The following is a 129,298-nucleotide window of genomic DNA, read 5'->3' as shown; positions in this document are numbered from 1 at the left end:
AAGTCCAACAGTTGCCAAACGAGACCTCAGGAAACTAAAAGGCTTCCGTACAGTGGAGGAAATATTAGCTGGGCGAAGAGACGGCGTACAGAATGGGAGAAAAACCTTTACAAACTGTACATCTGACAAAGCATTAGTGTCTAGACTCTACAGAGAACTCAAAAAGTAAACAATAAGAATTAAAAACTGGCCGGGTGGTGGGGTGGCACACGCCTTTAATCCCAGCACTCGAGAGGCAGAGTCAGGCGGATCTCTGTGAGTTCAAGGCCAGCCTGGTCTACAGAGCGAGATCCAGGAAAGGTGTAAAGCTACACAGAGAAACCGTGTCTCAGGGAAAAGAAAAAAAACAAAACAAAACCCAAAACAAACAACAAACAAACAAACAAACAAACAAACAAAACCAGTTACATTATTTGCAGGAAAATGGACAAAAACCTGAGATAATCCTATTAAGCCCAGCGAGCCAATCTCAGAAAGACAAATAAATGCCCTTTGCTGTTATCCTTGCTGCTTCCTAGATGTTGTACGGTCAGTAAACTCACTCCTGTGCCATGAAAGTGGAAGTGAAACTGTCTCGAGACTGGGGCGACAGGGGAGGTGTGTAACACGCTCAGCAGGCAGTGGATACATGTGTAGCATTTTGGACAGGCTCCCTTAGCCTTGTCATTTGAGTACCCAAGGCCAGCCTCTTCCTCCCGCCTTCCGTCTCCCGCCTGTGCCCAAAAGGGAGCAGGAAGTACAGACAAGTACAAGTGGCAGCTCTCGGTGGCCCTCTGCCTGTCCCCGGCCCAGAGAAGGGGCTTGGGAGCCGGGTGCCCTCGCCCGCCGTGGTCCACTCCTCCATGTGAAGACCTTGGGGTCGGTTTCTGATCAGGTCAGCTGGGCTTTTAAGTGTGTGTGTGTGTGTGTGTGTGTGTGTGTGTGTGTGTGTGTGTGGATCTCGATTCTAGAACTTTCTAGGCTTCTGAGTGTGGGATCTGGAGACCACGTGGCTGTAGAGGGATTCAGGGTTTGAATACTGAAAGGGAAGCCCTCTGCGAACCTCTCCAGGCTTAGATGGATGTCTGTTTGAAAAACCCCCACCTCCTGGAACAGAAGCTAAAATTTAAATTTCAACGGACCTGGCTGCTCCATCTCCGGATCTACTTACCCCCACAAACCCCCCCCCCCAACTACACACATCTTCTGATATGCACATGCACACCCCCAAACACAGTTTTATCGATTTGAATATATATAAAATCTGTAGTCCTGGGGATCAAATCCAGGGCCTTACACAGGCTAAGCACGCACTCTACCACCCGGCTACCTCCCCAGCCTATCATTTCTATTAAAAAAAAGAAACAGGACCGTCTAGAGAATGAAGGAATAAGGGAGCACAGATTAAAAACTCAGAAATCTGCCCCGGCGGCGAGGTTAGGCGTCTTTACAAGGGAAGTTACGAGTTCCGTTCAAATAGGAAATGGTGCGTGTGGCCGTACTTTTACGGAGGTTTGAATATTGCCTTTGTTGGGGTGTTTCCTACCACCTGCCTGCCGAGGCTTGTCGATTGTGTGTGTGGGTCGTTAGCATCTGGGGAGTTAGTTAGAGCCTAGTTAGAGCCCGGTTCTGGGAGCAGGCTTGCCCGGAGGCGCAGGCGGCACTAAGTTAGGACTTGGCCTGGGAGAGGCTTTGGATGACGTGTAAACTCTCATCCCTGGAAAGTTCCAGCAAGTTTCATTTTGCGCCCCCGCCTCATCTCATAGGTAGTTCTCTAAATCACGGGAGGAGCGAGATGGGCCTGATGATTATGCAAGGAAGGATTGTGATCAGATGCAGTCAAGTGAGGCTGTGGTGGAGCCGGGGTGAGCTCTCACGGGTGCTTGTTCCTCAATAGTGGGCCGGCCACAGGCTTCCGTTTGATGGGCAGCTTCTTCCTTTTCCTGTCTTTTATATATATATATATATATATATATATATATATATATATATATATATATATATATATATATATATATATATATATATTTAAGCTTTTAATATTTCTGGAAATATCGATTATTTCAAAATATGATGATTTGTCTTTGTTGCATCCAATAGTAATTAGAATAAAATAGTGTATCTTTTATGAGTTATGTGTGCATGTTTGTGGGTATGCGTGTGTGTGTGTGTGTGTGTGTGTGTGTGTGTGTGTGTTTTCTTCATGTGCTGTCTATCATGGGTCTTTGCTGGCCTGAAACTCACCAAGCAGCTCAGATGAGGTTGGCCGGTATTACAAGAATTTCACTTTTTTTTTTTTGTATTTTTTTTTTTTTTTTTTCGAGACAGGGTTTCTCTGTGTAGCCCTGGCTGTCCTGGAACTCACTCTATAGGCTAGGCTGGCCTCGAACTCACAGAGATCCGCCTGCCTCTGCCTCCGGAGTGCTGGGATTAAAGGCATGCGCCACCACCGCCCAGAAAATTCCACATTTTTATGGCGTGTGTCTGTTGAAGTCCTTGAGTGACGTGTGAATCTGAGCCCAGGTCTGACCAAGTGATCTAGGTTGTGACTTAGAGCAGTAGAATGAAGACTGTAGTATCAGTTTCTTCAGAGGCTTCTAGTAAAATGGGTTAAGAGAAATGTCTTATGCTGCTGTGGCTGCTCCTGAACACGTATATGCCATAGCGCAGACGTTGACTTACATTGAAATATTGTAGGTCAGACATATATAAAATATTAAATGTTCGTTTTAAAATTATGTGTGTGTTGTAGGTGTGGGTCTGAGGGTCCGAGGTCTCAGAGGGCACATGTTGAGATGTGCACGTTCTTGTGCTAGAGAACAAAGAATCGGACCATGGATTGTGATTATTTTTTTTATTTTTAAAGTGTATTAAAAAAGAGAAAGGCTCTGCTGTGGGAGGAAGTAGACTTCAGTGTCGGGACAGGTCCGAGGGGCGGGGGCAGCGCTGGCCATCTCTGCTCAGAGAGCGAGGGGCTTTTCTGACGCATGCTCTGTTCTGTAACATGGAATCCTGGTGGGGAACGGTTTCTGATCTTTTTGCCGACTGGCTTCTTCTATATGTTAATCCTGATGCCTCTTTCTCCCCTACTCTCGGGCCATACTTGGATTATTTTTTGCAAAAAATTTTACTTACTAAAGAAAAGATTTTTTTTTTTTGGTTTTAAATGGCCTTTAGGTTTTCTTTTCTATTATTTTTTTATTTTTATCACTGTAAGATCATTTACACATTTTTTAAAAAATTTATTTTATTTTTGTGAGGTGGTGACTTGGCTCAGCTGGTAAGGTTGCTGGGTGAGCAAGCCTGGCGATCTGAGTTCCATCCCCAGAACCATGTAAAAGGTGCAGTGAGAGAACCAATAATACAAAATTGTCTTCTGACCCCGACAAGTGCATGTCAGCCATGCGTGTGCGCACACACGGTGATTTTTAAAAGGTCAATTCTTTGATCCATTTGCAATTTATCCTGATGTAAGGATTTCAGTTAGGACCCATTCCTTCGTCCTTCCCTCCCACCTCCCTCCTTCCTTTCAAGTTTGAGCAACTGTTCTAAGACAGTGTCTTTAGACAACCGAACCCAGCTAGTGGGAACTCAGGAAATTTAGACCAACAGCTGTGGAGCCTCCATGGGACTGGACGAGGCCCTCTGCATACAGGAGACAGTTGTGTAGCTTGATCTGCTTGAGGGCCCCCTGGCAGTAGGATCAGGATCCATCCCTGGTGCATGAGCTGGCTTTTTGGAGCTCATTGCCTATGGGACACCCTGCACAGCCGTGATGTAGGGGTAGAGACTTGGACCTGCCTTTACTGAATGTACCAGGCTTTGCTGACTACGTGTGGGAGGCCTTATCTTTCAGAGGAGGGAATGGGGGGTGGTTTGGAGGGGGAGGCTGGAGGAGGGAAGAGAGGGGGATCTGTGGTTGGTATGTAAAATGAATTAAAAAAATCCCTTAAAAAAAAAAAAGAGAGAAAAAAGAAAAGAAAAAAAGCCCAGTCAAGTTTGCTGCCCTTTGTGTATAGGGTTGGGTCATCCATCTTGTGAGTTGTTTCTGCTTTGGGGGGAGTCTACAGAGATTGGTAGCTTTTGTGACTACTGTGTGTCTGGGAAGAGAAGGGTGTGTGCGGCTAGAATCTACCCCTGTCCTGTCTGTTCACTCACTCTTCAGGTTTCTCTGAGACGTGTGTGAATCGGAGGGAAGGCAAGTTTCCACTTCTCTTAAGAACTTGGCTTCCAATACTTCGTGTTCTTTTAAGAGCATTCAGGTGCTGGTTCCTGGCCTGAGAGGCACTTCCTGCCCTGTCCTGGACTTCCCAGAAGTCTACTTCCTTAACATATAACCATACAGCCTTTAACACATGAACACACCCAGTCCTTACTCATTTTCATTTTCATATTGTCTCTCCTTCTTCTTCTCTTCCCCTCCTCTTTCTTTTTTCTAAGGCAGAGTCTCATGCTATAGAAGTTATAATAGTTAAGGATAGCCTGGAATTTACCAGGCTCCCCACATGGCCTCAAACTGTGGTAATTCTCCTGCCTCAGCCTCTTGTAACTGAACTGTATGGGTAAGCCACCATGCTTGGCTTCCAAGACAGCACTTTCATTTACAAAAATATCTGCGTGTATTACCCTGAACATCTATAGCAAAGAAGGGCAAACTCCTGTTCTCCTTCCTGCACCCCCAAGCCCTGGTCCTTCAGGCCACACAGGGGACAATATTCATCATGAGTCTGGTGTGTCTGCTTGAGAACGTCCCTGATTCTACTTTTCCTTTTTACAGACTATCTCTGAAAAATCTACTGCATTGTTTGAATATCATTAAAAAGCAGGTATATGACTTTTTGTTTTATTGTAATTTTTTTTCACTCTAATCAACACATCTTGGGTATTATTTCAGAAAATGGAATGTAGTTCCAGGCTAGCTACCTTGCCCTTGGAGTGCACGGAGTTGTGTGCTTAGTTGAACACATGCGTTTCTATAGAGAGGGAATTCTTTTCTCTCTGTGTGTATGTATGTGATGTGTGTGTATGTGATGTGTGTGTGTGTGTGTGTGTGTGTGTGTGCACGCATGACTGGAGATGCCTGCAGAAGAAAGTGTGTCAGATCCCTGGAGCTCGAGTTATAGGTGGTCGTGAGCCAACTGATGTGGGTGCTGGGACGTGAACTCACTTTTGTGAGAGCTCCAAGTGCTCTGAACTGCTGAGCCATCTCTCTAGCTCCAGCAGGAAACTCTTATTTAAGGAATGGGATTATTCGATTGTTCCCTCATGTGCCCAGCAGTTCTTGTTGGTTGTACTTTGAACATGTGACTGTTAAGTGCTGGCCAGGTTTAAAATGCTTTTCTTTAAACACACACCACCACCACCAACAACAACAAATGGAGCACGACATAGAACAAAGACTCCCAGTACACTGTGACTCCATGCCACCACCTCCTCCTCCTCCTCCTTTTTTTTAAAATAAAATTTGTATTTTATTTTATGGTATGGGTGGTTTTGTTTGTTTTTGTTTTGTTTTTTTTTTCCTGCATGTATGTCTGTGCACCACATGCCTGCCTGATGCCCACAGAGGCCAGAAGGGGAAGTCAGATCCTCTGAAACTGGAGTTACAGTTGTGAGCAACCATGTAGGGGCTGGGATCCATACTCCAGTCTTCTGAAATAGCAGCCAGTATTCATAACCACTGAGCCATCTCTCCATGCCTTTCTTAGGTAAAAGAATTTTCATGGTACTTGATCGATTTTGCAGTGAAAGAGCCAGGGTCCAAAAACTTTGGGAATTAAATATAAAGTGAATTCTTTTCAAGATGTTGATCGTGTTTTCTAAATCAAGAAAACCTGTTTAAACACGTTTAACTAATCTTGAGCTCAAAAAAGACAAAGGAAGTTTTGCTTCATAATTACAAGTGTAACAGTATATTAAGAAAAGAATGAGAGAGGGTCTGCTAGATGGCTCGGTGGGTTATAAAGCGCTTGCTGTGCGAGGCTGCTAACCGGAGCTCTGTCCCCCTGAACCCATGTAAAGGTGGAAGGAGAGAATATGTCTCACAGCCTTGTTCTCTGACCCTCACACACTGGCTTTGGCACACACATGCCTATACTCACACCACACAAATACACAATAATAATGGACTCAGTTTAACTTTAAAAATAATAATAATAATCAGGGATATGTAGAAGATGAAGGAAGTGTCTGAGTGTGGTGTTATTCTAACAATGGATATGTAGATGTACGGACCATGGCACACATCTTGAATCCCAGCACTTGAAAGGCCAAGGCAGGAAGACTGGCCTAGTGCACAGTGAATTCCAGGCCAAGCTGAAGTACATAATGAGATCTCTCTCCTGCCCTCCATCTGTCTTTCGTTCATTCGTTCATTTTTTTTTTTTTTTTTTGAGGCAGGGTTTCTCTGTGTAGCCCTGGTTGTCCTAGAGCTCACTCTAGGACCAGGCTGGCCTTGAACTCAGTGATCAGCCTGACTCTGCCACTGAGTGCTAGGATTAAAAGCCTGTGCCACCACTGCCTGCTAAGGGACCTGTTTCAAAAAGTGAAAACATCATGGGGATAGGGAGAAACCTGGTGCTAGGGAAGTTCCCAGGAATCCACAAGGATGACCCCAGCTTAGACTACTAGCAATAGTGGAGAGGGTGCCTGATGGCTTACCCCAGTAATCATAGAGCCTTCGTCCAGTAACTGATGGAAGCAGATGCAGAGATCCACAGCCAAGCACCAGGCCGAGAGCTCCAGGAGTCCAGTCAAAGAGAGGGAAGAGGGATTCTATGAGCAAGGGGCATCAAGATCATGATGGGGAAACCTACAGAGACAACAAAACCAAGCTAGTGGGAACTCATGAACTTAAGACCAACAGCTGTGGCGCCTCCATGGGACTGGACTAGGCCCTCTGCATAATTGAGACAGTTGTGTAGCTTGATCTGCTTAAGGGGCCCCTGGAAGTAGGATCAGGATCTATCTCTGGTGCGTGAGCTGATTTTTTGGAGTCCATTACCTATGGGACACCTTGCACAGCCTTGATGCAGGGGGAGAGACTTGGACTTGCCTTTATTGAATGTACCAGGCTCTGTTGACTTCCCATGGGAGGCCATACCTTTTCAGAGGAGGGAATGGGGAGTGGGTTGTGGGGGAAGGCGGGGGGGGGGGCAGGAGGAGGGGAGAGAAGGGGATCTGTGATTGGTATGTAGAATGAATAAAAAATTTCTTAATAAAAAAAGTGAAAACAAAGAAAGGCAATGATAGAGACCGTTGTTTCCAGTAAGTCCCACGGTGTCTACATGAAATGAACCAAGAAACATAAAAATGTGCTGCGTAGAACATTATTGTTCATTATCAATATCAAGGAAATAAAAACCAACAATGGCTCTACCTATTTACATACGAAGTCTGATTTCAGTTTTTTAAACCTGTGTCCTTGTGTGTGAAGGTGTGAGTGGCAAATGATTGCAATAATGTGACCGTATTTTAACTTACTATATTTTGAATTTTTACACACAGATTTTTTTTTATTTTTTTTATTTTTTTTATTATGTATACAGTATTCTGTCTACATGTATACTTACAGGCCAGAAGAGGGTGCCAGATCTCATTACAGATGGTTGTGAGCCACCATGTGGTTTCTGGGATTGAACTCAGGACCTCTGGAAGAACAGTCAGTGCTCTTAACCGCTGAGCCATCTCTCCAGCCCCTACACACAGAATTTAACAGTTTCTAGACCCAAGGAGGGGAAAGACACTTCTGAAAGGAAAACTATAAGTCTTTTGGGCTATTAAAAAAGAAGAAGAAGAAGAAAACTATTCTAATGTGAGAATAAAAAAAACCATACTTATTATTTATCTCTGTGTTTGTTTGTTTTGATGTTTTGAAACAGAGTCTTGCTATATAAACCTAACTGCCCTGGGACTGCTATGTGGACCAAGTAAACTTTGAACTTGTGGCAATTCCCCTGCTTCTGAATCGTCGGTGCTAGCCTTAGAGGGTGAGTGACCATACCCAGCTCAAAATACTCTTACTTTGACGTCAGCTTAGTGATGGAAGGTACTGTCTCCATTTCTTCCCTCTGAAATGTCTGGAACATAGTAGATGCAGTTAGTATTTGACAAGAAACAAGCTGGTAGCTGGCACTTCCCTTCCTCCCTTGATCACGGTATCATGTGTCAACCTAGGGCACCCCTCTCCTACCTCTTCAAAGGAATGGATTTCAGCAGCTGCCTTTTCAAAATTGCTGAACACCTGGACAGTGATGAACTGGCCGCCCTCAAGTTCCTGTGTTTGAACCACATCCCGCAGAGGAAGCAGGAGCCCATCAAGGATGCCCTGATGCTATTTCAGGGACTGCAGGAAAGGGGACTGTTGGAGGAAGGCAATCTGTCCTTCCTGAAGGAGCTGCTTTTCCTCATCAATCGGCTGGACCTGCTGACCAAGTTCCTAAACACCAGCAAGGAGGAGATGGTGAGGGAGCTGCAGGTTCTAGACAGAGCCCAGGTTTCTCCCTACAGGTGGGTAGAAATGCTGTGTGTGGGGGTGGGGGGGGCGGGGAGCTGGGAAGCATGGACTGAAGGGACTGTGGGTGCTGCTGCTGGGGTCCACATTGTGAAGTGACTCGTAAGACTCTGGGCTAAATATATGATTCAGAGAAAAATGCTAAAGCTGTAAAAACAATTTTTTTTTTTATTATGCAGTATGGCACAGAAAAGGGAGTACTGGGGAGGAGAAAGGATTTGGCTTCGGAAGGATGAGGCAGGCAGATGTGTGTGTGTGTGGATATGATCAAAGCCCTATGTGTACGTTTCTTTCCTGTGGCTGTGGTAAAATATCTTGACCAAAATTAGTTTATAGAAGAGTACAGTTGGTCTTTCTCATCAGACCTTTTTTTTGACCACCAGCCCCCAATCATGACATGGAGACTTATTAATTATAAAAGCTTAGCCTTTAGCTTAGGCTTGTTCCCACTAGCTCTTACAACTTAAATTAACCTGTTTCTATTAATCTAGGCTCTGCCATTTTTTTTAAGCTCTCCATTCTGTACATTTGACTTCCTCCAGCTTTTTATTAAACCAATCAGGTGCCTTAGGCAGGGGAGGCAAAACAGAGACACATCTTCAAGTAGTATAAACAAGTATACTGCAACATTTCTCTTTTTTGTCTAAATAAAAAGGAAAGGTTTAAACTCTAACACAGTAAAACTGTATACAGTCAGAACAATTACCAAGTAAGGATTATATTCACAATATCCAGTCCATTGTATTTGGCAAATTTGAAGAAAACCCTCTATTATTTATCCTATCTTGATGAATACAAAGTTTTTACCTAAACCACTTACGATCATAACTTGTATTACTAGCCTAAAAATATCCTTTTAGACCTTAAAACATTTTCTTAAATAAACAACTTAAGCTTTTATGTCTCTCAACCTTTATAAACTTTACATCTTTTTTGTAAGTTTCTCTTTTGAATTTGGTAACAAAGAAAGCCGTAAAATTCTATCTAGTCTTCAACTCCACCAGAGACCTGTGAAGGATAAAATATTACCTGGGTAAACAGGAAGTGTGGAGCAAACAACTTCCAAAACTATAGAAATGACAGAGACATCTGACTGCCTGGACAGTCACCCAAGTTTCCTTTGCAATGTTGGGGTATCCATCTTCAGCCTACAGGCCTAGAATATCTGACAGACTTTTCTGTGAAGCAGGAATTTTTGAAGGACTGTCCTACCTTGTCTTGGCAAAGTTCAGCAGTCACTTTCTTTTGTGTCCCGCTTGTCCAATTTGGACAGCACACTGTTAGCAGTTGAGGCAAGGGCAGTTTCTTGCCCAGTGACTAACTTTACCATAAATGAAAGCAAACTCCACATGGAGGTTCTTTGATGCCCATCATCTTCACTGAAGTAGATTGGTGCTGCCAGGAGCAGATGTGTCTCACTGTCATGAAAAGCCTTATGTTATTAAAACATCTTAAATGCCATATTCTGTAGGTCTCTGAAGTGTTTGAAGACCATCTATCTAAAATATATCTGTTTCACCTTGAAAACAAACCTAACATGACTACAAGTTTGATTTTTATAGATGGCTAATTACTAACCTGTATTTCTTAATTATCCTAAATAATTTATAAATAATAGCTTTCAAACACTAGAACTTTACATTATATTTTAAAATGAACTGCATAGGTACAATATCTTACAGTATGTTGAAACAAAAATAACCTTAAATTTGTATCAATATATAAACACACCTTAAACAAGAGTAGAAATATATGTAAATATGTTATAACAAAATAACCTTAAATTTGTATCAATATACAAAAATCTATATAAATGTAAAATATTTGAGATTAATAGTTTTTTTTAGGTTAAAAGTAGATTCAATAATCTACCCTTTTATTCTACTATTCCTATATCCCCCCTTTTTTTCTTTTCAGAAAGAGATCCCTAAATCTAATCTCCTTTGCTTAGTTTTTTTCCCTGACCATGATCAATAACAACTTGCAACTAACTCCACTAAACAAGGACAGACATCCATAACCCATCAAATGGCCAAAAACCACCCACCCCACCTCTTGGGAATGTGGGCGTTGTGTTCTTAAAGTTACTTCCTGTTGTCAGGGGGTGATGGCATCTTTAGGGTATCCTGAGAAAATTGGGATAATGGTCAAGTCCTGGGAGAACTAGCTGTTGACCAGTCTCTGTGTAATGGGAATGTGCAGGGCTTATCTGAAGTCCTGGCCGGAGTCGTCTGTGAGGTTGGACCATCTCAGCTAGCAGCTTTGAAGTTGTAATGAATGGAGATTGTTGAGGAAACTATAACAGAAGCAATCTGAGAGGCTGGATCACTTGGGCTACTTGTCTTCATTGGTAGCTGGTCATTTTTTATTTTTTTCTGAAAACATACAAACTTGTAAAGGTAATATACATATCTTTATTAACACAAGTATATAATGTGTGGTGTGTACAAACCATCTAAAGATGATTCTCTGTTCTGTGATTGAGCAGATGAAAGACATCTGTCAACTTTGTAAGTCCCTCTGGATTACATAACCAAACTGTAATATAAATCTCCGTCCATGCTATATGAAAGGATGGCATGTAATAATAAGTCATAAGGACTCTGTAGCTAAGATTTATCATGTCTCATCCAGTCTCAGAGCTGTACCCATATAGAGGGACCAGCACATATATCATCTGTCTTGTAGTTTTTCTTGGTTTCTTCTTTTATGTCTATAGTCAAGATTTGCAGGAGGTCTCCCTCGGTCAAATCTGACCTTTATTAATTTTGAAGAAATCCATAGCTTTTCAATTTCTGTGGAAACAAAGGCATAACCTCTCTCTCAACACAACACATTTCCTGACTTCCATTCTGAAGTGAAAACATCTTTAAAATATATAGGCTGGTTCAATTTAGCAGTTTCCATAATTTAATGTCTCTTAGCAGCTGTTGTTTTTTGCTCATTAGTATTTAAAAAATTTAAAGTTAACAAAGCGTTATATGGGGTCCAAATGTCCTGTGTTAGAATATTTCCCATCCTTACATGGCTTATTCTTTTTATATTACTTTATTCTTTCTTTAAAGACTTTATTATTTTTAAACTTTATTTTTTTCTATGACTGTCTGTACCCATTTTCTTTTTTCTTTAGCACCTAAACACATTTTTAAGCATACTGTACCTGTTCAGAGGTTTTCTCAGCCTAGATTTGGCCGTGTGTGTGTGTGTGTGTGTGTGTGTGTGTCTGTCTGTCTGTCTGCAGTTTCTCTGATCAAGTGAGCCAAACCTTAAACCGCTGGGCCACCTGCCACAGGGCTCCACGTAGCACATGGCACTGGCAGCTGGCTCTGCCCATTTTGGGTGGAGGAGAGCCAAGCCTCATGCCTGTGCCCCCCCTTCCCCTGGAACCGCATCTATCAGCCCCAGCTATGGTAAGTTTCTGGGCCTGCACTGTGGTAGTTGTCTCCGTCTAGTTCCCCCTTCTATCTAGTAGAGCACCATTCAAGTGCTCAGCTGCACAGCAGAGCCTCTATATGCGCAAGCACCGGGATTGCACAGGAGACTGCCGTTATTGGCAAACTGTGTCTGGCTCTGTGTTCAGAACCTTTTTCAGCTTTCTCAGGCCCTTTCTCAGTGCCATGCCGTGCGTTGGACACCAAATGTGGTTGGTCTTTGTCGTCAGACCTTTTTTTGGACCCCCAACCCACAAATAATAACACAGAGACTTATTAATTATGAAAGCTTGGCTTTTGGCTTAGGCGTGTTCCCAATAAGCTCTTAAATAACTTGAAATCTGTTTCTATTAATCTACATTCTGTCACTTTGGCTTTTTACCTCTCCTCCATTCTGTATCTCCTATTTCCTCCATGTCTGGCTGGTATCCCCTGCAAGCCTAGATTCATGCAAACCCCCTAGCTATTGGCCATTCAGCTCTTTATTAAACCAATCAGGTGCCTTAGGCAGGTAAGGCAAAACACAGACACATCTTCACACAGTGTAAACAAATCCCACAACAGAAGAGTGTATTTTAAGCCGGCAGTGGTGGTACACGCCTTTAATCCCAGCACTCGGGAGGCGGAGGCAGAGGCAGGCGGATCTTTGTGAGTTCAAGGCCAGCCTGGTCTACAAAGCGAGATCCAGGAAAGGCGCAAAGCTACACAGAGAAACCTTGTCTCGAAAAACCAAAAAAAAAAAAAAAAAAAAAAAAAAAGAAGAGTATATTTTAGATTATAGTTCCAGGAGGCAGATTATAGCATGGCCCCAAGCTGGCACTGGGCAGGACCAGGAAGCTTAGAACTCACATCTCCCCTGCACACAGGAAACAGGAAGTGTGACCAGCAAGTGAGGCAAGGTTATAAACTCCCAAAGCTTGTCCTTACTGATGTACTTCCTCCTGCAGGGCTCTACACTCTAAAAGTTCCGCTGCCTCTCCAGACAAGGGACCAAGTGTACAAAAGTCTGTGAAGGATACATCTCATTCAAACCACCACAAGTCAATACCCACAATTCCGTCTGTTACAATGTGTTACATTAGATGCAAACTCATGTATCAATGTGTGACTACTTACAAAGTTATTAAGTTTACCAGGGAAAAGGACAACAAGGAGGCATTCTAAGAGCGCCTCAGTCTACTCCAAGAAAGGAACCCCCGCCCCAAACTGCCCCTGGGTGGGGCAAGGGGAGCAGAAATGGAGAACTCTGGAGGCGTGCTCACTTTCAGCCATGTTTTCTTACCTGCTGAAATAAGCCGTGAATACTTGATCCCCTTACCTGTGCCTCATGGTAAATTCTTTTCCTCAGGGACATAAGAACCGAGACTACTGCCCTGGTTTAATAAGAAGGCAGAGTCACCCATCCGTGACACTCATCTTGGTGGCTCCTGCTTCCTGACAACCGAGACATGTGTTTACTTGTCTCTGGTTAGGGCCTCACTGCTTCCCACACCGACCACCTCTCCCACCTGCTCATGCATGCATCTAGAACCTCTCCGTGGCTTCACTGCGTGGATGACAGGGTTCTCCCGTGCGGCCTGGCCCTCCAGACTGCTTCGTTCCTGTAAGCCCAGCTGAACTCTAGTCCTGCACTGTCTTTGGAGAACAGGCCATGTGTACTAGTTATGTTTCTTGGTGCTGTGACAAAAGCAATCTAAAGAAAGAAGTGTTTATTTTGGCTTATAATTTAATCAATCATGATGTAGCCATGGCGACAGGAGCCGGGGTAGCAGGCTGCTCGTGTTGTATCTGCAGTCAGGAGGCAGAGAGAGACGAAAAGCTGGTGATCATCTCATTTTCCTCTTCATGCTGTCTGGGACTATGGCCCCCCTAAGGGTGCCAGGCTTGTCCTACTTCAGGGAGTCCAATCTAAAAACCCCCTTACAGACCTGCCCAGAGACCCATCTTCTCAGTCATTCCAGATCCCTTCGGCATTGTGAAACTCAACTTCTCCCCACCCTAGGGAGAGCGGTAACTGTGAGCTCTGGAAACAAGCTCCACGCGGTTACAAGGTCATGGTTCTGTGACAAGGTTTTAAAATAGAACACTTTGTCCCCTTCTCCTTTTCAAGGTGCCTTGTGCTCAGCGGTCCTTGAAGTGAGTTTTAGTTCTTCTCTTACAATATTTCTTTTTTTAAGGTTTATCATGTGTACAGTGTTCTGCCTGCAGGCCAGAAGAGGTTGCTGGGAATTGAACTCGGGACCTCTGGAAGAGCAGCCAGTGCTCTTAACCGCTGAGCCATCTCTCCAGCCCCACATTTCTATTTAAGCCTTGCAATAGCCTTCCTTGTCATCACTCCTGGTTTGTAGTAACGTTGGCATGGGAGAGCCTCATAGGCAGCCTTGGCAGCACGCTTTCCCTGTTATACGGCTTCCTACTTCAGGCTTGCCTGTTCTGATATTGACCCTGGGTGTGCTATTTTCCTAGGGCCGTCGTAATAAAGTATCACAAACTGAGTGTTTAAAACATTAACGTAGCCCCATGTGGTGGCACACACCTTTAATCCCAGCACTTGGGAGGCCGAGGTAGTCAGATGGATCTCTGAATTTGAGGCCAGCCTGGTCTACAGAGCGAGTTCTAGGACAGCCAGGGCTGCACAGAGAAACCCTGCCTTGAAAAAACAAAATCAGAAATCTGGGTGCTAACAGGATTGGCTTGTCTTTGGAGATCTGAGGAACAGTGGGCTTCCGGCCTCCGGTTCCTGTCTTACAGATGTTCTCTCTAAGCTGCTGGTCTCGATGTTTCCTTTTTCTTATTAGGATACCAGACATTGGGTATCCTAATATCCTCACAGTCTAGCTATACAGTGACTTCTGAGGGGACTAATGGGTATCAGTCAGCCAGGGATGCTGTATTGTTCAGGCTTGCTAGAATTGTGAATTTTATAAGAAGTTTGTTTATTAAGGCACCTATTCATCATAAAAAATGATGGCCCCAGAACTAGGAAAGTCAGGGTGTATGTGTGTGTGTCCTCAACTTCTGCCACGTTCTTGGGCTCTTAAAAGTTCCTGCCCTGTGAACTAGGCTGAGGCCACAGTGCCAGACAGTGTTCATCACCCTCCTAGTGCAGTATCTTAAGTCCCCCGTCCAGGACAGGAACTGTCAAAGACCTAACCTCTCTGATCGCACACAGAAGGGTCAGCAAAGGGTCACCACTGAATGCTTGTTCACCATTGTCTAATAGGAGCCAGGAGAATAAAAAATACACATGTGAGGTGACTTACCACCATAAGGAAACTCAAGGTATTTTGTTTTCAGATTAAAACTTCTGCCTCTACAGTGTCTGAGGAACTATTCCAGTTTGTTACTAATAATGTTAATGAAGCCTGTGGGTCTCAATAATGAGGAAGATAAAGGGACTGTTGTGTGATACAACTTTTCCTGGGGAGACACAACACACATGTCTGCTCACCCTAGATAGGGAACAGACCAAAATACAGATACCACCAGAGTCCAACTTGGTGAACCAATAGTTTCATTGGGGTGACTTACAGGAATGTGGGTGGGGGTTTATTTACAGGAATGTGGGTAAGGGGTTAGTCACAGGAACATGGGTGAGGGGTCACTTACAGGAATGTGGGTGAGGGTTTACTTACAGGAGCAGAAATGATTCAAAGACAACTGCATCACCAAAGCTCACTCCAGCACAGTGACAGCTCACAAAGCTGGGAACCTGGAGCTCAGCGCACAGCCTGCAGGCCGCTCAACAGGTTACAGTGTCCTCTCCAGGTGCCTCAGTTGGTCTAAACCTTTCAGGCGGCCCAGCTGGTTTCTGCTTCTTCCAGGCAGCTGGTCTAGTCTAGGAGTCTTTGAAGCTAAGCTTTCTTCAGCTTGAAACGGATGTTCAGCTTTTATTGCTTACCCTGGCATGGAGTGACTAAGTGAACCTGGTCAGTTTCAGGGACTTCCTGAAGCTATTTTGAGTTGCTTACTTTCCTGCTTAAGGAGCTTCCCTGCTGGATAGAATGTTTCGATCTTGAGGAAACTGTTACACAACAGGGACAGGATGTACTAAAGTTAAAAGAGCCACAGTAGCTTTGGGCTGGACCAATCTTGGCCAAACTGAGAATGCTTTAGGGAAGTATTTCTGGAATAGAGATTTCTTGAGATGATGGTAATACGAAGTATCTTCTGTTTCTATACTGTTTCTTTTTCCGGAATTTTATTTTCTAACTCGACTTGGAAACCAGCATATTTGCCTATTAAAGTTATTTTCCTTTACACAATACTGTTGAAAGTTTTGCTGACATTTTTTTTTTTTTTGCAAAAAGTTTAAAGACTTACTTATTTTTATTTTTAATTACTTGTCGGTGTTTGGGTATGTGTATGCGAGGACAGGTGCCCTCAGAGGCCGGAAACCTCACCTCTCCTGCAACTGGAGTTACAGCTGGTTGTGAGCTGCCTGACTTGGATAACCAGAACTGAACTCTGGTCCTCTGCAAGAGTATCATGTGCTCTCAGCAGCTGAGCTATGTCTTCATCCCAAGTTTTACTGACTTCTAAAACATTCTTTTGTTTATTCATTTGGCCAGCATTTTCCAAGGTCTTAAATGTGCCCAGAAATAACAATACTTCTGTGGTGGTTTGAGAGAAAATGGCCCCCAATGGGAGATGTGGCTTTGTTGGAGTAGGTGTGGCTTTGTTGGAGGAAATGTGTCACTATGGGGGTGGGCTTTGAGATTTGCTATGCTTCCGCTACACCCAGTAACACAGTTCACTTCCTGTTACCTGTGGATCAAGATGTAGAACTCTCAGCTCCTTCTCCAGCACCATGTCTGCCTGCATGCTGCCATGTCCCACCATGAGGCTAATGGACTGAATCTCTGAACTGTGAGCCAACCCCAATGAAATGCTTTCTTTATAAGAGTTGCCGTGACCATGGTGTCTCTTCACAGCAATAGAAACCCTAACTAAGACAGCTTCTATCACTTACTGAACTCTTAGTGTGCTTTCATGCGCTGCCTAACCGTTTGGGCAATGATGGATTGTGTATGTGTTGTTGGTCCTGGGAGGTTATGCTACCTCACTAGTGATGTCATAGAACTCTTAGTTTAAGAGTACATTGTGATGTTCACAAAATGAAGAAATCACTTGATGAGGATCTCAGAACGGGCACCCACCTTGAGGTGACATGTGACTGTAGTCCATGGAAACTTACGTAATTCACACCTGTCTGTGATGTAGACATACATTTATCTTCCATCCTACAGATGAGCAAAAAAATGTGTAACATGCCTAAAGTTACAGAATTCAAAGATGGTGGGACCCAGAGATATAACAAGGGTAATCGGGAGGCCTCTGGCCTCAAACACTGCACCTCACAAATCTCATGTTAATAGAAATGAAAAGGGCATGGTCCAGGCTGTCAGAGGACTTGGGTGGTTTCTGAACAGCCTGTTGTAATATGTGAGTTATCTTTCTTGTGGGAAACGAATGAAGGTTCAGTGAGAGAAAAGAGCCCTGAGGATGCTTGGGCAGCATGTGATTGCAGGGGCAGTGGACATGTGGACATGTGCAGCCGGACAAGGGAATCTAGGGTGGAAAGAACACAGGGCAGTTGGTTGTGCTGAGAGCTTCAGAACCTTGGTATTGGCGAGAGTGGAGGTGTGTGTGTGTGCATGTGTATGTGTGCGTGCGTGTGTGTGTGTGTGTGTGTGTGTGTGTGTGTGTGTGTGTGTGTGTGTGTGTTCAGAGTCCCTTGTATTCTAGAACCCATTGTTCAGCCTTTTTCCTGAAGGACATGGCTGGGACACTGATCAGGTCTTAGAAGGGGATCAGCTCTGCTGTGCATTGTGGAGAATATAATTCCCCCAAATCATCATCCCACCTGGATCTTGATTTTTATAACGACATAGGAGCAGTGTGATTCTTTTAGCCGAAGTTATTTGGAATGCAAAGGTGGTAGGACTTGGCTCAGGGTGGGCTGGTTGGCTTGACTCGGTCATCCATCGCTATCCAGCCTTCTGCTGAGGCTCATCAGTCGGGAATAGGTGGCTGTTTTAAGGAGGCCTTGGGAGCAAGGCCTGCTGGAACTCTGTGTAGTGACAGGAGAAATGATCTGGAACGTGTTTCTAAAGTGTCTCCGTTTCCCACCACAGGGTCATGCTCTTAAAGCTCTCGGAAGATGTAGTCACATCAGAGTTGAAAGAGTTTAAGTTTTTTTTGGAAGAAAAGATCCCCAAATATAAGCTGCATGATAACACGGTAAGAAGACCTGGTATGTCCTCGAGATGGGTCATCAGCGGGGGTCCTGAGACCAGAGGGGCCTGTTCTGCCAACAACAAACAGTATTCAAGGTTGTTTTTGTTTGTTGGTTAGAAACATGGTAGCATGGAGCCCAGGGTGAACCCAAACTTGCTATGTAGCCAAGGATGACAAACTTCTGATCTTCCCGCCTTCCCCTCCTGGGTGCTGGGATTACTGGCATGTGCCACCACTCCCCATTTGTGGTTCCAGGATTGAATTCTGCGCTTTTTGTATGATAGGCAAGCGCTCTTCCAACTGAGCTGTACCCCAGCCCCTGTGTTCTCACTTCTTACCCCGGGAAAATAAAGTAGCTAGGCAGGGTAGTGGTTATGGCTTTGATGCCTGTACACTGTAAAGTGCTTAGCCCCGGGGCAGAGCCAGGAACCAGAGAAGGCCAGTTGTACAGTGCCACTACACAGGGGGCCTGGCAGTGTTGCACGAATCCCAATTGGTCTTAATAAAAACCCGGAGCCTGATATCAGGGTGAAAGCTGCAAGATCATGAAAGATCATTTTGCACCCCAATAAGCCTCTCTGACGCAGCAATCCAAATCACACCAAATCAGACCGAATTAGAAAAAGCCCCGGTTTAATACGTAAAGCATTCCCGAGTGATTCTCCGGCCCCTCCCCCAAAGCAGAGACAGGGACAGGGATGAGAGACCGGAAAACCACATGTCTGCTTTCTGGGGTGCAGTTTAAATACCCTGTGGGAGTGGTCTTGAGCATCTCTGGGGGAGGAGCCGTGTTTGGAGGGACTTTCTGAGGGCCAGGGTCTGGGCAGAGAGGTGGGGCTTCCACCAGAACAGATCAGAGAAGCAGAGCAAGCCACAGCCACCCCGTCTTACCTCACCAACTCCTCAGCCTGAAAGAGTCCGAGTTCCTGTCCCTTCCTGCTTTACATTCCTTTCTCTGCCCAGCGATATCACTTTCTGTCTCAACCTTCCTAGTGCTGGGATTAAAGGTGTGTGCCACCACGGCCTGGCCTCTGTGGCTAACTCTGTGGCTTGTTCTGTCCTCTGATCTTCAGGCAAGTTTTATTTGCTAGATTACAAACAATGTATCACCATGTAGCAGGGCCAGAGAGGAAAGGTAGCCTGGGGTCACACCTCCCTCCCTTCTGCTGCCCTTGAAACTTCCCCTTTGTTTATTTATACCCCCCCCCCTCAGTGTGTGGTGTGTGTCTTTATGAGTAGGTTGTGTGATGTATGTGTCTGTGTCTACATGCTGGGTCTATTGTGTACATGTTTCTTATGTATATGTGTGGTATATGTACCTGTGTGTGTGGTGTGTACCTCTGGGTGGTTTCTCTGTTGGTCTGAGTCTATATATGTGTAGTACTGAGGTGTGTGTGTGTGTGTGTGTGTGTGTGTGTGTGTGTGTGTGTGTGTGCTGTGTGGTGTATGGTCTAATTTTGATGTATGCTTTGTCCAAGTGTATCTCTGTGCACTTGTTGTGTGTGTGTGTGATCTCTGTGTTTGGTGCATGTGTCTCTGTATATTGAGGTTAATTGAGGTTTAGAGGTGGATAAGGTACCAGGGGCAATGCCAGATATAATGCAGTCCCCAGGGCTGTCCCTTCCGTACTCCTTGTGTGGGGCCATCGATGAAGGTATCCACATACAGTTTGAGAACAAGGCCTGGGGACTGGCGACCTCTGAGATGGCTTCTCTCTCTTTCCATTTTTTATCCTTTTAGTCTAGACAACACAGAATGGCCTCCCTGCTTACTGTCAACTCGGAGAGATCAGCACGTGCTCAGAGGTTGGGGGGGGGGGTCTACCTGGGAAATAAGGCTGGGCCCTTGCTTTGGAAGGAGTGGAATTGAGGAAACAAAACCCTAACCCTCAGGCCTGTGCACCTGTCTGTCCCCTTGCTTTCTCCTCCCCAGAGCTTGCTTGACATTTTCGTGGAAATGGAGAAGAGGCTCATCCTGTCGGAAGACAACTTGGACGCCCTGAAGTTGATCTGTTTCCGGATCAAAAAGAGCCTGCTGGGGAGGATCAAGGACTATGAACTATCCAGCAGAGGTAGATAGATAGCCAATGGCTGCGAGTTGGCAAAGCCCTCGGAGTCACGGCTGTTTCTGATCAAGTTCTTCTTTTTTAACTCAGGGAGAAGCGTGAGCCTTGAGGGGGCGGCAGATCTGCCAGTTTCCTTTTCGGATGGTAATGCTTACAGATACGTTTCTTAGATGCCAAGCTGCTGGGTTTCCTCATGCCCTCTTTCCCCGCCTTCTGCCACGTCCTAATATCAGGACAACAGTTCAGTCGTCACTTGTCACCTCTGCTGCTCTCTGAAAGACGAGAAGAATTTGCAAAAGCCCCATGGGAGTATTTGAAATGAGCACACAGGCCGGGTAGTGGCGCACGCCTTTAATCCCAGCACTCCAGAGGCAGAGGCAGGCGGATCTCTGTGAGTTCGAGGCCAGCCTGGGCTACAGAGTGAGTTCTAGGAAAGGCACCAAAGCTGCACAGAGAAACCCTGTTTCAAAAAACAAAAAACAAACAAAAAAAGAAATGAGCACACTGTTATTTTATAGGAGGGTCTTAACTCTTTTCTGGCTGTGTCTGCTTTTACTTAGAGATGTGGGTAGCTAGATTCAAAGGATTTCCCAGAACATTCTTTTGTTTTGTTTTGTTTGAGACAGCGTCTTTCTACATAGCCTTGGCTGTCTTGGAACTCTCTGTGTAGACCAGGCTGGCCTTGAAATCACAGAAATCAGTCTGTTTCTGCCTCAAGTGCTGGGATCAAAGGCATGTGCTATACTATGCCTGATTTTTTTTTCCAGAACTTTCTTGATCAAGGTTCTCGGCTATGTGAGAGGCTTCTTGGCCAAGTGTTCATAGTCCTTCTCTATCGCCGGTGAAGTCCAGGCTCCCACTGCACCTGAATTCCTTCACCATGTGCCTGCCTCAGCCTGGGATGCTCCAGCCACGTTCCTTGTCTTACCTGGGAAGGGGGCTCATCCAGAACTCTGTTTTCTTACCTAGGAAAGGTAGATGGGACCAGCAGAAGGTTTCCTTCAGTTTCTTGTTTATTTTAGACAAGGCCTCCCTATGTAGCTCTGGCTAGCCTGGAACTTGCTCTGTAGACCAGGCTGGCCTCCAAATCAGAGACTCACCTGCCTCTGCCTTCCAAGTGCTGGGTTTAAAGCCATGCACCACCATGCCTGGCTCCTTCAAATTTTTTGTTTATTTTGAAATTTCATTTATTTTCAACTATGTGTGTGTATGCATGTAGTTGCCCATGAATGCTAGAAGAGGCATCAGATCCCCTGAAACCAGAGTTACACACGATTGTGAGCACTATGTAGATGCCGGGAACTGAATTTCTGTCCTCTGCAAGAGTAGCAAATACTCTTAACTACTGAGCCGGCTCTCCAGCCCCCTCCAAATTTTTTTATTAATCAAATATTCTCATTATAAAAATTATATGTGCTCCTTTGGGGGCAATTTTTGGTTGTGAGTCCAGCCTTTAATGGCTGGTCTATCCCTCCAGCCCCTGGGGGCGATTTTTAAATTCAGAGAAGCTTAAAACAGTACCACCACCACCACTCTGAAAACATTGACACTGGTAACATCTTTCTTTTTTTAAATATTTTTATTTTATAATTAATTTCACATATCAGCCACTGGTAACATCTTTCTTATGTGATCACTGTTGTTACATTTGCTGTGTAATAATACACTCTGCTTATTCACTTTAAATTTATGTGTAAGAGCGTGTGGCTGAGTGAGCTTATGCACAGCATATTTGTGCAGGAGCCTGAAGATGTCAGAAGAGGGCATCAGATCCCCTGGAACTGGAGTTACAGCACATGTGGGTGCTGGGAACCCGTGGTCCTCTGCAATGAGTGATAAGCTCTCCACAGCTGAGCCATCTCTCCCACCCCGAGGAGCAGCCTCCTTTAGAGAGGAGTCCAAGTCACAAAGCCAGTTCCTCCCGTGTTCACGCCTGCCAGAGCCCAGCTCTTCAGTGCGTTTGAATCAGAGAACTCATCCTGACCTCCTGCTGTGATCAATGACCACAAATGAGGCAGTTTACACTTGGTCTCCAGAGCATGCTAAGTGCCCTTCCTATAAGATCTACATGTCTGAAATTTGCTCAAGGCGGTGTAGCATGAATCTTATTAATAAAATCAAACCTGAGCCAGGTATTGGGGTGAACTCTGGAAGATCAGAGAGACAGAACAAGCCACAGCTAACCTCACCTGGCCAACTTCTCAGCTGATCTTGTTTCTCAGACTGGAAGCGTCTGTGTCCTCATCCCAATGGCTCTCAGCTGAACTGCTGCTCGAAAGCCTGAATGCTTAACCAGCCAAATGCTTAACCAGTCCAAATGCTTCTAGTTTCTGGTCCTCACGCCTTATATACCTTTCTGCTTTCTACCACCACTCCCTGGGATTAAAGGCTGGCTTTCTGGGATTAAAGGCATGATGAGTCACCATGCCTGGCTGTATCCTTGAACACATGGATTTCTGCCTCTGGAATGCTGGGATTAAAGGCATGTGCTACCACTGCCTATCCTTTATGTTTAATATTGTGGCTGCTCTGTCTCTGACCCCAGATAAGTTTATTAGCATGCACAATATTTGGGGGAATACAATACCACAAGGCATTTTCAGTGTTTATTTTTAAAAAGACCGACCTTAGGGGGCCGGTGAAATGCCTTAGTAGGTGAAAGTGTTTTCCATTCAGGCCAGGTTATGTGAGTTGGATCTCTGGAACCCATATAAAGGGAAGAAAGGAACCAACTCCTCAGAGTCCTCTTTGATCTACACACACACACACACACACACACACACACACACACCACACACACACACACACACACACACACACACACACACACACACACGTGCGCTCATGTAAAATGTTTTTAAGGTCCAAGCGGTACATATTTCTTTACCAAACAACCTTTGCCACCAAGCCTCTCATTCTGGGAACTTTTCTTGGGTGCTTGCAGGGGAGAGCTGCTTTAGAATGTCCGCGGAAATGCTCGACTCCCTGGGAGAACAAGACAGCCAGCCGCAGGTACACCTCCCCTCTCCCTCTTGGGTTTGTTGGCTCCTTTAAAGATGCCAGATAAGCCAATAAGGGGTGGAGCCTTCTGGAAATCTCAAGAAATCTGGGGAAGAAAAAATCTATAAAAGAACCAGTTAAAGATGGAACCTGTCCAGTTTTCTTTGTGTTAAATCATTTATCACTGGTATGCTGTTCAGTTTGTTTATTTGTATTCTGAGACAGGGTCTCCTATAGCTCAGATTGACCTTGAACTCCTGACTCCCCTGGCTTTACTTCCCAAGGGCTGGGATTATAGGCATGGGCCGCCGCACCAGGCTCTAATTTTATTATAAGGCCAAAGGTAAAGGTGTACAGGAATTGTTGGAAGGTAGAGGGTATGTGAGACCTCCCTCCTGGTCTGGGAGCTTCAGGGGAAATGGGTGCCCGTGGGGAGGGGGTGGGGCTTCAGGAAGAGCCGCTCTGGCAGGCCTTTCCTTTTAGCCTGCCATTGCAGAGGGGTCCCTCCATTGTGTCGAGCGACAAACAGGATCTGAGCAAGTCTTAGTTTTCGTCTCAGCGAAGCCTGTAGAAAGATTTCCTTCCTAGACAGAGCTTCTATTTACAGCCTTCACTAACTCACCGAATACACTCAGCCCATTAGCCTCCCCGTGGCAGGAAGCACGGGAGACCCCGGACACTCTGAGAAAGAATATGCACTAGGGTGGGCTCCTGAGAAGATTCTCAGATCAGGAAATCAAGGATTAGTCAACATTGTGCTACAGCACGGTCCTCATCAAACAGCTAAAGATATTATGTTAATACCTTAGTAACTGCTTGTATTACAATATCTGAATAAATCTACTTAAGTAGAAATACTTAGGATAATAACAAATACTGAATATACTTTGTGCCTAATACTTTGTCATAGAAAACATTAAAAGGTGAAGGATTTGTACAGTAGGAAGAGGAACTCAAGTGTGTTACAAATGTTAACTACTAGGAGATTAGGTAAGTTGCCCAGAGTCCTAAGGTTTTACGCCATAGATGCTGGCCTTTGTCTCGCTAGCCTAGGGTCCTTTTTTGAACTTTAGGAGACAGTGTGGGCTTCCAACTAAATGCTGAGATCTCAGCCTGAAACAGCCCTAAGAGAATAACAAGAATGCAGGGCCCCTCTGATTTTTCCCTGTCGGGATCCCATAAGCACAACGTGGCCAGCTCCCTGCTCTCCAGCTACTGGGGTTCCTTTGCCCGGCTTAAGGCATCAATCAGCTTTAACCACTGAGAGACTGCACTCTGTCATGTGTGAAGGGCAAGGCCCTCAGCTGTTAGCCAAGAAAGGCAGATGAACTGAGTAGACCACAGAAAGATTCCCAAGGTCATGGAGGGACATCCTAAGAGATCACCCTTGAGTCACAAAAACTCCAGTCCCAGATGGCCCGGATGTTATCCGGCAGAAGCTCTTTTGGATGCTGAGGGAAGCTGACACACGCACTATGGTAATACGCTACGATGGCAGCAGTGATGTATAGGATGTGCAGGGTACTTAGCAGGCCCAGGCCCCCTTACTGGGCAGCTCATGAGAAGCTGTGCAAGTGGAGGGGCAGAAAGTAGCCTTTCCGGGAAACGGCCCCAAATCTGGCTGGAGCAGTGGAAGGAAGCGGCGCTTCCCCGTGAAGTTGGGCGGCGGTCCAGCCTCTTCCTGGGCAGTGTCACCTGCTGGTGTCTGGGCTTTTTGTTGACCGGCTTTTGTTTTCCAGGAATCAGACAGAATTTACCAAATGAAGAGCAAACCTCGGGGCTACTGTCTGATCTTCAACAATAATGATTTCAGCAAGGCGCGGGAGGACGTGCCCAAACTCCACACAATAAAGGACAGGAAAGGAACTAACTATGACAGAGGTACGGTCGGATCCAAAGGAGGGCACAAGTAGTGTTTATTCCCGTGGGGCTTTCTTTAATAAAAAGGAGAGAGAATGGTTATACCTAAAGGGCCCCATGATTTGAGAAAATAGAGTCATAGTTCAAGAAAATGTATCAAGCATTTTAAAATTCCTTTTATTACTATTTCCTTGTGGAGGTAAAGAACGTTCTTACATATCTGTTCTGCTTTTTTTTAATTAGATTTTAAAATCAAAGTAATATATGCATCATGATAAAATGACAGCTCTTACTAAAAGATTTATAATGGAGAGCATCAGTAAACTTAAACATTTTTAAGTTTTATTTCATTCTTTATTTACGTGTGTCTGTCTCTATGTGAGTATGCCCATGTGTGTGTGTGGATGCCCCTGGAGTCCAGGAAAGGACATCAGATCCCCTGGAGCAGGAGCTGGGAACCGAACTCCCGTCCTCTGCTAGAGCAGCAAGCGCTCTTGGCCCTTATGCCTTCTCCCCAGCCCTTAGCTTTGCTTCTAACTCAGCTAAATGAAAAGTGTTTTTGTAGAATGAATGAATCCAAAAAACTTGGCTGCGGTATCAGAATCACTGCGGGGATTTTGCTCATAAAAGCTAGTCTGTTGCAGCAGGAGTTGTGAGTGCCCGACAAAAGGCTGAGCTAGCCAGAAATGCTTTGGAGCAGCCTGTTTATGTTAATATTGAGAACTTCCAAGTTAAATGAAACAATAATTCATAATAGAAGAATTTAAAAAATAAAGGCTGGAGAAATGGTTCAGTGGTTAAGAGCACTGGCTGCTCTTCCAGAGGACTTGGGTTCAATTCCCAGCACCCACATGGCAGCTCATGATTGTAACTACAGCTCCAGGTGATCCAATGCCCTCACAGACATACATGCAGACAAAACACCAATGCATATGAAATTAAAAAATAAAAAGATTTATTTTTTAAAATATTATAAAAATGACCATAACTAAAAATATTAACAGAAGTCATGCAAACCAGCCATTTGAACTTCTGAGCCATGATTTCAGTTAATGACTTATTTCTTAAACTGAATAAAGTTTGGAAAGTTAATGTCGACTGACCATACTCATATGTAATAGTCCCTGTCTCCATGTGATTTGCTTATCTAGGCAAACTTGTTCTAAGATATTTAAAACCTTCTAAATTTAAGGCCAAAGGTCAGCATACACTGGGTATTGAAAGTAAGTTTCAACACCTCCACCTTTATTCATTCACTATTTCTTTTCTATTAAGACCATATTTGAAAGTAAACACGTTAGCACATGCCTATCATCCCAGCGCTGGGAAATTAAAAGCTACAGTGCCTTGGGAACTACTTTGTAGTCTTTTTTTTTTTCTTATCCACCTCCCATATTCTAAAGGAATTCCAAACTTTCCACAGACCCAAAGCTCTCTTCATCTTGTGATGGTTCTTCAGACCTGTAACAATCATTACACTTCAGTTTTACTCTCTCTTCCTGTTGTTAGACCATCTCCTGACAGATGATGCATATTTAGCTTTGATGGAAAGAAACCCAGAAAGGCTCCTCCAGGACTGGGAGGATAGGAATGGTTACAACAGCTGATCAAAGGTTTGAAGGCACTGTTGGACATGAAAGAGAAAGAGAGTGTCTGAAACAGCAGAGGGAGGTATGGCCTAAGTGATTATAGCAGACAGCATGGCAAAAGCAAGCTTGTTCACACCATAGAATCCTGGAAGAATTAAGGACCGGGAAGTGCAAGGTCTGGGAGAAGCAGCAAGCAACAGGTGGAGGATTCATTGAACACTTACAGAGGACCCAGTGCACCCTGCATCCGCCTCCTAGAGACCTTCGACTCCACCCTCACACAGATCAGAGAGGGCACACTCAGAAGACTAGCCAGAGAGGTTCTGGATTGGGGTACCAGGCCCAGCAAAGGGAAAAAAGAGAAAAGAGAAAGTTAGAGAGAGAGAGAGAGAGAGAGAGAGAGAGAGAGAGAGTAAAAAGAAAAAAGAAAAGTTGAAAAGAGAGAGTAAAGAACATTTAGTGTCCCAGATGCAGGAAGTCAGATTTCTAACCCAAGTTGTCCCCAGACACTGTAGATATGGATTGTCATCTACAGATAATGAGATCTGGTGATTGCCCAGTAAAAAGGGCAGCCCCTCCCCCCAACATCTAAGCAGCTGGCTGCAAAGTCTCCATGAACAACCACACTCCTAGATGAAAAGCTTTCTGTCAACGTTTTAGCTGACCAGTTAGTCAATATCACAGAAAGGAAAGGCAAACAAGAAAAAAAGACAAAAAACAAACAAACAAACAAACAAAAAAAACAGCAATGTAAATGAAACTACCACATTGTAGAGAAAAACCTTTAAAAAGCCACATGTAAGCTGGGCGGTGGTGGCACCCGGCTTTCAGTCTCCAGACTGGAAGAGCTCACGGCATCCTAGAACTTGAGAGAGAAGAGGGAGGGTCAGGGGGAAAAGCCAAATACGTGAAGCAGCTGGGCATCACAATGTCACTGAATTTCGTCACAGCGAATCTGGACGCTGAGGTCACAATGCAGGGGAAAGGGGTTTTTGGAAAGAGCGTGCTCTCTCTCTGTAGCCAAACTATCGAAAAGAACGGGGTAGAAATGAATCCTCGTGACTCAAGAACCCAGCAAACCTGCTTCTGTGCCCAGTGCCAGACCCCGACAGGGTCCAGTTAGTGGGACTGAGGGCCTCAGGCGAGGTTCTGACTCCTGCCTGCCAGAGTTTTCTCCGTCTTGGGCTGTGTGCTGGGAACTGCTGTCATACATGGTCTCCCCTTTTCCCTTTCAGATGCTTTGACTGAGACCTTTAAGGAGCTTCATTTTGAGACCGTGTCTTACCAAGACTCCACGGCAAATGAAATCCGTGAGGTTCTAGGATCCTACCAAAGCCTGGACCACAAAGACAGAGACTGCTTCATCTGCTGCATCCTCTCCCACGGAGACAAAGGCATCATCTACGGCACAGACGGGAAGGAAGCATCCATCCATGAACTGACCTCCTATTTCACTGGTTTAAAGTGCCCTTCCCTGGCTGGAAAACCCAAAATCTTTTTTATCCAGGCGTGCCAAGGGGACAGCTACCAGAGAGCTGTGCCTGTCGAGACTGACTCAGAGGAGAAGGACAGTGGTCCAGACATAGACTCCTTGTCTCAAAAGAGCTATATTCCAGATGAGGCCGACTTTCTGCTGGGGATGGCTACTGTGAAAAACTGTGTTTCCTACCGAGAGCCCACGCGTGGAACCTGGTACATCCAGTCTCTTTGCCAAAGCCTGAGGCAAAGATGTCCCCGGTGAGTCTTGCCTACTGGGTCCTTCTCGGTGTCCTGCGACCTTACTCACTGCCATAGTCAGAGCCCATTGGGAGGTGTTTATGGTTGAGATACTATGTACCAAGCAGAGAAGTACCCATGGGGAGTGTTTCGTCTCTGAATGTAACTCACAGAGCTGTGTTTTCCAGGTCGGTTGCAAAGTGGGAAAGACGGCACATATTACTCTCTTTAGTTCATAGAAGGGAAAAACTAATGTAGTTACTGAGGAGTTTCCTTTATTCAGCAACCAGGGCACCACAGAGCTGCAGAGGACGCTAACACCACTCAGTCCAGCTCTCTGTCTTGGGGCAGCAACATGACAACCCAGCTCCTTTGGGGAATCTTCCAAAACGGAAGTAATCCACTTTAACATATTTCAACTTTGTCAAAAGTCCTATGGGTCCTGGGGCTGTGGGTAAAAGATGGCTTAGTGGGTAAAAGCACTTGCTGCCAAGTCTGATGATTTGCGTTTGATCCCCAGGGCCTACATGGTGGATGAACTAACTCCTTCAAGTTGTCCTATAACTGCCACATGTATTCCATCTCTCTCTCTCTCTCTCTCTCTCTCTCTCTCTCTCTCTCTCTCTCTCTCTCTCTCTCTCTCTCTCTCACACACACACACACACACACACACACTAGTAAATACAATTTTTAAAAATTAGGAAAGAAATCCTATAATAGCTATCCAACCTTCACTCTGCTTAGCAAGCTGTGGGAAGTGGTAAAGAGCAGGGGACCCTGTGTTTCCACTAATTTGATCTGCTTTTAAGCCACAAATGTGCGACAATATCGCTAAGTCATCAGTCCATCTTCAGTTAAATTAGGGCTCCATGTTTCAGGTCCCCCACATGCACGCCCAGCTGACAGCTGAACAGTGCGGAACCCTGCTATGGGATTCTTTTAGATATGTGTCTTGTTGTTTCCGGTGTATGAAGAGTGAGAATTTCCCCACGGTATGTGGCGAGCAGACCGTAACGTCAGTGTAGTGGTTTCATTTGTAGCACGGACCATGAGTCCTGCAGGATCTGCTGGCTACACAGAGAAATGAAGAGGTTATCCACAAGTTTGCTCAGATAGTTGGTGACAGAGGGGTGGAGGGGGCGGCAGGGAGCATCTGACTCTCACTTGCCCACATTTTGGTAGAAACCTGTGGACGATTCTGTAGGCGCCGGGCTGACCTAGGCAGAGGTCATTGGGAGACGTTTTGGCATATGTGGGGCCCCGAACGACGGTCCGTGGGACACAGCGGGGAACACACATTCGCAGGGAAGGAGGTCAGTTCTGCTAGGGATGCCCGATTCCTTGTAATCAGCAGAGATCCCAGTAAAAGGCGATTCGATTCGTGTGCTCTGAGGAAACTGAGTGGCCAGGACAGCTGTGGTAGGCCTTGGCTCCGTGAGTTACGTCGGATGCCTGATGCTCTGAGGGGCAGAGGCCACGGGTGCTGTGTTCCCTGATCCCCCGACACCTTGTGTCTTTCAGAGGCGACGATATTCTCAGCATCCTGACTGGGGTGAACTACGATGTGAGCAATAAAGACGACAGGAAGAACATGGGGAAGCAGATGCCTCAGCCCATCTTCACACTACGGAAGAAGCTTTTCTTCCCTCCTAACTGACACTGACACGGTGTTGTCGTCGAAGCACTTTTTGTGTGGCGGGAGGGGGAGGTGGGCGAGTTTTAATTTATTTTTTATGATTTCTTTTATTGAGATTATAATATCGTTTGCCCCTTCCCTTTCCTCCCTTCAAACTTCCCTTCAGACTCTTCCTCGCTCTTTTTCAAATTCCTGGCTTTTTTCATTAATTGTTGTTACATGACTACACACACACACACACACATATATTATATATATATTTCTTTTTCAAAAATATAACCTGCTCAGTCTGTATGCTGTTACTTGTATGTGTGTTTTCAGGGATGACCGTCCAGTGTTGGACAGCAAATGGGTGAGCTCTTCCCTGGGAGAGACCATTTCTCCCACTCAGCATTCCGTAGTTACCTGTGGTTCTTTGTGTATGCTTGTAATTTCTTTTGAATTCCCTTTTAATTCCAAGCAAATCTCTGTTTTTGGATGTGAGTTCTACAAAGACCATGAAGACTGTACAAATCCCTGCGTATCACTGCATCATTGCAAGACTATTTATTAAAAGTTGGAATTTTTTCCCCCTCCCAAGACAGGGTTTCTGTGTAACAGCTCTGGCTGTCCTGGAACTCGCTTTGTAGACCAGGCTGACCTAGAACTCACACAGCTCCGTTTGCATCTGCCTCCAGAGTGCTGGGATTAAAGGCGTGCACCACCAACACCTGGCTCAAAAGCTGAAAAAATTTTTTTGTTTGTTTTGGTTTTTTTTCCGAGACAGGGTTTCTCTGTGTAGTTTTGGTGTCTGTCCTGGATCTCGCACTGTAGACCAGGCTGGCCTCGAACTCACAGAGATCCGCCTGGTTCTGCCTCCGGAGTGCTGGGATTAAAGATGTGTGCGCCACTGCTACCCGGCAAAAGTTGAAAATTTTAAGTCCAAAGCAGAAGCTTGATAAATTGAACATCAGTTCTAAGGAAGGTAGGTCCTCTGGACAGTTGTACCCCAACTGTGCTGGCTTCTACTCACCAACTCCATGTCTTTTTGACAGAACATTTAATTTATGTAAACGTTAGGCTCCACATCTGTAAAGTGGGAGCAATAAAATTCCTTGATCAGCAAAGCCCTTGGCACAGGCATGGTGTGTGTGCTAAATGCTCAGCCAGGATGCCAGCCATTTTACCGTGTCTTCCTAGCTGAATTCAGATACCTTGGCAACAGGGATACTTTTGTGGTTGCTGCTGTTACTGGTGGATATTGAAGCTGGGAGAATGTTGGTTGTGATGTGTAGGTTCGTGTGCCCTGGAACAAATCGTGAACAGAGACAAGGGCAGTTTGCAAGCTAGGATATACTTCCAGGCCAGCTAGCTGGTGGGTCACCTGGGAAGGGGGTTCTCACGTACATGCGCGCAGTGTCAAGAATGACTTAGGGAGAGGGATGACTTTCAGGTTGGATTTTTTCATATTCTAACAAAAGCACAACGAAAAACTTTACAACCCTTTCCTGGACAAAACAGGGCAGTTGCACATACGGACTCACAACTCCTGTGACAGCATACACAAGTGCTTGCACGCTCAAGCCAGACAAAATCCCAGCATGGAGGTGGGGAGGAGGGCGGGCGTGAAGACCTCTTAACATCTGATAGCCGCTGGGAAGGGGAGAGTTGTTTGTGTTTGTTTTTAAATGGTATGACCCCTGTGTGTTTTTAAATCACACCTTCGAGGCAGGTCCCACTCTCAAGAATAGTTGGGCAAAACAAATTGGATTCCGTGGGTTTACAAAAAGAAAACCGGAAGCTGGGTGGGTGAGAAAGTGAGATAGGAGAGAGTGGATCTGGGGCAAGTTGGGGAGGTGGGTGAAGATCAGATGCACTAGGAAATTCCCAATTAATTAAGTAGTTTTTTTTCCCTGTGCAATATGTGATTCCTCCAGGTTAGTCTTCATTTGCGGACACTAGTTCTTTTTTTTTTTTTTTTTTTTTTTTTTTGTTTGTTTTTTTGTTTTTCGAGACAGGGTTTCTCTTTGTAGCTTTGCGCCTTTCCTGGAACTCACTTGGTAGCCCAAGCTGGCCTCGAACTCACAGAGATCCGCCTGGCTCTGCCTCCCGAGTGCTGGGATTAAAGGCGTGCGCCACCACCGCCCGGCGGACACTAGTTCTGAAAGTTTCTTTCCCCAGGTTAATTGCCTGATCCAGTGAAAGCCCTTCAGATAGAGAGCTGTTAGGGAACGTGTGTGGTGATTGAAAAAGCTCTCTCGGTTTTTGGAGGGAGAAACTTTAAAAATACTTACATGGCTAAGTTTACTTGGTGCAGTTAGTAATTAAACTTGACTAGGATGAGGAGGTGGCTCCGTGGTTAAAGTTTTGCCAAACAAGTCTGAGGACCTGAGTTCAGATCCCTAGGGCCCGTGTAAATGTTGACAGGCATGTTGACCCTCCTGTAATTCCAGTGCTTGGAGACGAGATCCCTGGAGCAAGCTGTGTAGCCAGACTAGCAGTCCTCAGTAGGCTCTGGGTTCACCTAAGAGACCCTGCCTCAGTGATGAAGGTGGAGAGTGACTGAGGCAGACCACACGTGTGCATGCAAAAGCATGTGCACCCTCACACATGCTTTATGCACATGAACATGCATGCAAGCACCTCCTATATGCATACACACGAGAAAAAGCTAAACTTACCAATTTTAATATTGCTGTTATATCCTCAATAAATATATGTAATGCTCATGAAAATGTGGAAATGAGGGCTGGTGAGATGGCTCATTGGGTAAAGGGGCTTGCTGCCAAGACTGGTGACATGGTTTGATCTGTGAGACCAACCAGTAGAAGGAGAGAACTGACTCCCCCGAGTTACCTTCTGAGCTCATAGCACGCTCTCTCTCATACACATAACACATGAACGGATGAACAGATGTAAACACATTTTAAGTGAAAATGAGGCCCTTGTGGTGGACCACAACCAAACACTTGAGAGGTAGAGGCAGGAGGATTGGGAATTTAGTATCGTCCTCAGCTACAAAATGAGTTTGAGGCCAGCCTGGTCTACATGAGACCCTGTTTCAAAAATAAAAAAGGAAGAGGAGTATATGATTTTTGTTGGTTTTCTAGGTAACTTACAAGTTTTAATGTTGGTCCATCAGAAAATTCTATTTTTTCTTTCTGGAAGTCTTTTTGGTTTTTTGAGATAGGATTTTACTGTGTAACAGCCCTGGCCATCCTGGAATTCACTCTGTAGACCAGACTGGCCTTGAACTCAAGAGATCCGCCTGCTTCTGCCTCCTGAGTGCTGGGATTAAAGGCGTGCGCCACCACTGCCTGACTTCTGGAAGTCTTTATAAAATAAGATTTTTAAATGCTTTACAGATAATATTAAAAGAAAACTCCAAAAAAGGATGTTGGGCGTCAAAGAAACTCCATATGGGGTTTGCTTTCTTTGTGGCAAAAGCTAGCCATTTGGGCAAGAAAATGCCCTTGCCTTGACTGCTGACAGTAAATACACTGTCCGATCTGGACACGCAGGACACAAAGGGAAGTGACTGCTGAACTTTGCCAAGACAGGGTAGGACAGTCCTTCAAAATTTCTTCCTTCAGAGAAAAGTTTGTCAGATATCCTAGGCCTGTAGGCCGAAGATGGATGCCGCAATGTTGCGGAAGAACTTCGGGTGACTGTCTAGGCAGCCAGCTGTTTCTGTCATTTCTCATAATTTTGGAAGTTGCTTGCTACGCACGTCCTGCTTACTCAGGTAATATTATTTCCTTCTCAGGTCTTTGATGGGGTTGAAGACTAGACAGTTACAGTTACAGTACTCCTGAATCATGGCAAAAGGTATATTGGGTACAAAAGTTTGGACTCTTCAGGAGAGGACAGCTAATGGAGTAGTCTCTCTTAAATTTGCCAATTACCAGCCACTAGATTAGACATAGAGGTCAGGCAGTGGTGGCACATACCTTTAATCTTATCACTCAGGAGGCAGAGATCTGTCTGGATCTCTGTGAGTTTAAGGCCACACTGGAAACAGAGCCAGGTAGTGGTGGCACACGCCTTTAATCCCAGGAAGTGATGTCTGGGCAGAGAAAGGTATATGAGGCGTGAGGAAACAGGAACTCACTCTTGAGACTGAGGATTTTGTAGAGGTAAGAACTAGTGGCTGGCTGTTCTGCTTCTCTGATCTTTCAGCTTCCACTCTGATAACTGGCTCTGTGTTTTTTATTAAAAAACCATCTAAGATTTGAACAACAGACTGGACATTGAGAATGTATTTCTTACTTGATAATTGTTCTTGTTGTATGTAGTTTCATTTTTGTTAAGATATTACCTTTCCTTTGTATCTGGACAATACTTGATAATTCTTATTGTATATAGTTCTACTATATTAGAGTTAGAACGTTTCTTTTTTAATTAGACAAAAAAGGGGGAAATGTTAAGGGAATTCTGTTCATGTCGCTCAGTCCGTTATCCAATTAAAAAGGGCGTTTAGTCTGAGAGGCGGGGCTTATGCTAGGCAGGGCCACAAGGCACAAGGTTTTCAAGCCTGGACGAGAGTGGTAGCAGGTGTTTTCGCGGTTGATTCACCTCAGGTTTTTATCTTTAACATTTGTCCACAAGGTTTGTTTTTTAATAAACGGTAAAAGAAATCTTAACATGAAATTCTCACAAATTTACAAAAAGTAAAGAAAGCAGTAGCAGGGCAAAGCCATGTGTCCCCCCATCCCACTTCAGTAGCTGTCCCATGACCTGTCCTCACCAACTGTATCCCTGCCTGCCTACCTCAGGTGGATTGGCTGGAGTCCCATTAGAGTGGAATATTTTTACATCTGTATATTTTAGAGACCCAAGTGTCTCTAAAGATGAGGCACTTTTTAGATAGCTAGAGCCTTTATAAACATCAAATAACAGTATTCAGAATCTCCCAGTCTTCTTGCACTTTGGTAGTTTGATCTATATCTTGAGTTTCGTTTGTATTTCAAATTCCATATTAATGTATAAATTTTTCTGTATTTTTCACATACCTTTTAAAAAGAAACTGAGTTGTTTGTCCTATGATTTGTTCTTTAGTATATATTTTATTCAATTTGTGTTGATAGAATTATGTATTTTTCTGTTCCCTCTTAAATAAACTGTGAGAAAGAAAAGCTGCTTTTAAACAGTAGGACAAACTGTAAATTGACCTTACTGTTTCTAGAGGATGCTTCTGTTTGCCTGTGCTTTGTTTCTGTCTTTTGTTTGCTTGACAAATGGCACGTTCACATGTGGGAAACATTCGGCCACTAGTATTGGCTTCAACCACTGTTGAACACTCATTGTCGGTACTTAAAAGGAGCACCTCCACATAAAAACCAGGATTTGTGTTTTAGATCATGGTGACCCCGTGCACCCAAACGGCAGGCAATCCAGTAAGTCTAAGAAGTGTCATGGTCAGATACGGATGCTGTGGCTCACCTCGGTTTGCCTCTAGTCTCCACTGAGGCTTCCACATGCTGCCTGTGAGATGGGTTCCCTTGTGTCCACCCCACGTCCATGTACATGTTGCCTGCTCTGCGGATGTTTGGATTCTTGTGATGGTCAGGGATAGGGTAAATCATCACTCACTCTTCTCAAGTCACTGGGCTAAGGAATGTGATATTTCTTCTCAGAGAAGAAATTTTTTTTGGAATGAAAGCAATGAATTGTCTTGCTTGCTATTTGCCCTCGGGGGACAAGAGTCACACCTCAAAAATGCAGCATTTAATAAGAAGTCTCTTCAAACCAGTCTCCAAAATACATAAAAAGCAGAAAAGAAGATAGCGTACGACCCACAGAAGGTCCAAATCCAGGACAGAGGACATCCGTTTTCATAGAAGAGTCACGATATAATTGAGATAAGAATTCAAACATTTCTAATCATTCTGAAGAAAGCAAATTGTAAAAAAAGACAAAAAATAAAGCCATAACACAACCCATCTGCATCTCTCCAGAAAACCTTGCTGGAGTCCACAGCTCCACAGGGCGGCGGCAAGGCGGCTGCTCCAGCCGCGGAGCACAGTTCCTCATCTACCACGCTTACTTCCTGTTGCTGCTGGGTTCAGGAAAGTCAGACTCATACACACTAGGAGTAGCAGAGGCCGACTTCTCAGATCTTTCTTCAGACATGTCCTCGTTCTTGATCTTCTGCCTGTAAAAAGGATGGTGCATCACTGTAGCCTCAAAGGGCAGAGGGGATGTAGGGTATTTGCGGAGAAATGTGGCTTTCTTCCCGCCCGAGGAAGCAGCCTCTCATCACGCTGTTGCTTTAAATTTGGTGAAACGTGGTGTTTGGGTGATCATATTCCCAATGGAAACTGTTGGGTAACTTATCTTCTGTCTTGGTGGTTTAAGAGGGGCTGGAGAGATAGCTCAGTGGTTGCACTGAATGTTCTTCCAGAGGACCTGGGTTCAATTCCCAGCACCCACACAGTAGCTTACAATTGTCTGTAACTCCAGTTCCAGGGGATCTGACACCCTCACATCTATGCATTTAAATATATACCTCCAGAGACACAACACACTCTAGATAAAATATATAATTTTAAAAAAGAAGCCCCTTCAGGGAATAGTGGTTCTGATGGGCAGCTGGTCTCAACAGGAACCAGAAATGCCAAATCTGAGAGTTAAAAACCCACTGAACTCTGCCGGGCGGTGGTGGCGCACGCCTTTAATCCCAGCACTCGGGAGGCAGAGTCAGGCGGATCTCTGTGAGTTCGAGGCCAGCCTGGGCTACAGAGTGAGTTCCAGGAGAGGCGCAAAGCTACACAGAGAAACCCTGTCTCGAAAAACCAAAAAAAAAAAACAACAAAAAAACAAACAAAAAAAAAACCCACTGAACTCTGAAAAATAACCCTTAGTCACAGGACAAAGCAGCTCAAAAATCCATAGGCAAATATCCTGTGTTTTATACAAAAACAGACCCAGGGGAGCGAAGTCTAGATACATAACAGACAAACTGCCCACCTCAGATGAACAAACTACCTCCATGGCATGTGTGCAGGTCCAGCCCCACACCTCCTCCAAAATGATCAGGACTGTGGCATCCTCCAGGAGTCCCTGGTTTGTCTTGACCTAGTCCTCACCTGGACACCCTCCCCCTCTCAGAGGTAACTCAGCCAAGTCCCCCTGAGCAGCAGCACCCGTACCTGAGTAAGGTGTTTTCTTCGGTCAGGAGCTGTATGGTGTACTTATACTTTTCCTCAGCTTCAACCAGCTTCGTCTGCATCAGCTTCTCCAGATTTCCCACTATAGCTTTCTAAAAGATAAATCTGAATGGCTGTCTTCCCCCAGAGCCCGTGGGGCAAGGCTCTTGGGCAGAACAGCACTGTGCTCTGGCTTCCTCTCCGGCCCGGGGCCTCTCTCTAGCCAGGACTCACCTCTCTCTGGAGGTCCAGCTGGCAGTGGTAAAGGTTCGTGTTAAGTGTCTCCAGAACGATAGTTTGTGCCTGCAACTCAGCCTCCAGGATCTGCACAAGAGGAAGCTGCCTCAGGACACCGTGCTGATGCCGTGTCCCCGAGACAGGATGCTCGGGGTAGAAGCAGTGTGCCAACGTCGGCTGCTTTCTCTTGTACCACTTCCAGCCTAGCAGTCACCGTGCGGACAGGTCCACACTTCTCTTTGTCTGCCGCCTGTATCCTGCTCTTGAGTCTCACTGTCACTGCTGCCAAAGCAGCCCTCATCAGAGTCCCAGTGGGTAGTCACGGCCGTCACCAGCCGGTCACTACATAGTTCGTTTATTTTTGTCTGTCTGTTTGTCTATCCTATCTATCTATCTATCTATCTATCTATCTATCTATCTATCTATCTATCATCTACCTATTGTCTGTCTATCTATCTATCTATCTATCTATCTATCTATCTATCTATCTAGGTTTTTCGAGACAAAGTTTCTCTGTGTAGCCCTGGCTGTTATGGAACTGTAGACCAGGCTAGCCTTGAACTCACAGAGATCTGCTGGCCTCTGCCTCCCGAGTGCTGGGATGAAAGGCGTGCACCACTACAACCTGGCTAAAGATTTCTTTTTAAAATATAATAGTTTTATTAATTGTTGAGAATTTCATACATGTATACAATGCATTTGATCATATTAACTTCCCACTTTCCCCCTAACTAGATCCACCTCTTTCCCAACTTTGTGTCTTCTTTTAAAAATTTAATATTTGATTTTTATTGATGTTGTTGCATGTGTGCACACACGCATGCACAGAAGACAATGTTCCTGACGTTGTCCTCAGGGCGCTCTGCCTGTCTTTCTGCTCTCTACACACACCAACTTCTTTCATTATGTCAGGTGGTGGAACTCCATCTGTCCTTGCCCATGTTCTAAGATTCAGAGATACCCGTCTGTATCCAAATACCAAACACCACACCACAACCCTTGCTGGCCTGTCGCTGGAGTGTACCCATCCCCGATGGGGCTAATGAATGGTTCTTTCCTCTGAAGGAAAGATATCATGCTTATATTTTATCATAAGTGTATCTTCTTCCGCCTGGCATGGTGACACACAGCTTTAATCCCAGCACTCAGGAGGCAGACCCAGGCGGATCTCTGTGAGTTCGAGGCCAGCCTGGTGGTCTACAGAGCAAGATTCAGGACAGGCACCAAAACTACACAGAGAAACCTTGTCTCAAAAACAAACAAACAAACAAAACAAAAAACAGCAACAACAAGAATAAAGGGACCAAGAAGCTCTACTACACTGCTTTCTTCCAACCTGCCACCTTCACAGTACCTCACCGTCAGCACGCAGCAATTACAATGTGCATTTCTCCTCAGGCATTGACAAGGCCAAAGATGTGAAGCCGATTGGTCTCTTTCCCCAGGTTTCAGCCCACTGAGTCCCCCTGTGTCCTCAGACCCCTAGAGAAATTCCCGCATAGCATGCATCTTCCCGTGATGTGTGAACTGGACATGTGCCATCACGGACCGCATCTGTGTTGAACACAGCCCTATTCCAGGTCACATTTGTATTCTTTCATTATTTATCCGTTCAAGGTTCAACTGATGTGTATTTAAAGCCTGTAGTGTGCTAGGTACTATTCTAGGAATTACGAATTAATGGTAAAGAAAACATACGGAGCCGGGCTTTAATCCCAGCACTCAGGAGGCAGAGCCAGGAGGATCTCTGTGAGTTCGAGGCCAGCCTGGTCTACAGAGCAAGATCCAGGACAGGCTCCAAAGCTACATATAGAAACTCTGTCTTGAAAAATCAAAACCAAAACCAAAAAAAAAAAAAAGAAAGGAAGGAAGGAAGGAAGGAAGGAAGGAAGGAAGGAAGGAAAACATACCAAAAGGCTTTCTTTCACTGAATTTATCTGCTTAGATGATTATAAATTTATGTAAAAAAGCAAAACAGAGAAAAAGAAGTGTGGGGACAGAGAGCTGAGCCTTTAAATGAAATAGTGACTCCCGAGAGGCTGCCATTGAGTAAAGACCAGAAGAGGGGGGAAAAGCTTGAGATGGAAATCTCTGGGAAAGGGATATTTGGGAAGACACACTATCAAAGGCAAAGACCCCTCAGGGTAGGGGCGTTCTGTCCCTTTAAAGAACCAAGAAGTAGTCCAGGGACTTTGGAGTGGAGTGATGGAAGGCGGAAGTAAAGGAGATGAATTGAGGGGGAGAAGGGAGCGGGTGGAACAACCCTCAGACGACACAGACTAGAGTAATTCACAGTCCCAGCAGCCAGGCTGGAGCACAGCTGAAGCGCAGAGGCCTTTCAGAAGGGGTTGCTCTACACCAAGCTTGAACTCCGACTAGCCAGACTCCAAAGGATCAGACTGTTTCCAAACCGCGTGAGTGCATCCCAGAACACGGTTTGTGAGCACTGAAAGTTTAAATTTTAACAAAACATAAACATATTCAGTGCCCAACAAGGTAAGCTACGCCATGACCAGCACCCACTGAAAGCTCAGCCGGCTGGCAGAGAAATAAATCAGGCTGGAAACGGACTCAGAAATGATACCTAGACGGAACTAGTAGAGAAGCTCACAGTAGCTGCTCGGAGGATGCATTAGGGCTCCCTGGTCTGGGGCCACCCCTTTACTTGTAGGATGCTGTAGTTTGATTGACCCTTACATTGCTGGCCCTGCCTGGGCTTGAAGGTAAGATTTCTTCATGATGCCTGTGCAGTGGCTAATCTTTATCTCAGGCATGTCTATTCTGGATACACAGTAACTTTTCAGGGAAAAGGGAAACACAAATTACTCTTATTTAATAGATTTTTTTTCCATCTGCCTTCACGAATGGCCTTGTGTGTCCCAGCAGAAGGGAGCCCTGTAGAAACCACCATGTGTAAGGTACACCCAGAGGAGGGGCTTAGGGACAAAGTTCTGCAGAAGGCGTTTGGAAGACTCAGGGTTCAGAGGGAAGAACATGGTGTCTGTAATCCAAAGTCCTGTGTTTTAAGCTTTGCTAGACACGGAAGTTTTTCAACATCGATGACCCCGCAGTTGTATTTGTTCACAGCCTGCTCTCAGGGGGGCTGCATTTGTTTTACATACAGTTCAAGATTTCTTTTGACTTACTGGGTCCAACACTTAGATTTAGGTGCTCCATTAATTTTACTGGTTTGGGTAAAATTGCATTTCATTTTCCTGAGAGCGTATCATTTGCAAGACACTAGTTTCGTGGAAATGCTTACCTCCTTGGATTTTCTCAGCTCCTGTATTTGCAAGTTAGCGTCATCAAGTTGTTTCATGAGCTCCTAAAAACAATTTTATTTGGAAAAGTCAGCACGTGGTTCTGGATATTCTTTTAGAGAACTAAGAAGCCACCAGAGGATTCAGGAATATAACACTCCTGAACTTAGGCGTTATCAATGGAGATGTGGCATTTTGAAGTATCTTATTTAACTTTATCATATATATGTATATATATATATGAGATATCTCTCTCTCTCTCTCTCTCTCTCTCTCTCTCTCTCTCTCTCTCTCTCTCTCACACACACACACACACACACACACACACACAAATGTGGTGGTATTGTGTTCCCCGAAATATTGTGCACCCTAATAAACTTATCTGGGGTCAGAGAACAGGACAGCCACTAGATAGAGTGGCTAGAAAATGGTGGCACTCACGCCTTTAATCCTAGCACTCCAGAGGCAGAAATCCCTCTGGATCTCTGTGAGTTCAAGGCCACATTGGAAACAGCCAGGCATGGTGACTCACACCTTTAATTCCAGGGAGTGATGGCAGAAAGCAGAAAGATATATAAGGCGTGAAGACCAGAAACTAGAAGCATTTGGCTGGTTATGCTTTTAGGGTTTGAGCAGCACAGTTCAGCTGAGATTCATTCTGGATGAGGACTCAGAGGCCTCCAGTCTGAGGAAACAAGACCAGCTGAGGAACTGGTGAGGTGAGGCAGCTGTGGCTTGTTCTGATTCTCTGATCTTCCAGTTCACCCCAATACCTGGCCTCAGGTTTGATTTTATTAATAAGAACTTTTAAGATTCATGCTATACACACACACACACACACACACACACACACACACACACACACATAAGCTCTAAAATTTACACAGAAATACAAAATGATAAAGGAAGTAAAAGTCACCTTGGAAAACAATACCAAAGCTAATAAATAAAATAACAGGAGAGAAAAGAAAACAAACAAACAAACAAAAAAGCAATAGCAAAGTCAAACTACCTGTACTAACTGGTTCTAAATGGAACCAAGACAACGATTGTTGGCTTGAGTGTAGATAAATGGTTAAGCAGAATGGGAAACAGAACCTTGTCCTTTACTCCAAGGACATCAAGACAACTCAATGAGGAAAGAAAATTTCTTTTTTCAGAAATGATGCTGGAATAATTGTATATGCGTATAGAAAAATGACCTACGACCTCTGCATCATTCTACACACACACACAAATTATCCAACATGGATCATAGACTCAGAAATGTTAAAATTATAATGCTTCTAAAAAGAGGATATATTCATGGTCTGATGATTGGCAACAGTGTTGCAGGGCATTACAGAAAAGGCTTTTAATTATAGAAAGAAAAGGTTGACAATTTGTCTTTCATCAAAATTAGAAATTTCTGCACATTGAAAGATAACATTTGCAAAATGAAAAAGCAAACCCTTAGGCTGGAAGTTATTATTTGCAACTTATATATACATAATATTTGCATCCATATCTTTTAAATGATGTAGAGTTAAACAGACACATCAAAGAAGGTAGTAATATATCAGTGCTACCCTCCCCCAATCTGAAAAACTGGCCAATGTGTTCAGTCATCTGAGAAACTGAAAAAATAGTGAAATGCACTGCACAGCCACTAGAATGGCCGTAATTAAAGACCGAGTGAACTAATCGTGGAGGATTTGGTGCAGTCAGAATTCACTTATTTAAGATCCAAGAGTAAAACAACACTCTACTGTGGAAACCACAAATTTCCTATATGTTCCCTGGAGCTCTAATAGTACTTCAAGATAAGTAAGAGCGTTTATCTATGAAACACATATCTATGTTCATAGATGCTTTGCTTAAAAGCCAATAAATGGAGATAATCCCAATATTCCAAACCAGGAAAACAATAAACACACTGCATGACATTTCTACAAAGGGACAGCTGCATGTGGTCTCCTGCTTGTAATCCTGTGTAGGAAGGCCAAGGCAGGAAGAGCAGGAACTCAGGGTCATCCTGGGTTACACATCAGCTGGAGTTCGGCTAAGAGAGAGATGTGCCTTAAAACACCTTTACAAACAGAATTTATGAATATGAAAACCAAAAGAGTCAATTTCATTGATGTTATTTTGAGGGAAAAGCTATCCATAAAAGGGCATAGCCATACAGTTTTAATTTTTAAAACCTGAAAATCTAGCAGCACTGTTTCTTGGCTAGTTTGAGCTTGCTGGGCCAGAGGTGCAGAGGGGTGTGTTCACCTTCTCTCCTCCCCTCAACCGTTCCTGTAGCTGGAGTTTTTCTCTCTGGGTCCTGCCAAGCCCCGGCAGTCCCGGAGCCCACTTATAAAATAAACACACAGACACTTATATTATTTAAACTGCTCGGCCATTAGCTCAGGCCTATCATTGTCTAGCTCTTACTCTTATATTCAGCCCATTTCTGTTAATCTAAGTCACCACATGTTCCGTGGCTTTACCTGCTGCCTCTACATGATCCTCCCTGGCCAGCAGGCTGGTGTCTCCTCCTCTCTGCCTTCCTGTTCTCTCAATCCTCCTCTCTGCTAGTCCCACCTATACTTCCTGCCTGGCTACTGGCCAATCAATGTTTTATTTATCAACCAATCATCTACACAGGTTCCTGAGCAGATGTGGGCCCAGCATTGTCCTGGTCTTCCTGGGTCTTTCACTGCTCTCATGATGCCCCCCCTCTGAGGGTGGGCCTGAGGCTGGAGGTGGGGGTGATATCCGAGCACTCACTAGCCCACCTCTCAGGGGCAGCGATCCTTCCATGCTGCTGTGAAGGATAGGAAGGCTGGGGGCAGAGAAGAGGCTGATTCAGTGATGGAGATGGGAGTCTGTAGAGCTGGCGGGCTCCTGGGATTGCACCCAGACAGAGGATGATCAGGACAGAAGCAGGGGCTTTCCACAAAGCACCCTGACCCCACAGGAAGTGAGGTCTGTTGAGAAGAAGGAACAGGGCTGTCCTAAGAGAAAACTTGGGGCAGAATTTCATCAACTATGAAAGGGAAGGAAGGAGAGAGACATGAAAAAAGGTAATTACTAAAGAGAGGCATAGGAATGGGCACAGGAGAAACAATGACCAGAAAGCACAGAAAGAAAACAACTGTTACTAGATGTTAATATACATTTGGTTTCGTTGAGACAAGGTCTCTCTCTATAGTCCTGCCTGTCTTGGAACTCATTATGTAGACTAGACTGGCTTCGAACTCAGAGAGATCCTCCTGCCTCTGCCTCCCGAGTGCTGGGATTAAAAGTGTGCACTATATGCCTGGCTTGATAGTAATAAATATTAAAAATAAATTCCATTAATAGAAAAATCAGTGAAGAAACCAGAGAAAGAATGTCTGCACAGAAAGGCCAAAGGAAAATATTAAGTGTGAGAAAAGCAGCTGAGGGAAGGGAGAAATGGAGGAGAAAAATAAATGATAAACCAAGTTGAGGAGGAGAGGGGAAGTGGAGGAGTTAAGGTAAGGCTGGAAGGTAAGGCTTAAAACTAAATCCAGCTACAGTGCGCCCCAGAAAGCCAACTGAAGGCTCACAGGTCTTCATTGTGGAACCCTGCTCCCGAGCCAGCCGGTTGTTACGGAGTTTGAGACCCCAGTAAAAAAAGACCACAAACTCCATCCGGATTATAACTAGCTAAATTTGTTGATATTGCTAGCAAGACAACAATCTCTGAGCCAAATGAGATTGCCATGCAAAGGGAAGTGAGAGAAGGACTTTTGAAGGTGCAAACCACAAGAAGACCATGAGTGTCTGCACAAGCAAGCCAGGAACTATTCCGCTCTGCCAAGATTAGGTAGCCAAGGCAACCTCCAAACAGTCCTTGATGGGCTGCACAAGCAGGTTACAGAAGCCAGAAAGCAGTTAGTCATATCATAACAAGCAGATGGTCCTGGCTGTCCATTTCTGGGTGGGGGTCACTGAGTCAGGCTTACTGGAAACTCCTCTTTGAGGAACTGGGTCAGAAGACACAAATGGCTAGTGGGTACCAAGATGGCCGCCTAGCATAAAATGGAGTTTCTCTGGCCATCACACTGTGACAGATTCAGCTCCACAGAAGCCCATCCGTATGGCTCCTTCCAAAGAAGCGAAGGGTCTGTCAGAAAGAGGAATGCCCAAGTCACCCTCATCTCTGATGGCTCATAAGGACAAAGCGAGCCTTGCCTTGAAACTGGGCGAAGTTCAGAGACAGTGTGTGGGGAAAATAGTATTGCTATTTAAACTTAAAAATCAGAATGTTAAAAACCTGCTCAGTTGTGTGAGGATTGACAAGCACCAGTTTTTGTCATGGTGTCCTCATTATCCTTAGAGGTTCACTGAGGAGGATATTGTCTACATTTAGTTTTTATAGACTTTTTAAGGTTGATTTTGACACTTTGCAGGATGATTATCAACTGTGTTTGTGTTTATTTTTTAAATAAATTATGCTACCACAACAAAACCAACAGTTGTGTTTTTTTTTTTTTTTAACGACACAAAAACTAATGATAAATCTAGTCCATGGTGGTAGAAACCAAAAGAGCTGTCTTCTGGGGCGGGTGTGATGGAAATGGAAGAGGACTTAGCATGATGGTTAGAAATGTGCACACACACACACACACACACACACACACACACACACACGCACACGCGCACGAATGAAATATTCAAAATATCCCAAATATTGCAAAACTCTTCATTTTGCACCAAAAGGATGGAGGAATGTAAGAAAGCTTACAGCCTGTAGATTTAGGGGTGATGCCTCAGACTTGATCCCAGAATGGTCCTCTGTCCTGCTTGGGAGGCATTCTGGCTGGCTGATGGTGACCACGGTTACAGAGTTCTACCTCGCTAATGTGACGACATCCGCTGCCAGCAATCCTTTAGTGTACCCCAAAGCTTAGGGACCAGGCATGTGAAGTGTTTGGGGCTGACACTAACACATCTCTGCTTAGTCAGTGTCCATCTGTTTGGAAAATCTAGTCGAGAACTTTCTTACTGTCTAGCAGCTGTTTGTATTGTCTCTTACTTTAGATTTTAGGTAGCTACTTTCATTTACTAGGAGTGGTACATGACCAAATTGACTTGCCTAGTTGACACTAATGTCTTTTCCTTCATCTATAGAAAGGGCTGGGGTGGCATTCAGAGATGCAACGTCGGCAAACCATGGAACTTTAAAGGCTTTACGTATTTAGTGTACTGCTATTTCCTACTAATCGTAACTTTCATTCCCCAAATCCTGTGGTAAGAGTGCCTGGCTACAAAGGACCCCAGGGTGATCATTCTCCTACTTGGCTTCAGCTGTCCACTTGACACAGCCCAGAGGGACTTGAGTGGGTTTCAATTTGGGGATTGCCTCCATCAGGTCAGCTGGTGGGCACGCCTAGGGGGCATTTTCTCGACCGCCAATCGATGTAGGATGGTCCAGCCTGTGGTGGGTGGTAACATCTCTAGGCAGGTGGGTCTGGGCTGTGTAAGAAAAGCAGCTGAACATGAAAGTGTTCAGTAAGTAAGAAAGCCAGTAAGCAGTGTTCCTCTGCGGTTTCTCCTAAAGTTCCTGCCTTGATTTCCTGCAAGATGAAATAAATCCCTTTCCTTCAAATGGTGTTCAGTCAGGATTTATCACAGCCACCAAAAGCAAACTATAGCCGCCATTCTTTTTGCATGTATTTCCAGGGAAGTTGGACAAGGAGGCGCATGTCTGTTGGGGACAAGAAGTCACCTAAGGGTGTAGACTCAGCGGGCTCAGCTGCATGCACCACCTGGACCACACCCTCAGCTGTGAGCATCCTGTTACCTCTTTCTCACGAGTGAAGTTCTCAAAGAGGGCGCTGAAGGAGTCATTCATTTTCTTCTTTTCTTCTTCCGACTCTAACTCAAACTTCTTGGTTATCTTATGTTCTGTGGAGGAGAGAACAGAGCAGGTTTGTGTATAAACGTGGGGAAAGCGGGCCAGAGAGAAAGCCAGAACAACTGAAACTCTGTATTTGACTCAAGCTCAGGACCTTTCAGCTCGGGCTGCGAGCTCCGACCCTCAGCTGGGGAGAGGGACCTCCTCCTGTGGGCTGCAACAGTAGCCACACGCATTATCTCAGTTCTTATAGCCACGGCAGTATCTCAGTTCTTCGGTGTGTGGTTCAGTTTCTAGCTGCGGCTTGTTCTGTTTTCTCTGCTGGAGTAATGACTATGCTTTCTCAGGCATCTTCTTCATTAAAGCTCTTGGCTAGCCACATTGTTCATAATCAAAGTTCACGCCTAGCCCCAGGGCAGAGGTAGGTTCATTGTTCCCAGGACTGGAAGACCTGGCGGTAGAGCCTTGGTACCAAACAGAAAGATCAAACACAATTCCTTCAGTGTCCAGCTGCAGGGATGGGTGGGTGGGTGTCTCTGGGCTGACCCAGTAACTCTAGTCTGGGCTACATGATGTAAACCTAACTGGGGTTGCACCCTGACGGAGGCCTTTTTTTTTTTTTTTCCCCTCCATTGTGGTACTCTTCTGGTGCTGCAGTATTCCAGGCAAAGCCCTAAACAGATATAACTCCAGATCTCATTCCCAGGTTCGACTCCACCGTCCTCTTGCTGCTGCGCCTGGGCAGTCCTTACTAGGGGAGCTGACTTTCCCAGAAGCCTTTGCACTTAAGTGACCGATTGGATTTTAACCAATAACTGTACAGTGAATGGAGTTGGCATAGAATGCGGACTGGGTGTGTAGAAGGCTCACACCTGTCCCCATTAGACCTCTAGACCCAGTAACAATGTCTGCATCTTCCTATTTCCTTTCCTAGGAAGCTCAGCGGGTAAGAGCCACAAGTATGGAGTGCTTTGTATGAGCTAAGCTCTAGCCAAGTGTTAGAAATACTGAAAATACTTACCAGTCATGGCTTCTGTTGTAGGAGATGTGGAGGACACAGACTGTCAGGATAAGACTGCTCTTTCCCCATCCTCCCCCCCCCCCCAACACATACACACTGAATAACTTAATTCTAATTCAAGAATTCTTTCTGGAATTTTAGGATTCCATATTTCTTCTTTTTTTCTTTTTCTTTTTTTCTTTCTTTGGTTTTTCGAGACAGGGTTTCTCTGTGTAACAGCCTTGGCTGTCCTAGATCTCGCTCTGCAGACCAGGCTGGCCTCAAACTCACAGAGATCCGCCTGCCTCTGCCTCCCGAGTGCTGGGATTAAAGGTGTGTGCCACTGCCGCCCGATTCTATATTTCTTTAGAGGTTCCAATTCCCATATTTGTTCCAGCCCATGATGGGCGAACACGAAAGTTTTAGATCCCTTGATTCATGTGTCTGGAATTAAAAAAAAAAAAAAAAAAAAAAAAAGCCTTGCCTTCATTGTCCGTCTTTCTTAGTAACTCAAGGCACCCTTCATTCAGAAAGTTCAGCCTCTGGCCTTTCACCCTTGGTAAACCCAGGGCCCCTAGAGTCAAGGTCGAGACTGACAGCGGGCTTCTTTTGTTCGGTGGCCTCTGCGGTACTCACTCTGTTGTAACAGGATCTTTTCCCGCTCCAGCTTCTCATCCTTCTCCCATTCGGCCTTCCGCTTTGACCACTTATCTTCCATTTCATCGTAAATGCTGTCCTGTGGAGGCGCAGGGGCGCTATGAGAAGAGCTACAGCATGGGGACCCCGCCGAGACTGTGACTGCACCCTCCGGTGCTCAGCACAGTGCTGGGGCCTCATTGAGGGCCCCTGTGTGGGTGATACTGAAGGCAAACAATTCCAGCTAAGCTCAGTGGAGAGCGAGGATAAGCCCCGGGGTCAGCGGCCATCTGCGAACAGCATTTGCCAAGCTGGATCTGACTTCCATCCAATTCTGCACCTCCCTGTAAGAGGGCTCCAACTCTGGGACTTCATCAGGTTTGGGGAATTGTCCTATTTCGTGGTCTATTGCTCCGATCAAAAGCAACTCGAGCAGGAAAGGGTCTATTTGGCTTATACTTCCACGTTACATCCCATCACCGAGGGAAGTCAGCGCAGGATCTCAAGGCAGGAACTGGCGAAAAGGCCATGGAGGAGTGTTGCTCACTGGCTTGCTCCTATGACTTGTCTAGCCTGATTTTATATACACCCCAGGCCCACCTGCCCAGAGGTGGACCCACCCACCGTGAGCTGGGCTCTCCCACATGAATTATTAATCTAGAACGGGCTGTCTTCTGAAACGACACCCATGCTGAGCTCATGGGAGGTAGAATGAGACAGCCTTTTGGATGGTAATGTGGCCAAATCTGTGAAAGGCCTTAAATATGTTCAGTCCTTTGACCAGCCCTCCACTGCTAGGATTAAATATGTTCAAAGAGCTATTTTCTGTTTCAGCAAGCGATCGAAATAGCTCATGGCTAACGGGAAGGGGACAGTGAGATCCCAGAGGTGTGTTCATTAGGATCGCAGGAACAGGAAAGGAGGGAAAGGCACTAACATGCCCAGTGAGAAGAAGATACAAAAATGCACATAGATTTGCTTTACCACAGTCTCAGTTAAAGTTAAGACACAGTGCAGGTATTTGTAGGGGTTACCTCTGGGGAGTGACAATTCTTTTTGGTGGTGTTGGTGGTGGTTATTTCCACTAAAAAAAACCCCAGATTTACTTGTTTTATGTGTGTAAGTGTTTTGCCTGCATGTATGTCTGTGCACTGTGCTTGGTGCCTGTGGGAGGTCAGAAGAGGGCATTGGATCCCCTGGAACTGTTAGTTACACATGGTTTTGGACCACCATGTGGGTGCTGGGAACTGAATCTGGGTCCTCTGGATGTGGAGGCCCACAGAGGTTTCCTCGTGAGATCTGAGCTTGCTTTACCCAGCAGGGCTGCATTACAGGGTGGTGTTTGGAAGGGTCTGCACTTGTCTGTGCTGGGGGAGGGGGGTGTCTTTTGCTCCACCCCTTGGCATTCCTATAAATAGCCCTTTAGAAGAGACAGAAGGGGCCAGTGGATATTGATCCAGGCCCTCCTGAGGCTATCCTGTGTTTCTATCTGTCTCTCTCCACTCTATATTTTTATCTAAATCTCTTATCCCTCTCTCCTCAAGAGTACTGGGGGTGGAGTCGGGGAGTAGGAGCTGGTCTCCCACATCTAGAAGAGCAGCAAGTGCTCTTAACTGCTGAGCCATCTCTCCAGCCCTAGCCCTCTTCCTCTTCCGTTCTGAAAAACAGTCAACAGCAGTTACTTTGATGACCACAAACATTTCTTTCAACAGGCTCTGCAGATTTGCATGGCCGGTTTGTCAAGCATGGAAGCTTCCTGCTGGGTACAGTAGTGATAGTGACCGTGTGGTGGAAGAAATGTTAGAATCTCTACAGATCGGGATTCAGCCCCAGGCTGTCAGCCAGGAATGAGCTTTGTCCTCTCAGAACCTCCCACACAGCTCCGAGGCTCTCACCTGATACATGTGAAACATGTTCTTCAGATACTTATATTCTTTGCCCATCTCCTCTGGAAGAAAAGAAAACAACGGCATTACGATTTCTGCCAGGCACACTCCCCAAATCTCATGTGAACTCCTCAGCACCACACCCGAGCTCTTCCTGAGGTGATGAAATCCTTTGTATGACTCCCCAGTCCCTCTGGAAGCGTATTAAAACCCCAGATGTTGATGCTGCCTGACCCGACTGATGGAGGAGGGGCCTGGTACTTTTTGACAAATGTTTCTCAGAGATACTGGAACTCACATCCTCTGTTCAGCCATTTTAGTAAGACCCCCCCCCCCCCGGGAGTAAATCCTTGTCTGTGGGGAAGAGCAACACCTCCCAGCACATGTATGCGTCTGTTTGTCCTTTTAGTAACATTTATCCCTTCACCATGGTTCTGAAAACCACACATTCTCTATAGGAAATTAGAACACAAGCGAAGTATAAACAAGACACTAACTTAAAATAAAGGATTATAGACTCTATAGTGTAGAGTTTCTCCTCTCTGTGGGCATTAGTCTATAATCCCAGAATCTGAAGGATGCACACACTGCTCTTCCCAAGGGCCGTGTAAGAGGTGAGATCCAGTCAGGACAGCCCTACCCACCGCGGAGTCTTGCAAAAACAATATGTCCATTAGGATGTACTAAAATACTGCCATTTTACATGTGAGAAAACCTGAAGAAGTCATAATGATTTTATAATTTTAGAACTTTAAAATGCACTTAAAATAGTTCACATTCTCGCTTCACGGATTAAAGCAGATTTTCAGAGAAAAGCAAGGACATAGCCCCCCCCCCCCCTTCCTGTGTCATTCTCAGTCACCCGCATCCCCCTGAGCTTCAGAAAGGAAATCTTAGACATCGGGCTGTGCCAACCATGGCCATGGGCCGGGACTCGGCACCTTTCCCAGGCTTCCTCCCAGGGCCTGCGGTACCTAGTTTCTCTTGGGCTTGTGCCTTCTCCACCTTCAAGGCTTCTTTGTAGCTGCTCTCTAACTTCTCAAGCTCCACCTTGTGAGCCTTTTTGAGATCGCTGTGGGACAAAGGGTGAAGAGAGATCCGGTGTGGCAAGTCGGCTCAACAGGGAAAGGCGCTTGCCGTGGTACCTAAGAAACTGAGCTTGATCCCCGGAAGCCATGGTGGAAGGAAAGAACGGACTTCCAAAAGTGGTCATCTACGGTGCCTGGCACACTGTGACCAAGTGTGCACACACACAGTTACAAAGAAGTCCAGAGTTGAGCTGTTGCACTGACCACACATACACACACACACACACACACACACACACACACACACACACACACACCCATTCTCATCGAGGTGGGGCTCTCACTTCCTGGAGCATTCTCCTGGCTTCTATCCAGAGTGAGACATTTCCTACAGTCACAGAGCTTGGGCAAGGGCCTCGGCCTCGCCCCAGGATTCCTATGCTGACAGTGTTTGGGCGTCAAAGTGAGAGTCTCCAGGCCGTGAGTCAGATGGAAGAAACAAACACGTATCACTACAGGAAAAAGGCTGATCTGCAAAGACTACACGCTATGTTATTCCAACATCAGGCGAGAAAAAGCAGGAGACAATAAACCAATCAGTGGTTTCTAGGCATTGCCTTGGGAAGGGGCCAGTAAATGGAGTATATATCAAGGTAATAGTGCAACCACTACGTGCAACACTCACGGTGAATACACGTCCACACACACACACAGAACGTTCTGCACCAGGAGTGGCCCCCAAGCGTGTGACAATGATGTATCAATGCAGGTGCATCAGTTGTGACAAATGTCCATCTTTCAGGGACGCTGGAAATGAAGGAGGCTATAGGAAGGAGCAGAAGGGGTGTGTGGGCACGCTGTACCTTTCTAGTAATTTTGCTGTAAACTTTGAACTGCTAAAAAAAATAATGAAACAAATAAACACATCACTGCATATGTAAAATGCTGTGGCTCATATAGGGTGCTGTCTCGGCTAGGATTTCAGTTTTGCTTAAATGATGATTTATATTCCAGATGCTTACAGCGTAAAACATGCTGTTCTAATTTATGAGTACAATGTGTAATAATTGAATCAATCTAGTTGACACATCCATCAACTCAATGGTTAATTTCTTTTCTTTTTTCTTTTTGGTGAAAATATTTGAAATTCACTTCTTTTTAAAAAAGTTTTTGTTTTTGGTTTTTAATTTTGTTTCCGTGTGTGTTTGTATATGAGAGTGTAGTGCCCACAGAGGCCAGAAGGTGTTGGATCCCCTGGAACTGGAGTGACAGTTGTGGGCCACCACACCAATGCTGGGAACCAAACTCAGGCCTTCTGCCAGAGCAGTAGGTACTCCTAACCACTGAACCATCTCGCCAGCCTTAAAATGTACTCATTAAAAATGAAGCGTACAATATCATTACTATTCTAAGGCCTGGAAAGCTCTTTGAAAAACATTTCCCCAGCCGGGCGGTGGTGGCACACGCCTTTAATCCCAGCACTTGGGAGGCAGAGCCAGGCGGATCTCTGTGCGTTCGAGGCCAGCCTGGGCTACCAAGTGAGTTCCAGGAGAGGCGCAAAGCTACACAGAGAAACCCTGTCTCGGAAAACCAAAAGAAAAACATTTCTCCAGTCTGAGATTTTTATACACTTTAAAACATTTTCATTACATTTATTTAGTGTGTATGGTGTGTGTGTGTGTATGATGTGTGTATGTGTGTGTATGTATGGTATATATGTGTATGTGTATGTGTGTGTGTATGATGTGTGTGTGTATGATGTGTGTATGTGTGTGTATGTATGGTATATATGTGTATGTGTATGTTTGGTATGTATGTGTGTATGTGTATGTGTGAGTGTGTGTATGTGTGAGTGTATGTATGTGTGAGTGTGTGTATGTGTGAGTGTGTGTATGGTTGTGTGTATGTATGGTGTGTGTGGTGTGTGTGTATGGTGTTTGTATAGTGTGTGTATGGTGTGTGTGTGGTGTGTGTATGTATGGTGTGTGTGTGTGTGTGTGTTTGTATGGTATGTGTGTGTGCGCACACACACAGGCATGCATGGCATGCATGGAGGCTGGAGGATAACTGGAGGGACTCAGTCTCCTCCTTCTATCACGCGCGGGTCCTAGAGAGGAAACCCAGGTCCTCAGGTGTTGGAAGCACCGACCCAAACTGTGTACACGTGGACCCTCACCTCTCACGGGCTAGCCTAAGAAACACTGTCCCTGTTCTGTTTTCTGTGCGGTTTAGGCTCCCAGCACAAGCGAGAACACATTCATTTGCCTCTGCCTGGCTTGTTTCGCTCAGCATCACACCCTCCCTTCTCTCCGTGCCGTCAACAATTGAGGAGATTTCCCTCTCTTTGGAGGCAGAACAGCATTTTTAAAATCTCATCTGTTGACACAACACGGGTTGGTTCTATAATGCGGCGGTTGTGCACAGTGTTCAGAGTTCAGATTCTCTCATTTTGTCAAGAACCTGAAGTTGTTCTCAAGAAACAGTCAGAAAGCAGTTATAAATAAGTGGCTGTGGATGGCCACCAGGGGCGCTGTCTTCCCCCGCACGGACGACACCCTTCCTTCTCACGCCCTCCCTCGGACTTGCTCTGCTCCTCCCCCAGGCCCTGAGCTGCCCTTGGCACCCCTGGGGGTCCCCCCAGGGGACTGGAACCCTGCCCTGGCTTCGCACACCGGCCTGCACCAGGAAGCCTACCTGTTCTCATTTTCAAACTTCTGCTTCATTTCAGTGCAGCGGACATCCATCTCCTGGGAGAGCTGGAAACGGGGCCGGTGTTAACAGCGTGTCACAGGGGGCTCCAGCCGGCTCTCACCGGCATCTCCGCAGCCCCTCCAATCAGAGGGGGTGCGTGCCTCAGTCTCTCCTGGGTGGGCTCCGCAGTGCGGAGGGCACACACTGAGCGAGGGTGAGGCTGCTGACGGTCCCCTGCCTAATCACGGTGGGGCCTGTCACCGGGCCGGGTACCCCCTGTTCCTTCACACTTGGCGGTCACTTATTTAGCCACAGGCTTGGCTGGCAGAGTCACAAAGAACCGATTCCCCCCTCACTCTCCTCCTTGCCTCCAGCTGGGGAGTCTTGGCTGCAGGCTCCTTTGAGAAAAACACTCTCCTCCATACTGTGGGCCGGGCTCTTCTTCAGAGTCCCAGCTCGCTGAGGCAATGGGGCATGAACTCCTCAGAGTCTCTGCCTGCGGTTGTCTGTCTGTCTGCGGTGTTAATAACTCTTCTAGAAAACGTCTTATCCCTGACCACCATCCCACTGTCATCCTGAACGCCACACCGAGACCTCTTGAAGGTCACACTACAAATGGGCTGTTCACAAGTAGTACTATTTTCAAGACACCCCCCGCCCCCCAATAAAGCCAGTCTCTAAAGCTGCCTTCCATTGGCCTGTGCTGGAGGGTCAAACGTGAATTTGCCTGAAGCTCCATCACCTTACACAGAGGATTAAGTTTCTCAGACCTCAGTTTCCCTTTGGTAGAAGCCATTGAACTGGCAGAGTAACAAGATAACAGATTGGAGGTGGGAAAGGTCTCAGCCTGGTCAGGAGGCAGCTCACTGTCAGATGCAGACAGCCTGGGACCAAGCAGCCTGAGAGGCTGCTTTGGGGAGGTGGAGCCTTCACAGGTTTAACTTCAGTAACACCAGGGTGCATGCTCCTGAGTAAGGCTCTGGTCTGTCATTCCAGCCTGGTCACCAGGTACACCTGTCTGAGCTGGGGGAAAAGGGATCAAACTGGACCTGATGACCAATATGTTAAAAATGTCACCTGTTTTAAAAAAACCACATCAAGACTGAAAGGACTCCAGCTGCTTCTGAAGAATGGGCACCGAGAGCTTAAGGGTAACAGAGAGTGGACGCCTGGGGGGGCTTCCTAGAAGCTTTTGCACAACATCCTCCATGCTGGGGTCGTTAGCAAGAGCCTGGCAACCTCTGCAGCTGTATCCACGACAAAGGCCAGAGGGGGAGTAATCAGTGACCCGAGTGTGGAGAAGACAGTGTCACCACATACCCAGAGGCACCCGGAGAACCTCTGGAATGGAACGTCTTTGAGTTTTTAGTTATGGACGAGGATGCAGGCAGAGAAATACTGCTCAGTGCACTGTCCTCTTTGCGGAGTCCTGTGCCTGGATAGCATGGCTCATTACAGCGAAGTGCCTGTCTCGTGGCCTGGCACGCAGGTGCCCTGAAAGCATTAGTCCTGAGGGTGTGGTCAATGCCAGGATCACTCACTAGCTTCTGGGCAGACTGGTGGTCTCTGTTCATTTGTTCTATTATTGCTGTCAACTCGGAGATCTGCTCCTCAAGGTCCGAAATGATATCAGTCCTGCGGGACAAGCACTTCTGTCACCACCAGAGCGCGTTATTCATGCCAGCCAGACCCCAGGCTGCCTAACCCAGGTCTGCCTTGTGCCTCCTCCACCACTATGGCATGGGGATGCAGCGGTGGAGGGTGGTCCTGAATAAGGCATTTCATAGTGGGGTGGTTGGACCTTAAGGGGAGCTAGCTGGTGCTGTGGGATGTCATTCTGTGTGCTGTGAATGTGCGTTGCTCTGATTGGTTGACAAATAAAGCTGTTTGGCCAATGCTGAGGCAGAATAAGGTTAGGCGGTACATTCCAACTGGAGAGAGAGGAAGAAGTAAGGCAGAAGAGAGGAGACGCCAGCTGCCACCAAAGGAACAACATGCCAGCAGACTGGTAAGACACAGAACACGTGGCAAAACATAGATTAAGAACTGTGGGTTAATTTAAGTGTAAGAGCTAGTCAGTAATAAGCCTGAGCTAGTGGCCAAGCAGTTATAATTAATATAAGCTTCTGACTGATTATTTTATAAGTGACTACGGGACTGTGTGTGTGGGGGGGGGACTGGAGAAAACTTCCAGCTACAAGCTGGAAGTGATCAGGGCAGTGTGGTGTCCTGCTGAGCAGAAGAGAAGTAAGAGTGAGTGTGTCAGACACTGAGCGGAGTTTGGTTGTCGCTAGTTGAATGCAAGAGGGAGATGTGCAGAGGGTTAGGAAATGGGAAAGCCTGGGAAGACTCATTCTGCCTGGCTCTAATGGGCTTTTTATACACTGCCCAGGGGAGAGGCAAAAGACCTCACTCTTTCAAGATCAAAGCACAATGTATGGCTGGGCGTACAAAACTACCCAGAGAGCCGGGCGGTGGTGGCGCACGCCTTTAATCCCAGCACTCGGGAGGCAGAGCCAGGCGGATTTCTGTGAGTTCGAGGCCAGCCTGGGCTACCAAGTGAGTTCCAGGAAAGGCACAAAGCTACACAGAGAAACCCTGTCTCGAAAAAACCAAAAAAAAAAAAAAAAAAAACAAAACTACCCAGAGAAACCCTGTCTCGGAAAAAAAAAAAAAAAAGCCCATTAGAATAAATCTCGAGGCAGCTGGATATTGATCCAGGGCCCTCCCAAAGCTATCCTGTGTCTCTGTTTTTCTCATCATCTCCTTCTATGTTTCTAATACTTCCTCATTCCTCTCTCCTCCCCTCAAGAACCCTTCGACAGGTCAGAGCTGGACTCTGACACAGGGTGTGTGCCACTGTGTCTTGAGAACAATATTTCTCACAGCAGACTAAAGCTGGATGGAGGAGACACTGGGAGAGCCATCTAGTACTACAGTAAGGAGTGAGAGGCCTGAATTCAGGAAGGATAGCGGGGAAACGGAAGACGTGAGTGAGAGGTCTGGGAGGTAGAATTGAAACGTATGGGTACGAGCATGACATCAGAGTGTCACAAAAGGGGAGGGCTTCAGAGAAAGAGCAATGGCTGGTGCCAGAACCTTCCAAACTGCATCTCCCAGAGCCATGGGCATTTTTGGATCACTTATAATGGAGAATGAGATGCATACTCCAGTCTTCCAGAAACTGGCTTTGCTCTTAATTCCCACACTCAGAATGCAGACTATTTTTGAATATTTCACCTGTCTCTCCCTGGCGGGAGTGCTTTCCTCTTTAGTGTAAGTCATGCTAGCTGGGCTGTTTTCTGAGCAGGGACCTGCGACCTGGACGTGGATATCGGGTATTTACTGGGGCCAGGCTGGGCTGGGTAGCCGGGCAGAGCCAGCTCTGAGAAACTCGTGTTGCTCCAAAGACTTTACCTGGAAAACTTGACTTTGCTCAAGATGTCCGACTCTGAGTGTTTTTTCCTACTGAACATCTCATCTCCCAAGGTGACCGAAATCTGTTCTCGATTTCGAACGAGTTTATAGCCAGGTGACACGTCAATCACTTCCTGGGTCTCCAGGCGGAAGGCAAAGAGAAACGGTGAGCCTGGAGAAGCTGGGATTCCTCCCCCTGCTGTGGGCTTCCTCACGTCTTACACACAGAGACACGGTGCTGAGATCCAGGGCCCACCGCCCTTCTGTACCTCCTCCAGCCACTACCCTCCAATCCAATCCCAGATCCAATCCCAACTCCCCCGGCCCCGGCCCCTCAAACTCAGCAGTTCCAACTGATCCTTCGACACCACTCCATCTCCCCCTCCCTCCCCATCCTCCACTGTGGCCAGCAGCTGGGCATTGTGGGAGCTGTTCAACTTTCGGAATTGGACAGGCCAATTTTTTAAAATATTTGGCCCTGGAGCTACTTTACATCTCTGTGACACAGTTTCCTCTTCAGAAAAATGGCGATAATATCGCCTCCAAGGGGCTTTTGTAAGGGGGAAGAACAACAAAACAAGATACAAGGAGATGGTTAGTGTGGGTGCAGACAGATGCGGTGAGTTCATCCTCTTCCTTCATTAGCTGCCAGGACTGAATCCTGGCCGTCATTGGCTAACGTGGATATGATCACAGCTTCTAGACGTGTGCAGACCGCTCTGCAGTACCACATGTCACCCCGGCCATGGTGGCCACCTCCTAACTGGCATCTCTGCCTCATCTTCCTTTAAGCCTTGTCCCATCATGGACCATCTTATGCTTGGGTTCTCAAGACACCACTGTCCCAGCGGGTCTCTGCTTTCGCTCTGGCGCCCCCAATGTTCCAGACCTTTCCATCTAACGGTGATTCTCTTTGCTTATTTGTTCCCGGCCGTTAATGGTGCCCTTTAAAGGACTGTGTGGTCCTTGTTTAGGAAGGGGGGTGGGGGTGGGGATGGTGAAATGATAAAAATAAAAAGTAGCCAGAATGTCCTACGAGAAAGTGCATTTTCTAAAGTGTAAATATAACTGGGTCTCACGCCTATGTCAGAACCATGGCGATTCACGCTCTGAGGCCCATGTCTTTGCTTTTGCTGGCTTTAGGTGCCTTGACAGGCCCTGCCTCAGGATTTGCGGCTCCCACTATGGCAGAGGGCTTCCTGTATTGGGGCATGAGTCGTAGCCTGAACAAGCACCATCTGCTTTCCCCCAGGGACTTACATAAACAAGAGAGAGTAGCTGGGGTTAGTTACAGTTCGGCCGCTTACCAGCTACATAAAATGTGCACCATTAACACTAGGAGAATTGCTCCAAGGCTCTCTGTTAAGATTCGGCAGAGTGAGTGCGTAAAAACCCCATGCTCGCACACAGTAGGTGCTAGATAAATGCTCTTCCGGTCCTTTCCCCATTTCTACTCACAGGAGGAAGTTTGCTGCTCTCCCCCGGCTTTCCTGTCTGGGCTTTGTCTCTGCAAGAGAAGGATGTGCTCAGAAAGCAATGGGAGCAGCTGAAAGGCCGAGCCCAGGGGATGAGAGCTGTCGCGCCACCTCTGACCTTTGGTCTCCTAGGCCGGTTACTTGACCTTCTGGGGAATCCTGGGGAACTGGGGAACACTCTGGTAGGGGGCCTCAGTGAATGGACAGTCTACAATGGATGTGGGTGGGGCTGCACTCTCGAGCTCCCAGGGAGAACCGAGCCTTGCCTTTGCCAGCTTCTGGAGGCTTCCCATGTCCCTAGTGGTCACTTCTCTCTGACTGACATTCTCTTCCATGATTGCATTGGCCCCACTTGGAGAACGTACAGATGGAGGAACGTCTACATCTCAGTCGGTTACCTGACAACCTCCGTCCTCCGTCCCACCCCTCCACCTTCCCACCTCTGCAGGCTACGTCCTTTCCGCCACTCCCTGCTTCCTCTCCTCCTCTGAGCTGAAATCACCATGGATTTGGTTTGGGGGAAAAAAAAATCAATGGATTCTGGCACATTTTTGACATCTCTGGTAGCAAATTAGTACAAGCCAGCATGAATGTGGAGGTCGTGTGTGTGTGTGTGTGTGTGTGTGTGTGTGTGTGTGTGTGTGTGAGAGAGAGAGAGAGAGAGAGAGAGAGAGAGAGAGAGAGAGAGAGAGAGAGAGAGAGACCCCTGGGTAACTGAGGCATCTGTTGGCACAGGGCCTCAGTGATGGAGAAATCCAAAACGGGTGTGGGCGGGGCTATCCTCTGGAGCTCCCAGTTACTTACTTTGGGGAAACAACAGGTTTTATCGGTTGGGACTGGAGGTAGTTATGTCCTCTTGAAACTGGTGTAGGAAGAGTTTGCCTGAAAGTGATAAATAAACACTGGGAATTAAAAAATACGTCTCAATACTCCCCATTAAGGGCATATCCATGGTGACTCCGAACTGGAAAGAATGACGTGACAACCAGAGTCATGAGGACTGAAGGCCTTGAAGACCTCAGCTCTCCTCCTTGTTCTTGTCTACTATCTCCAAGAAGTCCTGGTTGTCAGGGTAACCCCCAAAGCCATTGTTCCTGAGGAGGGACAGCTGCCACCAAAGCTCTGTTTGGGTCACACACACACACACACACACACACACACACACACACACACACACCGGCAGAATTGCAGACTCAAGCCTTCTTTATTGAAATGTTGAGTCAGACAGGTCTGCCAGAACAGGGCAGCAGCCAGGCTGGTCGGAAAGGCAGGAAAGCAGGGCTTCCTGTCCTGTGGGGAATTTGTGGCGCTCTTGACTGGGGAATCTTAAAAGACAAGGAGGACTTCAAAAGAAACCGTCACTTCCTCTACCTAGCTCAACCCAGTGTACTCTTACTTAAGCTTCCCTGAGGAGGTCTTTGGAAGTGGATGAGGGGTCTTGATTAGCTTCCGTGGTCCCAAGTTCCAGGGGTCCCAGCAGGTGCAGTAGATGAGAGGGTTGGGATGATACATGGTCGGGGTCAGATGTAGTCTTGGTTGCTCAGTCGGGGGCTCTGGCTGAGATGAGAAGACACCAGAGTTAAACCACTCAGAACCAAAGCAAACAGAGATTGGGAAGGGATCCAGGGGCAGCCCGAAGAACAATCGCAGAGGTTGAGCTAATGTAGGCTCTCCCTGTAGAGTGATGGATGCCTCACAGCTTGCCACCTGACCTGAAAGCAGTTAAACATCTTCCACAGTTGAGTTACCACTAATCCAACTATACAGTCCTTGCTCAACTATTGCTACCCAGGCTTCCAGGTGACAGACAGAGATGTCACAGAGGTAGCACATTGCATTTGGGAGCACACGTTCCCTTGGTTTCTGTGGCCTGTTCCTCCTCAGGTTTACATTAGCTCACTCTGCAGGATGAGAGATCCCCACAACAGATCCCGCACAGAACTTCCTGGGAAATTTGTCCTATTCTCCAGCTAGAACATGAATGCATCTCCCTGTTTCTCGATTCGGGCCACCTGCCTGAATTGCAGAAGGGAACTAAAAACAAGTCCCCACCATGATTACTGCACAGAAGACAGCTGTCAGGTGACCCCAGAGGTACGCCTCCTGAGGACCCTGATGTAGGGAGTTGACAGATCTGATGAGCCTGTAGCAGGATGAGTGGTGTCCTTGTCATTCAGCAAGACCCGCCTCTGTACCCATCCCCCAAACCTGTGGCATATACGACCTTACGAAGAGAAAGAGACTTTGTATTAAAGAGGGAAAATTGGGTCAGAATGTCAGGGTTATGTAGCCTGTCCCCCTCATGACATGTTATGACAGTTTTGGGGGTGCTTTGAAATCAAGTGGGCCTGACTTTACACATTAGACACTGGATTGCAGGAAACCTTCTTTTCTGAGCCTATTGCCTTGATAATAAAAGTCCTGCCCATGCCAGTGCATGCTGGGTTGCGTTGCTGTGCCCATCTAAGACCTAGGGGAGCTCCCGGCCTGCACATGGAGACAAACACTGTGAACGACTATTTTGCACATAGAAATTTTTCTTTCTACTAAAAAAAAAAAAAAAAGAAATATGGGTTGATTTGTATGTGTGTGTGTATGTGTTATTACGATAAAAGCAGCTCATTATAGAGACAACCACAACAGAAAACACCAAGGAAATAAAAAATATCAAAACCATAACATCCAAACATGACCACTGAAAATATTTGAAGGAATGCCTTCCAGAATTTTCTGCATTCTAAAGATTTACAAAGCTTTTCATAAACAGAAGCAAACTATATTTACACCTTGGATACATTGTTTAAGATAATGCCTTGAGTTTCTATTATATAGGAATGTAAAATGACATTATTTTAAAAAGTGTTAAGTTTTTTGCAGTCAAGAAATTTAAAAATATGCCAAATGTAGAAAAGAGTATAATAACCTCACCTATCCCATAGTTTTAACAATTGTCAAAGTGACTAACCCTATGCCCCACCCCCTCCATTTCAATCCTCTAACATCATTATTTTAAAGCAAATTTAAAACAATCTTTCAAATAAGTCTGAGATCAATTTCCATATCGTTGCAATTCTAAAACTTAAAAAAGATTTATTTTTAATTTTATGTGTTTTTTTAACTGTGTGAGTGTATACCATAGGTGTTCAGGAACCCACAGAAGCCAAAAGAGAGCAGTAGATATTCTGGAGCCGGAGTTACAGGCTGTTGGGAGCCACTGGTTGACTGGAGCCACATTGGGGCTCAGCAAGCACCCTTCATCACCACCCGTTTTTCTTGGCCCTCCGCTGTAAATGTCTATGAATGCATTTATTTATATTTTAACCAGTTTTGTATTGGTAAATGTTTGTTTCCTTTTTCCTCATTCTAAAAATGCTTTGATATTTATTAATTTGCTTTTTTTTAAAAAAAAGTTCCCTTTGCATCCGCTGGGACCATATTCAAAGCATTTAAAGCCAGTAACACAAAACTGATGAGCCATAGATGTGGGCTATTAGGAAATCACGCGGTGGGGCTGAGGGTGTCGGGCGGAACTGAGACAAGCGAGATGGTAGGGAGCACACAGGGAGCCTTTTGACAAAGGTCATTTACTGTGTGTGCGTGTGTGTGTGTGTGTGTGTGTGTGTGTGTGTTGTATGTCTGTGTTGTGTGTGTTGTGTTTCTGTGTTGTGTGTGTGGTGCATGTGTGGTTTGTGTGTGTTGTGTGTGTGTGTTGTGTTTCTGTGTTGTGTGTGGTGCATGTGTGTTGTGTGTGGTATGTGTGTGGTGTGTGTGTGATGCATGTGTGGTTTGTGTGTGGTATGTGTGTGTGGTGTGTGTCTGTGTTGTGTGTTGGGTTTCTGTGTTGTGTGTGTTGAATGTGTGTATGGTGCATGTATGTTGTGTGTGGTATGTGTGTGCGTTGTGTGTGTGATGTGCGTTGTGTGTGTTGTGTGTGGTGCATGTGTGTTGTGTGTGGTATGTGTGTGTGGTGTGTGTGTGTGATGCATGTGTGGTTTGTGTGTAGTGTGTGTGTGATGTGTGTGTTGTGTGTGTTGTGTTTCTGTGTTGTATGTGTTGTGTGTGTGTCTGGGATGTGTGTATGTGGTGTGTGTGGTGCATGTGTGTTGTGTGTGGTATGTGTGTTGTGTGTGGTGCATGTGTGTCATGTGTGGTATGTGTGTGTGGTGTGTGTGTATGTGTGTGTTGGTGTGTGTGATATGTGTGTGTGGTGCATGTGTGCTGTGTGTGGTATGTGTGTTATGTGTGTTTGTGTGTTTCCCCCTGTTTTCCTTTCCTGTATTATCTCCCCGGTGTTTCCCTCAAGGCTGGGAGGGCTGGCTATGAGCTACTGAGCTAAAGAAAGGATCCAGGAGGTTGTTTGGTTTGAACTATTTGGGGGGCACCCAGCCAGGGGGATCGGGATCTGTCCCTGGTCTATGGGCAGGCTTCTGGAACCCGGTGCCTGTGGTGTGACACCTTGCACAGCCTTAGTGCAGTGGGAAGGGGCTTGGACCTGCCTAGGCTCAGTGTGCTGGGCTCTGCTGACTCCCCATGGGAGACCTCGATTTGGGGGATGTGGGCATGTGGGGTGGCTTGGGAAAGAGGGCTGGGGGTGGGAGGAGAAAAAAGGATCTGGGTTATAAACAGCCCGCAGGAAAATCTTCCCAGAGCTTACCTTAATTCTTTCAAAGATTCATTCCCCTGTGGTTCCCTCCCAAGGTGAGAGTCTTAAAGAAACCATAATGTTGCAGGGAAACAAGACCCCATCAGCACAAAATCGGGGTTCATTTTACACCAGATCAAGACGTTTCAGACTCATGGCTTCTGTGCTTATCCCCAAACGGCTGAGCTGCCCAGGCGGAAATCCACAGGACCTGCTGGAAACCTGCAGACCCAGCCAACGGCTTTCAGAAAGGTGCAGCGGGCAGGAGCTTCCCTGAGAAGAAGGCTCAGTTGTCCCCAGTGTTTCAGAGAAAGTCACTTGAGAAAGCCACCCTCTGCCCAGAGTCTCTGACAGCGCCTGCCTTGGGAGGTTTGCCCTGGGGAGATGGCGGGAGGGTTTGTTTCTCCTGTCGCCATGGAAACAGAATGGTGGTGCCTCATTGGCTCAAAGCAGAAGGTTGGAGAAGCAGCCAGTTAAATCCTCCTAGACTCAAATCAGTGACCACACTCACCAGCAGGGAATTCATATGAGATTTTTGCTTCATTATCAGTCATGAGGCTGAAGAAGGTGAAGATACGTTTCCAGAGCAATGGAATTCTACAGCAGCTTGAGCCTCAGTGGCGAATGGCCACAGTCCCGGGCTTTCGCGATTGATTTTAACTGTCTCTGTTTTCTCAGAGTACTAGAACTCTACAGTGGATGTGTCCCTTTTTTATTGTTTTTGTTTTGTTTTTTGTTTTTGTTGTTGTTTGTTTTGTTTTTGTTTTCGAGATAGGGTTTCTCTGTGTAACAGCCTTGGCTGTCCTGGATCTCTCTCTGTAGACCAGGCTGGCCTCAAACTCACAGAGATCCGCCTGGCTCTGCCTCCCGAGTGCTGGGATTAAAAGCTTGCACCACCACACCTGGCGGATGTGTCCTTCTTGAAGCTTAGCTTTGAGACTTGTGGACGTCCACAGGGATGGGCCATTTTCCAGCTACCTATGGTTTCAGATTTTTTTTTAAAACAAAGCTGATCTTGCCAAATAAAACAAACAAAAAAGACAAAACAACCAAACTAAAAAAGTGCCTGCTTATTAATTTTTATTTTATCACAACTCACTAAAAGACACACATTTTATAATGAAAGTTCACAAACAATACCTTATCGCTTACTATTCTGTTTTTCTTTTCTAAATTAAGGCTGATTCTAATCCATTAGATGACTCCTAGTTCAGTGATGTCCCACATCCCATAGTTTACAAAAGCTAGACGTTTACAATCTGCGTGTGTCCTGCCTGAATACCAGGCTCCATAGCTAGGCACGGGGCACCACCTCAGTTCTGTGCTCTGTTGAGCTGAAAGACTAATTTGGAAATGATCAGTTCAATAAAAGCACAATTACTCTTTTGTGATTTATTTGTTTTCTTTTAGCCCTGCCTCTCCTGGAACTCTCGCTCTGTAGACCAGGCTGGCCTCAAACTCATAGAGATCCACCTGCCTCTGCCCCTGTTGGGATTAAAGGTGTGCGCCACCACCGCCCGGCCACAACAAATCTTATGTTAAGAGACTCAACCATGTGTTAACAAGAACTTTAACCAGAGAAGGAATCTGACTAGATCTACATATAAGAACGATCATGGTGACTGCAAGGCAGAGAAACAGGTGGAGGGCCTTCACAGGAGACAAAGAAACAGGGTAGGAATGTCTCAGAGGCTGATGAGTCCTAGGTGCGGTCCTGGAAGGCCAGCACTGGGGTGACCAGAGGACAAGGTAGGCTGGGATGTGGGAGGGAAGGAAGGAGAGGCATTGTGACTCCTGGGTCTCCAGTTCCAGTGACTGAAATGCTGTTGGTGCCTGGGGTGGTTTAAAAGAAAATGGCCCCCAAAGGGAATTGTACTTTTAGGAGGTGTGGGCTTATTGGAGGACATGTGTCACTGTGGGGATGGGTTTGGGGTCTCCTATGCTCAAGCTACACCCAGTGACACAGTTCACTTCCTGTTGCCTGTGGATGAAGATGTAGGACTCTCAGTTCCTTCTCCAGCACCATGTCTGCCTGCATGCTGCCATGTCCCACCATGATGCTAATGGACTGAATCTCTGAAACTGTAAGCCAGCCCCAATTAAATGCTTTCCTTTATAAAAGTTGCTGTGGTCACGGTGTCTCATCACAGCAATAAAACATTAACAAAGACAGTGCTGTTCACTGTTAGGAGTATGTTGGGAATGAACAAGTTTGGGAAGAGACCATGCATTCTGTTTTGGTCATGTTGAGGTACCAGGGGGACATCTAAGTGGTGATGTCTACTGGAGAATTTATTAAAAGTTCCATAAGTTCAAAGAAGAGCCTAGAAATAGGTTTAGTGGTTGATTGAGGGGGTACATGAATACATAGGGGACAGTATCATGTGAGAAGATGGCCTGGAACCTAGCTCCAGGCAAAGCCAGCATCAACAGCAACCATTCCTCAAATTCGTCAATGCAAACGCACACAACTGTGGGTTATTAATTAGTGGCTTAAGGCAAGCAGGTCTGTCAGCTTCGTGTAACAGGGAGTCTGGAGGCAGAGAATCAGTCAGTGGGAGGAGTCAGCCGCATGCCTGGGGATCGGGGTTCTGCTAGGCCAGCCTCATTGTGCCAACTAAGAGAAGCCTTGTGGCTTCTACAACTTCAAGGGCCTTGAACAGACAAGACGGAGACAGACATTCAGAACTTAAAAGGAGGGAAAGAAATAACAAAGAGAAAGTTGATAGATTTAACTAGATTGAGAATTTACTTTGAACCTGTTCATCATGTAATTTATTTATTTATTTATTTATTTATTTATTTATTTATTTATTTTTGCGATTAGTAAAAAGAGTGTAAGTTTTGAGTGAGCGGTGGCCACATATACAGAGAGAAGGAAAATAAAAGCTGAGGGGAATCCCAGGCACATGCCCCAAAGCACTGACTTGCCAACATTACTTCCGTTGTTTTCTTGTGATCAGGTAGAGGCAGGCTCCTGGCACTGAGCTACACTCCCAGCCCTCGTACAAGTATTTGGAAGTCAGTACCACCCAAATCCCCCTGCCGCTGCTCTCCCCACAACACAGCTACCATTTTGTCAGCTCCAAAACAGCAGAGGGACCTGAAGTGAAGGCTTCCAAAGGGAAGCAGCATGTCCAATGTCTCCCCTCAGGGCCCGGAGGGGACCAGACTGCCAGTATAAGAAAGTCCAGTGAGTGGCACCACCTTAACAGCGAGCTGTGCCATCAGAACTGGTTTGTCCGTGGTTTGGGGAGGGGACACCGTCCTGGGTGATGTTGCTGTCCTCATGAGGTGGCAGCCACGAGCAGCCGGGGGCTTTGCATTTAGTGAGTGTATTTGCTGACTGAGACCTGCCCCAATAAGGCAGGCAGCGTTCTCTTTAGGGGCTGGCAAAGACCTCCAGTATACTCTGTTGTCTTTGGCCACACCTTGACTTTTGATATCTGTGCTGATCCTCTTGGACTCATTCAGCTGTTCTTGAAAGGTCCCCACCACAGAGCTACAGAACTGTGAAAGCTCGCACTTCTGTGGTCACACCCAGAGGGGCCCCTGTTCTGGGTATTCTCCCTCTCCCTCAAACCCGCCCCCCTGTAGAGATGGGGTCTCATAACACAGCACAGGCAGATCTGGGACCGACAATCCCACTGCTACCTCCCGAGTGTCGGGCCCACAGGCACACGTCACCACAGCTGGCCCTTCCTACCTCCTGCCCCTTAAGAGGAAAAAGCTCATAGTGTTTGGATGCTCTGAAGGTTTGTGCTTTGTGTTGTCGGCAGGGTTGGGGACAGATACTGCCTGAGAACACCAGAGGGACCGGAGTGGCAACAGGAGTACGCAGAGGAGGAGCCGTGTGAAAGTTTTCCAGAGGTGCGTGCACCCCCTGTTTTTTTTGCTTCTTTTAATGCTTTCATCTCTAAGCTGCACTTGGCAAAATGTCTGGCCCACTATAAATAATGTCTGAATGTGATGTGAAAATTTTGTTCTTTAACAATTTACTATACCCAGCAAAGCTTTCAATCACCATAGACGGAGAAAACAAGATATTCTATGACAAAGTCAAATTTAAACAATATCCATTCACAACTCCAGCCCTATAGAAGGTACTAGAAGGAAAACTCCAACCCAAGGAGGTTAACCACACTCATGAATGTTGGAAAACCCCACCCCTAAGCCCACTTTCAGTAACCTAGGGACAGTAGGCCACATCTCCGTCAGCCACCATCTGTGGCACATCTTCACTGTCGCCAGAAGTCATACACAATCCCTATGTGAATGCGCTATGGTATGCCCCCTTACAAAAAGTCAGTGCCTTCTCTTCCTGCTCTCTTTCCCTTCCACCCTCGCTCAGAGGCAGCCTCTGAGTACCCACCCTCCCCCAATAAACTTTTTGAGTGAACCCTGTTGCATGGTGTGACTTTGTGGTATTTATTTGCTCTGATCTGCCAAGGTCTCTTTTGCAGCATAAATCACAACAATGAAAACACAGGAAATAATCTCAAACCAGAAAAACCAAAAGAAGGAAAACTACCCCCTCCCACACACATCACCACCACCATAATAACAGGAATTAACAATCATTGGTCATTAATATCTCTCAATGTCAATGGACTCAATTCCCCAATAAAAAGACACAGGCTAACAGAATGGTTTCCAAAACATGATCCATCCTTCTATTGCATCCAAGAAACACACCTCAACATCAAAGATAGACATTACCTCAGAGTAAAGGATTAGAAAAAGATTTTCCAAGCAAATGCACCCAAGAAGCAAGCTGGTATAGCTATTCTACAATCTAACAAAGTAGACTTCCAACCAAAATCACTCAAGAGATGGGGAAGGACACTTCACACTCATCAAAGGAAAAATCCACCAAGATGCCATCTCGATTCTTAACATCTATGCCCAAATGCAAGGGCACCCACATTTTAGCTCTTGCTGGTGACACCACTTGCCAGCCAACAGCCATACTTACTTCTTTTATAATTTGAAAATTTTGTGGCACTTGGCCCTTCATATAAAACAATGAAAAACAAAACGGTATTAGTGTAAGTCAAACTTAATACAGTGAGAACAGACAGAAGCCAACATGATACTCAAAGCCTGCATTCTTGTTGGGTTTTGGATGTATGAATGTAGACTAATATTTATGAAAGAAAACACAAAGAAACTGAGAATGTTACCAAAATTTTATGTCCAAAAGTAGTTTCATATTTCATTCATGATTCTCAAAATGTCCACAATCCAGTATGGATATTGAATCTAACCCAGCAAGGGATACACTGTTTGCTTGTTTTTGTTTTGTTTGAGACAGGGTTTAATAATAATAATAATAAAATCCAAAAGCCAAAATCAGTCTTAGCTGTCCTGGAACTTGCCTTGTGAACCAGGCTGGCCTTGAACTCCGAGATCCACCTGCTTCTGCCTCTCGGGTGCTGAGATTAAAGGTGTGCGCCACCATCACTGGTTATCAGGGGACATACATAGCTCAGTAATAGAGCACTTGCCTATGAGTGAGTCCTAGCTTCAATCCCCAGTACCACAGGCAAAGCAATCAACGCAAAAACAAAACTGTGAATGAGCTTTTCTATTAATTCCAACAATGTTCACACTTAAGAAACAATTTCTAATAGCTGTGTGATCAGGAAATTGTGAACTATAGGAAAAGAATTGCATCATACTTTCTGAACCTTCCCACATCCACTGTCTGCTTAGCAATGGCTTTATTCTTGGTTGGTGTTACTCTGGGATGGAGCTATTGTGATACACACTCATGGTGTAGTCTAGGTCTAAAAATACCTGAGGGCCGGCAAATGGTTCGGTGGGTAAGGGCATGTGACATCAAGCCTGCGCACCTGAATTTGATACCCAGAAGCTACGTGGATGAAGGAAAGAATTGACTCTTGCAAACTGTCTCTGACCCCAACATCATCCCCACATTAATCACTTTTAAAAGTTAAAACAAAAAACTGTAATATATTCTAAGACTTGCTTACTACTTGACTATTAATTTTTTTATTAGTTCAACAAATATGGGATGTTTTCTAATAAAAACCAACATAAAGACTCCATGCTGGATCGTATGAGACCGAGACAAAAACCACAGGAAGACACAGGACAGTTTGAGAATTAGCTGCTTGTGTTTATTATCCGATTTACAATTGGTATAGCAAAGGAAGGTGCATACAGAGCTATTTGACAAGGTCCAGTTCCAGATGTGACACAATGGTATTCTCCTGGAGCCCCCAGGGCCCCATGCCATGCCGGGGGCCACACAGAATTCGGGAGAGGGGCTGTGCGTGCCTCTGCTCACCCGACAGCAGAGGTGGCCCCAGACACAGGCAGCCCTAGTTCCAGATGTCAAGCTGACGTGAGAACCACCCACTACTAATTATGCACTAGGAGCCTGGGATACTGTAGAAAACATGCCCTCAGTAGAGGACAGGCTCTCGTGAGCCCGACATCCTCCATTGACAGAGCCTGACCATTTACGTCAGACCAAGGGCAGGAAAAACTAGAAACCAAAACCTACTTACTTAACAAGGGCATTATTAATGTCTAAGGATTTAAACCTAAGGCTATTTACATAAGGTTTGGGATCTTCAAAATTCAGGGCAATTTTAATTCTGAGTTCGAGAAGACTCTCCTACTAGGTAACAGGACACTCAGAAGTACCTGAGAAATAACCACAGAAAACCCTGAAGGAGAAAACAACTGGGTTTTCCCACCAAGCATGAAAGTACATACCAGCCGATACTGTAAACAAAACAAAACAAAAAAACGCCGAGGAACAGTATCGGAGCATAATAGTTCTACCGGGGAAGAACTTGCTGGAAGGCTCTACTTCGGATTACATTTTACAGACAGCCTGATGTAACAGATTCTCAGTACCAAAAATAATTTTAGGCGAAAACTTCAGAATCAGCAAAACCCAGTTTTAAGACAGGATTCATTTGCAGAGACAAGCATGCACCAGGGTACAATTACTGTGTTCCAAAGGAACATCAAAAAATCAATTAATTGTCAAAATCCCATCTGGTTTAACCAGACGTGCTCACTTGGTGCTAAGACACCATTCGGCCTCCGGTGATCACTTAGGCACTGAGTACACAAAAGTATAGAAGTATTCTCAACACAGAACTCCACAGAATCCAGCTTAATTACGGTGGTGTATGTGGCATACATAAGGTGTTGAATAACACCTTCCTACCCTCTTGAGCCCTTGCTTCCCTACTTCCTGCGGCTCCTTCTTCAGAAGCTGTGAATGTCCAAGCAACAGAAGAGTCCTTTCCTGGGGAACCAAGACAAAGCTTGGAGCTTTTGCTGAGGGAGGCACCCAGTTATTGATAGACTAGAAATACAAATGCTATTTTAAAAAATGAATTGGAATATTTAGGAAATTGAACCACCAGGAAGTCTTGTGTTAATGCCTGCTTCATCAAGGTCACTTGCTAACCCGGAGTCCTTCCTAAACGTGTGCGTGGTCTGTTGACAGCAGCGAGACCAGGCAAAGGGTGACAAAGGTGTGTGTGTGTGTGTGGGGGGCATCTTTACACCCTTTGTTTCTGAGAAATTTATTTAGAAAAGTGTTAGTAAAGGTTCTAGAAACATAGAAAACCCATAGGTTCTTACCATCGCATGGATTTTTTTTTGACCCTTTGCGTGCATCTCTTCTTGGGGAGGAGACTCAAGGGAGAGAAGGAAGCAACCCCCTGCATACATGAAGAATTCCTCTCAAGCAAAATATTTGCAAGTTAAGCACCGAGAGGACCAACTAGGAGACCTCCTGCTTTTACAGACAGAACAGGGAGTTCCCACTCATCTTCTCCCCGGGTGTGACACTTTCTTGAACAACTCCTCAGAGACAAAGCCATGGCCTGCCACCTCAGAAAGCAGAGCCTTCTCCCCAACTCAAGGCCTGCATCACACTGCTGAATGCTGGACCCATCTTCAGGCCTCACTTGTCTTAGCTCTCCCATGAGCAAGGTCCTTCTCTACTCCTGCAGACACCAAGAACTAGGCAGCTGTCTTTATTACGTAAGGAGAACAACGGAACCCAACACACACACTCTCGAAGCAAGAGCCTGGGTTTTACTTCAGTTTATAATTTAATGTGCCTGAGAATTTTTGTGCAAATACTTGTCATCTTTCATTAAAAATATGCATAGCACACTTTGGAAAAAGTTAGTTACAACTAACTTTTCTTAAAAATTTACATATATAAATATACAACATAATCTAAGTCCTACTGATTGCGCTTCTGGTTCAAATCCTTCCGGCCTCCAAGGACATTTGAGAAACATGCAATTATGTCTGTATTCCTTGGCCACCATATTATCCAGAAATATCCTGAAAAACTTTCTTGATTCCAATTTACCCCTATTTTCCTTTTTAAATCCCTCCCAAGCCCACTCACATTACAATTTTTAAAGTTTTTGTTATGTTGTACAAAAATACAAGTTTAAAAAAACTGGAGTTTTAGTAATCATAAATACAAAGAAATCTGGGTGGTATTTGGGTTCTCAGTGCCTGAACGTTCTGAAAAGAGAAAGTCTCCATTTTTGACATAAGGGACAAGAGAAAACTCCTTATTTGCTAATGCTGTGAGTGCACCGTTGGATGGATGCAAATTTGACCAGGCATCAGCGGGGAAAGCTTCTACAGTCTCAGGAACAGACCACGCCCTGCAGCACCCTCGGGGCAGCCTCCTGCCGGGACAGCCAGGGTCCTAGCTTTCCTCCTAGGCAGTGTCTCCTGTGTGTTCTAGGGACAGAGGGGCCAGCAGCTCAGTATTACTGCCGTGTTTCAACAGGATTGGATTTCCTTTTCTACTCACTTTTCATTTTCAAGGCAACTCAGCTGAAGAAGTGCACTAACCTCTCCATTTCTGTCTCCAGCCTACTCACGTCACTTGTCCCCACCTTCTGTTAACTCCACCCCCGAAGCCCTCATCCAATGCTTCTATCCCTCCGCTACACCTCTCCACATCCGCAACCCTTCTGCGACATTCCTTCTCTCTCCTCAGGCCGGTCCCCGTTCTCAGTGCGTCTCAATCCTTCATGTGCTAATTTATACATGAGGTCAGTAGTGATGAGCCTCAGTCTTCCTTCAGGATACCCATTTTGGGTGAGGCTGTGCAAACTGGGGCTCCAAAGCTACCCATCATGACCGGAAGACTCTGATTCCTCCTCAGTCCACCCAGTAAACTGCCACTTGAATTTAAATAAACAGCAGACTCTGGTCTCTGAAGACCCATTTCTGCCTCTCGGTTTTTCCCGTTCTCCTGGGGGTCAGGGGTCTTGACCACTCTGGCTATCCCCAGTCTCTTCAGCCTGTCCACCAAGTTCATCTTCAGCTGGCCAACATCAGGAGGAGTCCTGGAAGGTCTTAAGCCATACATTTCTTGCAGGAATGTTTCAGCTGGTCGGGAAGCCAGAAAGTTCTCGGAGACATGGACTCGGGGCTCAAAGGGCAAGGGGGAAGAGCATGGTGACTGTGACGGGGAATTTGGTGGTGTGGAAGGGGTGGCCAGGGCCTTGGGGCGAGGCTGCAGGAGGGGGTCTTCCGAAGCCGGGCTGTGGTACGCCTTAGCAGAGATGCCTCGCTCCTGCAGAAGCTTAGCTAAACTCCGCGTGCTGCTGAACGTTATGGTAGAGTCGCGCCGGTTTGTGATGGATTCCCCAATGCTGAGTCTATAGGACACGGCAGGAGAGTTCACAGCCGTGTGGGATGAGCTGCTCCCGCTACTTCCACAGGACAGTGACGGGAACCCGGAGCTGGAAGAAAAGAGGGAGAGTGCCTCGGAATCAGGGACACCACACCGACACTTAACATAAAGAAAATACACCAAGAAAACAATAGCGTGATCAGCCTTACACGCAAGGCAACCTTTCATTTGCACGAGGATGCCCAGCCTGTTGTGTTCTCAAGGACAGCCTTTCCAATTTTATTTCACTGGAAAACAGCAAATGTCTATTTGTGAAACTGCCATTTTCTCAAACTGTTAACTCTAAACCACAGTAAAACATGGATATTCATGAACCACATTGTGAGTCTTGCTTTGGAGTGTGTATTTTTAAGAAATAAAAACCAATGAAAAGCTTTGACAGTTGTTAGATCTTGTTGCTTATTCTATGCTTGGTTAAGAATAAGAGAGAAGGGGCTGGAGAGATGGCTCAGAGGTTAAGAGCACTGGCTGCTCTTTCAGAGGTCCTGAGTTCAATTCCCAGCACCCACATGGTGGCTCACAACCATCTGTAATGAGATCTGGTTCCCTCTTCTGGTGTGCAGGCATATATGCAGACAGAACATTATGTAATAAATCTTTAAAAAAAAAAAGAGCTAAAATAAATCATATTTCTCATCATGGTGGAATGGAAGGGCTCGTCTGTAGTCAGCTTTCCTTTGTGAACAATGTTACCAGGATTTAACACGTTTTCACTGGAACAAGATGATCACACGTATCATAGTATCAAGATTTTCAAAGATTATGAACTAAAGACAAGTATAAGATTGATAAATTAAGCAACAGCTTTCCAGAACACTAACGTGTGCAAAAGAAACAGCACTCGTGCAAGTCTGACTTCTTGGTCAGAGCAGCCTTGCTCAGAACCTCTGGTCTCTCCCTCATTTCCTGGGAGAATTTCCTGCCCCTCCCCAAACTGTGTACCTGTAAAAAGTCCTTTAAGGATCAGTTTTCTAGAGCATACACTGGTACCTAATGACTGCAGAAAACTTGCAGTATGCTCATGAGAGCCCCTACGAGGACTCTGACTGGACATCACCAGTCTGCTGCTTCCAGCCGACATATGTCTGAATGGCCGGTCATCTTCTCTCCTTGTTGGCCGCTAGAAACTCCAGACTGAAATGCAGGGGTCTCCTGAGTGCAGATCAGCCTTCCCGGTGTGATCCACACACTGGACTTTACTCCTCCACCCACACACTGACTCGCTGTTGCACCATTTTTTATTTCTGGTTATACTTTCCCTACAAAGACCAAAGTCTCTCTGAACACCACCTCTCTGGAGAACCGGCAAGCTAGAACCAGCCTCGGTACGGCTCAGTAAGTGGAGTCTAGGCAGTGATATCTGGCCTGGCAGCTGGTGTCATAACTCATAGAAATGTCTTCGGATAGAGCTGGGTGAGTTAGGTAGTCTTAGGTGAGGGCTGGCCTGCTCGAAAGAGCAACACTGTGCTTAGGACGGGGCTTGGGACTATGAAGCCTTGGTGCAGGGCTGGCACTCCACCAGAGGTGACCAACATCGCCTACACAACGAGGCCCTGACATCAACTTTGGAAACTGGTGTTCGGGCGAGCTTTTCTGGTCGGCAGAGTTCCAGTGCACTGTCAGAACCCAAGGCAAAGGTAATGAATCAGAGAACAAGGCAAGGCGCAGGGACGGAGCCCAGGCCCTGGTGACAGTGTCTGCTTCCATCTTGGACAGGAGTCACATGTGTAACAGCTTCCTGTGAGTCTTCCCGGGAGAGCACTGATCGCAGAGGGATCTGGAGCCATCTGAGTTTGAGCAGCGTGAGGAATGGAGGCGGTCTTGTGAAGAGTGTGGCATCTCACACCTTGCAGCCTGATTCACTTTGGGTACAGACACCCTCAGGTGAGTCATTTGTTAGCTGTCTGCTCCTGGGTCAGTCACCTTAACTTTCTATGCCTCAATTTCTTCATTTCTGCCTACTTCAAAGAGTTATGATCAAAGGAGAACATGAAATGTCAAAATATTCTGAAGACAAATAGTCACTAATAATTAAACTAATTAACTATTAAAACCCTGGGAATCTAAAGAGGAACCTGTGTGAGGCCCCTGACCCCCAGCCCCTCTTACCTAGGGGTGACCTGAGTGATGTCAGAGGGATGTAAGATCCTACAGTTGGTGAAGGTGAATGTCGAGTTCGTGCATGACAGACACTTTCCTGGGTTCGAAGTTGCAACTGAAACAGAGATTTTTAGAAAGCCAAACACAGAATAGAAAGACTAGGTTAATAACATAAAAGGCGCATCATTATTTTGTTAGCAATACAGCATTTATCAACTGCCTTTTGTAGTAGAAAGTTCCTAAATATGGAAATGAAATATATATAAATAATATACTAGTAGTAACTGATTAGTATATAGCTGAACTTACAGTGCTTTAAAATTATAAATAAAAGGAGTAAAAATAGCTTGGAAATGAGCGAAAACCACTCTGGAAAACACATTATAAAATTGAGATAAAAGAAAACATTAAGATCTAGTTATCCTGATGCCCAGTCAAGCTACCTGCCCTGGTTCTTAGAGTGCTGTGTGCTGACTCTGGAAAACTTCGTGGTAATTCCAGGATGAGGCCTCTTTATTTATTTTTTTTCTTTTCTGATGGGGTTGACATTTGCATGCTGGCATAAAAGCAGTGATGGGTAAAAATTCTAGCTCCTCAACACAAGTCGAGACAATGACCCCAGATTATACTTGTATTCTTCATCCTTATATATTCACAGTATTTTTGTTCCAAGCCAGATGTACTGAAGGAGGTGTTTATCATTAAGTCTTGCATCTTTTTACTCTGCAGTAGATGGAAACAGGCTGTGTCCACTAGGCCCCTGCTGTGCACATGTGTGTATGCAGCCAATACAAACAGCAGTTACCTACAGAAAAGTGTTTATGCAGCCGAGTTGAAACCGTATCAGGGAACACCATTTACTAACACACAAGCTATACTTATTCAGACTTGGGAATCTGGCAGGCATTCTCTTGGGGAAAAAAGCTGTCAGTATTCTCTACCAATGACAAATGCAAGCTTCAAGTGACAATCAGTTTTGGAAACTCACATCCACTGCTGAGATGTTGGAAACAGCCTGTCACGCTGAAGTTGTCAGCAGTGACATCAATACACCGTCTAACGGGAAGTGTCAACATCTGGGTGTCTGTGTAACTGTCTTAATGACCAACACAGGCCACCAAACCATGCCTGAGCACACGTTCAGAGTGTAGGGCAAACACAATTTAATGAAAACTAATATGAAATTCATTGCTAGAGTTTCAGATTCCACACTGCTGTAACTATTGGAGAAACTACCACTTCCCAAGTTCTTGTTTGATTTCAAACATCCGTAATTCTTGAAAAGACTATTAAAATAATTTTTTCTTTTCTAGCTACATATTCACACGAGGGAGTATTTTCTTCACATTGTTCATCCAAAACAGCATTGCAACAGATTAAATGCAGAAAGAAGTTCATAATGAGAATCTTCTATTAAGTTAGAAATTAGACCTGCAAAATTGTCAAACAAAACCATTTTCTTACTGTGTACAATACAGTTATTTTTCAGAAAACAGTATCTACAGAGAATATTTATTTATTTAGTTTTTTGAGATAGAGTTTCTCTATGTAGCCCTGGCTATCATGAAACTTGCTCTGTAGACCAGGCTGGCCTCAAACTCAGAGATCCACCTGCCTCTGCCTCCCAAGTGCTGGGATTAAAGGTGTGTGCCACCACTGCCCAGCTCAGAACTTTTATTTTTAAATAAGCTATTTTTTCTGGTAAGTTCTCAGTTTTTATTCTAACTTAATTAGTATCAACAGACAAATAGGTAAACCTTCTTGAGTTCTCACAGACTTTTAAGAGACCAAAAGGATTGCAAACCACTAATTGACCTGATCTATCTCTCTTCCTATTTAGTTTTGCAGGCTGGTGGGATAAAACGGAGAAAATTAGAAATGTCAGCAATGCTACAGACTTTTATTACCTTACTTCCACTGGTGAGTACATGTCAGAGATGGCACGGGGGCAGCCGGACAGCCACAATAGGCCCGTGCACTGCACTGGTTCTGAGGCCTTGTTCAACAAGCACTCTCCTCACCTGTAACTGGCCCGCCCGCTGAGGTAATGGGTGGCAGGAAGATCCCCGTCACTGGCGTGGGAGCTGCAGGTTTTGGCTCCACTTGAAGAGGCTGCTGAACCTGAAAAGTGATTCCCTCTTCTTCATCCTCCTCTAAATCCGAGATGTGATAGACGACATCCTTGGGCATTTGGGTGAAGCCTTTAGTAATGACGCCTGGTCGTGGGTCAAGGATGGTTCCCAAGTTTGGTTGAGCAAGCTGCTGCCAATGATGCAGAGTCTGTGATCCTGGACGGGCAAGCAGGACAGGCATGCATTACATTTCCCACAGATCCTCAATCTTGAAGAAGGTAGAATTGCATGAGTAATAACAACAATGATAAAGACAACGATACTTGGGTTTGGTATTTTGATAAAATTTGTAAATTTAGCTTCTCTGTAGAAAACTGACATGATGTTGAACGTCTGAGCAATAGCTTTTCTATTTCAAAAGACAATCTTCGAAGGGACATCCAAAGAAGAGGAGAAAAACCCACTAAGGCATTTTTAACAGGACCTGAGCTGCTCAGGCAGGAGGGAGGCTCCCACTTTAGGGGTGGGCTGCACTTTCCAGGTGGTGAAAACCAGTGTTCACCTGGCTTAGTCTATGAACTTGGAAGCGAAAACTGGGCACTTAGGTTGGAAAACAGCCTAATTTCTTTGTGCATTTCTCTACTTGTTCATGACTCTTTTCCCTGGATCCCCAGAGGAACACGAAAAGGTAGGTTATAGGGTGGAGAACACATCCCTTTGGCTCCAGCCTATGGGATGCTGATGAGTGGTCACCCCATGCCCTTGTACCAGATGTAACATCTAATTGTCACTCCGGTAACTTCAACCTAAAATCAGCAACTCTAACCAATACTGGGTCAGACCAGGAGTCCTTATAGGCTGCCTACTCAAACTTTTGTTTAATAAGGAACTTTTCACCACAGTATTAGAGAATCACTCACGGACCATCAATATCCGATAAATCAGATACTTCTTTTGAATTTAACTTGTACTTTAAATAAAATTGAACTGAAGGAGAAAAAAGCACAGGCATACATGTGCGCCTCTGTGTCAGTGATACTCCTTGGGTGGAGTTCTTTGTAGGTGGAAATGAAGCCGTACTCTGGATAATTTTCATTTATCACATCCTGTTGGTGTTACCATGGTAACTGCTATCAATGGTATTCCATAACAACAGTTAGGAAGATTCTCCCCACTTCCCTCTTCCACTGATACAGACATCAGAAGAGAAGGAACGCTGATGACCTGGTGACACAGGCCTCACCACTCACTAACTGTCCAGTACACGGCACCACCACACAGACAGCAGATTTACCGTGATGGACAGCTTGTGCACATGGTGCTCTCATAACCGCTGCACAGATTTCAATTCTAGGAGAGACGTCTAACATGTACACAGCTGCTAAAGGCCATCACGGACTTATTACCTTCCAGGGGCTTGACAATCTGTAACTTTTCTGGCATGAAGCCTCGAAGGCAGCCAGCACTGCCGAGGTCCGTGCTCTCCGACTGGTCAGCACAGAACGAGTCGAGGTGCCCTGTGGGGGTGTCACAGCTACTGGCTTCCTCCTTCTCGGCCAGGACCTGGATCTTCCGTTCCCACTCCTCAGCAAAGAACTGCTTCTCGCTTAGGTAGTTCTGTCTTCGCAGGCTAAGGCGATGCAAAGCCATAGCCAAGTCGCTGTCTTCAGTGGGTCCTGGGTGGCTTGTGGGCTGAGAGCTCCTGTGGGAAAATCATAGTCGCTGACGAGATTGTGGTTGTGTGCACAACCTAGACCTCTCCTTTCTACAGCACTGGCCATTCAAAGACTGACCTCAGGAATGAGGTGTCTTCTAAGCTATTTGAAATACAGAAAACAACAACAAACAAAACCATCAACAATACTATACATTACTGTGATACATCATTTCCAATTCCTTCTAGAAAGTCAAAAATATATTGTGTTTGCTAACTTTTCCATTTCATTTAATTATGAAGCTGCAGGTATGTCTACCTTTATGTTCAGGGCAGACAATCACAAAGCAAGTATTATTACAGTTCACAGAATTGCTCAGTTCACTGAGCACAAGAGGTATCACCACTGTTTATAACTGTGACTGAAGAGAAGAGCTAGCTAGCCATCAACTATTACATGCTATTGATCACAAAATGTAGTTACTTAAAAAACTGTGAGTAGGGTGTGGTGGGGCATGCCAGTAATTCTAGCACTCAGGAGACTGAGGCAGGAGAATCATGGTTTTGATAGCAGTCTGGGCTGCACCAAAAGTTCAAGGCAGCCTGGCTACACAGGAAAACATCCTACCTAAAAACAAACAAACAATAACAACAGACAAAAAAAAAGTAACTGGTGCTGAAAAAGATGTGAAAAAAACTTACTTTGGGTCACAAGCATTCCCCAAATATGCAGACTATTTAAAAGAAATCAAGGATTAAAAATGACAAGGTGCTAAATACTCATGCGTCTCTGAGGCACTTTCCAGCATTCTGAAGCTGGGGTCGTTTAGAATTGATGCAGAAGTAACAGTTAGAGCGGCTGTCAGCCACTGTGAGTGAACTGAGCGTGTGATCTGCTACGCCAACACCATAAGCAATGCAGACCCACAGCCAGGAGCCATGCCTTACCCTGGAACCTCTGTGCAGCTCCCTTGGTTCAGGAGTGTTTTGTCCTCTGTTTGCTGGACACCGGACTCAAAGGGTTTGGCTGTCATGACGACACTTGAACGGTTGGAGCCTGGGATGGGTAGCAGGGCCGGGAAGGTGACAGAGCGGCCCCGAGCGTCATTGGCAACCTTGACAGTATCAAACACCCTTTTCTGCTGGGCCCTGTCAAAAGAAGCATTCACTCCTGCTACTGTCACCCACTAGGGGGCACCCACGAGACTTGTGCATTCACAGACAGAACCAGAAACAAAGCCACCCAGAATACTCCCAAGTCTGGGAGAAATGAGAAAATCAGCTTTGGTACAGGAAGAGCTCCCCCATGAGAAGACAATCTGCACAGTAGATTCTCTCCTGACCGGCATTCATGACTTTGTATTGTGTTTCTTCCCTCGGTGCCCAGGGATCAAACCCAGGACCTCACTCTGCCTCGCAAGCCTCCCACCACAGCAATCCCAGCCTGTGGCTTCTTTTGAATTTCCACTCCAATGGTGTGGTAACAGCCCTTGTGACTTGTACTTACTTTTGTTTAAACACAGACTCCTCATCCAAACTCAGCTTTTTACGCATGGTCCCTTCAATCTCAGCTGCCAACGATTCCTAAAGAAAGGAGTTCAAGATTTGTCAAGTGATTGCTACCCTCAAGTGAATTAAAAGAGTGTATACAAGAGTGTATTTTTTATGTTATAAGAAAAGGAAATACAGGGAAATGCAGACTAAAATTCAAAGGGGGTAGTGAGACTGGAAATAAAGACTCTTAAACAAGACCCAGCCATCTCTCCATGAAGCACTGTTCTAAGGCAGCAATGGACAAAACCAGTAGATGAAAAGCCAGCATCATGTACGGAGACACAAACACAGAAAGTCTGACAGGCTGCAGACCAAGGCGAATCTGTAAAAATGTTCTGCTTGCTTCCTTGTAACTTCTACACACTTACACGCTTTGATAATTTGCTCAGAGATGAGGATTCAGCTAGCACGGTTATCACACTTGGTGGGGTTGGACTGAGGGTGCCTGGCTCTGAAGGCACTGAGAACCTGATTTTTAACACCCACAGATGCGCTGATGGAAGGATGTGAAATCATACATCTCCCGACCTGACCACCTGAGTGAGTCCTGAGCCGTGATAGCTGAGTGGTAATGGGTACATCTGGCACCCAGGTCTGTTGCAGAATATTTGTTTACACTGTGAAGATGTGTCACTGTGATTGGTTTAATAAAGAGCTTAATGGCCAATAGCTAGGCAGGGGAGACTAGGCGGGACTTCTGGGCAAAAAGAGGAACTCTGGATGAATTTCGACATGAGAGATACCAGCTAGACACTGAAGAGGTCAGACATACGGAACAGAGCAGAGGGAACCGAGCCATGTGGCAGAATACAGATTAACAGAGCCAGGTTAATTTAAGTTATAAAAGCTAGTTGTGGACAAGCCTAAGGCCGAGCTTTCATAATTAAAAATAAGTCTCTGTGTCATCATTTAGGGGTTGGCGGTCAAGGAAGTCCAACAAGAAAGCTTGCTACATGGGTCTTGGATTCAGAATGTCTTTTCTCAAAGTTACCAGAGCTCCTTGGAGAAATGGCTGATTCCTGGGACAGAAAGTACAAAAAAAGCACAGTTCGCATGAAGGAGACCCTGCTGGCCTTACCTGGGACAACTTGAGTATCAAAGGATGGGATTAGAAAACTGTGACCCGGTAGTTGTGATGGTTGGCTTTAATTGTCAACTTGACATTGTCTAGAACCAGCTGTGGAAAGTCTCAATGAGTGACTGATCACATGGTTGACCTGTGGGCATGTCTGTGGGGGGTACTGTCGTAATTACGCTAACTGAAGAAGTCCCAGTCCACCATGGGCAGCACCATTCCCAAGGCAGGGGGTTTTGAACTGTTTAAAAGTGGAGGAATTGAGCACAAGCAAGCGAGTGTACATCCTTCACTGTCCTCTGCTCGACTGAGGAAGTGATACGAGCAGCTGACGTAGGTTCCTGCTGTCTGGCCTTTCCCAACAGACTGCAAACCTAGAACTGTGAGACAAAACAAACTCTTTCTCCCCAAAGTTGCTTTTTTTTCAAAGAATTGTATCACAGCAATGAAAATGAAATAAGACCAGTAGTCATCACTGAAATGACCAAAGAACCTGGATGATGTTAAAAGCAATGGCTGAAAGTCTGATGAAGACATTCACCCTTCATCACTCGGTTAATGCAGTATCTGCTAGCTTTCACTTGTGTGTAGTAAATTAGTAGTACTAATTTAATTAGTTCATTATTAACTTTCAAGGTTGAAAAACTAGCAGATACTACTAACCAAAAATTTATAATTAACAATAGGATGAATGTACCTCCTGAAATAACTTAGCATTATATCACACTGAAATAACTACATACAAAGGTATCCCGTTTTTCTTAATTTGTATGTATGTATGTATGTATGTACGTGTGTGTGTGTGTGTGTGTGTGTGTGTGAGTGAGTGTATGTGAAGGTCAGAAGACAACTCTGTGGCGTTGGTTCTCTCTTTCCACTTTGATGTGGGTTCCGGGGATTGAATTCAAGTCTCCAGGTTTGCGTGGCAAAGACCTTTTACCCACTGGGCCACCTTGCTACCCCCAAACATATCCTTCAAAGGATATTTTTGGAGCTGGATGCCGTGGCCTGCATATGCAATTTCAAGTAGTCAAGGCTGAGGCAAGAGGACCACTTGAGCTGAGGAGGTGGAAGTTGGCCTGGCTATGGTAGACAGACGCCTTCAAACTGAATGTCGGAATAAATAAGTGAGCAAATAAACACACAAACCAGAGTTTACAAGTAACAGAATAACAGGCATTGTTGGGAGGATTGGGAAAACTTGAGTGGGCTCTGGATGAGGCGACAACGTACTGAGTCACCTTCATGACAACAGGGCAGCTCTGCTGCCATTACCAGGCGTGTCCTGCTCTACTAAACACTGTCCCTGTCTTTAAACAGAAACTTAAGCGCTAAGTAGTCAAAGGGATCTCTGACACTTGCTATCAAACAGTTCAGGAAAAACAACAACAAAAACCAACCAACCAACCACCCAATGAACAAAAAAACCACCAAGGGAGGTAATAGCAAATATATTAATTATTCATGTGAAGAATATAAAAATTTCTTGTACCACTTTTTGGAATTTTATTCTAAGTTTTAAATTATTTTAAAGTCAAAAATTAAAAAACAAAATGCTGGAGATGTAAGTGGTAGAGCTCTCGCCTAGCATGTATGAGGCCCTGAGTTCAATTCCCTACATTGCTGAATAAATAAACATTTTAAAAAACCCCAAACAATCAATGTGGTGCAGTGGGTAAAGGTGTAAACTGTCGAGGCTGATGACCCCAGGTCAATCCACGGGGCCCACCCACCTGGTGGAAGGAAAGGACCGACCCTAGAGAGTTGTGCTCTGATTTCCATCAGCTAGGAAAGGAAAGGAAGTGGGAGACAGGAAAAGACAACTACTGAAGAGAAGAATGGGGTCAGGAGGGTGACCAGGGAAGGAAGAAAGCAATTGTTGATAGATATTCACACACACACACACACACACACACACACACACACACACACACGCTCTAAAATAAATGTAAAAACACCCAATAGTCAGTCTGGCTAGCCTGTGCTATATATAGCAAGTTGGAGGCTAGCCTGTGCTAAACAGTGACCGTCTCAAAAGTTCAGAGTCGTGTATGGTTTCTATAAGAACCAGGTGTTAAAATAGCTCTTTGAAACAATGTAATAAATTCTGGCATAAACTCAACTTTTAATTGAGTTCTCCCATTCCCCCAATACTGTCTATTAATGAATTAAAAAATTAGGGTTCCTATCTGCAAGAGACTTATATTCTAGGTAGAGTTAAACCTACCAAGAATTTAAGACTTCTCGACAGAGGTTCAGATGTTCAAAGCAAGCGTAAGTTGGACAAGAGCCCTGGAACTCACAGGGCAGAGAGGGAACCAACTCTAGAGAGTGGTCTTAGTTGAGTTTCTATGCCTGTGACAAATCATCGTGACCAAAAGCAACCTGAGGCAGCAAGGGCTGTTTCACCGTAAGATCGTAAGTCAGGCACCCACGGAAGTCAGGTAGGAATCGGGAAGTGGGAGCTGGTGCAGAGGTCATGGTGGCGTGTTCCACCCGCTTTCTTCAGGATTACCAGCCCAGGGGTGGCACCACCAGGGCACCTGCACATCAATCACTAATTAAGAAAATACCCCACAGGCTTGCCCACAGGCCTATCTTGTGGGGGCATTTACCCAATTGAGAGTCCCTCTTCCCAAATGACCCTTGCCTGTGTCAAGTCGACAAAACACCAGCCAGCACTAACACTGTCTTCTGACCTCCATGTGTGCACATGACACGTGAACAGGCACACACATGTACACACACTAATGGGAAAAGGAAATCTTAAGTGTGTGGCCAGGAGATGGTTCTGTGGGCAAAGGCTTGCTTTCAAGTCTGCTGACCGAGTTTAATCCTGGGCCCCACATCCTGGAGGCAGGAAAGAACCACCTTCCACAAGGTGTTCTCTGACCTCCACACATATGCTGTGCTCATGCATACCGAACACACACAGAGCAGACAGACATAAAAACTCAAAAGCATGGCTTAAGTGAGTGACAGGCGGTGGGTCTAAGGTAGGAGATAACCTCATATGAGTGAGCTGTGGTACACAGATCAAAACCCAATTTCCTTAGCGTTTATCTCACAAACCGCAGCAAGTGTAGACTATCATCTGTGAAAATAAGAGTGATAAGGAAAGTGTGGACATGCAAATTAAAGAGTGATAAGGAAGGTGTGGATATGCAAATTAAAAAGTGATAAGAAAAGTGTGGACATGCAAATTAAAGAGTGATAAGGAAGGTGTGGAAATGCAAATTAAAGAGTGATAAGGAAGGTGTGGATATGCAAATTAAAGAGTAATAAGGAAGGTGTGGACATGCAAATTAAAGAGTGATAAGGAAGGTGTGGAAATGCAAATTAAAGAGTGATAAGGAAGGTGTGGATATGCAAATTAAATCCTGACTAGTGACTGTGTCCGAGGAACAAGAGTGAAGCGTGTGCTCTCTTTTCTAGATCCTCATGGCATCATAATCCACACACCGTCTGGAAACAGTGCAAGCCTCTCTCTCCTCTTTCTTGAAGCACATGGCAGCAGCTTTCCCGTCTCTTACCCCCGTGAAAAGGCCGCCGTAGGCCTGGGAGGAGCAGAAGTGAGCCGCAGGGCCGCATCTGCTCCGCAGCTCTTTGATTTCTTCTTGGGACTCGTGCAGCATCCCCAGGCACTCCATGTTTCTGTCTTGTAGGTCATGGAGCTGAAGGAGGAAGACAGCACACTGACAGTCGCCCCAGACAGCCCCGTTAGCCGCGGACCCCGAGAAGGACTCCCGAGGGGTGTCACTTTGATCTGGGGCCCAGCAGACTGCATAAATATCATTCCAACAAAGCAACCCTAGAGCAAACTCAGCCAAGAGCGTTTCCACGTGAAGCTGCCGGGATCTGAGATGTCTCGGGCAAGTGCTGTAAAACAAGACTTCTCAAAACCTGAAATGCGGCGGGGACAACCAGACTGTCGAGTCAGCAGCTGATGGCCCGTCCCAAAATACCATGGAGGAAACGGAAAGGTGCTACCTCGTCAGGGTTAGTGTAACAGTACATCTTCTCATGAACATCACCCTGAAGTCTTTCAGGGACAAGATCAAGAGTCTAGAAAGTGACTCATGTAATGTCAGAGTGTCCCCTCACCCTAAGGAAGTCCCCCCTGCCTTTATAGCAGCTGGCAAAAGAATACATTTCAGAGTGTATTTTAACTGAGCACGTGTCCAGCTCTTCGGGTCAGCAGGGCTGGGGATGCGCATCTACAATGTGTATTACCCTGCCTCTCATTTTGAGAGACTTGTTAGAGGCTGTCCTCTTTTTTTTTCTTTTCCATGTGCTGCAGAGCCATCCAGAATGAGGAAGACCAGGAAACGTCCGGGATGTGTGACCCACCCAGTCCATGAGGGAAATGCTACCCGAGGCAAATCTGGAGCTGCCCTCGTCATCAGTGTGGTGTGAAGCTTGGCGTGGGGTAGCTCCCCAAGCAGCAGGTCTTGGTGAAAGCTAAGTGCCTCAGCAGAAGGGCTGAGGAGATTCAGGTGTTGATGGCTGCTCTGTCCACACAGGGAGGTTCATTAAATGCCAACAAATCTTAAAATAGAATGGGCAGCTGAGGCGGTGGAGGCACTGGGGAGACCACGGTAGGAGGATCTCAAGTTTGAGGATAGCCTGTGCTACACAGAGAGTTCCATGCTAGTCTTAGGCCACATAGAAAACTCTGTCTCAAAGTTCAAAAGATAAATACACTAAAATAAGGATGGCCATGTGGCTCTCACGTGATCAACTGAGTAGAAACTCAGGGCGGTACCTAGAATCTATTTAAAACTTGCTGTTCCCAGTGAGTTTTATGAATGCTGAACTGCCACGAAGTTAAATCTGGCAAGTACTTAGAAAGGCCGTAAGAGATTTTTGCTTTATTTCTTAGACCTCATTAATTTCATCTCAACTATTTCTTGTTGCTGCTGTATTCCAAATGTGGCAGTTCTCTTCTGTAATTCTTACAAATATGAATGAAACCCCTATTCCCCTCCTGCACTTGGAAGAGGAGAAAGACCTCGTTACCTCCATCGTCAGCTGCCGCTGGGCGTCTTTGGAAGCCTGCAGGTGAAGCCTCAGCTCTTCCTTCTCGATGACATGCTAACAACACAGAAGAGGGACACGTGAGGCATTCCCACAGGGAACGTAACTACTTCTTCCTTTCTAAGACATACTGAGAGTGTCTGTCTGGAGTACAGTCTAAGGCCTATGACAGTGATCCCACCAGAAGCCGACTAAGAGTAATAACATAAGCAGAACACAAACTACGTGTGTTCAGAGGATATGGACCACGAATTCCTCACTGACATCACAACCTTCTCAAGAAAATCTGAGATACTTGTAAAACTACGTGGTACCTCAGAAGTTATTTATGATATTTTAGCAGAGGAGCAATATTAAAAGAACAAAGTAAACCACTGAAAAGGGGGACAGCCAGGTCTACTGTGTGACAGCACTTAGCAGAATGCAGTGCACCAGGACGGTGCTCAGCCGAGCCCGGCTGGTGAGTGAATGCACACACCTCTTTAAGCTTGTGCTGAAGATCTACAATCTGAGACAGCAGGGAAGAGATCTCCTCCTGGTAGCGAATCAGCTCATCACTCTTCCCCGACAGTTCTTCCGTCATTCTGGACATCTGCGCGTTGGTTTCACCTAGGAGCAAAGGCAAAGTTTAGAAACCAACGCCACGGTGGAACTGGAATCAGTGTGTGGCAGCTTGCAGGTCAGATGCTGACTGACGGCAGGCACTGGATCCATGAGCGGATCTGTTGACGTAACTTAGGAAAACAAAGATTCTCTGCGGTAAGCTAGTGCTGGGAACTAGAGACGATGGCGCTAAGGAGAGCGACAGTCTAAAATGGCAAACACGCTAACGAGCTGATTTTCTCATGAAAAAGGTATTTCTGTCAATTTTCATGAAAGGCTGAAGAGAGCGCTAGGTGGATTATGTGTCTTCGCAAGTGCTAAGAGGGGATTCCACGCGTGCCATCGAGAACACTTCAGGGACATAAATAAAATCCCACAAGCCATGAAAGTCAACCTTAACAGGTCTAACAGAGACTTTCCAGAGTGGAGCCACCCCATCTCCATCAGAATGTGATGATGCTACTGTGATGCGTCTGTGGGACACAGACGGTCAGGGACACCCATCAGCCCGAGTGATGCCTAGGCTGACCCTTACAGCCCAGAGCTTTATATGCATGAAACAGAACCCTTAGAATTGGATTCGTGGACTCTTTACATCATAGAGCAAATGTGACATCCGGATACAGCAGAAAAACTACCTTTCACTTTTTAAATTGACAAGGCAGCTTCCTACTGTCAGAGGGTGGCAGCTAAGAATGGAAGGGACAAGAGTGTGGACTATTCCTTTACACTGTGTGAATATACATCAGTGTAACTGGTTTAATACAAAAGCTAAATGGCCAGTAGCTAGGCAGGATTTTGGGGCAGAGAGAATGCTAGGAAGAAGGATGAAGTTTCAGGAATCAGGAGGAGACACCATGAGACACAGAGCAAACAGGACAGGAAGTATGGAGATGAGGTAAACGAGACTTGGGGCAGCAGACAGATTAATAGAAATGGGTTAATTTAAGTTATAAGAGCTAGTTAAAAACAAATCTAAGGTATCAGCCGAGCAGTTATAATTAATAATAAGTCTCTGTGTGGTTATCTGGGAGTGGCTGGCAGGACAGAGCTGATTGGTGGTCCCAATGAAAAACTGTCTACAAATGGCCTTCCAACGTGGGGCACCTACAGCCATATAGGACTTGAGAAAACTTAAAAAAGGTTCTAAACACACAACAATAGGGCCAAACACTGCTTCCTAGTCTCATGTCTCTCGTGCTGGCTACAGTACAGAGATGCATCTCCCAGCAGCTGCCTGCAGGATGGAGCCAGCCACCAACTGCTATGTGCTAGCACCATTCACTAAGCAGAGCAGTTCCAGCAGCTGATATCACAATTTAAGATTCGTCTCATGTGATCAAAAAAAAAAAAAAAAATACAAATGCTCAGGAAAGACAGATCCAGACAGAAAAAAAACCCTCTAAATGGATTATAGTGTGTTTAAAAATACAAATAGGCTTGGGAAAGAAAAGAAAAAGGCACAGATTAAAACATAGTTAAAAATAATAAAGTCCTTAAAAAAGGAATAAAGTAATAAAAAAAACCCAATAACCCACATAAAGATGGGAAATACACAGAGAATCTAGATCCTGTATGTTATTGTGTTATCTTTAAATTTTTTGGCTACAAAGAGACATTGGATTATGAAAGCTGCTAGATTAAACCAACCTATATATTTTACTCACGCCTTTTTTTTTTTTTTTTTTTTAAAAAGATCTATTTATTATGTATACAGTGTTCTGCCTGCATGTAGGTCTGCAGGTCAGAAGAGGGCACCAGATCTCATTACAGATGGTTGTGAGCCACCATGCGGTTGCTGGGAATTGAACTCAGGACCTCTGGAAGAGCAGTCAGTGTACTTAACCTCTGAGCCATCTCTCCAGCCCCCCTATATATTTTAAAAATATCTTGACTTCAAAATGGAAGTCAAAAGATGTGTTGCTTTGGGGGAGAGGTTATGCTTTTATTTCCACAAGAAATGAGAGGCTATGGATTCATTCCAGGCTGATATGGATCAGATGTGATTGGGGAAGACCCCCTGAAAATCCTGGGCTACAGACATAAAATAAACCTAGAAAAACTACAAAACACGTAACATGTATTTTACCTGCTCAAACATAAAACAAAAAAATCATCTTTGGCTAACTTGTGTACAACACACATCGGCTATACTTGTATTAATAAAGATATGTATGCTACCTTCAAAAGTTTATGTATTTTCAGAACAAGGGACCAGATACCAATAAAGATGATCCAGCCTCACAAAATATTCCAGCCAATACTTAACGATTATTTTCTCAAGGTTCCCCCAAAGATTCCAGCACCCTCAGACAACAGGAAGCAGTCTATACAAAACAATGCCCACATTCCCAAAAGATAGATTATGAATGTTTATTAACATTAAGGGGGGCTAGTTACAAGTTGTTATCAATCATAGTTAGAAAGAAAGCAAAACAGAAGAGTTAAATTCAAAAATCTCTTTCTAAAGGAAAAAGGGGGATATAATATAGAAATGATGAGATAAAAGAGTAGATTACTGAATCTACTTTAATTCAAAAAACAACTATTAATTTCAAAATATTTTACATTGGTATGGATTATGGTTTATTGATACAAATTTAAAGTTAATTTTGCTATACTATATGTATGTTTCTTCTCTTGTTTGGGGTAGTGTGCTTATGCAACTCATTAAAAAATGTAAAGTATAATTAAAAAATATAGATTAATAGTTATCTATAATCATCAAACTTACTAGCTTTCTGACTTTAGTGTAATGTATTCCTGCAAACAAAATGAGAGCTTTGGTTCTCTTTTTCCCTAAGAAGTTACAGCTTATTTATAGACAGTCAGTCCTCACTTAGTGATGGGGGCAGCCTGAGCAGATAAAGGTCTTAAAAACACTCATGTCTTAATTAGGTTGTGGGCACAGTGTGATAGTCTGATTTTCAGTAACTGTTATGGTTTGATCCCCTAAGTCTGTGTGGCAGCTTGGTATCTGGTGGAGTGTGGTGTTTAGTGGTGGCGCTGAGGTGATTGACAGGCGGAGCTGAGCAGGAGGAACTTGGGTCACTGGGTACCGCCTTTGGAAAGGATCAACGCTGGTCTCTCCGAGGGAGCTCGTTCCCTAAACAGCAAGCTGTTGTAAACAAGACATCTCATGTGTTTGGCTCCTTCTGCATATGGCCAATTCTATTTCTGCATCTCCATCATGTTCAAACAGTCAGGGGACCTCACCAGGCTTCAGTGCCTGGATTCTCCAGCCACAGAATTATGAGCCAGATAAACTGCTTTACTTGTAAGTAATCCAGCCCAGAGATTTTGTTACAGCGACGTAAGAGCAGAGCAAGATAGAACCATTTCAAACTGTTTCCGTGGAAACCAGAGGTCTAAATTCTGAGGTGGAGACATCTCACCAAACTGCCCCAAAGCAGGACGAACACGTTACTACTTACGAAGTTCTTTAACACAGTCATTGACCAGCTGTTGTTCCTTCTCCTCATAGGTGAAAGTTTCTGTCTTGATATGACAAGCCTTCAGGGGAAGAAAACAACAACCACAGATGTGACAATCTGTCCTAATGAGTTTGAAGCAAAAGCTACAGAAAGCTTTACCATTTGAAGATTACAGTTCATCACCATCAGGTTTAAACTCTCACAAAATATAGGAACAGAAAAGGTCGTCTCCCCCCACTCCCGCAGGGCCTTTGCACACGCCTGCTCAAGCATCTCTGCCTCTGATGGCCCTTCACTCCCCGCAGGGCCTTTGCACACGCCTGCTCACACATCTCTGCCTCTGATGGCCCTTCACTTCCTGCAGGGCCTTTGCACACGCCTGCTCAAGCATCTGTCTTGTTTGATGCATCTCTAGCCTCAGCTAAAACGCCACCTGCTTATGTAGGATGTGCTTGCTTCACGGCACTTCACAAACCCAAAGAAATTTCTAACGTTCTGACATAACCCTTCTTAGCTAGCTTCTGTTAACTACACAAGATGTACACACTGTGCGGCTGCCATTTTATCTGTCCACCTGCTCCGACCCATTTCTCAGCAAGCCCGAGGTGACAGTGGAGGGCTCGGTGGTAACTGGAATGCTCGGACGTATTTCATCTCAGCATCACCCAGACCTGACCTGTAGTGTGCAGGTAAAGGAGAGTGAGCTGCACCTTGGATCGAAGGGCCATGTTCTCTTCCTCCAGTTCCCTGAGCTTCTCCTGCAGCATGTCCAGCTGCAGCAAGCCTTGCGATAAGCTGAAGGACTCGTTGAGCCGAAGAGGCGTGGAGCAGCTGGAATCCGTTTCACTCTCCTCAGAAGCAATGGAAACGATCCGAAGCAGTTCATCTTTCTTGGATAGCTCATGCTGCAGCTGATTAACCTGCACACAAGGTGTGATTAGAACATTCTACACTGTTCACGTGCAATGGAGCTTCTAATTCACGCAATGACTGCAAAAGCACCATATGACTGAAAACACCACAGACGTCTCCACTACATCAGCTGCTAGACAAGTGTGTAAAGAGAGCAGTAACCACTACGTACTCCCTACGCTACCCATTTAGGCCATTAACTCAACAAATGCAGCTTTTTCTAGAGCACATATTAAGAAAGCCAGTTTTCATACACGGTAGAACAGTAATGTAAGAATCTTCAAACTTACAACACACCCTACTTTAAAGCCTATCCCCATGGCCTGTACTTTTGGCCAACTAACTGGGGAGAATGGCGAGCCTTATACATGCTAGACATGAAGTGCTCAACCACCGAGCTATGTCTGCAGGCCTCTATTTTTCAAATTTACTTTATTTCATAGTTTAACTTCTGAGGTGCAGTTTCTTGATAACTCTTCCAGGCTGGCCTTGAACTTGCAGCGCTTCTGTCTCAGCCCCCAGAATAGCTATGATTACAAGCCTGTGCCATTAACCTTGGTGACATCTTGTGTTTTTAAGCTGTCTCTAATTATGCAAATTTTCCCATTATGGATGACCACATTTCTAGGAAATAAATATTTTCAACATAAAGAACCAAATGTATTCATAAAATGTAAACAAAATTAGCTAAAAAAAAAATTATTCCTGGGCATGGTAGTGCTTGCCTTTAATACCAGCACTGGGGACTCAGAGGCAGGTGAATGTCTGTGAGTTTAAGGACAGCCTAATCCACATAGAAAACTCCAGGCCAGTCAGAGCTATATGGTAAGACTTTGTCTCTTTAAAAAAAATTATAAGAAACTTGAAATTTATCTATTTAACATGACAATAAATTACTTATTACATTTTTGATATAGAGTAAATATATTTTTTTCATTTATATATTTTTTGTTTTACCTTTTGTTTTGGTTTCTGAGTAAGAAGCATTTGGGTATTTTAACACCATGTCTGTCAAATAAAAAGCCCACTACCTCTTTTGGAGCTGTTGCTCAGTGGGGTCTCACAGACCCTCAAAGATGACAGGCTGTGGCCACTGCTCTTGATCATTCCAGAACTGGATGGTAAGACCCTATTGCTTGAAGATGCTCTACATACTGGAGTCACTGAGCATGAAGAAATCAAGTTGACTCACACTTGGAAGTTCCGCCCTATTGCTAGTTTTCACAGTGCTGTCAGGTGCTATACACACTACCTTGGCACCAAAGTAGTCATCCTTGTACATAGCTGAGAACCCTGCCACCTACCACAACAACCAGCCTGGCAAGCCACGCCCGCTGGCACAACGGCGGCACAAATATCATGGGAGCAACCGACCACTTTCTGATTGGATTTAAAACTTCCTCCACAAGACGGAACGCACACCTGACAGCATTAATTTAGGGTCAAGATCCCATGGTCAGGTAGGTCACAGGCCTTAGGGGAAGACCTACTAACATTACTCTGCTAAATAGATACTAACAACCTAGAAGTATACTTTCACCAGAAAAGTTTCATTTGCAGTATATGGAAATCTATGAAGTCAATAGGTACTGATGTCATTTACCTATTGTCAATATTTCAGGACTATCCACGGAAATAATTTATCCACTAAATAGGACGTAATTATTATTATTCCCATTCCAAAGGCAAAGGTCAAGGCTTACTTGATCAAAGGCTTGTCCCAGCTGCTCCTCCAGGGCTTCATTCTGCTCAGATAAGACATGGTTCCGCTTGAGGAGAGCCTGCCCAATCCGAGCAGCTAGCTCTAGATCTCGATCCCTCTGTAAAGCAACAAATATACCATTTGAGCATTAAAAAAAAAAGCAGATAGCAGATTAGAAATTCTGCAGTGAATTTTGCTAATGTTAAAAGCAAATCTCTTATAAAGCACAGAGATTCATTTTACGACCCTAATAAATAAATGAACATGGGGCCAGGCACACAGGTAGGGCTTAGTAAATCTTAGCCAAACGGGTGACTATGTAGTTATGAATGCAAGAGGTCACCTCTTGAAATCAAGTAAGGTTTTACTGACATCCAGTCATCATGGCCTATCAATCCAACTTTGTACATATGAGGGTAGGGACTATGGATGTAGCTAAACAGGAAGAGTGTGCTTTTAGTACTTGGGCCTTGTGTCAATATCCAGTGCACCTCCCCTGCCCCCAAATAAAAATTTCAAGTGGATAGAACCTGGGCAGTAAAGCCCAGCCAACACTTGTTGAGTCTATCAAGTACGGCGATGACACAGGCCCTAGCCATTTAGGATATGGATCAGGACAGGGATCAGGTAAGTATGCTGGAACAGTTCCATTTACGGTAGAGGAAGGCACGGCCTAGAGCCTAGTTCACAACTAGTGCAAGAAGCAAGGGTTAGAGACTGGAAATTACCAGGTCACAGGACTCAACCTCGAGCGTGGAGAAGGTAGTCTAAGCTGGTGGTAATGAGTAGGGTTTGTGGCAAAGGCAAGCAACAGGCATTCTTTCTGGGCAGATGGTGATACCGAGCAAGGGTATGGGGAACCCATGCAGTGAGAATGAGGGCCTTACTTGTAGAATGGAAAACTATTAATATACTTTTAGTTGTCACATATGTGAACATGGGCTCTGTTTACATTAATCATTAGATGGATAAAACAAAGCATCTAACTTTTCTTCATCTAATACATGAAAACTGATCATTTCAGGGCAACTTATCTCACTTTAATATAAGCCAAGTGGCATGTATGGAAAGCATTCTAAGGATAGACATGTATGTCAGAGAAGAAGTCTTCCATGGATCAACTCAAACTGAGCTACAAGAGAGAATATTACTGCACGCCAGCTGGAAAAGATTCACCATGCATGTTAAAACTTCCCAACGGGGCTGGAGAAATGCCCAGGGGGAAGAGCATTGGCTGTTCTTGCAGAGGACCCAGGTTTGGTTCCCAGCACCCATGTGGTGGCTCACAACCATCTATAACTCCAGTTCCAGAAAATATGATGCCCTCTTCTGACCTCTGCAGGTACTGCACACACACACACACACACACACACACACACACACACACACACGCATACAAACAATCAGGCAAAACCCCCATACATATCAAACAAACAAACAAACAAACAAACAAACAAACAACCCTTAAAACCCACACAGGCAGATGTAAGCTCAAACAAGGGCCTGCACTGAAAGTACGCAGGAGACACTCGGAACTGCAGGCGTTAACTGAACTACAGCGCTTTCTCCACAGGCAGCCTGGCCTAGGTGAATAACAGCTGGGCTAACTCAGAAGTGACTTTTGGGGGCTGGAAATATGACTCAGCCATTAAGGGTTTGCACTGCCCTTGCAGAGGGTCCAAATCCCAGTTCCAAGCACTCACATTAGGCAGCTCACACCACTTACAACTCCAGCTCCCATGGATCCTGTGCCTTCTGAACTCTGAAGGCATTGCACTCAAGAGCACCCCCCCCCAATTAAAAATAAAAATCAAGTCTTTTAGCTGGGCAGCGGTGGCGCACACCTTTAATCCCAGCACTCGGGAGGCAGAGGCAGGTGGATCTTTGTGAATTCGAGGCCAACCTGGGCTACAGAGTGAGTTCCAGGAAAGGTCCAAACTACACAGAGAACCCTGTCTCAAAAAACAACAAAAAAACAAACAATCAAAAAATCAAGCCTTTTTAAATAATTACTTTATCTTAGGACAAGGAGGTAAGACAGCATTATATCTGCCCATCCATACACATCAAAACAATGAGAGCTTGAGGAGCCATTCTACTTTGGGATGTCACTATATGTCACTTGTTCAGCTCTAACAGTCTTACAGAAAACAATCAGGTTGATCAACACACTTTATCTGTGCAAACAGATACATTCTAAACGATCCTCAAATATCAGGTTTTTATACTGGAGAAAGAAGCGGTCTATTCATACCTCTGCCAGGAGATGCGTAACCATGTCAATGTCATTATAGGTTTTGGTCATCTGTTCCACTCTGTCTGTGCCTAGAACTAAGGCAGTTAAAAACAACTCTTAGAGGCTTTAAGCACATCAGAAAACTTAAAATACTCATAAAAGTATCAACAAAATCCCCAAGTTTTTACAGAAGTCATTCAGGAGAATAAAAATACATAAGAAAACAGAAAAAAAACAAGGGTTTATAGTATACACACCCAAGATAATTATTACAAAATTATTGTCAATTATTAAAAAAATGCACATATGCAATAAGTTGAGAAAGTATCAAGTGGTCACAGGTCAATCAAGTCCCAACCACTTCTCCTCCTAGGGAGGTGAGTTCGGGCCACTCACATTGGAAGGTGTGAGCTGGAAGCATGGATTAAGTTACCTACTCTATACTCAAATCAATTAAAGTTACTGAAGAATAGCCAGGCAGTTGTGGTGCATGCCATTAGTCCCAGCATTTGGGAGGCAAAGGCAGGTGGATTTTTGTGAGTTCAAGGCCAGGCTGGTCTACAGAGTGAGTTCCGGGACAGCCAAGGCTGTACAAAGAAGCCTTGTCTGGAAAGGTACTGAAGAATTATGCTGCTATCACAGAATTGAATTACAAAGTCTTCACAAATTTAGAACTCAAGAAACAAAGAGAAATGGTAATATGAAATAGTTTTCCTTCTGAAATAATTTTCCAGAAAAATATCAACAATCAGTAAGAGCAACACTAATGAACTCAGTATGGTGTATACACAAGATGGATATATGTGCATAGAAAAGTAACAATAATAATTACAGAATAAGAGGCCACGAACTTGAGGGGGTACAGGAGTTGGAGGGGGCTAGAAGGCGGCATGAAAATGTAAACCATCACTCAAGTGAAATTCTTAAAAAAATTAATATTTTTTAATAAACAGAATCTTGAGAGCCTTAATTTAATTTACTGCTGCTATTTAAACTATTAAGGGCAGAAATACATCTTTATTTGATCTTGATATTTCAATTCAAGTTTAATCAATATTTACACCCCCAACACTCACTCCCCCTCTCTTGTACACACACACACACACACACACACACACACACACACACACACACACACACACAGAGTTCTAAGAAACTGCCTGGTTCTAGGAAACTCCCATCCAGAGCAGGTTAATAATTACTATGAAATGAGCATGCAAAGCAATCATTCTCTAACATAGTCTGTCATTAAAAGACAGGAAAGCATGATGGCTTAGCTGGTTAAGGCACTTGTCGCCACGTCTGATGACCTGAGTGTGAACCCTGGAACCCACTTGCTGAAAGGAGAGAACTGATTCCCACAAATTGTCCTCTGACCTCCACACATATATTATAGTACAAGTGCCCCTCCGTACTATAAATAAATAAATGTAATAATAATAATAAAAAACACCTAAGTGCCCACTGGGAAAATGTGTAAGATTTGATGTAAGTCAAATTATAGGAATTTCACAAACATATCAATGATGAGCCCAGAGACTTTTATTATATAATCCAACAGCTACTATGTACATAACATTTTTATACTGAATGGGTAATGGAACAAGTAAAAAAAAATACAAAAAGGAAAACCAGACAAAAATAAACTGGAAATAAGTCTCGGTACTTGGCTCAGTCCTTCATTCTCTACGGATCACTAAGTACAAATGAGGACTCTCCTTGGCATGGCAGAAAGTACTCAGAAGCATGCCTGGAATCCCCGGCACTCAGGTGGAGGCCGCATGATCAGGAGTTCAGACCAGCGACAACACAGTATGTTCAAGGCAGCCTGGGCTATAAAACAGCCTGTCTTTAAAAAGTAAAATACAACGTACTTATGTGCTTAAGGACTATGCTCTTTACGGAAAGACTTAACTCCTGTGACTGTGTTTAATAAAGAAAGCTAGGAACCCAAAAAGCTAACACACAATATACCAAAGTATTGGGATAATAAATGTTGGCAGACAACATAAAGATATCCAATTATAAATAATTGCACGGCTTTGTAAGCAGTTCTATTCTCTCCTCACCCTGAAGAACGTATCAAGTAAAAGACAAAAAAAGTGTAAACAGTTTGCAAAACTTCCTACTCAGTCATAAGCAAGGTAATAGCTCTTCTCCTACACATGACAGCTGCAATCTTCTCTCCCTGTCAGGTCAGGGGAGGTAATGCAGGTAAACACTGAACAATGCAACCACCACCGCCACCACCACCACCACCACAACAACCACCACAACAACAACCACAACAATCACCACCACAACAACGCACTCATGTAGCGGAACGTCTCTTCGGCGAGGACGGGAGAGAGGGTCTCAGATGCATCCTGAGGCTGGTGTGAGGACTGCGCCCAGTCTTGGTTTTCATAGAGAAAGAGAGAGTCGACTCTTAGCTTATACTGTGGCAGCTGTTCCTCCAGCAGGTTTACCAGCTCGACTTCAGGGAGATCCTCATTGGAGCAGACATCTGAGGAGAGAGACCCCGGAAGTGAATCTAGCATGCTCCGTTTACCACGCTGCAGTGAAATTGGCTTTTTGAGAGCGGGAAACCAAGGAAATGTTAGACAAGATCATTCTCCCCTGACTTCTGTGAACGTTTCTAGTGACACTGAGGAGGCCGCTTGAGTTCTCGCCTCGTCTCTCCGAGATCTGAGAAGGTGACTGGAGGTTCCTGACCTCCATGGCGGTTGTGTGAACAAAGTGATAAACTGTGAGAAACACTTACATCTTGGTATTGAAGGGTTCAGAAATATAGGAATAAAAAATTATGAGCTTAAGAGACGGAAACTGACAATGGTCATCAGCTGTACCAGCAAACAGGATTAACCTTTACCTGGGCCCTGTGTGTTTTACGGTGAGCAGCTCTGTCAGCAACCCAAAGGCTAATTTTTCACTGAAGATTGCCCTCTGTAGCCCTGGGGTTAGCTCTTTTCGATAACCCCCTCCCACTCACCACCAAAACCAAAGTTCACTTTTAATGAGTTCTGGTGACCACCTGCTTTGCATTGTCCTGTATCCCCCGCACCCCCCCCCCCCCCCAAGTCAGGAGAAGCTGCAGGTTTGGGCAAACATCAATTACCCGAGTCAGGAAGGGCTGCAGGGATGTGCAAACACCGTTTAGCCGAAACCCTCTAAAACCTTGTTAATGGAAAATTGTAAGACCTAAAAAGCACTTGTCTCTAAAAGTTTAATTTCAGAATTGTGAAAATTCTTTCGTCCATGCCTTATGCTTACTTCTTGCTATAAAAGGGGCCAGAACCCGCCCCCATTGCCACAGCTCAGAACCCCAGACTCTGGCTGTGGTCTCAGCTAGCTCAGAAGCTTCTGTGCCTCGAGGTGACTTTCTTTTCTTTGATTTTTTTCTGGAATAGTTTGCTTCTGGTTTAACAGACTTCGGTGGTCTGTCCCCCATTACTGTGTGACCCTGCGCACAACAATATGATGCCTGGCTCAGGCAGAGGCACTGACCAAATGCTAGCTTTCTCCTTAAAAGTCTTTGTGTGTGCGTCACGTTGTGAGTGTGTCACGCTGTGTGTGTGTCACGCTGTGTGTGCATCACGTTGTGTGTGTGTCATGTTGTGTGTGTGTCGCGCTGTGTGTGTGTCATGTTGTGTGTGTGTCACGTGGAGGTCAGACAACTACATGGGGTGTTTGGTCCTTGGCTCCCGCCCTGTTTGAGTCATGGTTTGTTTTTTGCCAATGTGCACGTGTGCCGGGCTGGACAGCCCGCAGGCTTGGGGACTTTCCTGTCTCCACCCCTCACCTCATCTTGAAGCAGTGGCTACTGCACCCTGTCCCCCAGTTCCGCATGCACGGGTGTGCGACAAGTGCCACGGCCCCTGCGCCCTCGCCCACTGCGCCCTCACCCACGGCGCCCTCGCCCACTGTGCCCATGCCCCAGCCTAGTGCTCTTTATTGTCGTTTTACTACGGAGTCTTTAGACCTTTGATGGTCGGGGTTAATTGTCAACTGGGCAGACTCTACAGTCACCTGGGAGACGGACCTCTGGAACGCCTGTGGGGACTATTTTGATGACACGAATTGTGGGAAGACTGACCCAAGTTCTCGCACACTGTCTCTGACATACCCTGCATACTTCTATCCAGGGCCCAGACTTTCCAGCTGCCCACTGTCCTGTTTTTCAGTGTTAAGATTAGACAGCACATGGGCTCTGGCATCAAATCTAATGTCTAATCTGACTCCTCCATACACTCATGATGGATATTAGACACAAGACTCATCTGAGCCCCATTCCCTACACATCTGCAAAACGAAGAGAATCATTTATTACATCCGGCGTCATACTTGCCACAGTCGGCACCCACTGAATACTGTTGAGGTCACTAGTCTCTCCTCTCACAGGCTGGCTCTGAACATAGTGGGACTTTCTTATGTGTCTCTTCCTGGCTTCCTGTTTACAATATTACCAGCATTTACACCCCCTCAAATCTAGTGTTTACAAAAGAGTTATCTCTTGTAACACAATTAGAATACTAGGGTTGGAAACAGAGAAAGTTCAGCAGGATGACATAACCGCCCTCTCACTTGTAGGAGGTCTGGTATTTCCTTTGTGGGTAGTATAAAGAAACATGCTCTAACTCTGACAAAAGACGTCAGTTTAAGAAAATAAACTCTGCAAGAGCACACTTCTGTTAGCTGGCCTGAACTTACCAAGGACAGTTTAGTAAGTTCCATGCAGAGGCCGGCACTACCACACATCTCCACTCATCCGGAGGATGAGCAGCGGCTCACCACCACAAGAGGAGATGTGGGTCATTTACGCCTTCCTCATAGTTCCGAAGAACCCTCCAGCCTCGGCAGAGCTACTGAGCTCGGAAAACGTAGCCCCAGTTTCTTCTTATTACAAACTCCAAGTGACTCTGCTCACTTTACTTGTTGCACACACATCACAGACTGTCATTCTAACACTTCCGGAAGAGAGCCAACCACAAATAGATGCGGACGAGGTATCCCGGGAAACCAGGGAATGAAGAACACAGGCATTACCCATCATCACATCCTTCAGCGACTCTTCCACATCCTCACCTCTTTCCAGCCACACGGACTCTACTTAGGTTCAGGGGTTCTTTCTGCTTCTCTTAAATATGACTTTAGAACTGGGCTGCCACAAAGACGCTCAAATCATCCTCCACACTGTCATCACAGGACTCCCCTACTTAAGGGTCAAAGAGGTGTGAATTTCATCTCTCCAGAATAAACACACACACACACACACAACTCTACCCCACTGAATACCCGAGAAATTAAACTAATTCTAGACTAGAGAATACTGAATAGTGATCCATCTAACAAAGATGAACCAGCTCTAAAATGAAACCCTTATCACCAAATGATTTATCAAAACAAAACTGAACTCTCTAAGGAAAATCACTTGTCTAGAATATATCAGGAACACAAGGTTCAACACCTAAAAATTCAGTCATAAGTGGATGGTGGTGGCACACACCTTTAACCCCAGCACTTGGGAAGCAGAGGCAGACAGATCTCTGTGAGTTTGAGGCCAGCCTGGTGAGTTCCAGGACAGCCTGGGCTGTTACACAGAGAAGCCCTTTCTCTAAAAATCATCATCCACAACAACAACAACAAAACCCCAAACAAATCTCAAAACGCATCTTGCCACAAAAAGGACAAACTCAATTCATCTGAAATTCTAGCACAAGCAAATTTCATCCAATAGAATTGCAAAAGGGCTGAGGGCTGCCTGGAGCTGGAGCCAGGGGTGGGGATTTGGATGCAGGAGAACTTGCATGGGATGCTATGAAGTCCTAGACCCTGACTGCACCAGTTACATATTTGTCAAAACTCAAGCAGTATATTAAAATGGGGACAGTGTTCTGTACCTTAGTGAACATCTGATAATAAAGCTCAATAAGAAACCAGCCTTGGATTTATGTGGGTTTCCGAATTCAGAAGGTTTTGGACTCGACTTTTAGAAAAGCAGAACTACGCACTGACTGTGTTTTATAACATCCCTAACTGGCTCTGTAGAAATACATTCACTATGTTAACATGTCTTTAGCAAATGTAAATCTAATCCAATCAGACAGTCTAGAAAAGGCTGTACAAGTCAGGCTGTGTGAGCCAATGATTTATTATTAATATGACGATGACGATGACGATGTGTGTATGGTGCATGTGTGCATACACATGTGTGTCACAACAAGCATTTGGAGGTCTGAGGATGACCTTCAGGAGTTGACGCTTACCTTCTGTCCTTGCTGAGGCAGGCTCCCTCACTGCTGTGCTGCACAAGCCAGGCTAGTTGGCCTATGCATCTCTGGGAACTCTCCTGTGCCTCCCCGTCCCCAGAGGAGTGCTGGGATTAGTGTCCAGCTCCTTTTCTGTTCTGTGGGATCTGGAGGTTGAACTTGAGTTGTCCGGCTTAAGTGGCTACTGCATTCCTCACTGAACCACCTCCCTGCTTCCACTTGGTGATTTTTAAAACAAGAACTTTAGGAAAAAAAAAACTTCAAAGTTTTTCAAAAGGATTTATTTACGTATCTATTTTTGTCTGTTTGTGTCTATGTTGAGCATACGTACATATGTGTAGGTAGATGTGTACATGTGGAGACCAGAAGAAGGCACTAGGGTCTCCCCTCTGTCATTCTCCTCCTGTGTCTTTGAGGCGGGAGCTCTTCCTGAATTTGGGGCTGGTGTTCCCTAGCTGAGCTAGAAACCAAGCAATCCTTGGAGGTCCTCTGTCTCGGCTGCTCAGATCTGCTGCTACAGGCAGGACATCCAGTTTGTTATGTAGGTGCTGGGACCCAAACTCTGGTCCTCATGACCACAGCAAGTGCTCTTAACTAACAAAGCACTCTCCAGCCCCTGAGGTTTGATTTTTAAAAATTTATTTATTCTCGTAGATAAAACTTAAGGGCCTACAACTCTGTCTGTATACCCTCCAAGTCCCAAGGGCCTCTGGTGTGCCAGGCACCGTGGTCCGATGCCTGTAGGCTCACAAACACAGGTACACTGCTCTGACACAGTTCCTGCTCACAGGGCCCAGTGGGCATATGACAGTGCTGCATAGACAAAGAACTGCACAGAAGGCGGAGTCTGGTAATGTCATGGAGACCAAGGGACCGAGTGATGAATTCAGCCTCCCCTGAGGCCACCAGGCTGGAAAGGGAGGCTGGGGTGTCACCATGGCAGGTCACACAGGCCAGACTGAGGAAGTATCAGCACTTTGTCTTGTAGGAAATAACACTTCCACATTATGAAACTGAACTCACCAGTGATGCTCTCCGAGTCTCTGTGATTGCTATTCATGAGGTTTTCTTCACCTGGTGGTGATGTGAAAATGGCATGCTGGGGTTGACTCATGCAGAATCCTTTCTTGCTTTGGTTGAAAGGGGCAGCTTTGGTATGAATCGGAGTAAAGAAAATCCATTAAGCCATTTAGGAAGGAAATGAATGCGATCATATGTATATTTTCTGTAAGACAGATTTTCCGAGATGAGTCACGTGACATCTGCAGCTGTTGAGTGTTCTCATGTGATTATCATCCTTGGACAGGCATGGCCTACAACAAAGAGCAGACCAAGTGGTTAGGATCAGCATGCTCTTAATAACAGGACTCTAGCTACCTGCATGCCTTCATTAAGAATGTTTTTCTGTGACATTCATGGCAACATGAGTAAATCTCAATGGAATTAGGCTGGGCAAAACAAATAAATAAATCAGTTCATGATTTCTGATTCCATTTTTATGAGAGTTCTAGAGAAAAAAAATCCAACATATCTATGGTACCAAAAAGCAGATCAAGGGCTGGGTTAGGGAAGGACTTCCTCATGCACAGGAGAATAGTTTGGGGAATGATACATGGAGACACCATGATGGCTTCCGAAGGGCATGGGCATGATGTGAGGTGTAATCCAATTCTACAGCTGAAGTATGCAAGCTGGTACATATTACATTTCAACATAGCTGTAGTTTTTTCTTTTTTTTTTTTTTCTTTTGGTTTTTCGAGACAGGGTTTCTCTGTGTAGCTTTGCGCCTTTCCTGGAACTCACTTGGTAGCCCAGGCTGGCCTCGAACTCACAGAGATCCGCCTGGCTCTGCCTCCCGAGTGCTGGGATTAAAGGCGTGCGCCACCACCGCCCGGCAGCTGTAGTTTTTAAATAGAATCAACTCTTTACTGTGGTGACCTCTTATAGAGCAGAAGTGAACTGCACTATAGTCACACAAGGCCGGGGCGGGGGGAGCATACTCTTGTCGGCTTTTGGACTATATGTAGAATAGTGAAATGGATTACAGTCACACAAGGCCGGGGTGGGGTGAGGGGGAGCATACTCTTGTCGGCTTTTGGACTATACGTAGAATAGAGAAATGGATTACAGTCACACAAGGCCAGGGTGGGGTGGGGGGAGGGAGCATACTCTTGTCGGCTTTTGGACTATATGTAGAATAGCGAAATGCTACTGGAAGGCCAGTGCGATGATGGGAAGACGTACCTGACAAACCCGAGAGCAAACGCTGCAATAACTCAGGAATTACAGACAATAAACCAATAAAGGGGCAACACGGAACAGTTTCTTCAATGCTGGCACTACTGGCATTGGGGTCATTTGTGTGGAAAACACTGTATGAACTTTAGCAACACCTGCCCTGCCCTGACTAGGTGACTCCTTTCTAGGCCTTTTCCTAGATCGTACAGGCAAAATGTCTCCAGTCACTGCCAGATGTCCTTGGGGGCAGAAGTGCCCCACCTGAGAGTCACTGATAAAAAAGAACTCAACATCACTCATAAATAGAAGAAGTAAAAATGTAAGTAAACTATCTTCATCTGCTAGACTATCAAATGCTAAACTTTACTCATTACTGGATAGGGCACTCGAGACCCTTGTAAAGCTCTAGTGATAACTGTAAATTGCTGTAAGATCTTAGAAAGGGGTTCACAATGTCTATCAAGCTTTTAGATGCACATATACTGCACTCAACAATTCTACCAATGGAATTTATACAATGGAGATATTTACATAGCATGCCAAGACACAGAGACCAGAATACCTACACAGTACTGACTAAAACATGTTTTCAAAAGCACACACATCAAGTGGAATGTCCATAATGATATGTCTTAATAATAGCATGAGAGGAATCACAATTCAGGCCAGGTGTCTGTAAGCACAACACTCAGGAGGCTGAGGCAAAGGATAGCGAGTTTGAGGCCCGCCTGGGCTACACAGAGAGTTTCAGGGAGAGCCTACATAACTTAATGAGACCTGGTTTCAAAATAATCAAAGAGCCAGGCCTGGTGGTGCATGCCTTTAATCCCAGCACTTGAAAGGCCAGAACAGGTGATCTCTTGTGAATTTGAGGCCAGCCAGTACTATACAGTGAGACTTTGTCACAAGGAAACAAAAAATCAAACAAAGTAAACGTAGGTTGCAATGCACTAAATATACACACACACACACACACACACACACACACACACACACACACACACACGTCTACTTAGAACAACAACTGGGAACTGTTACCAGTCAGAAAACGTGCAGTTCAGCCAGGTGTAGTTGTGCACATCTGCAACCCCAGTACTAACTAGGGAGAGGCAGCGCATCCAAGGGCACAGTGGGGGTACTACAGAGGAGCCCTGTCAGAGGGGGCAGTGGAAGGAGGGGCTGTTCAAACCTAACTACAAGCTTTGCTTTACAGAGAAAGACGTCCACTGGACAGTCAACCCTAACTACAGGCTTTACAGAGAAAGACGTCTACTGGACAGTCAACCCTAACTACAGGCTTTACAGAGAAAGACGTCCACTGGACAGTCAACCCTAACTACAGGCTTTACAGAGAAAGACGTCTACTGGACAGTCAACCCTAACTACAAGCTTTACAGAGAAAGACGTCTACTGGACAGTCAACCCTAACTACAGGCTTTACATAGAAAGATGTCCACTGGACAGTCAACCCTAACTACAGGCTTTACAGAGAAAGACGTCTACTGGACAGTCAACCCTAACTACAGGCTTTACAGAGAAAGACGTCTACTGGACAGTCAACCCTAACTTCATGCTTTACAGAGAAAGACGTCTACTGGACAGTCAACCCTAACTACAGGCTTTACAGAGAAAGACGTCTACTGGACAGTCAGAAACTCGCACTTGCATCCTCATGGCTGCTACTTAGACACACCAACACTCACTTATATCTGAGACATGGAAAGCGCAGAAAAGAACAGAGCAAAGGAGCCTGGGAAATGGTCAGTGAGGAAAGACAGAGACACACTTAAAAACACCAGGGACACAAGTTTCAGAGACAAAGTGTGCAACAGAATCAGAGAGGTCAAAGGAGAAATTTGAGAACCTTAAAAATTAATAGTGACCGTTAGGAAGCCAGTGTAGTTCAACAGTTAGACATCAACCAGGCTGGTAAACAGAATGCATGGTAAGAAAGGAGTTTAGGGGATACTAACCAGACTTTTCAACACCTACACTTTCAGATTTCCACTTTAGAAAACTTCTGTGGTCACTGGCAGAGGGTTTCCTGACTGTTTCTATTATGCCCTCTTCTTTTGAGATTTTATTTTTCTTTTATGTGTGTAAGTGTTTGTCTGAATGTGTTAGTGTACCACATGCACACAGTGCCTGTAGAAATCAGAAGAGGGCATCAGACCCCCTGGAACTGGATACGGACAATCGTGAGCCACCATGTAGGTGCTGGCAATTGAACCCGGGTCCTCTGGAAGATCAGTCAGTGCTCTTAACTGCTGAGCCATCTCTTCAGCCCCATTCTATTAGTTCTTAAAATATTTTATAAGGAAAAAAGAATAAACAGCAGTCATTTCCCCCAAGAAACATATAATTTCATGCTGGCATAACAAAAATTTAATTATCCTACAACTGAATTCAGATAATAATTTTAATAAATACATAAGATTCTTTTACATGTGCAGCTATTTTCCTGGAGAAGTTTGCAATACAGTAATGTGGATTAGCCAGTGTGACGCTGAGCAAAGCTCATAGTATTTGTTAGGTATTGTGATGCTCGTCATCAAAGGTCATTTTCCAGTTCTAAGGGCGCTCTACTGCATACACTGGTCTCCCCACAATATCCTGCTACTCAGAACTGTCATTTCCAAACCAAGCACTACAAAGCAAACAGAAACATATCTGGATGAAACCAATAAAGTTTCACCTCTGAGCTTGAGAGGAAAAAAGTGACCTTCTCTGAAGTACACCACATCTAGGTACAGAAACAAAATGTGGACGATGCTCCGCCCACAAAGAGGGTGGGAATAATGATTCTTAGGTGGATAGCCAACTGTCATCTTCATGGTAAGTGTTTATGTCACATACACTTTTTAAACAGTCTTTTTGAGAGTTAAAATCCTCCAAAGCTTGGACTTGAAATAGAATGACTATCTGGGGCTAGGGAGATAACTCAGTCAGGGAAATGCTTGCCATGTGAGCATGAGGGTGAGTCAACTCCCAGAGCCCATGAGAAAGCCTGGCAGGGTGCTACATGCTCCCCGTGTTGTTGGGGGGGGAGTAGGAGAGGGGGGCAGAGAGAGCTGGACCCCTGGAGCCTGATGATCAGCTAGCCTATGAGTTTTAGGCTAGTGAGAAACTGTCTCAAGAAACAACACTCCAGGTGGACCTGTCCCCTGCCCCCATGCCCAGGAACCTGCACACCAGTGAACACGCATACACAAAGAGTCTAGTGATGCATTTTAAAATGTAAATGCTAAGAGTGACCTTGTCACCAGGCAGGTCACCTCGTGCATGGTCGCAAACCACTGCCAACATCCATATCTGACCTGTCACCCGTTTTTGCAATGTGTGAGCTAAGAATAGCTTTTACTTTTAAGAAAAAAAATTACACAATGTGAAAATAAGACAGATTTAATTTTCAGGGTATACCATGAAGTTTTACTGAAACACAGATACATTCCTGTTTAAATGCTGTCTATTCATTGCATTCATACTCCATGACAGCTTAGTAGTTGTGGTCATTGTGCCACTGGTTGTATATACATAGTCTGCAAGATATTAGAGTATCACACACACACACACACACACACACACAATTTGATATCTGACAGAAAAAGCTTCCCAACCGTTGATCACTAGTAAAATAATTCAGTCATCAAAATACTATTATGTAAAACTAAACTTTCCAAGACCAACCTCTGACAGCTGGGTTTCTTTCTACATTTATATACTTGCAATCAGACTACAAGAACAGACTTCTACTCTCTACACTCCTAAGCATATGTAAAAGTTCCTTTCCATTTCTACAAAAGCCCTAGAAAAAGCAGTAAGTTACCAAGCTGCCTGTGAAGGAAGGGAAAGAGGAGCCAGTGAAGAGGAAAGGAAGTAAAAATGAGGATTAAAACAAAGTGTCTCTAACTGGGCCAAGTCCATTCTTTTTTTTTTTTTTTTTTTTAAAGATTTATTTAGTATGTATACAGCATATGTGACTGCAGGCCAGAAGAGGGCACCAGATCTCATTACAGATGGTTGTGAGCCACCATGTGGTTGCTGGGAATTGAACTCAGGACCTTTGGAAGAGCAGTCAGTGCTCTTAACCTCTGAGCCATCTCTCCAGCCCCCAAGTCCATTCTTAAAAAGAACTGTGGTTTCTTTGGTTGTTTGTTTGTTTGTTTTGTTGTTTAAAATCATGACTTGATAAAAGACCACTGTGAAATACGAGTAACTGTGCCCTGAGACCGTCGGCCACTGTCTTTACATGCCCACTGCTTTGTTCTGACATTCCCGCTGTCATGACACCTCCCTCTCCCTCCTTTCCTTTTTGAGGTATCAGTTCATGTACTCCTGGCTTACCATGACACTATGCTGCAGACGAGGATGACCTTGAACTTCTAATCATTCTGCCTCCACGTCCTGGAATTACATGACTGGAATTACAGGTATGAGTCACCGGGCTAGGTTTCTCTGTTTCTTTTTCAAAAAATTTACTGTGTATCAGTGTTTTGCCTGCATTCATGTCTGTGCACTATGTGCATGCCGGTACCTGAGGAGTCCAAAAGAGGGTGTCAGGTCCCTTGGAACTGAAGTTACTGACAGCTGTGAGCCACCGTACTGGGGACCGACCCAGGACCTCTGGGAGAGCAGCCACTGCTCTTAACCGCTGAGCCGTCTCTCTAGCCCTCCATTTTTATTTTTTAACTTTGCTTTTTTGTATTTATACATTATCACCTAAGAACATAAAAATTTATAAACAGGTTTTGACTATGGGCTCCAGACCTTTGCTCTAGAGAATTACCTTTCAAATTAGCTCTGGAGTTTTGTTGATGATTTGGTCTGAACAATTGCATGCAAGAGCAGAGAAAACTAAACTGACCATAGAACTAAGTCCACGGTTAAGAGTCATATGGCAGGAATGCAGACCTCCAGGGCAATCCAGGAGCCTGCCCAGCCTGCACATGGTACACCAGGTCAGGGGTGATTTAGCAATGCAGCACTTTCCTGGGGACACCGTACATAATGCCCCACCTAACTTGATCTCCTTAGGAAGGCAGTTTGAAGTGGTGGCAGTGACCTTCAGTGTAGTTTACAGATCTTGATGTTAAGGTCTGAATCTTAATCTGATTTACTGTGCTTCTGACCTTGTGCTCATTGCTTAACGTTTCTGAATTTTATTTCTTTTTTTTTTGCCAAGATGGGGGTATTCACAAATCAAGGGGTCAGATATGAAGACTAACTGCAAAATAAAAATCCCTAGTTTGGCAACTGAGACGCAGCAGAAACGCCAACACTCATTCTCTTTAGCTTTTCTCTGTCCCTTAAGCCCGAGGAAAGCATGTCTCCTGCCTGATATTTCTTAAGATCCCGGCATGTCTGAATAGGGAACAGGTGCATCCCAAGATCAGCTCTGAGTAATCTTTAATCTAAAGAGACAAGAACCAAGAGGATGGAGCATGTGACCTAAGGCTGGGCCACTGAAGGATTAGTACTGGAGTTCATTCCCTGTGGATTCTCAGGAGGTTTGTTTGTAGTAGGAAGTCTCCCACGGTCTTTCTCCTTAACATGGTGGCCAGCCGTAGAAGCTTTCTGGAAGCTCTAACAAGCTACCATAAACTTAAAGCTTAACCCATCTTCATTCCACACGTGACCTTCCAGTTCCGGAGGTCAGAAGCATGGGATGGCTCTCCTGACTGTCCTAAGGTGTCTGCAAGGTCACACTCCTTCGCTTTGCAGGCTCCAGAGGAAAGTCTATCCCCTTGCCTTCCAGCTGCTGCAGCTGCATTTCTTACTCTGAGCGTCTTCTGCTATCTCCTGAAAGACAACAGCATGCATTAAAACATCGTCTCTGCCTCTCCTGTCGCACTGCGGACTTCTGCCGACAGAGCTTTCTCTGACTCGTTTTTTCTTTCTTTTTTAAGTAAGGAATTTATAATCAATGCTTAAGACACAACTGGATAATCCTCCCAAGCGCCTGTCTGCAAAGTCCCTCTGCCTAATGTGACCCTCCGCCTAATGTGACCCTCTGCCTAATGTGACCCTCTGCCTAATGTGACCCTCTGCCTAATGTGACAGTAGTCACAGGTTTCAAGGAGTCGGAGCTGGCTGGTGTTGAAAGTTGTGATTCAGGTGACCACAGTGGTTAACTAAGGATGTGAACCCCAGTGCCACTAACCACTGGTTGTATGATTTTTTGATCTTTCCTCTCCTTCCATCAGTGTGTCCAGGGGATGGAACTCAGATGCACAGGCTTGGTGGCAAGTGTCTTTCCTGCTGAGCTATCTGGCAGGCCCTGGCTGTATAATTCTGCACAAACTACTTAACCGTGTTTTCATCTGTTAAATGGGCTTTGTGACGAGGATTAACGGAGCTTTGAGAGCAGCTGCAGCCTGGGAGGGTCACTGGACAGTCACAGAACTCAACTCAAGCAGAGCACAGGAACCGCTATGTGAATACTGTTATTAGTATTTCTACCATCACCAGTTATTACAATGTTATCGTAGCTCTCCCAATGTCTGGCACAACAACAGAAAGGATGCCATCCACTGCTTGATGGCATCTTCTCTCAGCGTCAGAAGTCACGCTTCCTTCCTGTCTTCTGACAGTGATTTGGTCTGGGGACAGTCATTTTTTTTTCCTTTTGATGTATGAATAAACAGGAAGCACAATCTAGAGTCCTAGCTATCAGAAACCAACTCTGGCAGGCACACACACCAGGCCCTCCGCGCCTCCTGTAGCTGCACACAATTCTCTGTCCCTCTTCAGTGCCGCTTCTCTGCTGGATCGTTAGTCACCGTTTTAGAAACAACTGCTTTCCTCTACAAGTCACCAGATCAAGCTCGGCACACTCAACAAGAAACAGACCTCTGTAAATCATGCCCATTTAGGAGACAATCAAGTGAAATACCGACTACCTTATTTAAATAAGAAGGAAACTTAAAATGAAGCACCCAAACATGTCACTGTTAGAATCGTTGTTGGCAGACAACATGATTGAGGACTTAGTTAGCTCAGCCCCGGGACTCCATGGCCAACAGTGAGTGAAAGTATAAGCTCTGTGCCTAAAAAGTGTTGTTATTTCTCTAAAGGAGGGCGCTCTGGACAAAACAGTCCCCTGGAAAAGTCTAGATACTCAGGAAAACCTGGGTTATGGGAACACAGAGCCTGGAATTACAGTAAATGCAGATTTAATGAAACACTTACATTGAAAATCTATCTCAAAATTTCATTTTACAAACAATACTTTGGGGATTCATTTGAAACACATGTTGGCTGCTGAGCTTCCTGAAAGAGTGGGAACAATGCCAATCCGCACTGCGCGGCAGCTCCCCAGGCAGTGACAAAGGAAGCCAGACCACAGACATGCTTCAACTCTCAAAAACGAAATAAACTTAACATGTTCATGTTTCTACATGAAATAATTCACTTTTTTTTTTTTTTTTTGGTTTTCAGAGACAGGGTTTCTCTGTGTAGTTTTGGTGCCTGTCCTGGAACTCGCTCTGTAGACCAGGCTGGCCTCGAACTCACAGAGATCCGCCTACCTCTGCCTCCTGAGTGCTGGATTAAAGGCGTGTGCCACTGCCGCCCAGCGAAATAATTAACTTTTAACCAAGACTAACCGGTTGTAACACATAGGGCTATGTACACCTTAGACAAAAAATTTACCAAAAATTCACAGGAACCAAAAAAACCAGATACTGTACCACACTGGGACTGTCGTGGCTTTAGTGCTAAGAAGGGAATGAAAAGGCACGGGGACTGTCACCATCAAAAGGAGGCCGGTGAGCAGCAGACGCCTTGAAGGTGGAGATCACACACGTCCAGCACTACACCCAGCACAGCTCCCCTAGCACCGTCTGTCCGTGCTCCTTCGTTTCCCACTTGCCATTCAATTGAATAACCAGTAGCGTTTTCAGAATATGAAAAATACAGAGGCAGCTTTTACTCACAGACACATTGGATCCAAAAGGCAGTTAATCCACCAGGTAAGCATCCCAAAACACACACAAGATTTAGGCTTCTGGGGCCAACATTTCCTCCCGCATGATACAGTTTGGGCTTGTTTTTCTTTGGATGTCAACATCTGCAGAGGCGGGCAACTCCTGACTGCCCCAATCTCCACCAACAGAAGGGAGGTAACCTCTGGCGAGGAGTGCAGATAAGAAACTCTGGAGCCCAGGGCCATCTGTGGTTTTTGATAAATTTACACAGAAGCCCCCTATCATCCGCTACATGCACTTAGCCTTGAAGCTTTTAAACTCTTGAACTTGAACTGAATTAACCTCTAAGGAAGCATTCTACGTCAACACTGGTCTCAACCCTGGACCACTTGGGATCATCACATCATGTTTCTTTACCTCTGGCTGATCATTAGCGGCTGAGGCCTCTTCTGCACACACCACAGAACTGTCCTTCCTAACATCTCTGTTATCTAGTCACAATATGTGACATGAATATTGTAATTGTATATGCTATTCCTACTTTGAATTTGGTAACAAATCCGTTACCAACACTGCTTTTAAGGCAAAAGGAAATTTGTAATACTTTTATACGTTTTGAAACATGGTCTCATGTAGCTCAGGCTGGCTTCAAACCTGCTATATAGCTGAGGATGACCTTGGATTTCGGAGCCTTCTGCCTCCATCGCTTGAAGAGGATGACAGGTGTGTACCACCATGCCTAATTTACTCAGTGCTGGGGACTGTACGCAGGCCTTCACACATGCCCACCACGCACCTTACTGAACTTCATCCCGAAGCCCAACTCCAAGTTCTAAGGGGAGAGTATGTGCTTCAGGACACTTGCGAGAGCTAATCCACAATGTAAGAGCAAGGCTTGCTGTCCTGCCCGCGGTGACACGTAAGGCTTGTCTGACATTCACCGAGGGCTCGGAGAAGCCTGGCCTGCTATCTCCTAAGAAAAAACGTGCATTATTTGTAGCTTTCAAGTCGTCCAGCTCAAACTGCTGAAGTAGCAATGGACACTGTTTCTGTGTTTTGTTCAGCAAATGGGAAGAGAAGAAAAGAGGAGACTGCTGATAAGTATCTGTGATTCAAATGACTCCGCCCTGATCCAGGTGAAAGGTCTAGAAAGCTAAGGTGAAGAAGGCTTTGTAGGCGAGGTATCAGGTGAGTTGACTGATTTCACAGAAAAGGAACACATTACACAGCTCTACTTTCCACATTCACCTTTTATCTGAATTGGAAAAAAACCCCAAAGCAAAGGGCTGTTATGAACTCTTTTCCAAAAAGCGAAGTGTGGTCTTTACTGGAAGCTGTTCTTTCTCCTAGTTCACATCTCTGTCCTCATCTAAATCAGTAAGAACTGTCAAAATATGACCCCGGTCTGAGGAAAACGCTAACTCCGCCTTACTACCCACCCTGGAAGAAGCCAGGAAAGGACAGTTTATAATAAACACTTAAAAATTTTACAGTACTTAAACATTATAGTTTATCCATCTTGAAAATTCGCATTCTAGGTGTGTTGAGTACCAAACAAAGGATTTAATAGAGATTATTACTACCTTCTCATTTTATTGCTTATAGTACAAATTCTTAGTACTATCAAAGCTAAGCATGCTAATACATGCACATAGTGGTATTCCAAAGCTGAAAGTCAGAAACATGAAATATCAGCCCTTGTGAGGAACTATGAAATAATCCATACTATATAACTCACTTCCACTGCCTTTTCACTAATTTTCCATATTCTTTAATTTGTAAGCAACTGAAACTCAAAAATAACTATGTTTGGTTAACTTAATCTCTCTGTGTTTCAACTACCTCAATATGGAAATGGGAACAGAATTTACCCCTTATGGGATCGTTATGTGCATTAAATAAGCTGATATTTGTAAGACATATGTAACAGTATTTAATACATAGTAAGCGTTATCTATTTAATATGTTAAATTATTATTATTATTGGTGAGAGAGGGGGAGTGTACATGTAGAAGCCAAAGGCAACTAGAGTTGGTTCTCTCCTTTTGAAATGAGGCCTGGGTATCCAACTCAGGTCAAGGGGTTTGCTTACCTGTTAAGCCATCTCTTGGCCCAATAAGCATTATTTATGTTTTAAATATGGTGTAACCTTAAGTACTCAGAGAGGTAGAAATATAAATTGCAAACAGACCATTTATGGCGCCTGGTCATTTGGACATAGACTTAGAAGATGCACAATTCAGAGCAGCCTCCATCTTCCTGTCCTGCCCTTCTCAAAAGGCACTCATACCCCTATGTAGTCTCTGGAGCTGCCACCTAGCCATAACCAGGAGCGCTAAGAAAAGCAACACGCCTCTGTAACTACTGTGCTACAAAATTCTTTCCAATAAAAAGCTCAGGGCAGAATCCAGACTGGTGCAGCCGTTCAAAGGCTATCAGAAGTGACTTAGTGCCCCCAGACCAAGAACTTCTGCTACTGGGTATATTATCTACCCCAAAGAAATGTGATGTCAGCTATAAAGAGACATGGCTGGTATTGCTTCCTGTAGCTCTGTTCATGGCAGGAAGGCAAGGCCTATTTCCTTCAAAGTGCTGGTAAAATGTGGTAGAGACACACTGTGGGGCAACATACACCAAAATCCAATGCTGTGTGAAAAAAAGCAATAATCAAGTCCACTTATATAAATGAAATATTTTCCATATTTCATTTGTATACTTAGTATTTACAAATGTATTAAATTGTTTACCTCTGACGTGAGGAATATGAAACCTTGAAGGTATAGGGTTAAGAAAGAAATATTAAAAACGTTTGAAATGCTTAAGACCTGCTGCTCTTTTTGGCAGTTTGCCATATAATTATTGTTACATCCCTTCCAGGGGTGTAAGGCTAAACCTGTTCCTGGACACACCAACATGTGTTGGATGTCCTGATCACAGTAGCATAAGTAGGCTCTGCGACGTAAACTATGTGGGCACAGTTCCTGGCCATTTCTCAAAAAGCCAGGATGTTTTCTGAAGTAACCTAACTATTCTAAGAAAGGTATGAAACTAAAGGTATATAAATAGCAAGCAAGTCTGTTTGGGTATCTTCCTCCCTCCAAGTCCTCCCAGCCTCTCGCCTCCGCCTCCTGAGTGCTGGAATCACAGGCATGTGCCAGCACATCCGGTTCTTTGAAGCATTTGACTCTAACTCCTCTGTCCCTTGACACTGTTACTCTGAGACATCGAGCATCAAATGAAATTCCTGCCGAGAAGTGCAGTTATAAAAGCTTGTGTGTGTTGCCTGAGTTTGGTGTCTTTGTGGTTGTTTACTCTGTGTACAAAAATGCCACGGCTTTGGTTCTAGATCAGAAGGCAGCCAGCTGGAGCTTGGGAGCCATTTTAGCTGATTGTATAAATGAAGAATGGTTTTTATATATATATATTTTTTTTTTTTTTGGTTTTTCGAGACAGGGTTTCTCTGTGTAGCTTTGCGCCTCTCCTGGAACTCACTTGGTAGCCCAGGCTGGCCTCGAACTCACAGAGATCCGCCTGGCTCTGCCTCCCGAGTGCTGGGATTAAAGGCGTGCGCCACCACCGCCCGGCTGGTTTTCATATTTTTTTTTTTTTTTTTTTTTGGTTTTTCGAGACAGGGTTTCTCTGTGTAGCTTTGCGCCTTTCCTGGGACTCACTTGGTAGTCCAGGCTGGCCTCAAACTCACAGAGATCCGCCTGGCTCTGCCTCCCGAGTGCTGGGATTAAAGGCGTGCGCCACCACCGCCCGGCTGGTTTTCATATTTTTAAGGAGTTAACAAAAGGGAACTATAATCTCATGCAACAAACGGTGTATGGCTTCACTAAAACGTTCAGTACCCGACTCTACAGGAAACATCCACTCAGTCTTGTTACAGATTCTTGGGGGTTTTTGTTTGTTTGTTTGTTTGTTTTTTTGAAAGAGGGTTTCTCTGTGTAGTGGCTATCCTGGAACTCCCTCTGTAAATCAGGCTGGCCTCGAACTCACAGAGATCCGCCTGCCTCTGCCTCCCTAGTGCTGGGATTAAAGGTGTGTGCCACCACCGCCCGGTGAATTTTTGAGTTGTAAAGTGGATTAATAACCTGTTAATTGCATTTACCAGGTAACCAACCACACTCTGAAAACGTCTGCATTGAGGCTAGCCGCCTGCTTTCATGGTTATGTCTGCGGAACCCACAAGTTTAGTATGCGTTATTTAAAGAGTCGAAAGTTGGATAACTGAAGAAAACGGTGTTACTAAAAGCATTATTATCATTATCAAATCTTACTGAGTAAAGTCCACATTGCCCACAACGAAACAGCCATAGGGAAATGTTTGGTAAGCGCGTGGGCCAAGACTGGGCTGCAGCCCAGCCACCAGGGAACATGTGGAAAGGTCACTCAGGGAGGAAGGCCGAAGGAGGCTAAGCTGCTGACACGAAAGCAGGGGGGCAACAGGCTTTTCTTTTTGCCTGAGAAGAGGGAACAGCCTCTAGGAGATGGCAGCAGCCCGGGGGCCACCAGAGTACCACGACTTTGCAGAGATTGTAGGGAGGGTTTTTGGTCATCCATTTAGTCTGGGAGGGTCTAGTCCAGTGGTTCTCAACCTGTGGGTTGTGACCTCATTGGGGGTTGAATGATCTTTTCAAAGAGGTTGCACATCAGATATTTAGATTATGATGCATAACAGTAGCAAAATTACAGTTATGAAATAACAATGAAATAATTTTATGGTTGGGGTCACCACAACATGAGGAACTGTATTAAAGGGTCACAGCAATAGGAAGGTTGAAAACCACTGCTCTAGACATTCTGCTGACATGTGAGTCACAGTCACATTAAAATATTAGCTCATAGTGGACTTACTGTCAAAAATTCACATCCCAGGATATTAATAAGATCATCAATTACTTCAAAATCGTCTTTAAACAAGGAAATGTATGTCTGTTTAACTACAGCAACAGATAAAACAGGGAAAAATGAATAGAGATCTTTAAAATATGGATAACAGGAAGGAAGTAGTATAACATGTTTGTCAATTTCCTGTTATCTCAGCCAAAACCAGAGAAAATATCTCGAGCAGAGGCATTTTATATAAGAGGAATAGATATTGTAATATGGCTGTACTTCTGGGATGAAACAAACCCATCCCAACAAGTCAGAAAACACCTTCAATGTTGAGTGGCAAAATTAAGATACTAGATTACATGAAGAGGTTGGCAGCTGCCCTCCTAATACCACAGAATACTGAGAACCAACTAAACAGACGCAACTGTGCCATCAGACTTAAGACTATTACTGCAGACCTGCTCTCAAACAGCCAAGACCCTTGGAACAGCACTTTCAATACAGCAGTAAGGAACATCAAGCTTCTAAAAAATACAGCAAGAAGAAAACTTACATTCACATATTTTCTATATGACCTTTAACAATAAAAATAATTTGCTTTTGGTATTAAAATCATCATAAATTCTTCAGTTGCTTAGAATCTGTAGAACTTGGTGCTTTCAGAAGCAAAAGTTCCACACATCAGATGCCCAAAGCAAAACCACAGGCACCATGTAGTTCACTTCAAACAAAGCAGGCTGTGCTCATGGACACTGGAAATACAGTACCAGGATGGAGGGATGTTTATTACAGACATAGTTACAAGCGTTATGTAGCTCGGGAGCTATCTGCATATCTAAGACATGCAAGTACACAAAGGATTTTTAATTGTATTTGTCACAGACCTAAGCCTTCTTTTTCAAAACCAGTTGTCACAAGCATCCCCAGGATTTCAAGACAAGATCCTCCCTCACTTTTTAGATTTATTTTATTTTTACGTGTATGAGTGTTTTGCCTGGTGCCCACGGAGCTCAGAAGAGGATACTAGGTTCCCTGGAACTGGAGTTATAGACTATTGTGAGCCACCGTGGGGGTGCTGAGAACGGAACCCCGGTCCTCTGCAAGAACAAGCGCTCTTAACTGCTGAGCCATCTCTCCAGTCCCCAAGGTTAATTTTTTGCGTGAATTTTATATGTAATGGATGATTTTTGTTTACCAATAAAATTCAGGGAACGAAGAGTACATAACTTTTTGAGCTAAGACTACTGGTAGTTCAGGAGACAACTGGACTCTGAACTTGAAGGCTGCAGTAACTGGGTGGCTGAGGAAATGCACCAAGTCTTTCTCAACCTGCCTTCAATAGCCAGTGTCCCCACATTTTCAAGATTTTCTCCCAACCCTGCTTTCTCACCTTAGAAGTCACATCACTTCAACGACCTTCATTTCCAACTCCGTGACAGTCACACCTCAGGTTTCTATCTTTAGCTCAAACTGGCATTTCAGAACTTTAAAGTGGAACTGTCATTATCAATATATATGGGTACCATAAAACCTCTACATTCTAAACTCAACTTTCCCCCACTCTCTCATGATACCTGCTTTATTATTACTATTTTTACTTTATTAGCTGCTTTACTTTATAAGCACATGTAGCTCCAGAATCATCCACATATTTCAAGCTCATCCATGCCGCAGAGCCCAAAACTTAGTCAAGTTCTCCCTTCTCTGCTCTCCACCTGGTCTCTGTTCCCATGAGTTTATTCCCAATCCCATGGCCGCTATCTTAATTTGCACCTTTCCCTGCAATAATGCTGTATAAATAGTTTGCTGTGCGCCTGCTCTGGGCTCACCCACTCAGGGTCCTCAGTCTCTAAACTCATGGCCATTTGGGTTCTCAGGCAGATCCTCCTATGAAGGAGAACACGCTCTACGTGTGGGGAACAGACATGGAATCCGCAAGCTTGCTCATCGTCCTGTTTACTGGGACGCTGCTGCCTCCAGACGTGGAGACCGAGCCCCCTGAGACAACGGGACATCCAGACCCGCACAGCTGGAGAAAGGGAAAGCCTTCCGGGCAACACTAGCTCCTAACACCGAAGGCACAACCGCAGAGATTCTGGCTGACTTTGAGACTTTCCTAAAGAATATGCCAAACCAAACTACAATCACAGGTTTTTCTAAGATCAGCTTCTAGAGGAAACGATTCATAATAATGGCGTAGGAACTTCCTGGGTTTCAGTGAAAAACTATATTCTTATTCTGCTCCAAACTGGCTTTCCTAATACAATGCCTAGTGTAGACTGACTTCAAAGCTTTCTACCCACAATCTCCTTTAATCCTCACAGTAACCCCATGATGTGGATATGACTGTCACAATTTATAGACAAGGATGCCGAGGCTTAACAGTCGCTTACCATGCTGAAGCAGTAAGAGTCAAGAATGAAAGCCAAGCCTATTTTTCTACAGTTGATACTTCTACAGTTGATACTTCTAATGTCTGAGGTCTGACAAGTGACTGGGGGAGTGGGAGAGAGAGGGACAAGAAGTGTATGAAAGAGCTTCAGGACTGTAAATTTCCCCACTTTTAAAAAACACATATTGGGATGGACAGTGGTGGCGCACACCTTTAAGCCCAGCACTCAGGAGGCAGAGCCAGGCGGATCTCTGTGAGTTCGAGGCCAGCCTGGGCTACAGCGTGAGATCCAGGACAGCCACCAAAACTACACAGAGAAAACTTGTCTCGAAAACAAACAAACAAACAAAACCAAAAAACACACAATGATTTCTGAAGAAAAAAGAAAAAAGCAAACAAATCCTCAGTGTGCTCATATATATACATATATCCACTTTTTTTAAAGAGTTATCTGGGGCCAGAGAGATGGCTCAGTGGGTAAAGGCCTGACAACTGGAGTTTGATCCCTGGGACACACGTGATGGAAGGAGAAACAACTCCCGCAAGGTGCCCTCTGACCTCCCCACATGCCCCCCCACTCACACTCACACTAATAACAACAACAGTAATAAATAAAAGCACAGGTGATAATTTCCATTTAAAGCTGAGACAAAAGAGTAAGGAAAGGCCACACAAAATGGCTGAGGAGGAGGAAAGGCCTTGATGACGGAGGTCTACTGTAAACAGCAGTTACAATACACACACACACACACACACACACACACACACACACACACACAATGATGCATGGAAGTCCTCCAGGGGCGGCTTTCCAAGACTTCTTTCTTTCTACACTAAATGTCCAAATTGCTTCTTATTTACCTATTTTAGATTTTAAAAGTTCTCTTCTAATCTTGTTTCTTCGATCCTTGTGAGGAGCCAGCACGCCCTCCCTTTTAGCCTGATGTTGGGATGGGAAAGCAGATAGCTAGGTTATCAGGGGACCACAAGGTATCCGTGAGACCGGAGCCCGGAGCCTGTCCCTACCGCTGGCACTTTCTCAAGTGCCTGTTCTTACCCTCCCGGCACCAGGGATTGAGTTGGTGTTCTCTCTCGCTTTGACATGGTTGCCAAGTGCTTTTCTCACCCGCCGTTCCTAGGCTGGCTATGAACACTGGGCTCTTTCTCTTCTGTACCCAAGGACAGTGGAGGCCCCCCTTTCTTCCTCTCTAAGAATCTTCCTGTTAGTCAATATAGAGACTAGGATGGGCTACAGACATGGAGAGGAAGGTTGAGAAATCTTAAATTTCTCCCTGTGACTGCCAGTGTTTACAGAATCCTCGGCTGTAGACTCCATTATCCCAGAAGACAATGAGCTCACTTGTCTTTCCCTCCCCACACTCAGAGCTCTTGGACGATCTGATTTTGCATGACCCAAACCTAACAGCAACTGACACGTGAAGAGTTGGCAATGCAAGCTACTGGATCACTGACTGAAAGTAAGTAGGCTGAGCCGGGCGTGGTGGTGCAGCCTTTAATCCCAGCACTTGGGAGGCAGAGCCAGGTGGATCTCTGCGAGTTCGAGACCCGCCTGGGCTAGAGTGAGATCCAGGACAGGCTCCAAAGCTACACAAAGAAACCCTATCTCGGAAAACAAAAAACAAAAAACAACAACAAAAAAAGAGTAAGTAGGCTAGCCCGATGTGCTGGCACAGGTCTTTAACTCTGGGACTCTGGAGGCAGAGGCAGGCAGCTCTCTGTGAGTTCAAGGCCAGCCAAGTCTACAAAACCAGTTCTAGGGCAGCCAGGACTACATAGAGAGACCCTGTCTCAAAAAACAAAACAAAACGACTAAGTAAGCTATAGAAGAATTTAACAAACTTGATTGATTACTGTTGATTACTGATAAAATTTCAATCCAATACCAATGAAATGAATTGCTTTACAAAGCAAACTTAAGCTAAGAGCGAACACTCTAAAGGAACACTGTAATGTCTTCAGGAAAAACTACATAAGATGGGCATAGTGGTCCAAACCGATCTCAGTCTGGGAAGGTGAGACCAGAAGATTCTACATTGGAGACCAGCCTGGTTACACAGTGAGACTTGTTAAAAGCTCCAATGTCACATAAAAGGTTTGGTGCTGAATGACCTATCATTTTATAGTAATAACAGTACTCACTTTATAGTACTTAGAATAATAAGTACCCACTTTTCTTTAGTAAATAAAAAAAAAAAGGACTGATTTTGGCTCATTATTACTAAGCATGTGCAGCTGATTGACAAAGCATTTCAAACAAGTCCCACATCAAGAAATAATCAGAGAATCAGAGAGCTTAAACAATTCACAGCTGCTAACATAAGCCTCACTGGCAGCCTTTTAATTTTGTGACTAAAAGGGAAAACAAAATCAAACTCAGTAATTTGGTAGGGTAATAAACTTTGGGTCCTGCTGTGGGATGTTCTGTATAGCAAATGTGTTGCTCTGATTGGTTGGTAAATAAATCACTGATTGGCCAGTGGCCAGGCAGGAAGTATAGGCAGACAAGGAGGAGAAAAAAGCTGGAAAGTGGAAGGCTGAGTCAGGGAGACACTGCCAGCCGCCACCATGACAAGCCGCATGTGAAGATGCCAGTAAGCCACGAGCCATGTGGCAAGGTATAGATGAATAGAAATGGATTAATTTAAGCTGTAAGAATAGTTAACAAGAAGCCTTGCCACAGCCATACAGTTTGTAACCAATATAAGTCTCTGTGTTTACTTGGTTGGGTCAAGTGGCTGTGGGACTGGCGGGTGAGAGAGATTTGCCCTGACCGTGGGCCAGGTAGGAAAACTCTAGCTACAGGGTCCCCCGCCCCAGTTGTTAAATCTATGCTTTAGGAACGGCAATCCCATCTCAGACACATCTTTGCTGGTTTCTAGGCTCCTCCCCTCTTCTTCCAGACAGAGCTCTCTTTCTTAACTGACAAGCTTCCCTTTGTTTTGATTTATACACTGGCCTGAATAACCAACTGCCCAACCCTGTATACGACACAGGAGCAGAGCTTTGGTGCTGGGACCCCAGACACCATTCACTTTAGATAGAGATGAACCTCTAAGCAGTCCACATTTTGAAACTGACTATATTTTAAATATGAAACAGTTAAACTCTCCAGAAGTGTCACAAAATGACATGGCATGCATTACTGCAAATCTAGTCACCAAGCATGGGCATCACAGGGCAGGCTAGAGTGTCCCTTCACTGTGGAGACTACTCCACATCAGCTCTTCTCACTCACCCCGCCCCCACTATTCTCAGCAACCCGCCCATTCATCACAACAATGGATGCCTAGGACCCAGAGCTGCCTTCCCCTCACATGCACGTTTGATCAGGTAAAAGCAATCATCTCTGAAAGGAGGAACTAGAGCAGGGGTTAGTCATGGAGTCCTAAAATCTCTCATGGAAGGTTAATGCAGGAGGACCCCAAATCTGATGCCAGCCTGGCTACACAGCAAAACTGTCTTAAACAACAAATTTAAAAAGCTACTTCTCAGTTTTTCCGCTATGTGTGTTCATGTATCATTACAAACCCTGTGAGTCACTTGACCACCCTCCTGCCTTCTCTGAATCGTGGTCCACTGGTTACTTCTGCCTATAACTTCACCATCTTCCTTGGCTCACAACATGCTCAAAACCTTCTTCGTGATTTTTGTAGTCAGGGTCTCACTTTGTAGCTCAAGTTGGCCTGAAACTTCATATGTAGCCCAGGCTAGCCTCCAACTTGTGATTCTCATGCTCAGTCAAAAATCTTCTATTATTAAAACCACAAAAGAGAATAAAAAACCTCCCTTCCTTGGGGCTTTGGAACTTCCCACCAGCTACCGTCCCTCAGGAGGCGCTCATTCATGCTTCCCAGCCCTTATTTGCATTTCCAGTTCCTCATCTCTCATTCATACCTCCATTCTGGCATGACCCGATCCCTCTACAAACAGCTCTCCTTTCCCACCATGCCCTCTGGTAATCAACTGAATCACACCTCCTCAGTCAGAGTCATTTCTAGCTCAGCACTGGTGCCCTTCCTTGGCCTTCTTGTGGCCTACATCTTCCCATGCTTATTCTCAGACCTCTCACTGAGCTCCCCTGGTGGTTTGGGTGAAAATGTCCCCCACAGGTTCGTGTTGAACCCCCAATCCCCAGGTGGTGGTGCTGTGTGGGAGGCTTTGGAACCTTCAGGGGGTGGGACCTCACCAGGGAGAGGCGGGCTTTGAGGTTTTATAGATTCATTCCACTTCCGGTTTCTTTTCTTCTCTTCCTCTATCCCCCCCACCACCACCCCATCTCTGCTTCCCGTGCTTCTGCCTCCTTCTCCCCACAAAGGACTCTGCCCCTCTGGAACTGTAGCCAAAGGACACTCTTTCTTCAGCTGTTTGTGGTCACACGGTCACAGCAACAGAAAAGTGACTGATGCGCTTACCCAGCTTCTTTGGACCTTCTGTTTGGTCCTGTGGCGTTTGACTGAAGCATTCTTTTGTTCTTGTTGCTATTTCTTCTTTTCACTTACCTTCTACGTCAGCTGTCGTTACCACACTAGCTACCTCTCCGGGGTTAAGGACACTCAATCCGGCTCTTCAGTCCTTTTCCCGAGTTCTTCTCTTACTCCCTCCATCCTGCCTGGAGCCCATTGGTTCTTCCTTCCTCACTACACCACATCTGACCATCATGTATCCATGCCTTCTTCCTCCATCCTATGCAAGACACCCTCATCACTCCCAGCCTTCCTCCCGTCGGACTCCAGACATCATCATCATCATCATCATCTCTCAGCCTTCCTCCCGTAGGACTCCAGACATCATCATCATCATCATCATCATCATCACTCCCAGCCTTCCTCCCGTAGGACTCCAGACGACATCATCATCATCATCACCATCATCATCATCACTCCCAGCCTTCCTCCCGTAGGACTCCAGACAACATCACCATCATCATCATCATCATCATCATCATCATCATCTTCACTCTCAGCCTTCCTCCCGTAGGACTCCAGGCGTCTCCTGCCTCCCTTCCTTCTCTAAGAGGCAGCAAGAACCATGGTTTTAAAACCAAACTACTTTTTTAAAAAAATTAAAGGTTTTTTTTTTTTGTTTGTTTTGTTTTGTTTTTCTTGATGACGGCCATTCTGACTGGGGTAAGATGGAATCTTAACGTAGTTTTAGTTTGCTAAATTCCCTGGTGGCTAAGGGCGTTTAAATATTTTTGGCCATTTTCATGTCTTCTTTTGAGCACTGTCTCTTTGGCTCATTAACACATATGTCGATTCTCAGGGATTTGGAGTTTAGTTTTGTAGTTCTTTATGTATTCTAGATATTAATCTCCCATCAGATCTGTAGCGGCAAAGCTTTTCTTCCTCCTGTAGCCCGTCTCCTCTCTGAGATGCTCCCTTGTTATGCAGAAGATTTTGAATTTCCTGTAATCTCAATGGTAATTCACGGGACTATTTCCTTGTGCTGTTAGGGTTTAGACACTCAAAGGACTAAAAATACATCACAGAGATACTTGGACATCCATGTTTATCTCTGCACTATTCACAATAGCTAAGAGACAGAATCAAATCAAATATCCTTCAACAGACAGATGGACAAGGAAAAGACTGAACACGTACACAAAGGAATTAATTGGCCATCAAGAATGAAATCATGACATCTGAAGGAAAAAATGGAGGTCATTACATTAATAAGCCCAACTCATATATATCGTGTGCTTTCTCTCATACTCAGAATCTAGATTGACATTCATGTGTTAGTGAGTGTGTGTGTGTGTGTTGGGGGGGGTGCAGACAGGAACTACGAGAGGAGGAAATCTTAAGGAGGGGAAGAGGGCAGCGTGACATGAAAGCAGAGGGGAACTACTTACAGGGGGAGGGACCAGGAGGGGACAAACGGAACAGGGTTCCGTCATGTGTGCATGCATACACACATACATATACACATGTACATATGCATGAAAACGTCATACTGGAACTCAGTCTTTGTATACTAACTTAAAAGTGTAATGACCAAACTCCACAGTGGCCCTGCCTACTCCTCTCCCGCTCTCTTCACACTGCTGTCTTGTTTCCTTTCCTCTCCTTACCACGATCTCTCCTACCCCAGCCTCTGTAACCGGCTCACTGTGTGAACACTCTTCTTCCTCTTCTTTACATTAACTACTTCTCACCGCCAGCCTCGGCCTAGACGCAACCCACCGGGAGCCTGTGTCCCATCTACAGCAGCCTCTCTGGTACCTTTGTGTCTGGCCTCTGACTTCACCTGTACAGTACATTGACCTCGGAGTCCTCTCGGAAAGAGGGGGAGGTGCTCTCTCCCTCGCTCGTCCTGGTCCTGGCTGACCAGAATGGAGAACAGGAAGTCAATGGTAGGACAACTTGATAAATCAACTATCAGAGGCTTTTTTTAAAAATCAGTTTTGTTTTTTTTCAGTGTGGGGGACTAATCTGGTGCCTCCTGCAAGTATCTACCACTAGCTACGTCTCCAGGCCAGGGGTGAACTAGTAACTAAAGTGTTGGGCAAATTCTTTCCCCACTGACTTGCATAATTCATCAACTCTTAAATTATGACTTTTTTTTTTAAACAGTCTCTTCCTTTTTATCCGACTCTTCAAAAAGCTTTCTAAAGAAAAAGAACTCCACATCTGGCAAACATTAGCAGATAAACACAGATAAGCTTCAAAGACCTCGGTGATCTTTACAAAATGAACTAGCTCCACTTCTGTAACACTGAAGACTGCTGCTCGATTTCCAGCAAGATAACCTGCAGTTCTGGACGGCCTCAAGGTTCTGCGTGTCAGCGGTAAGGCTAGGAACCAAGTCGGCATGTTACATATTAGGAGGTTAATTATAAAATGATTTAAAAAAAAAAACAACTCTATTAAGAACTAGTCAATAGCTATATACCTAACAACTTCCTATAAATGCTTCTTGAATTAAACTAAAGGTCTTAAAAATAGATACACTAAAAAACAAAAAACAAAACAGACACACTAAAGTATAAAACAGTCTCTACCAAAAAGGAGATTAAAGAGCTAAGAAATCTGAGCTCTAACAAGGAAAGGGCTAATGGGCTCGTGATCTAGATTAGATCTAAAATGTAATGACCTAAGAAATTCAAGAAAACACGATGATTTATATTTAATGGGTATTATCATGTCTCTATCCTATAGATAGATATCAGAGGAGGGAGGTCATTTCTAGCTAAAATGTCTGTCTACATACTCGATTTAAGTTTTTAGTGGGTCTCTTAAGTATGAAAGATTTGGCTGAGAACAAGGCTATCTATAAGACAGCGGTTCTCAACCTTCCTAATGCTGCGACCCTTTAATACAGTTCCTCATGTTGTGCTGACCCCCAACCATAAAATTATCTTGTTGCTACTTCATAACTGTAATTTTGCTACTGTTATGAATGATAATGTATATATTTTTGGAGACAGAGGTTTGTCGAAGGGGTCGAGACCCATAGGTTGAGAACCACTGCTAGAAGACAAAGTAAACAAACAACAACAACGAAAACGGGAAAAACACGATGGTCAGGGATCATCAGCAAACTGTCTAGAGATTTAAACCTAACTAGTTCAAGTTAAGAGTCCGAACTTGATCCCATAGGAAATGGCATTTGAGAGAAGCCAAGCTGGAGACAGAATATAGGATAAATTTCAGGTAAAGAAAGACCAGAGACAGAGAGACAAGTGGGAAATTTCACCAACTACACAGGGGTTATTGTAAGAAAGGCCTAGGATGGGGAATGGACAGCAGGGATCCGTGAGCTGGTGAGAACAGAACAGGTTAACTGGTAACCTGGACTAGATGCTTCAGTTAGGCTTAAAATGGAGCTGGAGAGATGGCCTCTTAAGAACTTTTTGTTCTTGCAGAGGATCCAGGTTCGATTCTCAGTACCCACATGGCAGCTCACAACTGTCCATAACTCTAGTCCCAAGGGTTTTTTATTACAAAACCATTTAGGATTTGTACAACATCTGGTGTCCAACTTCACGAAAAAGCCACTTGCCTATTGGCTTTGCAGCCACCAGCTTAGGCCAGAGCTGCACCAGGATGGAGTCTCCACCCTGCTGGCTAAATTTCTGTTGCAGCCTATCTGCAGCAAACTCCATAGGCTTTTGGGCCCTAAAAGCCACAGGAGTTAGGTGCTTTTGCATGTCCTGTGCATACAGCTGGCTCTCTCGCTTCTTCCCTCTCCCGGTGGGTTGTGGCTTTCCCTGGACCCACTCCTCGGGCTACTGCCACACTAGGTAGCTGCCTCACTTCACTGTCATCTGAATCATCACTGTCAGCAGATTTGGTGACGCAATTGGGATTTCTTAAAGGGGGGGAATTAGTTAAAAAAAAAAAAAGAGAGTTTTTTCCACATTAAAAAACGGGAAACATTGATATAATGGAAGGAGTTTGGTCTGTTTGATAATACATTAGATGGTCTGCAAATGGAATAATTAAATGAGAGGATAATTAATGTTGATGGGATTTTTGTAATGTCAATTATAAATATTATTTGTTTGATCATTTCTGTTTTTATCATTTAAAAAGTTGGTTGATATAAGTGCCAAGATACAAGTCTTAGAAAAACTTATTAAAACAGATCATAGAGACATTCAGACCCAGACAGAAGAATTTAAAGGAGAACCAATCTCAATTGCATTATAAGGTTACAGAGAAACAGTCTAAGGCTTTCAAACTGCCAACCTTAATTTATCCAGGAAACTTACAGGAACTACCAAATGACAGAATCCTCAAGGGTGTGTAAGAGCTGAATGGACTCCTGTGCAAATGTTAGACTTGAGGAGATTCAAGGAAGCAATAGTCTCATATGGTATGAATTCACCTTTTGTAAAGCATATGTTAAATTCGTGGTCAATTTGTAATAGAATTATCCTCAAGACTGGAGAGATTTGGTTATAGCAGTCTTAGAGGCTGGTCCCCAATTACAATGGAGGACCTGGTGGAAAGATTGAGGCAAAGACCATTGAACAATGGAGTAGGGTTAGAGGTATGGAAATCTCCCAAGATCAACTTCTTAGAGAGGGCCATTATGCTGATGTACAAAGACAATCTCTATATGATGGCCACACCCTGGCTTTATGATACACAGCAGCCTTGAATGCTTGAGACAGAACTGAAAAAGTAGGAAAGAAAATTGAGTCATTTACTAAAGTTATATAGGGTCCAAAAGAAACCTTCACTGATTTCTTACAAAGACTGACTCCAGAAGTAGATAAAATGATACCAAATTCAGAAGTTAGACAAATAATAATTGAATCTCTGGTTTTTGAAAATGCTAATGCACAATGCAAAAGGGTAATTAGGCTGTTAAAGGTTAAGATCAGCACCCTTGGAGGAATAGATCAGAAATACAATCAATATTGAATCTCATGATCAGGATGATGCTTAGATAGGAGAGGTGATTTCCAGAGGTTTGAAGAAAAATCATAAAGTCAAATGTTTCAATCACAGTAAAAAGGGCACCTAAGAAGGGACTGTAAACAGGGCATTTCTGGAAACAATGTTTTTTTTCAAGGAATAATACCAACAGAACGTCCCTCCCTTCTGGATTATGCAGAAGGTGTGGCAAAGGCAGACATTGGACTAGTACCATAGATCAACAAGGGACAGAAATGTAATCTCTTGCCTCTGCTGTTGGGAAATGCCCTGAGGGACCTCTTACAGGCCCTATGTCAAATTCCATTCAGTCCTTTCCTATCATCATAGATGAAAATCCTTCCCAGAGCAATTAAAGAACCTAAATCTTATTGTAAGAAACTATACAGCTCTGGATGATAGAACAGCTATAAAAGAGAGAACAAAAAATTCAGAAAAGAAATTCACTAAAGAGGTGTAAAGTGTGTAAGTTTGAAAGATATCAAAAGATAGTTTTGGGTTGGTAATACAAGTTAGGATAGAAAGTGAATTATGTACATTTTGGACTCACCAAAATAGGATAAATAATGGAGTATTTCTTTGATTTTGCCAAGTGTTTATGAACTGGACATTGTTAATATAATTCTTGACTGTATATATTGTATATAGTTAGTGTACTTGTTGTATATAGTTTTTCTTAGTTATAACCTTCTTTTATTATTTTAGACAAAAAAGGGAAAATTGTGGTGATATATTGTTTGTAATCTAGGAAATAAAGCTTGCCTGAAGATTAGAGGTCAGAACAAGCCACTAGATTAAACATAGAGGCCAAGCAGTGGTAGCACTCAGGAGGCAGAGGCAGAAATCC

The 129,298-nt window shown here is 44.9% G+C and overlaps 3 protein-coding genes across 5 annotated transcripts; 1 reads left to right on the top strand and 2 right to left on the bottom strand.

Moving 5' to 3' along the window:
* Window positions 1-8,121: 8,121 nt before the first annotated feature.
* Window positions 8,122-30,166, top strand: Casp8 (caspase 8). The gene is made up of 8 exons (XM_059278412.1): window positions 8,122-8,487; window positions 18,060-18,165; window positions 20,095-20,233; window positions 20,318-20,371; window positions 23,172-23,239; window positions 24,967-25,108; window positions 27,912-28,413; window positions 29,914-30,166. The coding sequence occupies exons 1-8, from the start codon at window positions 8,141-8,143 to the stop codon at window positions 30,047-30,049; spliced, it is 1,494 nt and encodes a 497-aa protein (XP_059134395.1). The 5' UTR covers window positions 8,122-8,140; the 3' UTR covers window positions 30,050-30,166.
* A 5,753-nt stretch (window positions 30,167-35,919) lies between these two features.
* Window positions 35,920-63,694, bottom strand: Flacc1 (flagellum associated containing coiled-coil domains 1). Of its 3 annotated transcripts, none has more exons than XM_059277951.1 (15): window positions 63,291-63,693; window positions 60,033-60,193; window positions 59,441-59,518; window positions 58,620-58,668; window positions 57,162-57,301; window positions 55,286-55,379; window positions 53,748-53,809; window positions 51,000-51,097; window positions 50,035-50,087; window positions 48,140-48,239; window positions 46,450-46,553; window positions 40,655-40,717; window positions 37,390-37,479; window positions 37,159-37,268; window positions 35,920-36,161 (listed from the first exon to the last, which is right to left on the bottom strand). In XM_059277951.1, the coding sequence occupies exons 2-15, from the start codon at window positions 60,146-60,148 to the stop codon at window positions 36,050-36,052; spliced, it is 1,269 nt and encodes a 422-aa protein (XP_059133934.1). In that variant the 5' UTR covers window positions 60,149-60,193; window positions 63,291-63,693; the 3' UTR covers window positions 35,920-36,049. The 3 variants fall into 3 exon arrangements, 2 of the variants coding, with proteins under 2 accessions (XP_059133934.1, XP_059133935.1); XM_059277952.1 differs by having other exon boundaries at window positions 57,162-57,295; XR_009382500.1 differs by having other exon boundaries at window positions 36,051-36,161; window positions 37,159-37,281; window positions 63,291-63,694.
* Window positions 63,695-69,399: 5,705 nt separating this feature from the next.
* Window positions 69,400-102,960, bottom strand: Trak2 (trafficking kinesin protein 2). The gene is made up of 15 exons (XM_059278865.1): window positions 102,677-102,960; window positions 97,696-97,890; window positions 95,403-95,479; window positions 93,150-93,266; window positions 91,245-91,454; window positions 90,535-90,613; window positions 86,976-87,106; window positions 86,480-86,554; window positions 84,994-85,134; window positions 80,339-80,415; window positions 79,780-79,980; window positions 78,584-78,879; window positions 77,127-77,393; window positions 75,115-75,220; window positions 69,400-73,054 (listed from the first exon to the last, which is right to left on the bottom strand). Exons 1-15 carry the CDS (start codon window positions 102,765-102,767, stop codon window positions 72,376-72,378), a joined length of 2,742 nt encoding a protein of 913 aa, XP_059134848.1. The 5' UTR covers window positions 102,768-102,960; the 3' UTR covers window positions 69,400-72,375.
* Window positions 102,961-129,298: the final 26,338 nt, after the last annotated feature.

The sequence above is a fragment of the Peromyscus eremicus genome, chromosome 13 (assembly GCF_949786415.1).
Source record: "Peromyscus eremicus chromosome 13, PerEre_H2_v1, whole genome shotgun sequence".
NCBI lineage: Eukaryota > Metazoa > Chordata > Mammalia > Rodentia > Cricetidae > Peromyscus > Peromyscus eremicus.
The sequence above is the reverse complement of the archived record's forward strand: the minus strand, read 5'-3'. Positions and strand labels throughout refer to the sequence as shown.

Bases quoted from the DNA above. Each gene is read 5' to 3' on its own strand.
- Casp8 (XM_059278412.1), top strand. From the start codon at position 8,141: ATGTGTCAACCTAGGGCACCCCTCTCCTACCTCTTCAAAGGAATGGAT. The intron at 20,372-23,171 runs GTAATGCTTACA...GGGTGCTTGCAG, and splicing joins GCCAGTTTCCTTTTCGGATG to GGGAGAGCTGCTTTAGAATG. The intron at 28,414-29,913 runs GTGAGTCTTGCC...TGTGTCTTTCAG, and splicing joins CTGAGGCAAAGATGTCCCCG to AGGCGACGATATTCTCAGCA.
- Flacc1 (XM_059277951.1), bottom strand. From the start codon at position 60,148: ATGTATCATCCCAACCCTCTCATCTACTGCACCTGCTGGGACCCCTGG. The intron at 58,669-59,440 runs GTAAGTAACTGG...CTTCTCTTGCAG, and splicing joins AAACCTGTTGTTTCCCCAAA to AGACAAAGCCCAGACAGGAA. The intron at 36,162-37,158 runs GTACGGGTGCTG...TCCTTTTTACAG, and splicing joins GAAGAAAACACCTTACTCAG to GCAGAAGATCAAGAACGAGG.
- Trak2 (XM_059278865.1), bottom strand. From the start codon at position 102,767: ATGAGTCAACCCCAGCATGCCATTTTCACATCACCACCAGGTGAAGAA. The intron at 86,555-86,975 runs GTGTGTGCATTC...CTGTGTTGTTAG, and splicing joins TTCAGCACAAGCTTAAAGAG to CATGTCATCGAGAAGGAAGA. The intron at 78,880-79,779 runs GTAAGGCATGGC...ATTTTCCCACAG, and splicing joins AGCTGCACAGAGGTTCCAGG to GAGCTCTCAGCCCACAAGCC.